At 40.6% G+C, this 142126-nt stretch overlaps 6 protein-coding genes and 1 long non-coding RNA gene across 18 annotated transcripts; 3 read left to right on the top strand and 4 right to left on the bottom strand.

Moving 5' to 3' along the window:
* Positions 1-3257: 3257 nt before the first annotated feature.
* Positions 3258-11308, bottom strand: LOC134511737 (carboxymethylenebutenolidase homolog). 2 transcript variants are annotated; one of them, XM_063326167.1, is made up of 6 exons: positions 11155-11305; positions 8163-8385; positions 7244-7351; positions 5988-6130; positions 4716-4807; positions 3258-3698 (listed from the first exon to the last, which is right to left on the bottom strand). In XM_063326167.1, the coding sequence occupies exons 2-6, from the start codon at positions 8375-8377 to the stop codon at positions 3519-3521; spliced, it is 738 nt and encodes a 245-aa protein (XP_063182237.1). In that variant the 5' UTR covers positions 8378-8385; positions 11155-11305; the 3' UTR covers positions 3258-3518. The 2 variants fall into 2 exon arrangements, with proteins under 2 accessions (XP_063182237.1, XP_063182236.1); XM_063326166.1 differs by lacking the exons at positions 3258-3698; positions 4716-4807 and adding an exon at positions 5240-5654 and having other exon boundaries at positions 11155-11308.
* LOC134511740 (uncharacterized) lies at positions 11180-24545 on the top strand. The gene is made up of 3 exons (XR_010069966.1): positions 11180-11304; positions 19680-19772; positions 23375-24545. It is a non-coding gene; the product is annotated as an uncharacterized LOC134511740 (long non-coding RNA).
* On the bottom strand, positions 12053-28589 carry LOC134511738 (carboxymethylenebutenolidase homolog). Of its 2 annotated transcripts, none has more exons than XM_063326170.1 (6): positions 28495-28589; positions 22945-23164; positions 20190-20297; positions 16396-16538; positions 15312-15403; positions 12053-14631 (listed from the first exon to the last, which is right to left on the bottom strand). In XM_063326170.1, exons 2-6 carry the CDS (start codon positions 23154-23156, stop codon positions 14452-14454), a joined length of 735 nt encoding a protein of 244 aa, XP_063182240.1. In that variant the 5' UTR covers positions 23157-23164; positions 28495-28589; the 3' UTR covers positions 12053-14451. The 2 variants fall into 2 exon arrangements, with proteins under 2 accessions (XP_063182240.1, XP_063182238.1); XM_063326168.1 differs by lacking the exon at positions 28495-28589 and adding an exon at positions 26080-26198.
* Positions 28590-30428: 1839 nt separating this feature from the next.
* On the bottom strand, positions 30429-55886 carry LOC134511739 (carboxymethylenebutenolidase homolog). Its single transcript, XM_063326171.1, has 6 exons — positions 54800-55886; positions 35476-35689; positions 34759-34866; positions 32758-32900; positions 32249-32340; positions 30429-30608 (listed from the first exon to the last, which is right to left on the bottom strand). Exons 2-6 carry the CDS (start codon positions 35679-35681, stop codon positions 30429-30431), a joined length of 729 nt encoding a protein of 242 aa, XP_063182241.1. The 5' UTR covers positions 35682-35689; positions 54800-55886.
* A 2790-nt stretch (positions 55887-58676) lies between these two features.
* On the top strand, positions 58677-114100 carry MARCHF6 (membrane associated ring-CH-type finger 6). Of its 4 annotated transcripts, none has more exons than XM_063326154.1 (26): positions 58677-58769; positions 63416-63512; positions 64376-64449; positions 73579-73722; positions 77883-77955; positions 79982-80150; positions 81597-81789; positions 82091-82152; positions 85623-85655; positions 87222-87273; positions 90669-90727; positions 91319-91399; positions 92602-92670; positions 92782-92856; positions 93612-93746; positions 94235-94354; positions 96649-96749; positions 97321-97458; positions 98645-98846; positions 103168-103237; positions 104437-104633; positions 106011-106145; positions 108250-108339; positions 109767-109899; positions 110871-111006; positions 113308-114100. In XM_063326154.1, the coding sequence occupies exons 1-26, from the start codon at positions 58751-58753 to the stop codon at positions 113396-113398; spliced, it is 2748 nt and encodes a 915-aa protein (XP_063182224.1). In that variant the 5' UTR covers positions 58677-58750; the 3' UTR covers positions 113399-114100. The 4 variants fall into 4 exon arrangements, with proteins under 4 accessions (XP_063182224.1, XP_063182226.1, XP_063182223.1 ...); XM_063326156.1 differs by having other exon boundaries at positions 58678-58769; positions 104452-104633; XM_063326153.1 differs by having other exon boundaries at positions 58715-58769; positions 63413-63512.
* A 149-nt stretch (positions 114101-114249) lies between these two features.
* On the top strand, positions 114250-131321 carry ROPN1L (rhophilin associated tail protein 1 like). 6 transcript variants are annotated; one of them, XM_063326162.1, is made up of 6 exons: positions 114250-116961; positions 122829-122986; positions 125215-125338; positions 125497-125658; positions 127978-128153; positions 131071-131321. In XM_063326162.1, the coding sequence occupies exons 1-6, from the start codon at positions 116959-116961 to the stop codon at positions 131132-131134; spliced, it is 687 nt and encodes a 228-aa protein (XP_063182232.1). In that variant the 5' UTR covers positions 114250-116958; the 3' UTR covers positions 131135-131321. The 6 variants fall into 6 exon arrangements, with proteins under 6 accessions (XP_063182232.1, XP_063182235.1, XP_063182233.1 ...); XM_063326165.1 differs by lacking the exon at positions 114250-116961 and adding an exon at positions 120450-120509; XM_063326163.1 differs by lacking the exon at positions 114250-116961 and adding an exon at positions 120503-120567.
* A 1266-nt stretch (positions 131322-132587) lies between these two features.
* SNRNP48 (small nuclear ribonucleoprotein U11/U12 subunit 48) lies at positions 132588-141009 on the bottom strand. Of its 2 annotated transcripts, none has more exons than XM_063326158.1 (9): positions 140827-141009; positions 140622-140735; positions 140368-140428; positions 139506-139562; positions 136634-136822; positions 135611-135732; positions 135058-135173; positions 133821-133985; positions 132588-132873 (listed from the first exon to the last, which is right to left on the bottom strand). In XM_063326158.1, the coding sequence occupies exons 1-9, from the start codon at positions 140860-140862 to the stop codon at positions 132834-132836; spliced, it is 900 nt and encodes a 299-aa protein (XP_063182228.1). In that variant the 5' UTR covers positions 140863-141009; the 3' UTR covers positions 132588-132833. The 2 variants fall into 2 exon arrangements, with proteins under 2 accessions (XP_063182228.1, XP_063182227.1); XM_063326157.1 differs by having other exon boundaries at positions 139488-139562; positions 140827-141008.
* Between the last annotated feature and the right edge of the window lie 1117 nt (positions 141010-142126).

The following is a 142126-nucleotide window of genomic DNA, read 5'->3' as shown; positions in this document are numbered from 1 at the left end:
CAGCAATGGACAGGATACGTGCTCTTTTCTTCAGGACTCTGATCTTCACCATGTTCTGTTTTGTCCTATTTCTCTCTAGTCCTTGAGGTTTTCCTTTCACTTCAGTCCCCGCAACTTTCCTCGCTCAGGCATAAAGGTTTCCTCGCATGCAGGCTGTGAGCCTTCCTCAATATAACACTTACTTAGTGACCAAAACCCCACTCAGTCTACAAAAGGTGAGATTAGGACTCTTCTAGGTTCTCCCTTCCCTTTTGCCCACTTATCGTGTGATTGTCCCCAACAGGGTCCCAGTTCCCCATATCCCCAGGGTTACCCTCAGCCCGTTCCCTCTGCCCTCCTGCTCCCCGGCATATTGGTTGCCCCCGACATTTCCTTAGTCCACTTCCCTCCTGTACCCTCCAACAACCCCTAGGCAAGCGGTTCAGGCTGCCTGTGTGTTGACGGGCCAGCCAGCAGCCTAAATAATACAAAGAACCGATGAATCCACACCACATTATTTTGCTCAGTGCAGTGAGTCTGTCTCCTCTGTGCCATCCAGATTTTCTAGAGATGTGGAAGGACTAAATCGCACCGAGGACTTCACTGTTTTGTCAAATTTGTTTGGAATAGATCAAAGGGTTCTAAAGTTACTAGGAAGGAACTGTCAAGAGACCCAGGGGAACAAAAGCATCTGCTTGAGGTCCCCTGATCAGGCCTTACACATGTCTACTATGTCTGCCCTGGTGGTTTTTCTGCAGCTAATTTACCTTAAACCAAGGCTGCTAAGTTCAGTAGAACCAAACATTATAAACCTGAGTTTGTGATGTCAAACTTATACACCTATATATCAGTGCTCTCCAGACACAATGGATATTCTCAAATGTGAGTTTTGAGAATGTGTACGTGTGGGTTTTGGTAAAGTAAATGTTAACACTGGCAAAATTCTGAGTTTTCCATTATAGGTGCCGTACTTCTACAAAAAAACAAATGCACAATGAAATGCAATACCTGTCCTACAGCAAGCCACTCTGAATTCTCCAAGAACAATGAATTTTGACAAAATACTCCTCAGTTTCACAGTCTTCCCTTGTCTCAGGAGCAATTTGGCAAAGCTTAGCTCAATTTTCCAAGACATCTGTTCATTCACATAAAAAAAAAAGCCAGAATGGTTTGCCAGCTAAGATATTACCTTCTGAGAAACCAAGACTCTTTTATTTAAAATCCATGTGAGACAATAGTTGTAGGGAGTTCAATTTCATCATCTCTGTCTGTTCTTATAGCAACCCTGATAAACTGGGCATGAATCCATAGCTGGGAATTGAATTCACATTTTACAGACCGTCTATCTGAAGCACATGCCCACATTGCTTTCTTCCAGGAAGGTTTGTGCATTGCTCGCCTCTCGTTACCCCAGAGCTGCACAGGTGCATGTATCAGACGTGCCTGTGCCAGTGAATGCAGGTGTCTGCAATTCTCCAACGTGAAACTGTTTCTTCTCTGGATGCTGAGTCCAGAGGATAGCCATGAACTCATGGTTCTGAGTACAGAACCACGTCAGGACTGGCAGGAAGCACAGACATCACTGTCCGGCCCTTCCCTCCGTCTGTAGGTCACTGGGAAGCCCCACAGATCCATCCCAAGGGCAGGATGAGAGAGGGCATAATAGAACTTCTCACCTCCTATGTGGAGGGACTGTTTTTGCCAGCATGACTCATGGCACCAATGCCCTGCAGACCTGAAGAGGCTTTCCCTGCGCTGGTTGCACCCACTAGGAACAGGCTCATCTCTCCTGAAATCAAACAGTGGAATCATAGAACGTGTTGGGTTGGAAGGGAAGTTTAAAGGTCATCTAGCCCAGCCCCCCTGCAGTGAGCAGGGACATCTTCAACTAGATCAGATTGCTCAGAGCCTCATCCAGCCTGGCCTTGAATGTCTCCAGGGATGGGGCCTCCACCACCTCTCTGGGCAACCTGTTCCAGTGTCTCACCACCTTCGTTGTAAAGGACTTACTCCTATTGTCTAATCTAAGCCTACCCTGCTCTAGTTTAAAACCATTGCCCCTTGTCTTATCGCAACTTGCCCTTGCAAACAGCCCCTCCCCATCTCTCCTGTAGATCTCCTTCAGGTACTGGAAGGCCGCTATAAGGTCTCCCCGGAGCCTTCTTTTCCCCAGGCTGAACAACCCCAACTCTCTCAGCCTGTCCTCATAGCAGAGATGCTCCAGCCCTCTCATCATCTTTGTGGCCCTGTAAGTAAGCAGACAGGAACATGATGCGCAGTGCCCAAGGCAGAGAACAGCACTAATCACTGACTGAGGGCATAAGCCAAGGAGCAAGGGAAGTTTTTGCACTTTTACCTCAGAGGTCTGCGTGAAATCTTTTTGAAAGATAGGAGAGTTTCTTTAATATCAGCTCAGTGTGGCACAGGGAGAACCATTTTCCCATGGTAGACAGATGGTACGTTGCAGAAGGAAGGGGAAGGAGTGACATGAAGAAGGGGTTCGAGATGGAGGGATGGCTGAAGAACTGCTGAGGATGTGGGACCTGAGGTGGGACCCACCTGGTGGGAAACGCTGAAGCTGAGGCACTATGGAGTAAAAGGACACATGTGTGGCTGCAGCTCCATCGCAGACCACTTAGGGCTGGTCTGGCGTGTGTCCCCAGCTTGGGGGGAGCCAAAGAGTAAGCAACTGCGTGAGGGAGCTGGCAGGCATGGCTGGCAGAGGTGACTGCGAAAATAAAAATATTGCGGGGCGATGGAAACAACCGAGGGGCTGCACCTTGAAGGATAATATTCTGTGAAAGATGAAGGGGCTCCCTGGGCTCACAAGTGTTGCACTGAGGGGAAATCGGGCTGTGTTCAGATTTTAGCCGCATCTGCTCCTTCAGCATGACAGACGCAGGCAAGACCTCGCCATGCGATTACTGTGAATTACATTGAGGGGAACCAAAGGAGCAGAAATACAGGGATGTTCCCCTAGTCACCGGGGATGGGCTGTGCCTAACCCAACCGGATACCTAATTAAATCACAGTAGAGAATAACCTGATGATACTGGAAGGATTTGTGGAGGGTTTTTTTTATGATCCTTTTTTTAGGATATTCTGTTTCCAAGAAAATGTCCCAGCCTTTAAATCAGAACTATATTTACCTCAAAGGGGAAAATCTTGGAGATTAAAATCTTACAGCTCACCAACTCTAAACATGGCTTTTAGGAGAGCATTTCTCAAGCATGGGCAGAGTTTCAATGATTTTTTATTATATTGACATTAACATAAAAAAGTGAAACTTTCAGATTCTAGAAATCTAATTTTAAGATATGCAAGATCAAATTTATAAATCTTTTTTACAATTATAGTTTTCAGCATTTGAAAAGCCATTTCTAAGCATCTGCTTAGAAGATAAGTGCAAATAAGTAGTGTTATTGCAAAAGAGTTTTCCAAAACATTTTGATGGTTTTAAGAACATTTTAATCAATATAGTCTGTATTATTTTTTTATTTCCTACAATAATGGATTTATTTTATGAGCATTTACTTATGCTAAAGATACTTATTCAGCCAGTTGATCATATCCTTTCTTCCTTCCTCAATATAAGGTTTATCTTGAGGATTGATATCTTCTCTTTTGCGATGTACAAACCCGTGCGTCTGTCCAGGGTAAATTTTAACTTTATAATCAACTTTACAGTTTTGTTTAAGCTTCTGCTCCAGTAGGGTGACCTGTAACAGAGAATGTTCCATGTTGGCCGAGTATGGATTTAACATGTTATGCATTTACAGTTGTCAGATCGTCCTGGTTTTTTACTTCTCTTGGAGATGACACAGTGTGTCCTTGTCATCATTTTCTTTTCTACTAATTTTATACCCAAATGTGTTTCTGGTACTACACTTCCTTCATTTAACTAGGCTTTTTTCTCCAGTAGAATAACAGCATGTGACTTTGTAAAACCACTAAAAAAAGTTTACGGGTTACTGTAATAATACCTGTAAAGGTAAAAACGCCTATTTCTCAGTGTCATGAGAAGGTTAGTATGTAGTGATCACTGTACAAGCTCCTGCTGATAGACTTCATTAAAAAAAAAAAAAATGGGGCAAGATTTTGAATTAATTTGAAATTGAGGGAGGAGAGGCACAGATACAAAATTGGCAGTTCAAAGCTACTGACACTTTTGGCAGGGAAATTAAAGCCAACACCACTCAATGAAAGTGTATCTTCCTTTTTGATCCCCTTGGTGGATAATCATCTTTCTTTGGTCATTCTCCACCCATGCTCCCCAGGAAGGCTGTTGACAGAGTACCAGAAAGTTGAAGCTCTGCAGGACAGTGGGAGAAGGAGAAGGATAGCCACAGGATTTTTTAATTCTCCTGCAACTAGTAATTCCACTGGTACAGGTGGGGACTTTCTGCTGACTTTATGCATCATCAGTATGACTAGAGGGTCTCCTATCTTAAACTTGACAGAAGTCTTCCTTTGGGTTCTTGCCCTTTTCCTCCTAGGAACTCTCATATCTAGATCATCCATATTTTGCCACAGAAACAGAAACCATTTTTTCACCTCGCTGTAAAACTTTTTGATTTGGGGATAAACAACGCAAATTTGTGTAGAACTACTGTAAGAGTTAATGAAAGAGGAAGAAAAGGGCAAATTAGTTTTCCACTTTCTCTTAATTAAATATCAAATTACAAAACAAGCATGAAAAGCATTAAAAAGACAAATATTTCTGATGGGAAACTCACCTGCTCCAATGGGATATGGTCATCCTTTTCAGCAAAAATGAAGAAGGTGGGATGAAGCAAACTGGATTTGTCCTCAAAGAACCTGATCACTCCTAGGGAAGAAGAAGTGGCCTGGATAAGAAGTCACGCTAAAGTGGTTAAATCACTACCAAAGCTATAACGTCAAAATAAAAGACATTCTGATCAGTTAGAGCTGATCAGCTTGTAATGGAAATAAACCCGCTTTCCTTAAAATTCCCTTTTGTTGTGAGACTTTCCTGGGATTTGGGATGTCTTTAAAGACAGAAAGACCAGCTCTGCCTGAAAAAGTCAGGGAAGAGTTGTTACATTTGCCCCATTCTTGTGGTTTTCTTTGGGCACCTGCTTCTGACCACTGTCAGAGACAGGGTCCTGTGAAAGGCTGACACTTCGGAGCTGCTTGCCTCCAGCCTGGCATGACCATTTTTAAGATAATTGTAAATATTCATCATTCCAGATACAGTGTTAGGACTTCAGTGTACATATACTTATATTGATATAAATTAATAACAAATTGATATTGCAATTGTGACTATTCAAATATATTTGAATTTAACTAAATTCTAACTAGCTACCACCCTGGCCACGTAACAAGGGGCCACTGCCAGGAGTAACATTGAGGAGTAATGTGTTCATGTCCTGACCTGAAGGTCTGCAGCCTGTGCAGCCCCCAGCCCAGATGATTCATTGGCAGAAGACCCTGCACACTAACAGAAGGACAGCAAAAAGGTTGCAGCATATCACTACTGCCATGTCTTTCCCTGTTAGCCCAACAGGGGAATGGAGTACAGACATGCGTGTCAAACAGGTTTTCCAAACAATGAAAACAAGACGGTGGGCAGCAGCCTGTCCTAAGACTTACACAGACTGAGGTAAGCAAGATACTGTGGCAAAGATCCACCTCATGGTAACTGCTGACTCCTAAAAGATATAAAAGACGTGCCCAGAAACCATTTTGTCATGACTAGCCAAGAGGAACCTGAGCCATCGTGAAGCCTTGGCATTTGGTGTCCCTTGTACACTATGTTGCACAGAAGCGATCCTGGCCGTGCCACTTGAATACATAGATCTTGCTGGCTATGATTAAGTGCGAAAAAGCGAGTGTGCAAAATTAAATTGCTTAAAGATTTTGTATAATAAAATCACCTTCTCCCATAAGATGTCACACTGAATTTTGTTACAGCAATACTCCCACAGAACAAGTTCCTGCACCAGCCACGTCTACTCAGAACGCAATAGGTATTTGACACTTACCATAGAGGGACACCCCCGTCTTTAAATGAGGATTTTTCAGCATCAGATGTTGTACTGCTGCTCCACCCCAGCAAAACCCAATGACACCGATCTTCTTTGCACCACATTGTTCACTCAGATACTTCAGGATGACATCAACTTCTCTGAGACATGTAAATGAAAGTGAATTAAGGCTCTGGCTCTGTTCCCCTGGCCTCCAAGGTGGCTGCTGCTCAGAGCCTGGGCATCAGTCTGCCTGTGGGAAGTGGTGAGTGAATGTCTTTGCATTACTCCTGTTTTTTCTCTTTCCTTCACTTATCAAACTGTCTTTATCTCAACCCATAAGTTTTCTTTCTTTTGTTCCCCCTATTCTCTCCCCTGTCCATCTTGGGGGGACTGAGTGAGCCGCGGTACAGGTGCTTGGCTGCTGGCTGGGCTCAACCCGCAACACTAGTTTACTATTATTCGTTTCTAAAATACAAGAGAAACGCCAGGGGAGAAGGCACAGGGGACAATCAGTCTTCCTAGATCACTGTTACTAGAACCTAAGGTGATTTTATAAACAGCAGCCGGATTAATTTCACAAATGGCAATAGGTTTCTGATAGGCTAACAGAAAGGAAAGTTTAAGAGAAACACAGCCAGCCAAGAGCATCCCATTATCACAAACGTGACTATAGGCAAACTATCTCTCATTGGGGAGACAAATATTTCATTAAATTGTGGAAGTTAATTTGAAATTGTTGTTTCAAAATCAGCAGTAACATCGTGAAATCAAGCTACGTGTCAGATAAAAATGGGGAAAAAATATAGGTAGAAGAATGGGAAACTAGTACGCTTTGAACTAGCCAGGATCTTCTAGGGAGCAGGACCAATGTTCCCTAGTTAAATAGTGTCTGGTGGCTACGTTTGCACCCTATCTGAAATCATGGAAGTTGTACCTGCCTGTGGGAACCGAATCAAACTGCAGTGGAAGGAGTGAGCTGCATTTTTTAGCCTTTGCCGGTTCTTTTCTTTTGAGCCATTCATCTCACTTCTACTCTCTGCACAGGTAAACAGTGGGTGCTTTTATTCTTGTTCAAAGTTCTGCTTTTCTCCAAAAATCACCCCTCACATTACTATAAGCTTGACCCACAAGCTGCATGAAATTTCTGTTTGTGGACATCTAGCTATATTTGACCCATTAATCATCTAGGATCTAATCCTGCATCTTCACTGAGACAAAAATTCCTATGAAAGAAGGATGTCCACTCGCTGGACAAGGAACGATGGTTGTACTTGTCTATTTTGCCAGCGTTTCGGGTTTTCAGCCACTCATCGAAAGTCGCCCAGTCATTAGAAGGTTTCCAAGCTTCTTGTCCCACAAAAAAATCTGGGCAGATGGCTCTGCAAGAAAAATATAAACATTTTATGTCCATTAAATAATATTGAGAAAGGATTAAAGGGAAGTCTGTGTATACTATACAAAAAAATTAATTATGTTGAATACGCATAGAATTTAATCTACATCAAAGCACCATACAAGTAACCATCATTATTTTTCCATGTCTAATGAGGAACCTTAGCATAACTTCCAAATGCATTTTGCCCTGTTAAAATTTATTAATTAATTCAACAAATTGTTAACGGCAGTTGAAAATCCTTACTGGTTTTCTACCAGATTAAAAAAAAAAAACAACCAAACAAAAAAAACCCCTACAACTGATATGGTATGTACATTTGGGCTAGAAGTAATGCTAACCCAGTAACACAGGAAAGAGGATACCCAATATGCTTTTCATATATTTGAGAACCTGTTTCTTTCTTTTGCACAAGCTGGTACACTCTGCCTTCACAGAATGACTTTCAGCTTCTCTAAAATTTTTACCGTAACAGCAAAGTTGTACAGATGCTACGTTGGGAGGGAGGAAGGAAACAGGCTGCTTCAAGCTCATGGGGGATGAAAGATGCAGAATAAGATTTTTCGCTGTTTCCCCTATCTTCTTCTGTCCTTGCCTACTATCTCAGTACGGTAGGACTACTCAACTAATTTAGACTTCTCACACAGTTTTAACAAACAGGAAACTCTTCAGAGAAACATGTAAGTGAAGCCCTATGAAATTATTTGTGTTTGTATGGTTTGTGTAAAAAAAGGAAATAGTTGGTTCAACAAACTTTCTTTTTAAAAATACACTTTGAAAACAGCGGTATTTCTTACATGTATCCATTAGCTGCAAGCATATCAGCCATGTATCTGGTGTTTGGGAGTTGCCATCCAAATATATCATGAATCACAATCACAGCTTTGTCTGTGCCAGCAGGTGGTTTGCAAACGTACGCCTTGATGTGCTCAACTTGCACTTCCTGCCCACGGCCTCCATAGTCAAACCTGTCTCCAATATCACACGGGCAGGGCCTTGATTCATTAGCCATGTGGGACACTGAAGAAGAAAAAAATATTCAGTTGTGACTACCCCAGCATACCATACTGAAAAAGATCAAAATACAGCGGTATCATAGGTTATTGAATTTTTGAATCATTACAACAGTATTGTGAACACACTGATTACTGTTAGATCTAAAATGCAACATTGGTCAATAGAATTATAGAATCACAGAGTGGTTTGGGTTGGAAGGGACCTTAAAGACCATCTAGTTCCACCCCACTGCCCTGGGCAGGGACACCTCCCACTAGACCAGGCTGCTCAAAGCCCCATCCAGCCTGGCCTTGGACACTTCCAGGGATGGGACATCCACAGCTTCCCTGGGCAACCTGTTCCAGTGCCTCACCACCCTCACAGTAAAGAATTTCTTCCTAATATCTAATATGAATCTAAACCCATTGGCTTGTTTTTTATAAATAATAATCTTGTTAGATTTACTTATGTTACAAACTCTTCAGCAGGGACTCGGTAAATAACTAGAGCTTCCATGCCCTACAGTAATACAGTAAAAATAAAGTTAAGTCCAACCAGCCAGGCAACCATCACAAATTATTTAAATAGTGATGAAGCCAGTTCTTTCACTCTTCTTCACAAGTATGTCCTTGTCAGGAATGCAAAACTTTCTTTAGCAAAGACCGTAAAGGCTTAATACAGGACTTAGCATTTTGAAGAAAAGAAAACCCAAAAAACCCACACAGCTACTGTGTAGAAAGCTCTAATTACACTTAGATTAAATGTGATATTTTCTTCCAAAGACTTAAAATATTCCATAGCTGACCTTTCCAGTGTCAAGAAATCATTTTTCTAAGCCAGCTTTACCATCAGATATTAGACTTTTGAAGGAGGATACTTAAGGAAGGTGCCAGTAAAAATATACCAGTGAAAGGCAGAGTAGAAAATCATATTTATTGAATATTAAATAAGGAATGCATTCAAACCCCAAGACAGGAAAAAAGAAAACTGAACATAAGGAAAAAATCCTTAAATTGAGCCAAATGTTTTATGAGTAAGGTAACAGTCGGGCATGGTTAATTTTTTACAAACTATTGCTGAAATGAAAATAAACAAGTAATGCACAAAGGTCAAAAAATGCCAGCTGAATCTAACACAGATTTACGTAGCTCCTTGGTTTCAAGTTAATGATTTTATGCCACTGACCGTAGGTTAACCAGCTGGGTGAACTGACTGCATATTGCTGCAAAATGACTCGAATAACATATCTGAATATGCATAGAGTATCTCCAAAGAACGTGGAGAGAATTTAGATAAAGCTAAATTCCCTACCGATAAATTGTGTGTACCAGGAAAATTTTGCTAGTACAGAAACAAGGATGTTCAAACTTGATTATGCCAAATATACTCACAGAGAGAAATGGGGAAAAGCAGGTTACTGAACAGCCCCTGAACTAGTGCAGCTTCCATAGTTGTGGAACTAAAGGGACAGCTTTAGGGAAAAAAAAAAAAAAAAACCACAAACAAGGAAAGAGCCCTACAGCCAGGAGATTTGCATGGATTACCAGGGACTGAGATGTTCTGGATTTGCAGACCTTAAAATTGAGAATATCCCAAGCAGTATTAGCAGGGCTGGGGTTGAAGGTCTTGGGAGATTTCACTTTCACAGATCAATTCAAGACAAGCTGTGTCTTATTTGAAAGCTGTATTAACCCTGGGCACACATTGATACTAATCCTCTACTTTTCTTTTTTTTTTTTTTTAAATAAGCCACACCCACCCATAGGTGGTTTTCCCCCACACTTAGTCTCACATATAGGACTTCTAATTTAAAATAAGTCTACCGGGAAAGGATGAATTAATAGATGAGCACGTAAAACAAAACACAGTTTAAATACACAATCAGAAAGAGCTGATAACTAATTTTCCATCCACAAACTATTTCCTTTGGATTAGACTAAAATACAACAAATCCAGTGACTGAATATTAAAGAAACATGTATTTCAGAACTCCAGAAAGGCAAATGCAATGCCCTTGGCCAGTGAGTATATCCTTAAAGGCTTTAATTGCAAATACTTCACATTATCCGATAAAATGCAAAGCAAAATATAAACCATGAAATATTTAAAGATGCAGCTCTAGCAGCTGAGGAAAAGAGCTCCAGACACGAGCCCGCGAGGGGTAGTGTTGGCTTGTATGGTTTATAAGCCATATAGACTTGCAAGCTTTGTAGCATAACCAAAACGTTTTGGGGTTTCTACATTTGCCATAGTATGCATTACATGCAAATAGTATCTTTTTCCATTTCTGAGATGCTACTGAAACATTCCTTAAGAATTACTCCCCCTCGCTTAACATCCAACAAAGCTATTCTTTTAGGAGGATCTGTAAACCCACAGCCTTGTTGTTCCATTTCCACCTGCAAGCACTTGACCATTTGAAGACCAAACTAACTTCAGTTTTCAGAAACTTGAACGCACAACCAGGAAAATATGAAGATCTTGCTGTGTAGCTCTCTCACTTTCCAGACTCTCCTGAGTCTTCCTCCTGAGAGGTCTTCCTCACCTCAGGAGGGACACTAAAAGGTTTCTGAGCCATCACCTCAAGCAGTTAGGGAAGAAAGCAGCACCCTGATGGCATCTAAATGAGCAAGCACTCTTTAAAGAGTATATAGATAAAATGAAAGTGCCCCAAACGTGCTGAGTCAGACCTCAGCATGCACTTGTTTAACATTCCTCAGGAGGAAAAGCCGTAGAATTTAAATAAAAAAAAAAAAAAAAAACAGAAAACACCTAACCAACCCCCAGACATACCTGTAGCACAGGAAGCGTGCGAGATGGCAGAGGCAGGTCGCAATAGCTCAGGGTGGACAGTCACCACCGAGCGCGATCCCCAAATAAAATGCTAACTCATACAATGGAAGGGGTGAGAGCAGGGATCAGGTTTCTTCAAATCAGAGTTACGTAAGTTACTGCCTTTATCTTTGCATACCGCCGAGTCGTGGAGTTTTAAAAGCCTCTTTTTAAGTCGTTATTTTTATTGCCAGTGCAGGCAGGGTGTGCTACTGTGGGGAGTTCTGCTGCAGCCGGGTGCCAAACTTTCTTTTTAAATTACACAGAAGAGCATTAAGCATTGGAGGTCTTGTCTTTTCAGCTTAGGAAACATGTCGACTTGGCTGTGCAATTCATTTAGACAAATTTTTCTTCTTCTTCAAGGGCGTTTCTTTGTTTTTGAAGGTTGGGGTAGTATCACTTGTAAACATTACGTTGGCATCATTATTTCCTTAGACAAGTCATCTATTGGTAAAAGACATATCTAAAGTCAACAGCAGGGTGAGGGAGTGAAGTAGAGACACTGGTTTCAAAGCTCTATACACGACAAAGCTTATATAGTATAGGAACAATATTTTCTCTTTCAGAGTGAAAATAACATGTAAAAAGGTAACAGTTTGTAGACTGCTATACGTATCATTACAGTAAGTATTTAAAATGCTGATAGATTTTTATACTATCACAGGACATTCTGTACTTTTTTTCCCTTTTAGGATTAAAGTGACTGCCTGATCCTTGTATCCCTCTCGTTCTCCCAATTTTCTTTTTATTGGATTATTGGGATTATTCTTTAAGGAGCTTTATCTAAGGATATTAGCAATCCAAAATTCACTATTTCCTCAGAGGCACATCTAAAAAGTCGGACTAAATGTACATGTTAGTCTACCACGCTTTTGCTTTGGGAAAGCAACAAGCCTTACAATTTAGTCCTCATACATAAACTGTTTTCCTATATTCTAAATAACTTTGTTGATGCTATTTATTTACTATTCCTAAAATACAGTCAAACAAATGAAAAAAAAAAACCTACCAAAGAATTCCAGAGTGAAGTCATAAGGTTCAAAACCCAAACCTTTTGGTTTGGTTTGTTTTTTTTGGCTTTTCCCACTTGTATACGACAAACAACAAACTACCACACACAGGGAGCTCAGATACTCCATAGCAACTTCAAAGAACAGCAGTAAAATAAATGCAAGAAAAATTGGCAGTTTAAATGATTCCTAGGAAAGAGAAATGACAGCAAGGCTTGCAGAACCTTCTCTCCAGTGGAGTTGCTTAACCACATTTCCACTCCCTTAGTCACAGTAATGTGGCTCCAGAAATTCTTTATGCATAAGATTATTCCCCTTTACCTTCATATTGACATTAAATTTTAGAAATTAAATGACTTTTAATTTGATTTCCTGTTGTTTCTGTGTTCCTTGCTAGGCAATCCACGCAGGTTTTTTTTACTTAGACGTCAAAACTGAATTCAACACATTTGTGATCTCTGTACGTGCAGCTGGCTGCACTTTGTGCTGTGACCACACACCTCGTTTGCGTCTCGCACTTCCTGCTCTTCCTCAGTGACCTGCAGTTTTATCATGAGGATGTGGCTGTACTTGTAGTAACTTGCAGCCACCCTTTCAACTTCGAACAAATGCTGCATCTCTGTTTGTTTTTTTCTTTTCGCTTAGGCACGGTGGTGGTGTTACAGCACGCACGCCGCTGCAGTTATCTATGAATGCCTGCTGCTCTCTAAATACATGACCTGATCGTCCTCTTGCATATCAGCTGACCTTCTCAGGCTAATGGAACTCCATTAATGGGGAGTTATCCAGGTTTTACGCTGGGGTAATTAAGGCACAATAAACTTCCAGACCTCTGCCACCTTCTCCTGAAAAAAAATGTGTTTTGAGAGCTGTATCACCCAGGTAACAGCTGGATCAATACATTGCATATAGATGGCATCATATGAAAAGCAACAGTTAATCAGCAGTCGCAGGCTGGAATTCTCTGAAGACCTCCCCATGGGACAGACGGAGGGACATTAGCAGCACGTAAAGGAGGAAAACATGGATGGGAAAAAGCAAAAGAAATTAAAATCCCATTGAGAGAGAAACAATTAACACATATTTTTGACTATTTTTAAATGACGCACTGCAACGTATATTTCTCTGATAGCCTATCAGTTTAATTTGTCATTAGTAAAATTAAGGCTTTCCTAAATAACATTTTCTTCCCATTAAATCACATAGCAGTCTTTATCAGTAGCACTGAGGTGAAAAGGGACATACATTTTTTTTCTTTTTCTTTTTCTTGTAACTTTAGAAGCACCAGCACCCAGTTAAGATACTAGGCAGCTGGTTTCAAACTAACGAACTTAACGAGCCTTTTTCCCCATGAGGCATAATTAAACAGTGGAAGTCACTGTCATAGGGTGCACTAGAGGTCGGCGTCACAAGCAGGTTCAAAAAGGGACTGGCAAACCCAGAGGGTCCATCAGTGGCCATCCGACACACTGCTCCAGTGGCAACATCCAGCTGAGGAATTCCCTGAAGGGCTGGCTGCCAGGATGCGGAGTGAGAGGGGAAATTCCCTACGCAGCTACTGCTGGCCACTGACGGAGGCTGGGTGCCAAGGTAGATGCAAACTTGAGCTGATACAACATGAAGATTTTTGTCATATCATTGACGGAGAAATTATGCAACAAGATACATTACGCAAAAACATGTAACATTTCTTCCTTAAGCAGCAACTATGGTTTGTAAGCCACACGTTAAAATGCCCTGTCTGCAGATTGCATTGTATTTTTGAATTCCTGAACTAACCAGGAAGTCATCTACAGAGTTTCACAGGTAATCTGAGAAAGTACTACGCCGCATGAATAACCTTAGCCGCAAATTTTGAAACAAGATATGCCCACTTACTTCGCATCTGACACCAGGGTACAAGTAAAAAAAGCCTAATCTCTCCAAATGAACTTCACCACATAATGTATTGGTGTCCCTAAATTTTGGGCTTGTGATTTATGCAGAACTTAGATGAACAGTGGCCATAACACACAAATAGACTGATTTACTATTAGTCTAAATTATTTCAAGGATTCAGATAAACCTCAAGGAACTGAAATACGAGACTTCTTCAAAAGAACATAATATAAAAGTATCAATTAGAACCTGCTGACAAAAAAAATCTAAAATATTCCAAAAAACTCTCCTTCCAATTTTCTAAAATGTGTTATCAAAAGTCTCCAGTGTATTACATAATTGTGTTCAAATTAAGTTGCTTGCTCTTCTATTAAACATACTTATTCAGCCAGTTGATCATATCCTTTCTTCCCTCCTCAATATAAGGCTTATCCTGAGGATTGATATCTTCTCTTTTGCGATGTACAAAACCATGAGTTTGTCCAGGGTAAATTTTAACTTCATAATCGACTTTACAATTTTTCTTTAGCTTCTGCTCCAGCAGGGTGACCTGTAATATAGAGCATAGTAATAGCTATATTAACGTAACCATATTCCATGCTGACACTCCTCATTTTATTCAGAATTCACCTCAGAATTTATCATTCAGGCTAGACTCTAATAACTAAGCTCCATATGGGCACACCAAAAAGTAAAATTATATAAAGAAAAAACACCTCTGCAGTAAGGGTCTAGAAAATTTGTGAAAATACAAAGGCAGGTCCAAGAATCCACAAAGATATGGATATAACATAGGTATTTCCTACATGTGAAATATATGACAATGCTAAATACACTACAACGGAACAAAAAGCTTCTAACAGACACCTAGGGATGCAATTTGGTGGTTCCTACACTGTTTATGGGTTCCTAGGATCGATAGAAAACAAAGTCATACTGCAAAGGATAGCTCCCAGAGCAGGGTACTCCAAAACAGCAATGTGATTTTGATAAAACTTTGTTACTTGGGTTACCAGCCACACTTTTACAAAAGAGAGAGACTTAGGAAAGAAGTAATATATCTAGCTTTCATTCTTTGCCTAGGTTACATCATCCCTTCTATGCCTAGGTCCATTTTTCAGCTTATTTTTTTGACCTTGAAGCACTATTATGAGGCTGAGTTTTGACTCCCAATTCAGGATGGAAATTTAAACATGCAGAAATGAAAGAAGACAGAGGTTATTAGCATACTTGATGAAGAGGAATGAAATCATCTTTTTCAGCAAAAATGAAAAACGTGGGGTTCAGGAGATTGGATATATCATCAGAATCCTTGATTAGTCCTAAAAAGAAACAAAAAGCCTCTTCAATTGACTTTTAAGGTGAAATACAAATTTAAGTATAGCACTCTGCTTCTGCAGTGAAAAGTTTTCATGTCTCAAGCAATATGTAACGATAAATACCATTTTTACTTTCAAGCCACTGTAACCATGGCTCCTAGTATACCCTCCTAGATTAAAACGCTATTTAAGCCAGTTTCTTAATATAAAGACTGAATATCTGTATTAATAAGATGATGCTTTCTGGGCATACAACCTCAAGTTCATCTGAACTGACTGGGAAAGTTAAGACTTTAGTAAGTAAACCAAAATTTACATTCTGAGAACATTAGCAAGGGCAGCTTACCTATCCCAGCTTCTTGAGCAGAGCATAAAAGGAAAGCTGCTGTTAAAATAACCACAACCTAACTTTACAGAGTAGCCAGATCAAAAATAACGCTCCCTGAAGTTCTAGCTCTGCAGCGTGCAGAGCAGTAGTAAACAGGAAAAGGGAGCTAAATTCGGAAGGTGACCAAAGGACATGTCTGTCTGTCCAGACCTGAAATAAACACATGACTGCTATGACCCATTCTGAAACTAGGAACAAATATCCACACCACCATCTTCTTTGCATAATATCTGCTGGGAATAGCATAGAATCGCATCGCATCGTCTATACTATTTCAGTTGGAAGGGACCTACAATGGTCACCTAGTCCAACTGCCTGACCAATTCAGGACAAACCAAAGGTTAAAGCATGTTATTAAGGGCATTGTTCAAATACCTTTTAAACACTGACAGGCTTGGGGCATCGACCACCTCTCTAGGAAGCCTTTTCCAGTGTGTGACCAACCTCTCCGTAAAGAAATGCTTCCTAATGTCCAGTTTAAACCTCCCTTGGTGCAGATTTGAACCATTCCCATGCAAAATATGTCTTCATCATCTGACAGCCTGATTTTTAGAAATAATGCTAGATCAAGTACATAAGCTTATATTACATCTTTGTATTTACCTACCATAGAGAGATACACCAGCCTTCAACTCCGGGTACGTCATCATCAGGTGATGTACAGCAACACCACCCCAGCAAAAACCAACGACCCCTAATTTCTTTGCACCACACTGTTCCTTTAGATATTTCAGGACTGCATCAGCTTCTCTGGAACATATAAGCAAATGCAAATTATGCACCCAAAGTAAACCCAGTATTTGAAAATACGAAAAGAAAATGTAGAGATGCATCTAAGTGTTCCCATATCATGCTGCTACTTTCACATACTTTAAATAAATCATCACTTCAGACAAATATTAGGCATTGCTCATCTGAAATCATCAGAAAGAGAAAAAAAGATATCTGAATGAAATTAAATAAAACCACAACATGAATAACGTACGTTGAAGGAAACCTAAAGGATGGAAAGTAGATGATTAATTAAACAACTGCCTAGGAATTTAAAAAGCATAACATTCTCTGAGAAGCTGGATGAATTTTTGCTTTGTAAACATAGATAGAAAAAGTAATAAAAACTTCTCTAGACAATACTATTCATTAGAGAGTAAAAATGCTGACAATAACTGTAAATTAGCATCTGAAATATTTGCTGCAGGAAAGTCAATGTGACAAACATGGTAGACGTTTTCAGAATTTACAATGTAGCTTGAAATATACCTTGCCCAGATGCTGTATTCTGAAAACACCCATCTACCCCTGCAGCAGGTCTCACCATGCAGAGGCAGTAAAGAGAAAGTACTGGTGGGAGAGAGGTAGTAGTTAAGTCTTTTATATCACCTCAAGACCATTTTTTCAGCCCCAGTTCCTTACCCCTGGAGCACGCAAGCTATATATGCCGCCAATACATCAGCCTCGCAAATACCGCAATATTCTCTAACACACAAACAAACACAGAAGCAAATTAAGTGCCAAAAAATTCTTTCTTCACTGGAGCTGACACTTGAAACATGTGAATTGCCTGCAATAAATGCCAGGCAGGGCCCAACCCTTCCTTCCCATTGCAGCAGAGAGGGGACAGATTCCAAACTAAAAAAGTTTCCACGACAACTGAACCCTCTGAGACAGAAGCCCTCTGGAAATGATTCAGTTATGTCTCTCATAACCTTCTCACCAAATACCTAAGCCTAGCAACCTTCCGTGTAGCCAATGCCAACAGTCCAAGACAGATATTTGCTCTCCCAGGAAGCTGATTAGTTTAGTTTCTAATTGACCCCTTCTCAGTATGGTCTTGCCAACAGCTTCCTTCTGTGTTATTAAGGCAGCACAGCACCTCTGCTAGTGACAGGTCTTTGCTGATAAATGCTCGGGCAGTGTTGCACACAGGAGAGGAAGACATGATCTCTTTGGGGCAGGACCAAAACAACAGGAGATTTTACTTGCTAACATTAACAAGTTAAAACTAACCAACAGCTTAAATTCAAAGCTAACTGGAAGTCACAACAGGCCACAGATCACTGCCTGAGCTGTGTTCCTCAAGGACTGCTTCACATGGGAAGCACTACCTTCTGTTTCTCAATAATCCCTACACACACTTCTTCACTGAGGACCTAAGGGTCATTTATCATACAATCAGCCAAATGGCTGCAGGGCATTACCCCTACACCAGGATTTAGAGGCCAGAAGACTCTAGTCCAAGTTACAAAGAAGAAAACATCTTTGCTTGGCAAAGGACCTTTGTAGCAGCCTGAGTTCAACAGCCCAAGAACACACACCTCGTATACAAACAGTACCAAAACCATTTTGATGAAGAGCAGCAGCTGGTATTTGCCTATTATTTCACCTGTTCCAGCTGTCCTCCTTCTTCCCCCTTTCCAATGTTTCATCTTGTTTGGTTTTTAGTCAAATTTGGGAAACTGTCTGTCAGTGTCCCTTCTAGTCAGCTTTGTAACACTCTGCCTAGGACACATGCAATAACAAAAGAATCCCAAGGTGTTATCAGCATACTGAAGAATGCATATTTGTCTCCAGAGGTGTTGTGTTTCTGCTGCGAGGAGACACGATGATTTGGACCACATGGTCTGCCTTTGAGGTAGAGGAAGAAGCCCTTAAGCTACCTGTTAGATTCCCTCGGGAATGAGCAAAACAAGAGGTGCTGCACACACTGCTAGAGTTCAGGCAGACGCCAGTAAAGTCTGTTTCAAAATCTGCAAGAGAAATCTAAAACAGGTATCATATACTCCATTACTAGAAGGAAAGTATGAGTTAAGGAAACCAAATGATGTTCTAATATAAATGGGCTGATGTGCATCCAGGAAATCTAAGCTATCAAGAAAACGCCAACGCTGCTGAATACAACTCAGCTATCCATCAGCTATCCTAAAATGCAGGAAAAGGGACATAGTTACACCAACAGCCATACAAAACTGGAACCAATACAGTTTCCTCAGCAGTGGTGCCAGGATAACATCTTTAGGAGCTAATGAAGTCCTTGATCCCACTAACTACAAGAACATATACTCTGCATGTAAGTGCAGGCTTGTACCTTTCTCTTGGCCTTTACTACCTCAAGAGTTTGACTCCGAGGTTGTAGAAGCAAACAGCTCTATTCTCCCACTGCTTTGTAGCTGTGCAATATAACTAAAGTCCTAGCAGCGGACTCTTGCCTCATGTTGTCCAAAGTTAGCGTGTTTTTTTTTCAAGGTGGCCAAGACACCGTGAGTTCAAATCACAGAAAACTTGGTCTAAAAAATTCTTCACAGTGAAAAGAGGAGGCTGCATGCCAAATCTGTGCTCAGGGCCCTGAATACATCCACTCCTCCCTCCCCCAGGGGTCTGCTGCCAGGACCCAGGGTCAACCTAGAGATAGTGCAGGTGAGGGCTGCTCTGTTCCCTCTAGTGACCATGGGGAGAGGCTCACAGACAGCACTGTGGCACAGCCTCAGCAAGGGCTGACAACCTCTGTCTCCATGGGAGTTGCTTTTAAGCTGAGGCTCTGCCACTTGGCCGTGCTTGAGCTACAGCTCCCACTCTGTCCCACCCATGCCTGTGCCTGGCCATGGGCCCTGTTGACCAGACCCCTGTACAGATCATGGACCCACAGCCTGACTTCCCAGCTTGGCCTCGGTCCTGCCCCATCACTACAGACCTGCCTGGTGATCACTGGACTGTATCTGATACTGGTTAATGTCTCTGGACCTGACCCTGCCCCCGATTTCCTCATTCCCAGCTTGCCTCAGACCTGCTTCGGCTGACCCCAGCTGTCATCCTGGTGCCTGCCCTGCCCGTCTTTATGGAGTACCATGGGATGGGGCCCTGGCACTTACAGCTTATACTCTTCTTGTCTCCCAGCACCCTTTCCCCTAGGGAGCCACCGGCCCTCACTGGGCCCTGACAACAGATGATCCAGCCGTCAACTACCTGGGGCCAGTTACACCATGTTGGGTAAGTACAATGGCGCAATCAAAAACTCTCTTCATCTTTCCATACAACATCTTAAAGTATCAGTCTGTTGCACTTGGTGAGACTCAAGCTGAGAATTATGCTTTCTCACTGCTTGGGTCACCGGTCATTTTTAAACCATGCTTTTTGAAGCAGAGGAAGCAATTAGCAGCCTATGATATCAACATCAGATAACAAAACTCTTAAATAAGCCACTACTGAGACAGTTGCCCTTGAATTCTGTTCAAGGCAAAATAAAAGGTCACTGTTTCCATCCACTTCCAAAGAGTGACTAAAAAAGCCCACCTCCACTGATACATTAGCTCCATCCAATCTCAAAGGAAAATAAATAAATAAATAAATAAACAGTATCTGACAGCAGCAGGAGGCAATGTGATATCCAGCTCCTTGACATCTTACTTGTTTATTTTCCTGGCATCTCGAGTTTTCAGCCAATCATCAAACTTGGACCAGTCATCAGAAGGTTTCCAAGGTTCTTTTCCTGCAAAAAAGTCTGGGCAGATGGCTCTGCACAAACACACACACACAAAAATCAAAACTGAATGAATTAATCAAACACTGAGATTTTTTTTGGCCCTTGATAGCATGGAAAATTTCTATCCAGCCATAATTTTGTTTTGATTTCTTTTTCCCTGAGAAAGCAATGTTTTTAAACATCATTGTTAACTGCTTTACAGAAATGCTATGAGATTTAGAAAACATTTATAGGTATCTATATAGGTTTTTTTCAATGACTAAACCACGTAATACAGTTTGTGATACAAATCTGGAAAATATAAATATTTTTATCCTTAGTGTTCTACCTGTTTTGAGTACATAATTTGAAATTATAAACAGTAAACCAACAGATTATATTGTAAAGGATGATCAAACTAGGTTGTGCTTACAACAATTTTAGATTTTGCATACAACATAATACCATTTAACATAAATCCATCATCAATGGGTTCCATTTAAACAAAGACAATTACATGAAATAGGTAGTTACTACAGAGCTTACTTACGAGCTAGAAAAAAACCCCCACACACCTGGTGGACTGAGGTCAGGAAACAACAAGTGAAGGGAAAACATGTGGGAAGAAAGGGAAGTGTTTTATCACAGATATCATTTGTTGACTGGAAAAAAGCGAAGTACCGTAAGAGTCCACTCAGTACTAAAGAGTTCCTGCATCACCGGGGTGCCCAAACCCTGACTTCTGTTGCGTTACCAGAAGCTGAGTTGTGACAGTGCAGTCACCAGTGGATAATACAGTCTCCTCATGCAGTAGGAAACAAGCAGGGAGCCTGGAGGCTGCTATCACTAGGTTGCCCCCAGATGCTCCTTTGTGTTCTCCCAAGCCCAGCCCACAGGGAAGCAATGTGGGAAACTGCTATCATCTTTCACTTATTAAATGCCTTTGGCTCTCTCCCTCCTCAGACACACAGCACGTACCTCAAAGATCATGGTGAAACAAGTGGATCAGTTTTGCCTAAAGCAGGCCAAAGTATGTTGCTAGCATTTTTTTTTCTGTGTTTGATCATTCCTGTTAAAAAAAACAGTGACATCCACAGCATACTTGTGTTTGGAAAGATTTGGGCAAAATTGCACAGCCTTTGGATAATTATGTGTCAGAAAGGCTATGTATTGCTTTGAAAGTGAACCTTCCCAAGGCCGCATAGAAGAACAGGTTCTTCCCCTCTCAAACTAGCCTGGCAAGACACTACAAGCCACCAATCTTAATGTGGTCTCTGAAATACAGCTCTCACAGCTCCTCATCCCATACTGCACTAGGAAAAAATCAAGCTATTTTCATCTCAATAAACACTGGTGCACCAATTCAGCAGCATCTTGAAGCAATCAGGGAAGACGCACATGGGCTCTCTTCACTCAGGTACTGCTGCCTGAAAACTCTCAGCTCCCCTCCTGCCTAGAGCAATGGAAACACCAGCCGCCTTCCCTTGACCGCTGCAGTATTAGCAGTACAGGTAGAGGGAAAGTAGGTATTACAAAAAGAGGTATGACATGGCATGAATCACAGGGAAAAATTACAGGAAGTAAGGTAGTGTGGAGAAATACCAATTCATCAGACACTGGGTACTTTTGACTGAGCAGGCTCTTACAGTAATAAGGAAGCACACTGTCACACTAGCAATTTGCCAGTATCCTGCACAGCATGAAAGGTGTACGTCCAGTCTCATGTTGAGAACGATTGCATTTGGTCACAAGACAAACATACTTCCAATCATTAAGCAGAACAGGGGAGGCCAAGTCCTCAGGAAAGACAGTAGCCAGGAGCAGACTACAGACCAATTCATTGTTCCAGTGTATCAGAAAACCCTGATCCTCACAAAGCATCTCTCACAGAGACATAAGAGCTTCTTTCAGCTCCACAGACAGATCTCATCCACATGGCAACTGTCTGCTGACATCCGACTTCCCTCATGCTCCACAGGCTGAGAGCATTAAAGGCACCATCTCTCAAAACTAGACCACTACAGAATTAGGTGGAGATTTTCTTTTTGGACCTGCAGGCCAGTTCCAACCCTATATAAATGTTTGTAATGTATAGTGCAAATGGAGTATCTTGCAGCATATCCAGTTATTGTAAGATGTTGCTGCACTTTGTAATTTAACTGCTGCTGGGCACTGAAAATGACTGTGAAAGATTTGCGGGGGAAAGGGGGTTGTATTTAATACCCCATGTATGCATATGGTTCATTCATATCCACATATTCAATATCATATTCAAAATATGACATTCACTCATATTGCTAACAATTTTTTCAAATCCCATCATATAATTTAGCTTGAATGACTGTTTATTTTTAAAAAGACTTCTAAAAACAGAATACACAATTCTGTTTCAGAACACCATTTTTTAAAGCCATCTCACATTGCTGGGAAAATTATCAGAATCACTTTTTGCTGCATTGTGTTTTCAATATTCTATGCATTCTATGTATGCAGTCACTTCCGTAAACAGCAAAGTATGAAGGAAGCATGCTGTACTCTGCAACATTTCACAGCTATGTTCCTTTGTGGTTTTGTGTTATGGAAATATATCGCTTAAACTGCCCTGGTAATAGCTTCCTCCCATGTATGGCAATAACAGTTCCAACGTAAGGCTAGAAATCATAAAGAGTGGAATTTCTTGGAGAAGAAAAGATTTCTTACATGTATCCATTAGCTGCAAGCATATCAGCCATGTATCTGGTGTTTGGGAGTTGCCATCCAAATATATCATGAATCACAATCACAGCTTTATCTGTGCTGGCAGGTTTGCAAACGTACGCCTTGATGTGCTCAACTTGTACTTCCTGCCCGCAACCCTCATAGTCAAACCTGTCTCCAATACCACATGGGCAGGGCCTCAATTCGTTAGCCATCTAGGAACCTGCAGGAGAGCAAAAAGGAGAAACAGTAATATAATTGATTTGCAGCAACAACTGTGATTATGGGTCATGCAGTCCCCACAGTCCCCTCCAGACACCCAGTAATACCCATGTGACACTGCAAGGTTAGAAGTGAAAGCTCCAGGTGTTTATTGTAACCAGGCTCTTGACACCAGCCCTCTCTGGTTAACATAAATATTCATGAATTCCAGGTCAGTCAGCATAACCCAGGAGTGCAGTAAGGCCAGAAGGTCTTGCATCAGTCCACCATTCCCAGCTTTGTGCCTGGAGCAATCCAGCATGTGATGGATTCCCACAAACTGCGCTTCAAACCATTCCTCTCATGTGGTCTTACAGCTCCTCCTCTCAGGCTGGCATCTGGTAACTCCTGTGAGACCCCACTGTCAGCATGCTGCTTTTCTGACATCTTCCCTTCATGTTTTCATTGTGAATGTCCCCTTTTCCTTCCCCCATGGGGAATCCAAGGATGCTGCTGCTGCCTACATGCACTTTACTGGTCCCTTGCATCCCGTGCTGTGTACAGCCCTTTCCCAGGGAACCCATCATTAACTGGCATCTCTGAAAGTTCTAATAAATCAGCTCGAAGGAGGTAAATCAGCAGAGGGTTTTCTCTGAGTTACACACTGTAGCACCGTAGGCCACTGTAGAACACCTTTTTAAACCCAACTAACTTTTGGTGCCCTCTACTCTTCCCCCTCCACCAAGCAGTAGGTGGTCATACACAGAGTCTTTTTTCTACCCTAGTCTGAGAAGCTGTTTAGCCTAGCTCTGCTGTCACTCCCAACCGGTCAAAATGGCACTGTGTGCTCATTAACAAGAGCTAGTCTCTCTTCCCATGTAAGTGCATAGACTGGAACGATATTCCTCGCTCTGGCTGGTCCCCTTACTAAAATGAAATGCAGCACATTGGCAATAAAAATCAAATCCACTCTTCAATGCCTAACTATTTTTTGTTAGGAATATATCTTCTAGATTTCCTAACTAATTCAAACAGATGTCAAGACCTTTAAAACACTTCCAATACTCTCTCCCCTCTTCAATTTCTCCGCTACAAATATGTGTAACGTGGTAAATGGTATTAGAAACAAAACAAGAAAACACAGGGAACAACAAAATGAATTACTCCAAATCCTGCCTCTTTGCACCAGTTACGCTCTTTTCACTGGACAACGTGCTTTGGGCTGATCCATGGAGAGGTTCCCAGCACCAAGAACTAGACCCCTTTAAGGATATCTCTCAACAGTTTTTTTTGAACAAAGCTCATCTCCCGACCTTCTGCAATTGATCACCACATAATCTCCAAAAGATGCAGCTGGAGTTTAACTTGCCAGTTAGACTGACTGTAGCTTTGCCAGCATTACATCGAAGCAGAAGTATCTTTTCCAAATCTCAGGCAAAGCAAAGGCATGAGACTTCAAACGCACTCCGTATAACTGACCAGACTTAGAAAAACTCTCCTACCATCATCAGCATGCTTGCTGACAGTTTTTCTTCACAAGCAGTTCATCTGAGCAGTAAGCTGACAAAAACTGGTTTCTATTTAAGACTTGTTTCTTTTAAAATAACTGTTTAAAAATATATGCTAAAACACAAGCTGTGTTTAAACAAAAATAACAGTATTGCCAAGGTTTAATAAACAAAACCAACATGCTGCATCAATGAGTTTTTTTAAAAACGTAATGCCTCAAAGAATGTTTAAGAATTATTCACAGAAAGGGGTACATCATCTTGTACTGCTGCGGCTATCCCTACACACATGCCAAAATTCACAGCGTAACCTTTCTTTCAACAGAGTGAATACCTGTTAAAAAACAATAATTAAACTGACATGGATGCAGACTTTCAAAAGTATGTAAGAATAGTTCACAGAAGGGTTTAACACAACGTTAAGCAGACCATGGACAAAACACTTCTCTCCCCACACCTCACAGAATTTATCTGGTACAGATAAAAAACATTTAAATAAAAACTGCAGGAACCCAGGATTTTTAAAGTCGCTTACTAATTTAATTCTAATTTTCACCTATATGTAATTCAATCCTGACAAATCTAAGGAGCAGAAGGTTGTTAGTCTAGGAATCTGATTGTATATGCAGTTTAGATCAGCTCTTTGCACTTGTAGGCAAGATCGGCTCTTTGCATTTGTGAAACTTCAAATGAAACACAGTTCAAACTTGTCTATGGCTGATGCACGTGAAAGCTTCTAACACATCATCTACTCGGGTTTGATCTCCACCTAAGAAATCGGCTGCAGTGCCACATCTCTTGACTTTTCTTTCAAAGCTTTACGAAGTGTGAATTTCATCACCATTTTAAAATGCTGCATGTCTTTTCAAAAAACTGCTCGTTATACTTTACAGTATCACAGTTTTAGACACTTTTTCACATTTTATCAAGCCCACACACGATATATTGACAGCCAGATCTGGCATTTCCGTTGCCCTGATTTACCCTTCCCAGTTTCAAGATTTAGGCTATCACACAAGCCCCCTCTATAAAATAACACCAAATAGTAAAACAATTTTGGTAAGACCCAGTTTAGGCAGAGAGTCCAATCTGTGAACTTCTAATATTGCAGCCATAGCACAACAGCACCTGTGCTTTTCTCCCACCCACAGTGGTGAGCCTGGGGCTACAGCATCAACACAGAAACAGGTAACAAGCCTCAGAACAGCCCTAGGTTGAAACACTGCTGTGCTTTCTCCTTCCTCCCTCTCCTTGCTCAGAAACACTTCATCAGCCCTTTTCCTGCTTCCTCTGTGGCATGTCATCAAGGCAGCAACTCCCTGCCTTCTCACCCAGCAAGCTCTGATCCTCAAGTGATAGGCGTGCCAGACACAAAACTGGAAAAAATGGTCTCTACGAGAGTCAGTACTGTAACAGAGGCTTCTCCTACCTTTAACGAGCGCTGGTGATGCTTGGATGACAGACGTCCAGATTTACTAGTTGCTATTCTTTGAATGCTATTTCTTCAGTGATATATATTTGGGTTGCTTAAGGTTCTTCCTCTCTCAATTGAGTTTTAGTTTGCTGAGTCATTTTAATGTGATTTTGCACTATTTGGCCAATCAAGTTTAAATAACAGGGAACTGCAAGGAGATTAACTCAGCGTTTTGGAACTAATACTTTTTGTCAGTTAAAATTCCCTTAGGCAGCTTAGTATACTTTCATTTATATTTGTTTGTATGAGAAAAAAGATCTTACTCATGATGAGCAAGCATAAACAGAATACGCTCGGGGTACAATTCAAATCATGCTTCTTCCAATTCACTGGCTTGTCAAATTTTAATGATATCCCAAGGCAATCTGATTTTGCCATGTACAGGAGATAAACCGATAAACATGCAGTAGTGCAAAATAAAATGCGGGGTGTAACAATGTAGTATCAAATGAGGGCTCCCTCTGAAGAACTCGAGAGTCCTAAGGAGGAGGTGACATTCCACTTTCTATCATAACCCAGCAGGCTACAGCGCCTTGCTGCACGCAGAGACAACATTCAGCAGCTTTGCTCGCTACACCTTCCCCCTTAGTAGGACGCCAGGTTTCCTCTGACAGTGGTGTACCATTACCGCAGGATTTGACAGGGACCATTCAGAGTGTTGATTATTGTAATTAGAGCCAAACCCCCTAAAAGCCTCTTCACGACAATCAAGGAGAGGGGCCCCATCTTGTGGACATTTTCTAGAGCAAGGATGGCTGCGAAGCTGTCACACATAGTGATTTTAATGCAGTACTGAAAAGCTAGCTATGATTGCAATCTGCATTGGATCTCGCCTAGAGTTATGTCTGGGCTGAGCAGCTAAGGGTTATGCCCAGAAAATACCTCCTTCCTTCCTTCCTCCTGAGGCAAACTATCCTCCCCTTTCCACAGGTGTGAGGAATCCTGCCTTGATTCGGCTTCTAAAGACCTGGAGAAAAGTTTACACGTTGGCTGCAAACTCCTCACCTGCGCACTGGGGAGGGGGAATGAGGGCAGAGAATGAACAGGGAGGAAATCAGGGCATCCACCACCACCAAGGTCGACCAACCACGCCTGGGGAGAATTTATCAGGGGCCTCAGAAGCTATGGCACCCATGGCCGTGTGTTGTGAATAGCAGGAGAGCCTGTATCTGCACCCAGCATGGCTGGAGCCACCCTGTGCCAGCGTTGATGATGCAGGGCTCAGTACGTTTGGAGGAGAGTAGAGGCAGGCTTTCACACCTCTTCCGTAAAAGCTGTTTACACAACCTGCAGCTGCGTCCCACACGTGCTACCCCACAGCTACAACACCCAGCTCGTTAGCCTCATCTAAGGAGGCTCTTTACTGAATGCTTATTTCTAATAAGCTGTGTAGTATTTGGGAAAACAAACAGGAGAAAGCCGTTGAGCATGCAATGCATACTTCCAGCACACTTCAAACAGGTTTTTAACACCAACAACCCAACAGCATTTTTCAGTTCACAACAACCTACAGCAGCCACTGCTTTCCCAGATCCCTCAAATTTGTACTTTTCTGATTAGCAAAAGCTTCATTACACTCGCCACTCGTCTCCTACAAAAATGATGTTATGTATGGCACTGCCTTCACAAACCCACAATTCTTAGAGGATTTTTCTGAGGTCACAAAGGCACACAGGGACAAGGGCCTGGAGGTCTCCTTGCGGTATGTGGGAATGCTGCAGGATCAGGACCTGGATGTTTGGCTACACCAGATACAGCCAGTGACCTGGTATGGCCACCCGGGGACATGGGCTAACACAGACTCAGGTTACCGGCCAGAAAGCACCACCTCGACACAGGGATTTTGGGGGTCTGAGGAGGAGGTTTAGGGTTGAAGGCACCCGTGGAAGTCACCTTGTCCAATCTCCCGCAATGGGCCAGGACAGCTTCTAAGACAGACCGCGCTGCTCAAGGCTCCACCCTGAGGGGTTCTGAAACTCTCCGAAGAGGGAGAAGCCATCACTTCTCTAGGCTGGTTGCTCCAGAGCTTAGTTGTGAAACAGCCTCCCCTCCTCAGAGCCCAGCGCTTCCCCCAACGCCTGCTGCTGCCTCGCCTTCCCCTGCGCCCTCCCGACAGGGCCCCCCCACCGCCCCGCGAAAGCGGCAGCAGCCGGGGCTCCCTCAGCCCCCCAGCCCGGCCGTCCCGAATCCCCTGCCTCGCCTCGCCTCGCCTCGACCCCCCGCCCGCAGCCGCCGGCCCCCGCCCGCCGCGCTCCCGCTTTCCAGCGTCTTTCTCGCCAAGAGCGGCCCACTCCCTGCCCCTCCGCGGGCACCCCGGGCCGATGCCGTCGCCGGCGGCGCCTCCCCCGCCCCTGAGGGCGCAGCCGTTACCAGTCACGCCCGAGGGCCGTCGCTGTGTCGGGGCCGCGCCCGCGGCCTCTGGCCAGCCCGGCGCCAGGCCTGCGAAGGGCGGCGTCAGCCGCCGGGATCCGGGGCGGGGAGGGCTCCGGGCAACAGCCGGTGCCCGCCCGCGGGCGCCTCACCCCCGCTGGGCGGAAAACGGCCTCAGGCTCCCGGGGCGGAAGATTCCTAGCGGCCCTGGGAGGCCTGCTCGCTGCTGCCGGCCGGCACTGAGGGGAGTGTGGGGGCCTGCAAGTGAAAAAGGTGTGTGTGGCGACGGGTGGCACTTCTCCAGGTCCCCCCAGTGCCGCCTGAAACCTGGTCTGGGGTCGCAAAACATGTCCAAGGAGGTACTTAAAATAAAAAACAAAACACATACATTTTTCTTTTATCCTTCTGTCTCAGTGTCAGAAGGAATTTATTTCACTATAGCAGGAGGCTTGGTTGTGGAGCATTAGGCCACTGTTGCCAGCTTTGGAGAAGCGTGGCGCCCCAGCCAGGTGAGCCACTGGAGGCAGCCATGTGCTCACAACAGGGCATCTCTCTTGGCTGTAACACAGCGCTTATATTTTCTATTTCAACTTTCGTTCTCTCTAACCATTGAACATCGTCCATCGCTATGTCTATAGCTATACCTATTGATAACCGTTGATAACGGCTGCCCAAAAGGCAAAGACAGATGTGCCGCATCACCATGCAGATATTGCCTGGCAGGCCAAAGAGCTAGGCAACATGCAGTTCATACAGTGCCTCTAACTTCATGACTTCTCTCCTCACAGCGGTATTATTTAACGTAATCAGCCTGTTGAGGTACGCAGACAACCGGTATAGTTACACTGATAGGATAGCAATGTGCAAAACTGTCGGATATTCCTGATACCAAACGGAAAATAATGTCCATGCAGATAGCAAGCTTTGATTTATGGCTACGTTAGCAAGGCAACAGTGTGAGAAACTGACAGATGATGTAGAAAATAAAAAGGGACCTGGGTCTCTTAGAGGATCTCTGAGTAAACACAAGTTGCCAAGTCATTACCAAAGCAATGAAATAAAAAAAGTACAAAAAAAAAAAAATAGCAGGTCAGCAAAACTGGAGTGTTTATTGTTGTTTATATGTTGTGTACTTGGAAGGAGATAAAGGGGAAGAACTTGAGAGAGGAACAAGGGATATGATGTAAAGCAAACAATACAGTTGGGACTGAGTGGTGGTACCTGTTTGTCAGCCCTGTGCCTGATCACCACAGTTTGGACCAGGAGGATGAACCCACTGTTTTCACAGTGTTCATGCCTGGGTTACTTCCACAGCCAGGAGGGACTGGTTATGTTTTTCCTTGACGTTGATGAAGGACTACTGGAGTCCCCTTCTTAACGTTTCCAAGGGAATACCTGGAGGTCGCCACCTAATGTCATTCCTTCCTAACTCCTTAACATAGCCAAATGTTTGTTTCACACATGGGAAATTCTGCTCAGTACAGCATTGTATCTGAGACAAATGCTTTGTAGTTAATAAAAAAAGTCTGTATGCAAAGCCAGGATATTTTTGTGTTAACACCTATGACCACCAATTATCATTCCAAAATAAAGCCTGGAACTACTCAGGTAAAGTCAAGATGAAGTCATACTCACTAGCATAGACAAATGGATAAACAATATCATTACTATTGATGTCATAATGCAGAATAATGAAGGCAATACAAATCAAGATAAATTAAAGCAACTTTTTAATGCCTAATCGTCCTTTAGTCCAGTTTTGATTTCACAATCTTGCGTAAATCTTGTAAAAAATAATTAAGAACTATAAATTAAAATGTTTCTATTTTTGTTTGTGACAATTTTCAAAACCAGATAGTTTTCCCTTGGCTATTTCCTTCTCTCAAATGAAATCAAACACAAATCTCGAAGCCTAGTGTTACTTTATGCTTTTGTCAAATAAACGTTTTGATCCAATCAATCATATCCTTTCTAGCTTCTTCAATATAAGGTTTATCCTCAGGTTTCATATCTTCTGGCTTCAATTGTGCAAACCCATGAACTTGTCCAGGATAAACTTTAATTTTATACGCCACTCTACAGTACTGTTTCAGCTTCTCCTCCAATAAGGTGATCTGTAAAAGGAAGAATTTTTCCATTATCTTGTGGTTTGGGGTTTCTTTTAAGGTTGCCAAACGCCTTTTTGTCTTTTCTCAACTGTAACACTTGAAGCAGATTCTGTTGCTTAACAGGTGAGAAAACCCCTCTTTGAAATATAAGACTGAAACATTTTTTAAAAGTATGTATGAGTCTCAGAACCTCAACCGTTACTGCAAAGATGGTTTGGTAAACGCCATTGCCGTAAAGAAACAGGTGCGTTTCTATTCAGAGACTTAGGCTTGTAACCTAATTTTAAGCTCTGACCTTGAGAGGACATATTCCCTCAGTGACTCCTAGTCCAAAATATTTTGATAGGCTTAGTAACAGTTTAAGAAAACACAGGTTTTGGTTTTTTTATTTTACTGTATGACAAAAAGACACTGCTCCTGCACAATCTTCTTGCAAGCACACACATGCTTACACATGGAGTACTAATCATATGATTGTGTACCTGTATACATGTGTAGACACATTTTTGTGCTCATTTCCATTAACAACTCAGAAAATATAGGAGAATGAGCACTTATTTTGCCCCTGCAAGCTTAATTCTACCCATTGTGCAGATTAGAGACAGTACTGTAATTTATTTCATGTTCACTTTTTTTTTTCTCCACGGAACCCTTTATTTCTCACTGCAGAAAGCAATGTATTAAAGAATTTTTTTAAATGCAGGACTTTTTTCTTACACAATCTGCCCAGGTAGCTCAGAGAGAAGGCTTCAGGAGAAAAAGGGATGGTTTCAATGTGTAACGCACGATGGAAAAAATGTATTTATGAAAATGTGCCCCTGGGAAAAAGACACTCACCAGAAAAAGAGGACAGGGAGTAAAGGAGTCATTTTCCTGTGCACAGGAGACATATTTGAGGTACAGATCAACATGCTGAATAACACAGAAGTAAATATTGGCTTCTGAATTCCCAGAGCACACTACCAGTTCCCCAGTTAGACCCTACGCCTACACAACAAAATATTCTAGAGGTGGCATGTTACCCTTGTCTCCGAAGAGAAAGAATTTATGCACAGAAGAGGGCACCAGTTTCCTACCCATATGTTTATCCAGCCTCTCAGATAACGCTTATGGTAGGGGTTATATCAGAATATAGATGGCAGCCAGGAGTCAAAACAGAGTCCACAAGTTGTCATCATAGTACTTAAAATTCACACCCACTTTTCTGACACAGCTCATTTTGTCTTCTTGTACCAAAAGCAATTAGTCACTGTTCCGTATCATCAAAAAGTTCAGTTACAAGGCAGAAATTATCTTTTTCCATTCAAATGGAGAAAATTCAGTGGTTTAACTACCTGTTGTCTCAACCATAGCAGCAGTATCCCAGTTTTTGAGATGTTTGGCTCATACCAGTTGGATCTCCCTGACCAGTTTCACACTCTGCTTGTCCAGCCACTCAGAAACCAATGACTGTCCTTTACTGCATTTCTCACCTCTAAAAAGAAGCTTTGAATAACCTAAGCAAGATACGGGGGAAGCTGAAATATAAGCAGAACAATTCAGCCTGTCTGATTTTTCTTATCGGAAAATGGTTTCTAGCAAGCTAGGATTTCTGTGTAGGATAAAAGAACTACAGGAAAAGGAAAGTAATTTCCACTGCAACTTACCTGATCATAAGAAATAGTGTGGTCTTTCTCACCAAAAATAAAAAATGTTGGATTTAGTAAATTGTATCTTTCTTCGGAGTCCCTAATTATTCCTGTAGTGTATTTGAGAAACAGTCTGTTAGTGAGATTAACAGTCTTGGAAGACAAATGGCAAATTAAAAGACAAAATTTCTATTTAGGTTTACTTATTAAATACTTCTTTTAGGTCAGGACAGTTTCTATTCCGATTGAGAAAAAAAGGCATTTGCAAATTATATTTCCCCACTCTCCAAGCACTAAAAAAAAAATTAGAAAATTTTTGTGCAAGAGGAAACATTTTTTTCTGGTTTCCACCATTCCTAAATTTTGATACCAAGACAGCGTATTGCTGAAATAATGATAATTAAAATCTGCAACTCACCTTTGAGTTGAGTATTGTTGTAACAGAAATTGTTACAAAGCAATAACTAGACTTACAAACTACACATAGTTGTTTGAGTCCATGTAAGATTCCATGTGTTCTACACTACCATAGAGGGACACCCCAGCGGTTAATTGAGGATTTTTCAGCATCAAGTGATGTACTGCCATTCCACCCCAGGAAAACCCAACGATACCAATCTTCTTTGCACCGCATTGTTCCTTTAGATACTTCAAGACAACATCAGCTTCCCTAAGACATATAAACAAAAGTAAACTAAGGAATCTATTGCAGAATCAGTACTTGACAATTTAAGAAGTAAATTAAAAGAGACACATTAATTTTTCTGCATCTGCATACCCAATCATTTAAAACAGAGAATACTTAAACACACATTTCAGGCTGGAGTGGTGGCTTCTGTTCTTAAATGGGAGTTAACATCTCTGGTCCTAGTTTAGGGAAGTACAGGTGTAGGTACTTAAATACTTACCTGGATTGTGACCTGCTCCTTTGTTTTCAAAATAAGCAAATTTTTAATTGAATCATTTTGTCTAGGACAGGACAACTAAAGGCAAAACATATCTGCAAGTAGAACAACATCTTGCATTATGGACTGTAGGAATAGATAAGCTTCACTGTGCTATCTCTACAGAGTCCACCTATTATATAAAGATTTATCTTGATTATGTCGTTCCTGTTGCATGAGCTACTGTTAAAATATCCTACCAAACCCATATGCAATAATACTATGCTAAAGTAGCAATTACTCAAAATTAAATTGTCAGTAACTATAATGTTTAAAAAAACAGGTATTGCATGAGGTATAACGCAAAAAATATGAAAATTGTTTTTAATTGCTAACTTCTCAGGTCTCAATAGTTTTATCTTTTTTCATTATCTACAGAGTGTTTTTGAATTTTAAATGCAGACTGCATACACTAATAACTATATTTTCAAATATTTGGTATATTAGTGTGGTCATCACAGGTTTGGTTAGGCTGACAAAACAAGCAGTATGAGAGTGACATGAGGAGGAGATGGTATCCTAGGCCTGTAGCCAGGGAGTGCGCTGTGACTGGATGGGCTCTCTCGGATTCGGTTGATTTGGAAGGTCACTAAGTCAGTCATGGGTATGGCGGATTCCTTGTGCTTTGAAAGAGCAACGGATCTGACCTCGAGGGCAGCTACAGGTGAACCCTCAAAAGACAGCATAGGCATGTCCTCGAGGTCTTAATTATTTAAGACAGTGCCCACATATCTGCTTACTCTTTGAAGTAGGATTTTTTACAGGTGCTAGTCATTCGTCTTTTCCAAAAATTTCAGTATCAGCTTCTGCAACTATATGGTCAAAAGCTTTGCTGAGAGATGTTGAATTTGGACTGGGACCACTGGGACCTCTTGAAAGATTCAGAAGAATACTTGCGGCTTACAAGATGATAGCTGAGTAATAGGGTCTCACTGCCTCATGATCATCTTCTGAAGTTCTAGGCTGTGGTGATAGATGCTGAAGAAACAGTAATGCCTTCCATAATTCAGGGAAGCCCTGTTACAGGCACTTCGAGGCTCTACAGATAGCGGGCCCTCTATTTCACGTTGAGGAAAGCAGTGTAGTTGATCAGGTGTATCAGGTTTTGGGCAGTCTGGCAAATTTTGATCTGGTGCTGCTCAGGAGAATATCATCTACAGCTATCATTATCTACAAGGCAGAAAGCAAGATGGGCAAGTGACATCTGGCAGATAACATGTGGAAGAGTTTGCCTCCTTATCTTGAGGAACTGGAGGCAGAATCGGCACTTGTGGGTGAGAGTGCTGGATGTTTCAGAGCCTGTGAAACACTGGCTGTGAGCCTGTGTGGCCAGTATAACACGGTTAGAAAAGGGCCCAGGAAAACAAGATGGGGACAATAAGCAGAGTAACAGATGGAGCAGGTGATCCTTTCCAAATCCCGGACAAGACAGTGCCCAGAACCACAGAAGAACCGCCCTAGAATAAGCAACTGTGTGCATGCAGCCAGCTTGCCCTGCTGTGAGGGGCCACTTTTAACATTTCATACAAATTCCCCTCGTTTGCTGGATGCTCTTTAAAGTTCAAGTAAAAATATGTATCTTACTTGTCTACTTTCATAGGATCATGAGCTTTCATCCAGTCAGCAAAGTCAGCCCAGTGATCAGTAGTTTTCCAGGGGTCTGTCCCCTTGAAGAAGTCCGGGCAGATGGTTCTGTGTGAAACATGAAATCAAGTCAACTTTCACATCCAGGAGAATCTGTAGATGTCTGAATGTCTCCTAATGTCTTTTATACTCCAGTGTACACATCTGCATGGTTACTATCTGAACCATATTCTACTTATCCTGTTTGGCGGTCAGCAGAGCTAAAAGTATATGCCTTTCTATGGAAAAAAACCCCCACAAATAAAAACTCTCATTATTTCCTTAGACATACTTAATACAAAAGTAAGGGGATTAAGTAACCCTCCTGATTCTACATAAACATTTGTATATCTCTGCTAATAAAAGCTATAAAGCAACTGTTCAAAAGGTTTGGTTCTGAATGTTTATCTTTTAATCACCCATGCTGCCACATAAGCACAAACACTGGCACTTTGTGACTCTCCTTGTGGCTTTGCGCTCAGGGAGCCATTTTTGGTGGGTCAATTTTAGTAGCTTTGGTGGCCTCGTGGGAACACTTTGTCCCTTTGAGGTTTCATTCGCTCAGACTGAAATGGTGTGGTTGCCCTATGCGTATGGGAAACCATATGCCACACTTAGCTTTGGGCCTGGTGACGTATCAGTGCATTTAAGAGGAAGACAGGAAAGACAATTGCTTACATGTATCCATGACCTGCAATCAAATCGACTATGTATCTAATGTCTGGGAACAGCCATCCAAATATATCGTGAATCACAATCACAGCTTTGTCTGTGAAAAAAGATGGTCTGCAAACATATGCCTTGATGTGCTCAATTTGTACTTCGTGTCCAAGGCACCCATATTGAGATCTTTCTCCAGTATTATATAGAAAAGGATCAGCCATTTGGAAACCTAAAAAAAGAGAGCAAGAAAGTCAACACAGATTATTAAGGGCAAATAAAGGCAAATACGATCTGCAGAAAGTAGTTCAATAACTTCTGCAAATAACATTGACATCCTTGTCTGAAAGGAAAAAGTAGAAAAAAGCAAAAGCAATGTTCCAGTGCAGAATGTCTCTTAACCCATTTTGTGTTATTAAGCTGAAAATGAAGAGAAATACCAAAAGCAAAGTTATAAAATTACAAAAAACCTGCGCATGTAGGTCCTGACTCTCATGTCACATTTGTTTTGCTCCCATGCCACTCCGTCTGCACTGGTGTGAAGCAGTATGGCTTCAGATGTCACTCTCACCCCAGGCATGGGGCCATCACGCCTGTCTTCATGGGGAATCCCATGCTGGTTTCTCTGAATTATGTGATGGGTAAGGACCACAGCACTCACCTGATAAAGAAAACTAAAGTTTTCAGCGCTTCTGTCAGTGCTGGCACCTGCTGGCTAACCTGAGCCTTCGTTAGCAGCATCACAGCTGTCTGGGAGCTGATGTATCAGGCGCAGTTGGTGAAGGACTGCAGTACGGATTTGTAAATTAGATTCTAATGCCTTGGGCCCATATGCCCTTGAAAGGGTTTGCAAGAAAACAAGCAAATATGCAAATCTCATTCAAAATGTGTGAGAGTATTTGGGTTTGCCCCTTCTCCAAAAATAGCAATTACAGACAATGAGCCAGTAGCTGTGCTAGAGAGATTGAAGTCAAAAGTTGTTCTCTCTGCATCAGGGGCTTGGAATAGACTCTGTGCAAAAAGTAAAATGTGACCCTGTAATTAAAAGTAGTGTTATAATGCATCTATACAAAGAATCCAATTAACTCTGCAAGGGCAGTGTTAATAGTAGCATTTCCTAGCCATGTACTGACTTTGAAACTGTCCTTGAGGATGCAATACACACACCTGCATATACACGATGACTGTCTCTGCTTCATCATTTCTACATCAGCCTATTGTTTCTGTTTGCATTGTAACGTGTACTTCAGAAAACTATCTAGTCTTCATGGAAGTGAGGCAAATTCTGGTGAAAAATTATACTTTCATCAGCTCTCCATTAACCACAGCAGCGGAGAGTTATGTTTCACTGAGTAATGGGAAATTTTGCCTAGGCAATACAGACACACTTGGAACCAGACTGAAGAATAGAGAGTCGATGCCGCAGAGACTCACCACTTGCTTATGCCTTACACAGCACTTCCCAGCTTGCATGATTAACACAGGCTCAATAACAGCATCCTGATTCTATATGCATTTAGACTGCCTTATACCCAAGATGATTGCCCTTCCCAATGTATAGTGCAGAGACACTGTTCTTCCTCATCCTCTCCCAACCCTGGGGCTGCTGTCACCAGATCTGGCAGGGCCAGCACTGAGTTTGAGCTTGATTACAGCTGTAATCCCTGGCTGATAGAGTGTGGCGTAGAGATACAGGAACTGGGCGAATGTGGCTCTACAGCTAGAATCAAGTTGCTTCGAAAATAGCAATAGTGGGTGATCTCACGTCGTGAGTAATCCTCTGTGCAGTTAACTGAGAGCCAATTACATTTGTTAATTGTTCTCCCACCTTTCTCAACATCTGAATGACAGGGTTGGTGCTAGGAAGCATAAAGTACCCTGATCTTCAGGACTGAATCCTACCTTGTTTTGGCATTATATGAAAGTGGAAGTTGTAACATGCCTGGGAGAGAATCTCCTGGTTTAAGCCCCCCACTATAGGCCTGAAAATGCTTGAGAGATGTCTGTTCAAGCAAAGGACAAATGAGCTTGTTGAAGTGCAAGAGACTGCCTGGAGAATTCCCAGGCACTCCCAAAGGTAACTAACACCACTGGCTTCTGAGATGGCAGCCACTATCTTGCTCCACTAAGGTCTTTTGTTCAGAAGGGCACAACCTATGGTGTCCCCTTCAAGGAAGTAGTGTTTAGGAGGCATTAAGCTTTGCAATAGTTGTGAAACAGCCTACTCCCAATCTGTTGGTTGCTTCCCATAAATCATTTCTTTGGCCTGTCTTGATTGATGCCTAGCCAGCTGGCTCTCCTCCAGGCACCAGGCTGCAGAGAGGAGAACGTCAGTAAATAGTCAGCCACACCTGAACTGCTTAGAAGTCTTTGATGGAATCCTGTTCAGTCAGAAGCTTTATTTGTTCCCGCCCGCTTCGTCCCACGCAACATGGTGTGGCGAAGCAACGAGATAGGGTACTTCCTACCTGTCCTGTCTCACCTCATTCCCTCTTCCCAACAATTTCAGCCATTACGCTTTTCCTTTTCCCGCTTTCCCCGTGGCACGGTTCCCAGCAGGCAGCATCTCACCTTTGTGCCCCGCTTCTCATCGCTGAGCTCCAGCGGAGAGGAGACACAGGGCCTGGTGGGAAGCTAGTGACAAGGGAAAAGCTGACCGCTGCTAACAGGGAAAAAAGACTGATAGCCATGAGTCTGCTGTCACCCTTCTGCTCGTTAACAAAAGGCCTTCTTGTAGCCTCTCCTTCTCACCAGTGGTCCTGCTCTTCCTTGGATGTCTTGATACCATTCAGCTTTTGTGCAAGTAACACAAAAACTGAGGAGAGTTATTTATATCACAAGGCAAAGGTGGCAGGACAGTGGTAGGTAGTTGAGTAGTAGGACAGACCCGAACTACTACATTTTTAAAGAGCAACAAATCACATGGTTAAATCCTGCTGAGTCTTAGTTTTCAGTAGGAAAAAACAAGTCCCTTCTTGGAAGGTGAGGCTAAAAACCTTTTAAAATCAATCAGGTAAAACAGGGGCAAATATAGTCCTACGGATAATCCCTACTTCTCAGAAAGGGAGTATGAGCATGTGATCTCAAAGTGCAGTGCTGTTTGGCAGGACCTTGGACTAGTAATGCCAAGATGTGACATTTCTGCCCTTTTCTTAGGTCCAGTGATAACATTTTAAACTCCAGCAATAATTAATTTCAATGGTAAGTGCTCCAATGGACCAAACGAGGAAAAGAATGGAAATTCATTGCCATAAGGGCAAAATAAATTACTGTGGTCCTTTAACGTGATCTTGCTACTGATGGACATAAAGTGGTTACCAGTGTCCTCAGAACTATTGCTGTGACACAGTTTACAGCAAGGACTCATAACAAAATCCAGTCTTTCCCAAAGGTGACAACCTTTATCTTCACCTTATCTGCTCCATAATACTTGTCTTTGTGCATTTTTTTTTACTAAAACCAAAATAAAAGTCTCTCTTTAAAGGACTGTTTTTTGCTGAATGTTTTGTGCCTTTTCAAAGAGCTGTATATAATTGCTTAGCCATTTCAGATTTCTCCCTTTCTGCACAGTTAAAAGTAGGCTTTCTCTGCTGCCAACTCAGTCTTTGTGGACCAGTTTGCCATCACATACCTGGAGTACAGGATCCTGTTTTAGCCCAGCTCACTTCTGCTCAGTGGGATACCAGCGAGATTTCTCTAAAAACAAAAAGAAGAAAACCAGTTCTGCTGACAGCTTTGCTCCTGCTGCTGCCCATCCAGTTTCCAGGTGCTCTTCAACTCTTCTGCAGCCTTTGGGATTGGGAGGTGAGGAGGAGAGGCTTAGCACAGGAGTCATCCCGAACGAAAGGGGTGGGGACAGATCATGCGGCGAGGCAGGGTGCAGCAGGCTCCACATCAGTTGCCTTTTACTCTACCTTTTATTTATTTATTATTTCAGGAGTTTAGAGAGCAAGATGCACCCGAAAGCTATACTGCATTTTTTTTTCCATCTCTCTAAATATGTGTAATTCCTAACAAAATAATATAGAGAAGTTGAAACAAGGCTGCTGAGTCTTATTATCAGCACACTTCCGTTTTCTGGGAAAATTTCCGTTCCAGACCTGTATACTACAAAGCAAATGATGTGTGTGATGGAGCCACTTAAGACACTGCAGAATCTTTAGACCTCAGCATTTATAGCCGAGACATTTAGCATCAGTGGTGCATTTGCTGATGCATTGTCAAATTCAGAGGTGCCTTTTCTTATAGTATATTCATGCACTTTTATTGTCCATAATAAATGTCTTTAGTGGGATTTGTACCGAATTAAGATGAATCTGTCCTGGAAAACTTGCAGCATAGAAAAATTACGGAAGTCTCCCTAGCACGCAAATCAAACATTACAGCCACACCCACAAGTATTCCCAACAAGTCCAAAAGTGTTTCAGGTTATTTTTGATTAGACTTGCTTTCGACAAGTTAGAAACATTTGAGTCTGAACTGGTTGTTATTGATGGTGGCTCATTGAAACTTTCCATTCCTATTTCCATAATGGCCTTGTATGCAAGGAACATTAGCTTAGCCCTCAGGCTGATGTCTACTGTAGCTTTAATTTTCTCTGTGTGTGCAGGTGGTTTGTGTGTGTGTGTGCGTGTCGGGGAGGAGGAACAAGAGAGACAAAAGAGCTCAAAGAAAATGACAATGTCTTTTGAAGTCAAAGATCAAGAAAGAAATTTTGATCCTAAGTGTATATGACAGACAAGTCCCACAGTCACTCTGTAGATCCTCAGCAGTACTCTGAGTGGTAGTGACCACTGTGTAATCTGAGAACTATTTAATACAGGTGATGGCTGGATTCAGTTCACCAAACTTCAGACATCTACAGTGAGGACAGCTACATGTCAGCAAGGTGTCTACACTCCCACAGTTGTCATCAGGGTTTAGGTGTCTTCTTTAGAGTGAAATGAATAGTTCCCTAGATGCCACCAGTTCTGCTGATCACGGAGTTTAATGGCAGCCTACCCACCTAGTGCAGGTGTAGGTTGCTGCGCTGAGTGCATCATCACTCAGGCAAGATCAGTCCCACATCTGTGTGCTGTGGGAGCTACACGAAACTTAAAATTAAGGTTTGTCATGACCAGACAGAAGGTGTTTGTCCTGTCATACCTGTCAGTAGCTTTGCGCATCAGGTTTGTATAAGAAACCATTAAAAAGATTGCTTGTGTTGCAAGGGAGGGAGTGGGGAGTCTTCACTGAAAAGATACAGTTGATGCTTTGTTATTAATGGCATCTTGGTTGAGCTTGTCTTACCTGACCTAGGTGGGCATGCTGTACTCAGATCTACAAGACTGAAGTAGAGTCTTGCTACCTTGCCCACCAGAACATGAGTCTGTCCAAGCTGTGGTCCCTTGTGGAACAGATTGGGCCAGCAGGAGCAGACATCTGATCCCACATGCATCTCACCACTGTAAATCCTGTCTTCATGCCCAGCATCTCTAATTGGGGGTGGTTAGGGTGAAAGGAGAGCAAAGGACTCACTCTGCTGTAATGCAAGTCTTTGCCTGCACACCGTGGTTATGTTTGACCTGCAAACTCTAAATCATTTAGATCTCCCATACTTGAAGAGTCTGTCTCTTTCCCTGTAAGATATAATGCCCTCTGTAATGGACTCAGGATTCTGGAGTTCATTGCACCCATGCATTTCCTACAGTTTCAAGCAAATCATACTTTTTTTTTTTTAAACCCACTGTGAATATCTCTATTTTTAGGGTTTTCAAAAAAAAAAAAAAAAAGAAGAAGAAGACAGACAAGGGTTGGAATGAGCACAACAGATTCTTTTGTTCAAACACACAGTGGTCAAATTTCTCCTTCACCTGAAACACACAGCTGGTATTTGTTTGGGTTTGTTGGGTTTTTTTCCCTGAAGGTTTGCACCAATGCTCCTCCAATTGCTCTTCCTGGTTTTATAGAAATGGGCGTGGAATAAAACCCCAAAGTAAATCCGCACAGCTGTTGGCTGCGTTTTCATCTGTATGTTAACATAAGAAACAAGATCCTAGGACATGCAAGAGTGCTGTCCCGAGGCAAAATAGAAAGGTATTCTCTCCCAGACAACTACTGACAGATAAAAACCCAGAAAGCCAAGTACTCTGCTGGCATCTAGTGCAGAAGTGAAAGAATCCAATGGAGAGACCACTGGACAGGCTTAAACGTGGCCTATTTACTATCACCTGGTACAGTATTTGGAGCGCTGCTGTTAGCAACAGACTTGTCAGAAAGCTGATATCATTACAAATGTTATATTTATGTTGTGGAAAACCTGCTTAAAGCACCTGAGATGACTGATGCTCTGCTTGCCCCCGAGAAGCTGCAGAGGAGACAAGAGGGATGGTGAGGCTCCCCTTTCCTCTTGTGCAGGTCTTGCTGTCGATAGCAGCCTTGTTGAGGGGTTACCACCGCTGTGGGCACCTTGCGAGGACACGGTGGAGGGGCTCTCAGGAAGGGTTAGCGGAGAGGCATGGTGGCACGGGGCCAGAACAGCTCAGCTCTGCGGGGCCAGCTGTAATGGCAGTGAGGGCTCCGTACCCAGCACCTGCCCTGAGGCATCCTTTGGGACTTGGGTGGCTACAGGAGGCGCGCATAGCTAGTCCTTCTCACACAACTTCACTGAAAAGAGAGGGCCTAGTTCATGGGCTTGTAATTTGGAGCTGGGTTTGCAGCTTTTGTTTCTGCATGTTATTCCGATTCCTCTCCCTCCATCCAGTAAAAGGCTGCACTCCTAAACTTATCTACTGAGTCATCGCTTGGGAGGGAAGAAATATAGTTTAACAAATTTGGTTTCGTTTTCCAGGTTTCTGTCTTCAGTCTCTAGTCAGTGTTTGAATAAAAACACTTGGAAATTGGGCCAGCTCTTGTTATTGCAAATCAAGGCTTGGCGGGAAGCTTACATGTACAGATACTTTCACTGTCATTGGTGAAAACTAGTCTCACACTTACCATCTTGTTCTTTACCATGTACCTGGCGTGGCAGTCTGGAGTTCATGGCTGCCTTTGGCTGGAGCATTAAAAAAAATCTCCAGGAATTCTGTGATTAGGTTAGTAGTGAGCCGTATCCCCGCTCTTTCCCATGCTTTCCCATGTGTCTAAGAAGAAAGGCTTCAAAGTCTCTCCTGCGTGGAGTGACCTTATCTGCTTCATCTGGCGTGGCGCTGGCAGGCACGGCTGCATTCCCTGCACCCAGCAGAGCACCTGCCATTCCTCACAGGGCACCCGGACCCAGGCCAGGGCCATGGCTGCTTCTTTGCTATTAATCTTTGCATCTCTCGCCATGCTCCCACTCCCCTGCCTTTTTATTTGCTGCTAAAAATTAATAGACCGCATCTGTCATCATCTCTCCCCTTTGTCCGTCTCCCCTTTGTATCCACTCCCTTTCCTGGCTTTCCACTCTGCTCCATTTCTCTAAGTTATTTGAAGCCACCAGTGTCAACTGGTTTCTGGTTGTCCCTTTTAACGTCCTCCTGAGTGTCCTGCTTTTCTTTTAGGTAGGCCAGGGTCGGCTCTTAGAGCACACAACTCCTTTTCTCCCTAAAATCCAAAGTATGGCTCTGACCCAGGGACAGAAGGATGATTTGCAAAAAATTATTTTAAATAGGCGTGTTGCTAATTTGCCTCTTGGCGTGTAGAACTGGTTGACTCAACAGCTTCTAGGTTTCTCCTGTCTGGTTTGGATTAATTTTTACCTAAAACGTGAATGTTTAGTCTCAGATTTCCTATTTTTGCCGAAAGAGCTTGTGGGGTTTCAGAGGGTGTGTTTTGTGAACTTTATAGAAAAAGGGTGGAGTATAATTTTAATTATGCCAAAGTGATAACAGAAAAACTATTTTAGTATTGTGGATGACATGCAAAGAGGCGTATTAAAATTACCTAACACTGTCCAGGTGTTTCTTATTCAGTAGTTCATAATTTATAAAAAAAAAAACCTTTTATTGTAATTTCAGTACAAGGCACATGATTTCAAATATTACAAATAATAATGAATATTAATAGCAAGATATAGGGAAAACTGAAAAGTTTTGGAGCCGTGACTTAAGAATAGGTACTCAAGATCAGAGGCATCATCATTTTTGCACTGAACGCTGTAAATAGACACATGAGCAAGACAATAGCATTAAGATTACTTGGATAATTACATGGATTAAGGGCTGATTTCCTAATCTAAAAACCTGAACATCTATTTTTGCATGATTTAAGAATATGTCTATTATTTTGTATTACCAAATATTTTGTCTTCTTCTCTAAAACTACAAAAAATGTCATTTATAAATGCCTATAAAGTATTTTTCTTTGCAGTTATCCACCTTTCAGAGTATTACCTTCAAGGATGAATTATTCCATATATTTATGAAAGCTGAATTTTGTATGCAGAGTTTTCTCCATAAAACAGTGATTTAAAAATCCATATATTTCATTTGTTCCATGACACAAGTATTTTTTCCTTTTCTTTTTATTTTCTTTTTTTTTTTAATTTACTTTTCTTGGTATGAGTTGTCTCCTTAGACAAAACTAATGCTTATGTTATATTTCAGGAACTTTCTTGGGTTAATTAGCTGGAAGTGGGACATTTTCTTTGCTTGTAAATAAGGCTGTGTTTACACTAAGATATAAACACAATTTCCTTCTTTAGTACAAATAAGTTGCCTTGGACAAAAAGCTGCACCTTGTGCCAGTAGAATTTACCCCACTTTTCAGAAGAGGCAATTTTCAGGAGTAGAAGTCTGACTTCTCCACTGTAAACTCCAAGCGTGCACTTGAGCAGTTTGACTTGCCTGAGAGGTTTTCCAAGAGATCCTATTTAAAGCCAAGAGGATCCCAAAATTTCCATTTAGATATGTTACCCCCATAGACTATACATCTTCTAGATGAACATTTAGGGTTTTTTTCCTAGTTGGAAAAAGGGGAGATGTTTGCTACTATCACTGATTATTGAACAGTTCTGGCAAAAATGACTGTATTCAATCAGTGTTTTAAACTCCAAAATTTTAAACAGAGTGCCAGAAAAAAACCCTTCTTCTTCCCATGTTTGCTCAACTTTAAAAGTCCTGTTTTGCAAACATGTCTATGCATTAGTAATCTTGGACTGGATCCAGGCAGCTCTGGACTGTGTCCCACAAAGCAATACAGATGCTCAAGTGCAACATCAAAGCAGCAAGTTTAAGGAAAGTAAATATAAGAGCGTCTAATTATATTACAAGGTAATTACCATACATAAATCGATTCAGAGAAATCAAGGTACTTTATTAAATATGTTTGCAGAAAGCACCTGTTTTTACCCTTTTTCTAAAGCAACATAATGAACTTTGGCCTAGCAGAAAAAAATTACATTTCAGTGTAATCCTGCAAATGGTTGAGTCTGTGCTGGGAGTGAGTGTGCCTACCCCACAGTCTGTGCCAGTTTAACGAAATCCATTTCTTGGAGCCCCTGAGGATATACTGGAGCAAACACATAAGGGAGGATCTCAGGAGAAAGGGTCCAGGCAGGGAAGGGGCCATCCCACCACGTGTCTCCTGGCCCTGGGCTGCCCCATGGGCATTACGGGCATTACGTGTGGAAGGGAATGCTTGGGCCAGGACGACCAGCCAGACTGCAGTCACTGGCCGCCCTCTCCGGTTCAGAGAGGACGTCTGCTGCGTCTGGCATCATGTGGAAGAGGTTGTTTCCCCCTGCCCACCTGGTCATCATCTGCCCCTGCCCACTGGACAGTTAAAACATTTGTAAGGACTATTTGTGCTGTAGCAGCTCTGACAACAGGGGATACTCCCAGGCTTGCTCTTCCATAGCTCATTTGTGAGCTGCGAGTTTCAAACTGGAGATTTCAGCAAGGATAAAAGCATGAGCTTAGGCACTAAACTTAGCAGATTTGCTGTTACAGAGATGATATTACCACCTCCAGTCAAGACAATTTCCAGCATACTGCTTCCTTCTGGTCTGAAACAAATGGATCTCAGGTACCTGATAGACCCACAATGAGGGGGCCCATTGTGGCAAGGCAAGGCAAGGCAAAAAGCTTAGGGCCACCTTATGCAATCCTTTGCAAGGTTCCTCTCTCAGGTGTTTTGATTTTCACTTTTTTTTTTCCCAGAAAGCTATGGAGCCTGTCTGTCTGTACTTGACACAGCAGCTCCTGTAAGTCAGGCCCCTTCCAGAGCCCTGTCTTGAGCTGCAGCTCAGACCTCAGACGAAGCTTGGCTGTTCATTACAGCCTGTTCTTCTGGTTCAGGAGGAAAAAATCAACCCAAACCTGAAACCCTTCCCCAGCAAGCTGGAATCAAAACCCCAGTCACCTGCCTCTCTTCAAAGAGACCAACAGCCTGTACCACAACTTATTAGCTTCCTCAGATCTCCCAGCTTGCTCGTAGGTTTGCTCGGGGAGCCAAGATCCATTTTTTTTGAGTGAATTCACCGCTTGCTTCTACCAAGCCAGACCCCAGTGGGTTTCCTTTTCTCCTTGTGCAAACCTTCTCATAAGCCCAGATACAAACAATGAACAAATTCTCCAGGGTGTGGATGATCTTCGGGCTTGTTATCTGGATAAAGCAGGGGGAGGGAAATTAGCCATCTTCTCCGGAGAACAAATTCACAGTGCGTCTCCGCCATCACATACGCTTTCTCATGAGAGAGTGATAGATTGACATTAATGGGTTAGCATTTGTCTGAATGTTCACACAAAAAAACAAAGCTTGGATATAAAGGAGGTAGCAATAACACTGTGGGAGGAAGTCTTGGATAGGCTGGTCCTGAAAGAAGGACCCAGGACTTTCTATCCAAGACATATGCCCTCACTATAGCATTGAAGATTTAAGATAAATATGCTAGGTTAGAGATGCATATTCAGGCTACTGCTCCACCATGCCCATTCGTGTGGAGACTGCCATAACCACATGGCTACTTCTTACCTTCTGTCTTCTCTGGGACACCCTACCTTTGTACAGCCACTTCTGTTTTCACGTAAACAGGAACCAGAAACCTGATTCCTCTCGTTCCAGTCAGATACCAGTAAACTATTAGCTATCCCAGCACTCCCTCTCTGATTTTAAGCAGAAGTTGGTGCCTGCTAGTGATCTCTTCTCCTGAAATTTCTTCAAAAGTGGCACCAAAACTGAGTTTCGATCACATGTATTTTTCTGATGATACGTATTTATCCTTAAAAAAATCACAGCCAGCTCATTTCAGTTCCTCAGAGTTAAAACCCATGGTTCAGCTGAGCACAGCCATTTCTGTATATTATGCAACAATCATGGTAAGTTCTTTCCTGTGAGAAAAGACATAAATGCTAATATTTTCAAACTTAAAGCTCTGAGAGCTAAATGAGTTCCCAGGGACAAACACATATTATGTGAGTTGAGAGCAAATATGGCATGACTCAGAAGAACAGCCATGAAACTGCACATTCCTCAGAGAACTTGTGAATTATGCAAATAGAAAGTCAGAAATTAAACAACAGACTCATGCCTTGGCATTTGTAATTAAGGCTCTTCATTACCACACAAGATGCTTTTATAATATAAGTTTGTTAAAAGGCCTGGTTTATGTTTTATGCTTTGATGGGATAAAAAGGATTTGTGAAGTTTGGGAAACAACTGGTTTCCCTAAATGCAAACTAGATTCTGCACGTTTCACCTGGGTACAGTTCAGAGTAATTTCTCATGTGTTTATGTTCATCTTTCAGGCAGCTGAACTGCTGGCAGTCGTGTAGAAGAAACCTCCCAGAGAATCTGCAGACTTTAGAGGCAGTTAGGAATTCTTTGTATTCTTTAGATACAGTATATTTTTGAGGAACTCTTTCTTTCTGTGATCTCCCAACAGCAGCTGAAAGCCAACAATTATAACATCCTTGTCACACTTGTAACTTTCTTTTCTCTTGCACTAAATGGCTCTCCAATTATCTTAAATACAGATTTTACAAAGAAGAAAGTACATTTTTTTCTGGATTTGTTTTTTCTGAAAACAAGAAATATATGGGTTTTTTCCAGCTTGACTGAGATGCTGAAGAAGAAGCCAAGCCAGTAGAGGACCCAGTCCTACAATGCACACCACTTTCCCAAGGCCCCAGTCACTTTATTCCCTGGGTTCCAGGAGGGACTTTGATTTGCCCATGGAGCACAACACTAAATACACATGATTTTGTAAGTACAATGGATTTAGGATGGACATCCAGGTGAGTGAAAATTTGTATCTTTCAGCTTCCAACTTGCATTAAAATATGGTCATATTAAATAACTGAAAATCATTAGGCAAAGAATCTTACTGCGTGTCTGTGATTATATGTGATAATAAAGTGCAGGACACTAGTAAATACCTTTGAGAAGTTGACAGAGATCAACACAGCAACTGGAATGTAGCAGGTAAGAAAAGTGTGACGGAAAAATAGATGGAAAAGTCACTGAACTGTAATTACATTTTAGTCAATGGTTTGTTGGTCTGCATATTATAAATATGGGTTTTCAAAAACAGAAAAAGGTCTTTAATGTCTGTCTTCTCATGTGTCTTTCAGTGACAGTCTAAATTCAACCCTTTTTTGGTCATGATAGCTGATCTGGAATTGATCCTACATCCAAAATCTACAAGCCAATCCAGAGCATACTGCAGGTCCAGGAACATTTCAGATATAACCGTGAAAGATATATTAACATAAATATATCAACATATTTAACATAAGCATAAATTTTCACAGTGCGGTTTTGGACTGCAGTAAGAAAATCTAAAACAGAAAACCAAGCGCAATCTCGCATTGCTGTACAGATTTCCAATTCACCTACATTCACTGATCCCCATTGCTTTGACAAACTAAATGGCTCTGCGCCCCCTCTCTCTTGACCTACTTGGACTTCCTCCTGGCATTGCAAGATAAAGGCTGCTGGTGAGAACACATCGATTCACACACACATGCTGCTCAGTAGGGCTGCGCTGACGTGCTGCCAGATTACATCCAATCCTTTATGGCCAGGCTCACACAACAGGCTCCTTGCGTGAGACCATTTGGTAGGTCAGTGTTGGAGCGCTCCCACACCCCTGTCCCTGCCCCCTGCCTCCTTCCCAGTGGGGAGCTAAAGCCCCTCTCTTTCCTCCTGGCTTTGTGCTGTTTGATACTGCTGACAGGACATTTTCCCAGGTAGCATTTTCCATGGAATTTCCTAGATTTGAAGCAAAAGTTCACTGAATGGCATGAGGGTGTCAGTGACCCCTACCTGGGCCCCCATCAATAAGGTAATTCTTCCCGCATCACCCTGAACAGAGGGACACGGGCCAGGCCCTGGGGCAGGAGCTGGGACTGCTCCTCGCTGGAGCTCAAGGATTGTAGCACTTTCTGCAGCTGACTGGAGGCAGAGACCATGAGCCATGGGCACATCGCCCAGGCACTCCTGGAGGAAGTGCTAAGTCCTCAGATCTTTCTCCCCAACCACCTTCAGACCCAGCTGGAGCACAGGCAATGACTGACCTGGCTGAAGGGGGTTTGGGAATCGTGGGATATGATCTGGGGGTTATTCTAGTGAAGGTACAGGAAGATATGGCAGCCTGAGGCAGGACAGCAGATTGGCAGCCCCTGGTGACTCACTTGTTCAGTTGCCACCAGTGGTGGCAAGGTGCAGGTCAGCTCTGCAGGATGCTGCTTCAGATGGCGAAGGCTTCAGACACCTGGAAATGCCTGAGGCCGGGGTGGGGGGGCGGGGGGCAGGGGAGCTCTCAGGTATTAGGCTTCATCAGGTGGCAGCATTCCAGGCAATAGGTTTTCTAGCATCTGCAGCTGCTCATTTCATGGCCCATCAAATTGCCAGATGACCCCAGCCAGGTGCATACCACTGTGGTCACTGCCTGGCTGCCCCACTGCAGGCCCTAGAGATCCTCTGCTCCTCTGCCACCCTCTTCTCAAAGTCTCTAGACCACCTCCTGGGGCTGGAGGAGAGGTGCCCTCTTGTGTTACCCGTGGAGCTCTGTCACCTCTCTGGATCTGCCCATGCTCCTGCTCCTGGTTTCCAGGTCTCAGCTACCATGAGACCCTTTCACCCCACGTTCCATAATATTCCTGTGGACCGGGGTTAGGCTGACTGACCTGTAGCTTCCTGAATACTCCTACTTCACCTTGAGGGTGGCTGTGACACTTGCCTTTTCCCATTTTCCCCCCTATTACCGGTTCTTGACGACTTCTGTTCTCTCTAGCCCGTGTCCTCCTAGTCGCCTGCACAAATACACCCCTCCCCATTTGCCACACTCATCTTGCCCATGCTATTCACCATAATCCTTTCCACCATGCTTTGCGTCTGTACAGCTCCTGGCCACTCTTCCCACACTCCTGCATGGCAGGGCTCTGATACAGAAGGAGAAAATCCATTTGCCCAGCTTCAGCTTACCCCCATCAGGAGTGAGGTTGGGGGAGGAGGAGAGAGTTGTCCATGAGACTTTGCTTTCCTTTAAGTGACTGTGAGGTTCAGGCCTCCCAGAGAAGTCCCTGCTCTTTACTGTATAAATTCTCCCCTTCTCTTCCATACAAGCAGGATCAGGAACTGTCTCAGGGGGACCAGGAGTGTGTAAGAAAAGTAGAGACGGTGCATCCCCTCAGGAGGCTGTAAATCATTTGAAGACCCCTGCTTTCCTTCCTGGTAGAAGATTATTACAAGAAGAGAGAAAAGGAAAAAACTCGAAGATAGAGGAAAAAAACTAAAGAGGACCCCATTTGCCATCCTGAATATGAGAGTCCTGACTATAAAATTTGGTTTCTGACAGCAATTTGTGTTCTCAGGGCTCAGCTGATAATGAATCGGAAAATACAGGCTCTCAGAAGACTCTTCCTTCTGAAGTAGGGATAAACTAGACACTTACTTCTGAAGCAGGGACTTTTCCACAGGTTCTCTTTTGAAAAGGACAGATTCCAAATAGGCTAGTTCTCCAGAGCTGAATGGGGACGCTGAGCTGAGGTGAGGATATGGAATCATAGAATCATTTAGGTTGGAAAAGACCCTTGGGATCATCGAGTCCAACCATCAGCCCCACTCTACAAAGTTCTCCCCTACACCATATCCCTTAACACCACATCTAAACGAGTCTTAAACACATCCAGGGATGGTGACTCCACCACCTCCCTGGGCAGCCTATTCCAGTGTCTAACCACTCTTTCTGTGAAGAATTTTTTCCTCATGTCCAGCCTAAACCTACCCTGCTGCAGCTTGAACCCATTCCCTCTTGTTCTGTCACTAATTACCTGTGAGAAGAGACCAGCACCAACCTCTCTACAATGTCCTTTCAAGTAGTTGTAGAGAGCGATGAGGTCTCCCCTCAGCCTCCTCTTCCTCAAACTAAACAGTCCCAGCTCCTTCAATCACTCCTCATAAGATTTATTCTGCAGGCCCTTCACCAGCTTCGTTGCCCTCCTCTGCACTCGCTCCAGCACCTCGATATCTCTCTCGTATTGAGGTGCCCAAAACTGGACACAATACTCAAGGTGTGGCCTCACCAGTGCTGAGTACAGGGGGACAATCACCTCCCTCCTTCTGCTGGTCACACTGTTTCTAATACAAGCCAGGATGCCATTGGCCCTCTTGGCCACCTGGGCACACTGCTGGCTCATGTTCAGCCGCTTGTCAATTAGAACCCCCAGGTCCCTTTCTGCCAGGCAGCTCTCCAGCCACACTTCCCCAAGCCTGTAGCGATGCATGGGGTTGTTGTGGCCCAAGTGCAGGACCTGGCACTTGGCCTTGTTGAAGCTCATACTGTTAGTGTTGGCCCATTGGTCCAATCTATCCAAGTCTCTCTGTAGAGCCTCCCTATCCTCATGTAGATCAACACTCCTGCTTAGCTTCGTGTCATCTGCAAACTTGCTGATGATACACTCTATGTCCTTATCAAGGTCATCAATAAAGATATTAAACAGAAATGGTCCCAACGCTGAGCCCTGAGGGACACCACTTGTGACCGGCCGCCAGCTGGATTTAACTCCACTGACCACCACTCTTTGGGACCGCCCATCCAGACAGTGCTTGATCCAGCAGATCGTATGCTCATCCAGGCCATGAGCCGCCAGTTTTTCCATGAGAATTCTATGGGGGACAGTGTCAAATGCTTTTCGAAAGTCTAGGTGGACAATGTCCACAGCCTTTCCCTTATCCAATAATCGAGTCATCTTGTCATAGAAGGAGATCTGGTTCGTCAGGCAGGACCTGCCTTTCATAAACCCATGCTGACTAGGCCTGATTCCCTGCTTGCCCATTATATGAGTTGTAATGGCACTCAAGATGATCTGCTCCATGACCTTCCCTGCTACCGAGGTCAGACTGACAGGCCTGTAGTTTCCCAGATCCTCCTTTCTGCCTTTTTTGTAGATGGGTGCTACATTTGCTACCCTCCAGTCCATTGGGACCTCCCCAGTTAGCCATGACTTCAGGCAGATCATGGAAAGTGGCTCGGCGAGCACGTCTGCCAACTCTTTCAGCACTCTTGGATGTAACCCATCCGGTCCCATAGACTTGTGCGCATCCAAGCATCGTAGCAGGTCACAGATCACTTCCTCTTTAATTGTGATGACCTCGTTCAGCTTCCCCTCCCTGTCTCCTAGCTCACGAGGCTGGGTGCCCAGGGAACAGCTAGTTCCCTTTAGTTCCCCTAAAGACTGAGGCAAAGTAGGCATTGAGCACCTCAGCCTTTTCCTCATCCTTTGTGACTATGTTTCCCTCTGCATCCAGTAAGGGAGGGAGATTTTCCCTAATCCTCCTTTTGTGGTTAATGAATTTATAGAAACATTTTTGTTATCCTTAACAGCTGTAGCTAGGTTGAGCTCTAGCTGCGCTTTGGCTCTCCTAATTTTCTCCCTGCATAGCTTCACTATATCCTTATAGTCTTCATGAGAGACCTGCCCCCTCTTCCAGAGGTCATAGACTCTCCTTTTGTTCTTGAGGTCCAGCCAAAGGTCCTTATTTAGCCAGGCTGGTCTCCTTCCCCGCCTACTTGTTTTTCGGCACACAGGGACAGTCTCCTCCTGTACCTTTAAGACTTCTCTCTTGAAGTATGTCCAGCCTTCCTGGGCTCCTATATCCTTCAGGGCAGCCTCCCAAGGGATTTTGTCCAGCAGTCTTCTGAACAGGTCAAAATTTGCCCTCCGGAAGTCTAAGGTGGCAGTTTTACTAACCCCTCTCCTTGTTTCCCCAAGAATCAGAAATTCGATCATCTCATGATCACTGTGCCCTAGACGGCCACCAACCTTTACTTCCCCCACAAGTTCTTCCCTGTTCACAAGAAGCAGGTCCAGGAGGGCACCTTCCCTTGTCAGCTCACTTACCAGCTGTGTGAGGAAGTTATCTTCCACACATTCCAGGAACTTCCTGGATTGTTCCCTCTCTGCTGTGTTGTATTGCCAGCAGATATCCAGGAGGTTAAAGTCCCCCACAAGAACAACGGCAAGTGATCGCGAGATTTCCCCCAGCTGCTTATAGAAAGCTTCATCCGCCTCACTGCTTTGGTTGGGATGTCTATGGCAGATTCCCACAGCGATATCAGCTTTATCGGCCCTTAACCTAATCCAAACACTCTCCACCCCATCATCAGTATACTTGATTTCTGAGCTCTCATAGCATTCTCTAATATACAGGGCCACTCCTCCGCCTCTCCTTTCCTGTCTGTCCCTCCTGAAGAGCTTGTAGCCATCGATTGTGGCACTCCAGTCGTGTGAGGCATCCCACCACGTTTCTGTGATAGCCACTATGTCATAGTTTTCCTGGTGCATCTTGGCTTCAAGCTCCCCCTGTTTGTTGCGCATACTGTGTGCATTGGTATAGATGCACTTCAGATGTGCCAATGACTCCAGCACCTTTTTGTGAGTGTGGGCCCCATTTCCCACCAGACCCCTCTCGGGTGCTTCCATGATTTCTAAACATCTGTCCCTTCTCTCAAATGAAATGGCAGAGTGAGAGTCCTCGCTAGTCAACCATCCTTCAAGCCCTGGCATGCCTCCCTTGGATTTATTCCTGACAGGCCCAGTTATCTCCCCTTCCCCCCTCATATCAGATGCTCAGATACTCTTCAGACCCTCTGAGAACAAAGTCATGAGAAACAAATACCATGCACTGCCATTTCTCTGTGTATCATCATCCTTGTGAGATGACTCTTTCTTTAGCACCTTTAGCTAGACTGAGGCCCTGGCAGAGGCCCATCTGACATCATGACTACATTGAAAAACAAGTAAAACAAAACATTTAACTGATTCACAAAGAAGAGCCAAGACAATATAGCTTCTGAGTAGTAAATGTGTTTGATGTTCCATGTCAGTCACCGAACCGAAAATCTATTTCACTGAGCCAAGCATTTCGCTCTTCCTGTTAGACATCAAAAGCATTAAGTGGTTTCTTAACAGTACTCCCTGATCCTACAGTAAAGTCTGTACACCCAGCAAATGCATTATTGCCATAGGGAAACAAGCAAATCTGGGGTTTATGCCCAGATTCTCAGTGTGCAAGCTACAGTGAAGTGAAAGTTACTACAGAAATCAGACCTCATAAACCTCATAAAACAGAGGTCATCGACTCTGATCAACCCATAACAACTCTGATCTTTAGACCATAGCTCACTTTTCTCTGCCAAGACAACACCCATACTTTTTCCTGTTGCTGAAAATGTTTGAGAAAAAATAACAATTCATTAGAAATCTAAACCCTTCTGTATTTCCCTCCTAGTCAGTGCATGAGAAGCAGAGGCAGTAACATAGGTGTCGTTGTAGAAAGTATCTGTAGTGACTACGTGGATCATTCTCCACAATAGACATGTTTTCTTGTTGGCAATGCTCACAGTTTTAAATGAAATAGAACTGAACCCTGCCCTGAGGAGTTCAATTTAATTTGGTTGGCAGTTCTAACCTCCAATAAGATCTGGAAGGTCAAGAAAAAGGTTTCTGGCAAAATAATATCGTTCCTGCTAAATACAGAGGATAGTCCCTAACTGCTGGGATCTGTAAGGATATTTTCACAGATGTTTGAAGACATGAGAACCAACATGTCCTCAGAAGAACTTACAAGCAGTCACTTAACAACGGTAATGTGTTTCACACAACACCCTCTATTACCAAGGAGAACAAGAACTGTGAAGAAAAAAAATTAAAAAATCACTCTAATCTAATGACACCATCTAACTACCTAAAAGGTTCACTTGAGGTTGATGGAAGTGTTTTAGGTAAAGAACCATATGTCTCAAATGATACCACAGTTATTAGGCACAGGATATTCTGGAAGACAAATACAGCCCTTTTTTTTTTGTTTTGAACCCAGGAGTCCTTCACTGAGCAACAGCAGCTACAGAGCTCTGAATCCCAGGTAGGTTAACACCTACCTGGTTAATGGCCATCGGCTCCACTCTCGGTGTGACAGTGGGATCTCACCAAGTTGATAGGGCCTATGTTTTAAACGGAAAATCCATGCAACGAATATATGTGAAAAGATCCCTGCTGCATTTCAGCAATGTAACTTAGTGATGACCTTCTGCAGATCTTGAGAAGAGTTGTGAAGTTCTGCAAATATTTCTTTAATGCGTGGAAATGGATATGCGTCGATCAGACAAATATTACCTAGCTTCTTGAAATCTAGACATAGAGAAACAGTCTTGATTTTCTTCTCAGTCAAACCTATTCAACAGCGATTTCTCCTGTAATATCATTTTAGACTAGGTTTTTTACACTCTAGCGGAACCTCACCTTTCACCGAAAACGGTAGCAGACATAGTTTCTTTCCTGGTTGAAACATTAATAATCCATAGAACAAACCCTGGTGCGTAGCCAAGCACCTCCTCAGGAATATTTTCTAAAATAAGCAGATCTGGAGCCTATATCATGGCTGTCTCTGATGGTGCTGAGCCATTATGTCCATCCCTAGATGTATGTCTGGTGCAGTACTGCTACACCATTTATAGCATACAGCAAGTGTGCAAAACATGAATCACAAGTCACATTTTCATTCAGGAAGTTTGATTTGTCAGGTAGCTCCTAATCCTAGCCTAGGTTCGATAAGAAGCAAACACCAGCTGAAAGGAAACGCGTCGGTCAATACCGAGGCTTCAGAGTCAGTATCTCGCATCAATCCAACGGCCTGGGCCGTCCTCCCGATCCAGCAGTAAACATTATTGCATACGCAGTGCTTTTGAGACTACTTCTCTCTGTCTCTGAGCCAGGAACCCACTGGCACAGCAGCAGCTGCCTGCTAGTTAGGGGCAGCCATATGAGATGTGGTGGAAAAATGGCCAGTCACCAGGGAGCACGTCCTCCAAAGGCCCTGTGGCTCACAGGGAAGATCCAGGGTGGCAGTGCCTTTTACCATGTGATTTGTAGCCCGCAGACCTTTGTGCTTTCTGGTTATGCCAGTCTAATTTTTCTGTAGGCCATACTTTGTGCTGTATACCAGAGTGCCTGCTCTAACAGCTTCTCTCTTGCCATGGAATCATAGAATCATAGAATTGTCTAGGTTGGAAGAAACTTTTCCGATCATCAAGTCCAACCATCAACCTAACACTGACAAAAACCATCGGCTAAGCATCATCTCTGCCCGTCTTTTAAATACTTCCAGGGATGATGATTCTTCCCTGGGCAGGCTGTTCCAACGCTTGAAGTTCTAGGCCTCCATAGTGGTGGTGCATCAGTTCTTTAGGAACCAGATACATGTTCACCCCAAATACTGCCTGATTTTTTAAGATAAGCTGGCATCCGCTTGGTTTTCCTTAAGAGAATCCATTATGTTTTCCACATTTCTGTAACTTGCTGTTCATAACCAGCGGAACCACTTTTGTGGTGAGAGTCAGGCAGACAGTTGAGGAAAAAAACTAGGACAGCGCTGAAAAAAACCAAGCAACTGGTTAAGAAAATAAATACATTTTGAAATATTCAGCTAAAGAAAAACTGAAAAGCATTAACTTTTGCTGTTTGGCTTTTTCAATGCTCCCAACTTTCAAAATAACTCTAAAAGTGTAAGGGAATAATTTTCATGAAGTAATTTTAAAATGGGAGAAAAGATGGAAATGTCATAGTACAAATGCTGGATAGTTTCAATTTTGCAATATTTATTGTGTATTCTCTTAAGAGAACTTTTGAAAAAATTACCATATATTTTTCTAAGCATTTAAATGTTACAAAACCAAAATATTTTCCCAAAATAAAACCATGTTCAAAAGAATCTTGTCTTTTTTCTGATCCTCACACCGGCTCTAAATATGCCCTTCCTTTTGCCATGACCTTCAGTCATTTGGAGGTACATCTATTTCTGTCTTTGGTTTCCACCTGAAAAATTTCCATATTTCCTCTGTTATCCAGGTAATAACTTATTTGGAGCAGAAGTTTTTTTTCCCAGTATGTTTTTTCAGTGCCTGTGAACTTGATGACAGTCAGAAATGAATAACAATCTCCTAACATTCTCCTCTGTACTGAAAATTAAAAACAACTTAAGCTGTGGGTATTTCTTAGGTGAAGAGCACCTATTACCAAATAGATGAGGACTAATAATACGTTCACCAAAAACACCAAGAAGGCTGAAAGAGAGAGATTTAATTTAACTTAAAATATTTATTTTTTTTTCTTTTCTGGCTGGCCTTCAACTCAGGTTTACCTGTAAGCTATTTTGTAGCCCATACTAAAACACTGCACAGAAACAAAATTTTGGCATTAATTCTGTCTAAATGCTGAGAAGATGGTATACATGTAGGGCTTGATAGATAATTTAAATGGCTGAATAGATTGATACAGACAGGAATGAAATTATTCACTGGTAACATATTGCGACTTATTTCAAAAGCTTTCATCTAATTCAAAAAGTCTACCATGAAAGACTGAAATTGGAGAATTATACACATTAATCATGCAATGGCCTTTTTAATGTGAATGATAATTTAGAGACTTTTTACATGACATTTAATTTATATTTATCACAACAGAGTAACAACAATGGTTACATGTTTGGGAAATAAACAGTGGTAATTACAAATATACTTGGAAATTGAAGTGCCATGTCTTGTTTTTTTCATGGTTTTTTTCATCAATTTTTCCTTGTTCAGAGAAATTGAATATACTGGCATTTCTCATATCCTCAGTCTATGCTGGCACTTTGTTAATACGCCAGGATAATTTGTCAATTAGAAAGTGAGCTTACTTTTAAAATAAACTGTTTTTTTTTTTTTAAGTTCTAAGCGTGAGTTTTTTCACCTTGCCTTTCTGAGAGGGAGGACACAGGAGAGCCGAATGTGATATCGTAGCCCGCGTGTTTTATTGCAGCACTTTACTGTAAATATACAGCCTCTGGAGAGCCACACCACGCCTTCGCATTTCCCTGCATTTTTTGTTTTCCTCATGCAGGCCAGTATCATATATTCCACAAGCAGCTCTGGTGCTTGAAGAAGGTCATCTTGAAGGTACTAACATGGTTAAAGTTGAGGAAAAAAAGAGTTATAAAACTGTACCCTGGGCACGCGCCACCTCTGCACTTTTAATCCAGACTTGAACTACCACCCACTCTACCGCTGACGCCATGGCCCGAGCCTTAATGCAGGGGATTTAATGACTGGTTGGAGACAAAGGGTCATATGTCAAAGAGAGCTGAAAGCTGCTACACCTCGTTGATCGACTAGAGGGGGTTAAGATAGCTGCCACAATGGAAAACTAACATAATGCACACGTGCGTTTCATCAAGATAGAATTTCTGTTTACCCTTATTACAATGAACTTCTGTTTTCTTCCTTAATAAGATTCGTGCCCGCTCGCCAGAGACCACCTGAGAACTTTCTGCGCAGTGGGCAGAGTACAAAGTTTCAACCTACGCTGCCTCCACTACTTATGCCAGAGAGACCCCAACACACAAATGATTAAGCTGAAAAGAGATTTCTTTTTTCTGGTGTTTTACCGAAGAGTTTATTAGTTCTGTTGGAAAGGTCAGGCTCAGGAAGGAGAGAGGTGGGATCTGAAGGAGAGGACAGTAATGACTGCCCCCTGAGGAGGAGAAGGAGGAGGAGAAAAAGGAGGAGGCGAAGGAAGAAAAGGAGGAGGAGAAGGAGAATGAAGAAGAAAAGGAGGAGGAGAAGGAAGAGGAAGAATAAAAAGAGGAGGAGGAGGGCTGTTTCTAGGGCCACCAGAAACCCCGTGGGCTCCGGTCCCCTCCGCTCCGCCAGGGGGCGCCCGCGGCGGGAGCGGCGCTCTCTCCCCGCCGCCTCTCTGGTGCGGTCTCTAGGGTGCCGGCGCCGCCGGGCCGCGCGGCCCCGCCCCCCGCGGTCACACCACCCGCTCGCCCGGCGCTGCGTCAGCCCGACAAGATGGAGACCGCCGAGGAAGGTACCGCGCTCCCGCCGCCCGCCTCCGCGACCCGGGGCCGGCGGCGCCTCCGCCCGCGCTGCCTGCCAGGGGGAGGGGAGAGGCGGGTGTTGGGGGCGACGCGCTGCCCGGTAGCCGGTTGGGCTGGGCGGGGGCTGTTTACGCCCGGAGGGGCTTTGCCTTACCGGGGTTGCAGGTGCCCGGGCCCCTCCTCCTCCGTCTCCGCCGGGCCCGTCCGCCACGGCGGGAGGTGCGAGGGGAGCGGTGGGACCGGTGCGCAGGCGGTGCCCCTTACATAACGGCGGCCGTTGGGAGCCGGGGGTGGGGTGGGGTGGGGGAGGGGAGGGCGGCGCTGTGGGGACACCCTGGCGCGGGGCTGGCCGGTGCCGGGGCTGGCCTTCGCCAGGGGGGCCCGTCGGAGCCTCCGCCGGCTGGCACCTTCTCCGGCTGGGGCTTTGCTGCAGGGGGTTCGGGGGCGAGGTAGGGGTTTTGCGGAGGGGGATCCCGGCGGGGCAGGCGGAAGGCGTGGGGCTTGCACAGAGGAAGGGGCCGCCCGGAGTAGGTCCTGTAATATCCACTCCCGCAACTTAGCGAGTCTTAAATTTCCACTTTCAGCGGTATAATAATAATAATAGCAGCTTTATCTGCTGGTGCTTCTTTGGCAAGGTTGGCTTTGTTACATACGCTGTAAAAAAATCTATTTGGAAGATTGAAATAGTGAAGCGATGCAGGAACTGGCACGTTTCTCCGTCTCTTCTGTCTCTCTAATACATAGTAACTTACCTCATTTTTAAAAAAGAAGCTGTTAAAGAGATCATAGTCATGTTTTTTTAATGTGTAGTTTCCTTTTCTTAAGAGTATTGCTTTACTGGAGGCCAAATGTGGATATGTTTAATCAGCACTTTCGCTCTGCTCAGATAATGTTGAGGAACTACGTAGCTCAAGCTGGTAATGCAGAGCTTTCATAAACCAGGACATCATATTATAGCGTGAACCAAAATAAATAAAGGATGTGTGTTGTGCTATGTTTCTTGCAGTATTTGAGCTTTGTTTGTCATCTTAAGCAATAACTACAAATACATGTTGCAGTAGCAAGGCAGTTCCAAGGGAAGTGTTTTGTGTCTTGGCTTTTGTTACTTTGGCATCATTTCGAATGTAGCTTTTTTATCTAAAGGCACTTGACTTTCCGGCTTGAGAGTATTAAAAAGAAAAAAGCTGGAAGAACATGAAACACCAGATGAAATAAGACAGCACCTTTGTAGAAATGTCCGTTGGGTTGTGCTGTAGACGTCTTTAGTACTTGTGAGAACAGATGGTTTAGCAAACTTTTTTTTTTAATCTAACTACCTTTAAAACTGCTTGCTGCCAATCTGTCGTGCCTCTGTAGACCCAACAGTTACTTATACTGATGAAATTAACAATGTCAAACTTTGATTGCTTGGCCTCTGGTTGCCCAGAAAAATCTGGATTGTAGCAAACTGTGAAGTGGATAATCAGAAAAGAGCAGCTGAGTTCCCACCACTCTAGTAGCTGGTAAATCCATCTCAGTGGATTTAATTCAAACAGCATAGTTGATAATTTGTTACAGGCTGTCAACAGTGGTAGTCTTTGATCATACCTGCTTTTACAGGGCTTAACTTGGTGGACAGAGAGACCAGGAAGAGAAAGAAGAGGGGGCTGTTAGTTACGTCTTAAGGTGTTGTCTCCTTTAACTAAACCTTCATGTTAAACTCTACATTTGGAATTTGGACTTTTCTGTTTAAATAGATACATAAACACACACAAAAGCACATGTAGCCTTAGATATTATATTGTAGTCTTATCAATGTTACCCTCGAAAGCTCTGAGTAGTAGGATGAAGGTCTATATGCTCACTTTCCATAAATACCCCTAGAATGTTACAACTTCTTCTACAGTTTCAAACTTCAGTTCCCACTATTAGAATTGCACAACGCTTGCCAGAATGCTGAAGAGACTTCCCAAGGTTAGAAAGCTTTGAACGCTAGCAGCAGCAAAGACTGCGTTAGTGCCTTAAGGAAGAGGAAGTGCGTGCTCTAATAGTACTGTGTGCCTGAATTTCTGCTACAAAGTGTCAGATGGGCTTTCCTAACTATTGGTAGCCCATTAACAATATTATGGCCATTGTGTTTTTGTTGGGTTTTGTCCTTGACTGAATTGTATTGTGGAGCTAGAAAACTTAACTGAATGGTGAAAGCTCAGGTAAGAGAGGCAGTTTAGGGTAATAACGATCAGACTGAAGTGGCAGCTTCTTCTCCTTGGAATGAGTGTGAGAGTTGCATCTCTGTAGCACCTGAAAAAAACAGATACCATAACGTAATCTTCACTTTTGGATATTACGGTGATGAACATCCAGTTAGAGAGGTGATAGGCAGAGAATAATTCGCCAGGGGAACAAAAAAGAACTGTATTACCCAAGGTCATGCTTTCCAAAACATATGCATGATGAATAGGATGCAAAGTGTGCGTGCAAGTAGAAAAATAGCATCTATTACACAATGACATTACCTCTGAAGATGACAGTAGGTCATAAAGTGCATAGCTTTACATATTGACCCTTAGCGGGGTTTATTGATTTGAAGCTGTCTACTTCTTAACAGTCTAGGTTGTTACTCTTGTATATGTTTATTTGGATTTATAAAACAAGGGTGTCTAGAAGTTCTCATAGCCTTTGAAAAAAATAATATTTAGACTTGAGTTATTTTAGTAAGCTAACAGAGGAAATCCTTTCCCAAACAAAGAATCTATTTGCTTTCAGTAAAGCAAATTATGCTTTCTCCCAACAGTCTCGAGAACAAGTGGACAATCTGCTGTGAAATCCAGTGGCCCCTTAATGAGTGGGTTCGGAGAGCTATGGGGGTCTTTCAGAGAACAGTGTGCTTTTAACTTGCTGTCTTTGGTGCCGGAGAGTATTCTTAAAGCAGCCGTTTCACGTGCTGGCTTTAGTGCTTGTCTGACGCTTTCTGAGGCTGATCCAGTGTACCAAGTTGCCAGCTTACTGTAATGAAATAGGTGTGTTTGAACGAATGCTGCAGGACGGTGGGAATGCCACAGCTAGTGGGTAGAACCTGCCTGTCAGTTGAAGAGACCTGTCCTGTGCAGCCATCGGGAAATACCCTCTGTGATAAAAGAATCATTTGTGAGATGAAGTAGCGGTTCTGGTCATTCTCATTGGCAGAGAAACCAGGGGTGCTCGGTGTTTGCAGCGATATATTGTTGCTTGATATGGCTGTGATGGAAGTTCTCTTTATGTCTCTCTGTAGCATCATTGTTGTGGTATTTAATACATGTTTCTGTTAATTCTAGGTTTTTGGCCTACACGAGTGAATTCAAATCTCTTATAGATAGAAGATTATTTCTTTTTCTTTGTAATCACTTAAATTCTTATGCTTCATGTGTTAAAATTGTTCGAAGACCATGTGAACTATGGATATGGTCATTTTGTGACCTCTTTATAGAAAAACATTCGTATTTTAATGTTTGGTACCTTTTAGAACTCTTTGTAGAAAAACATTAACTTTTGGAGATTTCAACCAAGAAAGAGGATGGGTGATTCAGACTTGAAATTGCATGTTTTCAGTATCCTTACACCCGTTGGTATTTTTCTAACAAAGATCTCTGATGCGTATCTGTTACGCTCTTGCAGGTTTGCTGAGTGGCGGTTGATAGAGAAATAACTAACAAAAGAGAAAATCCAAAACTTAAATCTTCTATAAAAATGGACATTTTATGTTCATTTACTTAATAGAAGTAGGAGGAGGAATAAAGGGAAGATACCATTCATCTTTCAATAAGCAAATAAAATGCTTGATTTTTATTTATACTTCATTGTGTGTTTAAATGCTGTGGGTAACTGAATGGTATTAAAGTAGGCATCTCTTCTTTAGAGGGAGAGGTTTACACTCACTTCTTTGCCCACAAGCATCTTGCAGTCTTTAGTTCTAAGAAACTATCAAAAAAAAAGACAATACAGAAGGTGCAGGATCTATTGAAATATTGTTGATATTGAAACTATGAAATAACAAATAGAAAATGTCTTTCCTCTTGTGACTGGACTGTAGACTGCTAAATGGATGGCCGTATTCAGCTCAGGTAGCAAACTCGGAAAATACCTATTTGTTTGTTATGATAGGGTTTTTTCCCTTTCATGTAGAGCACGAACGAACATCCATGTTAGATTCAAGAATAGCAAATGGTGTGTTTAAGTAAACATTAGTAAATCTCTTCTGCTCAGCCTTGCTTTTAACTTGTTCAAAACTCAGATGGAATTTTTTCATTTCAAAGTCTCCAATTCCAGGAAGACTATCCTTAACAATCTATATGTTATTTTAGTGATAACTTATTTAGTCAAAGAACACCTCTGCATGTAGTTTTACTGTGTCTATTTCCTAGAAATCTTAAAAACATAATAAGACATGGTTTGGGGGTTTTATAATGTGACCAGGCAGATAACATTCTTGTTGCTTTTTCTGGTGATCTCTCTGTCTTCATGTCTTGCATCAGATGAAATCTCTCTTTCATGCTCTTTCAATTTATTCTGGCTTCATTTTGCTACATGGCAAGCTTTCTGGAATTTAATTGTACAATTTGTCTTGTAAATTTGAGTTCTTTAAACAGTAGTGTAATAAGCTTTATGTCCTTGTCAGCAGATATATGCAGAGTCTGTCGGTCTGAAGGAACTCCTGAGAAACCCCTATATCATCCATGTGTGTGTACTGGCAGTATTAAATTTATTCATCAGGAATGGTGAGTTCTGTGTTTGTGGGGGTTTTAATTTTTTTAATTTTTTTTTTAATAAAACACATTAGCATGTTTCTAAAAATAATACGAGTAAGTGGTAAGAAAATCCAATTTTCAGTGGAAATGCGTTAGGGGTTTTGATGGTTTTTTACATGATGGCTCATTACAGTTTTAGTAATTATATATGAAAAGGAAGTATTGATAATTGTTTGTATTCAGGACTACAGTTCTGTTTGTATGTCAGCTTTATGAAAACTAAGCAGAAAAATCAGTATATTGGGTTTTTTTTCTGCCCACTTATAGTTGTGAATAAAAAGAATATGTAACCTCATAGCAAGAAATAAAAATACCCCAGTACTTTTTGGTCATTTTGAGGTGTATGTTTGATCAGGGAAATGCTAAAGTGAAAACTAATTCTGGTCTATAGCATGCATACCTTTTGATGGTATTTTAATAGATATTCTTTCACAAATAGAAGAGTCTGAATCTTAGCCGTGTGCATATATGTGTCGTATCTTGAAATATTTGTAAGGATTGGGGTCACTAGTAGGTGTCCATCTTGGGATCTGTGCTTTGAGTTATTATTATTAGCCTTTTCAATAATGTATTCAGAGAATGTAATTTATCAGTAATGTAAGTGATGTAATTGAAGAGTCGCTGTTACTCGCAGTCAGCTTACCTTTTTTTACTCTTTGAAACTTACTTGATGGCCTAAATGGACTTAATAAACATGCTAATTTAAGTCCTGCTTGATAGTACCGACACCCTGATTTATGTTTGAAAACAGAGAATTGGTGTTTTTTCTGTAATGGAGGGATAAGGTGGAGAGGTGTAATACTGTGTATTAATATGATCACTTTTTATTGCAGCTTAGTTCAGTGGCTTAAACACAGCAGAAAAGAATACTGTGAATTATGTAAGCACAGATTTGCTTTCACACCAAGTAAGTATGTTTTACTGCTCCTATCTTTTCAGAATTTTTCTTTTGTTCTGTTGGTATGTATGAAGTGATTACTTTTTCATTCACCACGATAGATCCATACTTGTGTTTTAATTTCGGTATTCTTGTTAGAATTGCAGTTCTTATGCATATTATTGCAGACTGTGTGAATTGCTTAAAAAATGGATAATCTGGTTCTTTCATAATCTTACGTGAGCCATAAAAGAAGTGTTATTCTATACCTTTTCTGACTGCCTCGGTCCCGTTCTTTTGTTAACAGTGTTACGTGTATGGCATGATTTCAGCTTCATTGGTGAATTTGGGTGTTCGGAAGTCTGAATGTTAAGGTGAAACCACAGCAAAATCTGAATTTGAAAATCAGTTTTCAGTTACCTTTGAACTATCCAACTACACCGCTGCCACGTGACTACTGTCAGTTTCGATTCAAATGATCTTGGCAGATAATGCAAATTATAATTATTCCACTTGCATTTCAGTCAAGATACAGTAACTACCAAGTATTACATCTCCTTTTATGTTAGACTCAACTGAGTTAGGCAACTTGTGTTGAAGAATGACTGTATTTTTATATAGTTCCCAGAGGATTCTTAATTACATTTTAACCAATAGTAGTAGAAATAAGTGAGGTCCTTCGGCTTGGTGACAGGCTAGGCTCATTATTTATTATTGCTGTTGCCAACGTATTGCCTGTTGAACAGGTAAAGTGGTTCTTGTGCCAAGTATTTTTCTCATTAAATTTGTTTTTGCTGATTAATTCTTCACAGCTCGGTTCTTCATGGTGCAGATATGTAATTTTTTTTTTTTAAGCAGACAACTATCTGCACTGTAGAAGCTGTCTTGAGTTGGGAAAGATAATGAGGTTTGACTTTTAGGTGTGTGGTGCGATAAAAATCAAAGCTCCGTTTCAAGTTAGCTGGTCCCAGTTAGAAGGACAGACCGCTCATCCCATCTCCTACTACCCTTTCACCTTTTTTGTTTTTTGTTTTTTTTTTTTTTTTTACTAGTTTTGTACATTGGTAGGGAAAACTGAGGCTAAGGAGCCAGGTGGTTTAGTTCATGTATTTTCTGTTCCAAAAATCCTGTAATTCACCTTCCTTCTGTATATTGAACCTCAGAATTTTCCATTTCTGCCAACAATTAATTAAACACATTAGGCCATTTTTTAGATGATCAGCAGTGAAATGTGCAATGTTAACCCTTACAACTGTGAGGGGAACAACATATTTTATGTTGATCGTAGCAATGCTTTCATGTTGTTTTTTTTTTTAAATGCTACAGAGACCTGTATAAGAAATATGAGAGATGTCATCTGCTTGCAGGTTTTATTTGTTAAACCTTTTTATAAAGGCATTACATTCTATTTGGAAGCTTTGCAAATTAAGAGTGATCCCCAATTCTGGAGCTCCCTACAAGCTAATTAGCCACTTCCAAAATTGCGGAATGCTACTAGGTCCTCTACAGAATTTAGTGTGCAAGACCATAAAACTGCATTTCAGTGGTTTATTAGTTGTTAAAAAGATAGCAGACTTTCTAGTTTGGTTTTTTTGGGGGGGGGGGGGGAAAGACAAAAATGTATAGTGTTTTCCTTAGGCTATAGAAAAAAGAGGATGAGAAGTTCTAAATAAATCGCACTTTATAAGTGTGTTACTGTTGATACTAGAGAGCTTATTCACCGCCCTTATTCAACCCCAGGAACAGAGGGGTTCCTGCAGAAGTTTAATCCCTGACTGACATAGGTGTTACCAGCACAGCTTGTAATGTAGTTGCAGATTACAAACACGTGAGAAAACATAATGGAGTTACTGTGGCTTAAGTTACCATTTGTCGTAAGAGCCTTGAAATTAGTAGCAAGTAAATGTCTTTCTCCCCCATGTAATAGGGTACTTCCTCCATGTTCAGCCTCTAGCAAAGATCTGCTTATCCTCCTGTCACACACTTGCCACTCCCCAGACTGAGCACCTCAGCTGATAATGTTTTCTTCTTGGCTTTCCATATTGCACAGCATGGTTTTGGGGTTTTTTTTCCCTACGAGGCTGCACACGGTGGTAGCATATGTCAGGTACCTAGCACAGGTTCCTCCAGCCCTCTACCCAGCCTGTCTTCGTTTTTCCCTCGCACCCAACACTCCTGCAGTTATGGTTTCCTTAGTTTCTCTCATCCCTCTTTATTTGGAAGATAATGTGGATGCTGGATCTGCTTGTGGGGAAAAAGTCACAGGTGTTGGAGAGACAATGATATGGCAGAGGTGGGATTGATGTATATGCCAGTTATCTAAAACAAAGTTGGATCTGGCCTATGACCATGCCAGGTTTAAAGCACTTTAAGATAAGTTAACTCACCACAGGATGTGGTCAAATAAATGCATTTGCATAATTAGTATCTGTCCTTCAAAAGACAGGCACTAACTTGAGAATAATAGTACGGTAATACCAGCAACTCCTCTTTTAGTTTAGCTTGGTTCGCTTGTTAAGGCTGTTGCTTTCATTCTGTCAAAAATGCTCTTTTGCTAATATAACTTTTTGTGTATAGAGTATCCATAAAATATTCCTAGTGCGTATATTCTCTAAGTGCTTTATTATCTTTAAGTTCTGTAACATCCTGTGACTTCTTTAGCACCTGAACTACTAGGTTAGTTACTGTTTGGAAGGAATAAAAGAGTAGAAGATTCAACTTGCATCTTGGCAGGTGTACAGAGGAACTGATTTTTCTTTTGAATAATTGAATCATTCTCTAAAAATGTTTAGTCACGTAGGCAAATGACTCAATTTTTCAAATGCACACTTTGAAGTTAGATTTTGTATGTTTTAAAATTCATTAATTTTCTGCAGTTCTTCAGCTGCAGAAATTAATGCAGCTATTGAATTAATGCATGAATTAATGCAAATATTGAAAAAGTAGCTTTGGACTCTTTTCTTAATTATGTCAGGGTGCTTGTTCATTTTTAACTTGTATGTTTTCTTTCTGAGTTTTTAAAGAGCAACTACTCTATATTCTTTTCCTCCCCACACATGCACTTTCCTTTGTCGTGTGCTAGGATGGACTTTTCTTGATGTCGCACTAAACATTCATAAGCACTGACCCATGAAAGATGGTGACTCTCTATTTCCCATGAGAAGATAGTTTTCAAATCTTCTCTTTTCTGTAGAAGCTAACATTAACATAAATATTTTCAAAAATACAAATATGGAAGTAGACTAACCTGATCTTTGGCTGGAGGTTGGGATGTGTTCATTCCTCTGCTTCCTAAGCAGCTGTATTGCTGGTAAGCGGTTGATACAACGTCACAAGCTTAGTTAATACAAAGTCTGTAAAACAGAAGGAAGCCATGTGGGTAGGATGTTCTTCAGTTTATAAATTATTACCTGAAATAAGCTTTTGATTTATGCTGGCAAAGTTACTAATTCAAGGCTTGCATGCGCTTGGACCTCACTGTTTGTATCGTTGTGGTTGTGGTTTCTTACTGTTCTTCCTCTTTCTTGTTGCTTGCCACCTTTGTAACTGTTAATAGGAAAGTTTGTTGGATCAGGAACTACTTGTTCCTGTGAATCATTTGGATTGATTGAGCTCCCAAGATATCCTATAGCACACTGAGATTCTCAACATTAAATACCAAAGGTTAGGGGTTTTTTAATTAATCCATAAACCTTGATACTTTTTTTTATCTTAAAACCTTCTGAATGCGACTAGCATGTTTAGCTTAATGTGAAAGAGTTCATGGTTCATAGATTTTAAGGCAAAGAAAAATAAGTATCACTGACATAATTGTAAAATATTAAATTATATATTCATATTTTTAAGTAACTTTTGCAAAAACCATTGCTTAGTAATTGCATGTTTGTAATAACACTTAATTTATTAAGTTCCAAACTTTTGGATCTTTTGTTTTGTACAAAATGTAATTATACTGAGTGACCCATTTTGTTGGGCTCATCGTTCGAAGTAATTAAGGTTTTATTGAAGGATATAATGGGCTGATTTTTTTACCTGTTCATTTTGACAAACTTTAACACAGTAGTTCACAGCCTCAGCATTTCTACAAAGTATAGTTTGGAAAAACATAAACTTCTGGAACAAAATACTGCATGCTGGCACAGAATTCAACATCTCTGCTGCCAGCTCCAGGGTGTGGGGTAAACATGCAGTTGAGATACGTGTGCGTGTCATTTCATATATTTTTGTTTCGTATATTTGTGTGGCTTGCATGAGAAAGGGTGGTGTCTTTTTCTCATTTTACCTTAGCAGTCTGGAGCAAAGTCTGTATGTCTGTGAGTGTAAAACATAGAATGGTGTGGATTGGGAGGGTCTTTTGCAGATCATCTAGTCCAACCTAAAGAACAGCTGGCAACCTGTGTTTTACCAAACCAGTGCTTTAGCCCATAAGCTATAAAACACACGCTTTTTACTAATGAGTCATATAGTCTTATTTCATGGTCGGTGCACAAGGATGATTGAGGTGGCGTATACATGGCTTGCAAGTGTAATAATAAATATAAAATCTATCGATAAGAGGACTGTAAGCGTGGAGATTCTGTGAAGTAGGCGAAATGACAGTTTTACCTAATCAAGGAAAAACAGTTTGCTTTCTTCCACAGTAGGCATGCACCTGTTTAGGTTATGGGCAAATAAATAGGCTGACTTGGATGGGGAAAGAGTGAGAAATGAAATAGGACACAGTTACATTGTGACAGCTGTCGAGAAAAATAAGACTATTAAAAAAAAGTTTGAGCCTTCATAATAAATAGTGGTAGGGATTTTTTGACACAGCATGTGTCAGAACGCTGTTGCTTTTCTAGTGTCTTTCTGCAGTTCTGCTTCCCTCACTGAAAAGTAAGATGATGCATTATAGGAATGGACTTGTGGGAGGCGTGAAATCTGTTGGTATAATATAAACTGGGAAAATAATATAGGATCTTCATTTCTTTCTAGGGGGGAGATTTGCATTTTCAAAATGTTACTGGCCAGTAACATGAAAACTATGGATAACTTTCTTTGTATTTTATACTAGTTCATAATGATCATGTATCTGACATAAATCTATAAATGTTTGCATGCTTCAGAAAGTGTCCACTTTTTACCTTGTGGCGGAACTAGCCATAAATGCAGGATATAAACATATTTAAACCTGCACCTATTCTCATTCATTGGTAGTAAGCTCTTAGGAGACAGGGAAAGTCTTGGACCATTGCTCTGGGACCAGTTACATATTGCTGATGATTGGTTGTGGAGGTGGATTTGTACAGGGATTCTACTGCCGGTGTTGGACAGGAAAGAGGAGCAAGAGAATTTCGGGAGGAGGAAGAGCCTGATGTTCTCTCTGTATTGGTCCTTTTTTTCTGTTGTGCAGCTGGCATTTATAACTGCAGAGTGCCTGTGCTCCTGATGTTGCTCCTCCTTTTTTTCTTGTTTTTTCTTTTTTTAATACAAGCAACAAAAGTGATGTCTGAAACTGTCCAGGTTTGCTAATATTTATAATTATCATTACATCTTATGTTATCAGAACGTGGGGGTGTTCAAAAAGCCCCTGTTACTGCTCAGATACTGCTCTGATGAGAGCTTCTTTCTTTACTGCCCAAGTTATGACTTAATATTGCTCATGTCCCCGTGCAAGGGAGACTGCGGGCAGTATAGTTTTCATCTGGATTAAGTTTTGGTACTTTGAAAAGATTGGGAGAGAGAGGTTAAATTGAAAGTGTTAGTTTGTTTTATTTCTTTGTAGGTTTGGTGGGAATTGTAGCATTCAGGTTCAGCAGATTGTCCCTGTTGTATTTGTCAAAGTACAGTGATGTGATGTTTGTACTAAATAGCCTCTGAGGAAATGGGAATGATGAGAAAGCTTCCTGTAATAAACTTAAAGGTATCACTTTGGAACCTAGAGCACTGGGAACTTTTTTTTTTTTCCATTGTCCTGTTCTGGATTTTTTTGTCACCTGAAATCTGTTGACAAACTGTTTCCCTGAAAACTGCTAATTACTGTTGTCTGCTTTCTTCCTTAGTTTTTCTAGGAGAAGGAAAATTTCTAAAGACAGCCTTGTGTTTTTCCTGCCTTATTTGTGTCAGTGTAATAGGAGATTTTTGTCCTGAGCTGTCTGCTTTGGAGAAACAGAATTAATATTTGTGCTCCTGAAAAAGTTAGGCCCAAAGGAGGGTGGAGGGGGTAGGGAGGGTGGAACAAAAACCCACCACCCAGCCAAACAAAAAAACCCAACCCACCCAAATCTAGTATTCACAAGTAAAATAGCAATTACACTGCACAGGTGTGACTTGAGTATCCAAAAAGCTTTCTAGTAGTTTTCCTATGGCCTGGACAGCTCAAAGTTGAACTAAAGGTATGAAAGCTCACTTATGCTCAGCCAAAGTCTGTTTGAATTTCATGCTGTAATAGGAAAAAAACCAAAAAACTGTTGCTTTAATTGGCCTCTAGTAAGGAGATTTTTATTTGGAGGAACTGTGGTAAATAATGCAGGAAATTGAGTTGGGAAAGTTTACTAGAATGGGAGTTAGGGATGGAGGAAGGAAGAGGAGGACAAGTGTGCCTAAGGGAATGAAGAGGATGTGCAGTGCGGTGGCAGGGGTCAAAGTCTCAGGCCTCACAGTGGTAGTGGGGAGTGGATAAAAGGGGGTGGAACGTGGAGAGAAAATGGCAGTAGATGACAGGCACAAATGGGTGGATTAGCTGTGAAAATCACTGGCAGCAGGCTTCAGTGTTGCAGTGTGCTTGCACACCAGGGGTTCCTGTCATGCTAGGAATTTTTACATTTCACCTACCCGAATGTTGTAGGACAGAGAAGGGCTTTATCTTATCATCATGGTATAAAGCTTCTAGTGATAGCAGCTTTATGTTTTGAGGTGTGGCAAAGCAGAGGAAAAACAGCAGTCTTCCCCCACCCCCAGCTCCTGAAATCATCAAAAATCGCCAAATTGTTAAAATTTAGAGGATGTAGCTTGTCTTCTGTGAGTAGTAGCTATCTTGTGCATTTATTTGAATGCTCAGCTGTAATCCTGAAGCCTTTAGGAAAATGAGTATGTAGAGGTGCTAACATTGATAACCACTTCAGCTTTACCAAGTTAGGATGGGCATCCTTTTTTGCAATCCTTTGTGTGAGTGTTCAGTGATTCTGAAAGATGCATTTTTTTCAAAAACTTTAACCCTCCCAACTTCCCCCTAACAAATAAACATTAACTTTGCTTTAATGATTTTTCCTGTAGCCTCTGTTGCAATTCCAAACTGATGATCAAAATAAATTTTTTTGTAAATAAGAATAATAAACCTCAAAGTATCTGCTGAGTTCAGTTATGTCTGACTGATACCATAAATGTGTAACACACATACTCTAGGTAGGTATTCTTTTAGCACTCTTAACAAATATCTGCTGCTCTCCTCTGATAATTTTCCAGAATGTTTGTTCAGTGTGAGTGGAGAGATCATTAGTAAATCTTCAATTGGCATTTTCTACGGTACTTACAAATTGTATACTAAATCTGTTTCTGTAATAAGAACACCATAAATTGGTAGACAGTCAAAATACATTTGTGTTCTGCTTTCAATTTACTGCTCTATGTTCTTTCAGCTAAACTTCCCTAGTGTTATTTTTAGTCCTTTTTTTTTTTTTCTACAAATTCCAGTTCCTTGCCAGATACCTGACAACTAAGAACCTTTGAAATTTAAAACCAGTTGCTATTTGTCTTATGGTTACTGTTTTTTTGTTACTTTGTCAAATGTAATCCGCGTGTTGAAATGCACCAAACTCTCCACATTCTTTGGCTACTTCTTCATGTTGATGCTGCTTTTCTGTGTTCTTAAGTTCTCTTTACAATACAGAAACTTCGGGAAGTATCCCTGGAGAGTAAAGAAGAGGGTTTTAATCCTGTAGGGGCTTCCTCTCTGAGATTAGTAAATGGATGATTAGGAATGTAGGTGAAGGTAGCAGCGATGTTTATTAGAGAAAAGGAGGGGATGCAGGTAGATGGCATGAGGTGGTATTTCTCAGACTTCTAAGTCAAAGGATTGTCAATGAGAGGGGAGAAGTCTTTTCACTAGTACTTATAAAAATTGAGTTTCATTGTGTAGTTAAAAGTGTGTGATGTTTTAAAAAATAGCCCATTAACTAAATGTGTTAAAAGTCTTCAAGCTCAGCTGTTTCTAACATAACTGTTAAATATCCAGGCAGCAATGTCTTTGTGCAATTCCTAACTGTAGTTTATCTTATTTATTCAAATCTGTTATTGATACTGTGCATTACCACTTGTTGGCATCCGTATAAGCACGTAGAAGCTAACTGAATATAATGAAATTGTTAGAGATAGATGTTTTCTAACTGTTTGCAGAAGAAGCAGCCCTGTCACTGTTTTTCTTGGCTTTTGAGTAGGGATGGGTTTATGTAATATATAGGTGTTGAATTTAAAAAGTCAAGAAAATTTACTATTACGAAAATGTTTATACGGGCTGAGACATTTGCATTATGTTCTATAATAGCAGTGACCTTAAAAGAAATCTTGCATGGTATGAAATAGGTATCTGTTGAAAGTAAAAGTCATTCTGTGTAAATTTCAATGTTTGTAGTTACTTAATCAATTCCCTTCAGATTTCCTGTCTCTGTAGTGCTTTCATTTTGCTGATTTTTGTATGTGTGTGTGCTCTTGGATAGCAAGTGGAATCTCACTTATCTAGCACAAGCAAATTGACAGTATGCAAAGTTGCTAATTGCTCTTCTTTCTTGAACTAGGTTTATAAATAACAGACAGGGGTGTCTTTGAGGTAGTGCTGAGTGGGAGGGCTACTGAACTTAGAATCTGATTTTTCTTGCAGTCTTGAGCTTATTTTGATATAATCGGAATTTACAATTGATAAATAAAGCTATTAAGAAAACTTCTCTGAGTCAAAAACTAGCATGGAGTTTATTAATTTTCTCATTCCACTCAGTACACAATGTAACAAATGCATCGTTAAGTTGTTTTTTTTTATTTGTTTGGGGTCATCTCTTGGGAATCTATAAAATATGCTTATTCTTTTAGTAAGCTTCTGCCAAAAGCAAACATTTTGTAGTTGGCAAGACTTTTACATAAATGCTTCTTTAAAGGAAGAACTGTTTCATAAGTGCCTTTTCTACACAGTTTATTCCCCAGATATGCCTTCACGGCTTCCAATCCAAGACATCTTTGCCGGACTGGTTACGAGTATTGGCACAGCAATACGATACTGGTTTCATTATACACTTGTGGCCTTTGCATGGTTGGGAGTAGTACCTCTTACTGCATGTAAGTATTAATTTTTTGTACTGTAATAATCTTATATGCAGGAAAATATGTCACCTCCTGCAACAAAGTTTTGTGAGACCACGGTTGGTTTATTTAAAAAAAAATAAATCATAATTTCAAAGACATTATTTCACTGATTTTTCACTCAGAAGTTCTAGCTATTTGACTCTTAAGCCAGTAGTGCAATGCAGGAAGGTGTTAAGAGATAGAAGAAAATGCATAAAAGGGATTTTAAACTTCTTATTCCAATAAAGGGCTTCTTTTCAATCATCTTCTTTAAAATCTACATGGAAGTTTTTATTTGATACCATTTATTAATATTAGAATAGAAGAATTGTCCTAGTTTTTCTAACCATCCATAAATGAAGGGGCAGGCTTTTTTTAGTATGAAAAGTGAAATTCCTTTACAGATGTACTTAAATTGATTAGTAAAACTCCTCTTAAAAAATCTTAAACAAAGTAGTAAAGGAATTTAACAGAAAAAGAGAGCACGCTTAAATTACTGTAGTGTTCAGTTTGAAATTCACTTTTCAAATACTAATGGAAAGAGAACGATTGTTTCAGCAAGCTAAAAATATAGAGAAGAGGAAAAAAGGCAAAAGGTATATAGTGTTCAGTCAAGGAAATGATTGGAAGTGCATCTTTTTACAAAGAGTAATATATGCCTTGAATAAAAGAGCAGGGAGTTAGTAAATGCATCTCCCTAGACAGTTTCTCAATATGTTCTGTGCTTTTATTTGTAGCTGGCACTGGCTTAGTTTGAGAATAGCACAATACTGGCATTAGCTATAAAAGAGTGATCCCGTTTCTGCAGTCTGTCCTTCCTGTGCAAGAAAAAGAGCTTTTCTGGGCATGGAGTAAACAAGATTTACCAACTGCGCTGCATTAAAACTAAAAAAAACTGCAAGCTTCTTCCTTGGATTTTTAGATGAGTCTTGGTTTTCTACCGTTGTCTTTCAAAATGCAAATGTTGTATACTTTTCTTACTAAAACTTCTGAAGGACAGTAAAATCATATTCAATAGATTAATTAAGGTAGTTATGTTTCATAACTGTCTGAAAACTTGATGCTGGCTCTTCAGTAATACTGAAATGTTACCAGAAGTCACCACCTACAATTTACTTACATAAGACTTGATTGGTTGGTTGTTTTTTTTTTTACAAATGTCCTTTCAGGGTTTTAGTACGCATTTACTAAGCCAATATAACTGACTTCTGATTTTGATTTACAAGTGACTGTTTGTTTTTTTTTTACTTTGTCTTAATTTCTATCTCATAAGATTGCACGTGTACCCCTATTTGTGGATTCCTTTAAGAATTAATGTACCGTGAAGGGTAACATATTTACAAAGGAAGGTGTCCAACATGACAGGGACATTCAGTCTTAACAAACCCTGAAAAATCCATTTACTTTTGAAATTTGTTAGGATCTGGCTTGTGGATGTAATTTTGTGTAGGTCTTGTTTTCTTACATTAAATGCTTTTAAAGTAATCTTTAATTTTCTGTAATATTTAAATATTAATGTAATCTTTTGCCTTCCCTGTTTCTGTCATATGGCTCACATAATGGTGTGTTGCTGGCTTCACAAGAAGTCGTCTTGTTATTTTATGTCAGGAAGAAAAAGGTGCGGCATAAAACACTTGTCAAACATACCAAAGGAGATGCATGGTTGAACAAATCTGTGTTCCAGATTAACGTGCTAGTCATGCAGTTATCCCGTTGTGGGATAAATTCTACATTCATTTTTGGCAACTTCACTTTACTGCATACCCATCTTATATGGTTGAGTAAAAGGAATTTATCTGTCTCTGCATACCCTCAGCCTCATCCCAGCAGGCTGTTGCTATTCTGTTAGCACAAAGCATATTTATGTTAGTGGATGAAAAAAGCCAGTTATACAATTTGCTATGATCTGTTCAGAGAAGTAGGATTAATTGGGCCAATTGAATCTAAAGTGGTTTTATTCTTTGTGATATTTATATTTAGTTGCACGGTTCCTAGAGTGAAATAGCCAAGGTACCTATGCAGTACACGGGGTAAGAAATAGGTGTGTACCCACTGAGTAAAGTGAATGTGTACACTAATCAGTAGGAAGTGCTAGAGTGGGAGTTGGGTTGTCTGAAGTGCCCCCTTTATCTATAAAACACCAATATAGCTGAAAAGAATGGTTGTATACATGTTTCATGTAATTGTGTAGAGGTTAAAATGGTAGAGATGTATAATAGAACTACTTAAATTGGAATGAGTAAAGTATAAATGGAGTTGCATATGTGAGCACCAGAAGAACCAGCAGAAGAAGGGCTAAAAGGAGTATTTGCTGTTTGCCAAAGAGCACCGTATATGTAATTTCATTCAAATTAGGAGGGAAAACAAACAGACTAAAAATAAGGTGTCAAGAAGGAGTTATAAGATAGATAAGGAAAAGAGGAGAACTGTGAATTTTGCCTCACTCAAGAGGGATGAAAAACAACGGGGCAAAGATTCCAAATGGCATCGCCTCAGTAAGAGTATGAAAGGCAAGTCTAAAATCAGTTCATAAATGCCAATCAAGAATAATCCAAGAGATAAGATAAGGATTTACTAGCTGGTGTGCTTTGTCTTGAGTGTTGTCCACAAGTGATCCTGTCCAGACCCCTTGGGCATATGTGTTTTAGTGCTTGTATGAGTGGGCAAGTGAAATCTGTGAGGAAAAACAGCTTGCTTGGAGATTAGTTTGCTTAGAGATTTTGTGTAATAAAGTCCCCTCCCTCATCCATAAGATCTCACAGTGAGTTTTCTTACACTGGTTTCTTACCAGTGTAGTGTAATCAGGAGTTGTAAGGCTTGTATTCTTTGACCTTTACAGTCTGCTAGAGTTCACAGCGGTGTCTTGCCCCTTTGAAGTTCCCCCACCATGTAGCTAGATAGTAGGCAGAGGCAAACTATTGAATCTCACTGGCAGCAGAGGATCAGTACCATCTTGCTAAATTTGATTTGGTGACTGTTCAATATGAAATATGCAAGTAGTACTGACTGCAGTGAGACTGAATGCTTTCATTAGATCAGCTACAGCCATTGTCACTTTCGTGTTCTAACTTACTCTAGACCTTTGAATTTTCTTTTATTATTTTGTATTATTTTGTGTCCAATGTCAGAACTTCAGCAGGAGGGCTGGGATTGCACTGGGGATATATGCTTTACCTTCCTCCACGTGGTATATTATGTCTTATATAAAAGGCGACCATAAACAGTAGACCTTTTGGGGCATTTCTGGTGGATTGATTCACGAGAGATATAGAAATATAAACTTTCTGTAAATCCCAAACAATTTTATTCAAGAGGTAATAACTGAGCTATTTATTCTAGGTCACAGACACCATAGTGTGCTAGTATATACTTGGGTACCTATGCCTGCCTAGAGGGTAGAATGAGAATCTTAAGAATTGCATTTCTGGGTATGGGTGTCTTAATTCTTCCCTTCTGTTCTGAGCATCTGTCCCCTATGTCATCCTCCTATGGATCTGAACCTAATTTTCTGAAGCAGCCTTATATACACTGTTAACCTACTCTTAAGATTATGTGCCTGAGGAATCGTGGTAAAAAGCTAACTTTAATTAGCATCAAGTACTAATCAATAAAACAGTTATTTAAAATGGATAATGAAATTGTGAGACTCCTTGCTATAATACCAAAAGTTTATGCAAGTTCAAAATATGATTGAACAAGTTTATGGGGGGAAAAAAATCCATCATGGGTTAATTATTACTGAGATATTATGGCACAGGAACTGATCTGCTTTGCTTGAAGCATATAAGAATGTACTGAGGAAGTATTGCTGCAAGTGTCTTTTAATCCGTTTTCATATTCTTCCTTAGGCATCCATTGGTGTGACCAGTGCTGGAGACAGGTCTAGATGAATCTTGATTCTAACCTAGTATGACAATTCTTACACTTTGAATATATACTTTATCAAGAATGTTCAGCTAAAATTCAGCTTTTTTTTCCACATGGTTGTATATGGTTTTGAGTTCTATTAGCTCACTGATAGTTGAGGTATTATTTTTTTTTACTTGTCATAAATTTAGTTAGGACACCAGGTGAAAAGAGGGTACCTATGGTCTTTTCCAAGTGAAGCTATAACCAAAGTTGAATTTATACCACACTTCTGTTTCTTCATGCAGGTCGTATCTACAAGTGCTTGTTTACTGGCTCTGTGAGCTCACTACTGACACTGCCATTAGATATCCTGTCAACGTAAGTATTTAAACAGTTTGATACAAATAACTTCTAGTCAGACTACCGTGAAAATGGTTGCTTTGGAACTTAGTGTCCGTTTCTTCCAGTTATGTTTATCTTCCATTATCTTAGGCGAGCAGCTGCCTGTTGCCCTTTGCGTAACGAGATGTATAGCCAACAGTATTACAGTAGAAATCTTTCACTTTGAAGTTCTGTTATTCATGTTCTTTGGAGATGGAAAACTGACTTTACAAAACGGTCCAGGTTAAAGAAATTTCAATTTGATGTGAAGAAAACTTATGCTGCAAAATTACACTTAATAATTAAATTAATTTCCTACAGTTTAAATCAGATGCCACATAGTAGAATATTCATATATATTGCTAATAATATTAACTTCACATTCTGTTTGCATTGTTACATTTTTATATTTTGAATTTAATTATATCCATCCTGTGTCTCTTATGTGATAGGGATTTTTTTTTTATCAGATTGCCTTCTAGCTGACACTTTTAATGCTTCAGTCACCATATGCTATTGAATATTGCCTATCTTTGTCTTTTTTAAAACAATTTTATTTAAAGAATCAGTAAATACCAACACAGGGTTTCAGGCTGGTTCTTACTTTTTTCGTTATCTTGAACCTGAGCAACTGAAACTCAGTTTGAGTAGAATCAGGTGCACATGAAGCAAATTTTTGAATGAATGTCCTGTGTGATTCAGCTAAGTCATCTCAGCTGAGCATCGTCATGCTCAGCTAATACATCATCAGATTTGAGACATCAGGTCATGTTACATTTCATTAATTTTTATTAATGGAGAGAGATGCTTGCTTGAGATGAATAACAGTATTTTTCCTTTTATCTACCAGTAAGTGTAGATTTTACTTTTATTTTTCTGAGAAGAATCTGAAACAACTGAACCTAGAGCACCTCTTTTTTCATCTGTTACAGTCTAGGGAGAAAATAAAGGACTCAAGTATGTGTCAGATTTTAATGACGTGGAGCTTTGACATGTATTTCTTTGACAGAGTCAATTTCAATAGCATCTCATGTCGTCTTTTCATTTTGGACTTCTTGTCCCTATGGTATTCACTGTACTCTGCAGACGCAAGTGTTTGTACAGCTGCATGGAGAGCCAGAGTGATACTTCTTGGGGGATGGCAGGGTGCTGTGGTGGCATATTTCTTATTTATTTTAAAGAATGTGTTGTAGTTGGTTAGTTTCCTGAGCAAATTCACTGTGGTCAAGTAGTGCAAGAGTGGAAACACAAGTGGGAAGGGGTACCTGGGATTTGGGATGAGGGTTGCTTAGGCCAATTTAAGTGCCTTTTGCATTGTATGAAACCCTAGTTTCAGTTGGCTAACTGAAATTTGTTTTGCTGCTGCTTTACAGTTATGTATGACTTGATAGATTAGGATTTTTAAAGTATAGAAATGATATCTGGGGTAAAAGACTACCCAAAATGTAGAGCAGTTGAAGTCAAACCCTGCAGTCCCATTCTTTTGGTTAGGGTAGCTCAGCAGATAAAATGTTTTGGTGGACTAGATATTATGCGTATAGCCATTTAAACAGATCTTTTACTGTAGCAAATCATTTACTTCATGAGTATTGTGTTTCCTTCGCTATTCTTGAAGATTGTTTTTCCTGAACTACTCTTAAAGCTTTTCTTCATATTGAATCAGATCCTGTTTTGCAGGAATATTTATGTTTAAACAGTAGTAATTTCAGAAACCAAACCAGAAGGAAATAAAACCTTTTCCAAATCAGTGTTTATCTTGGCATTTAAAATCATTTGTACATAGGTACGTACAGCCTTTCTAAAAGAAATCCTTGAATAGATTTAAAAAAAGATTAAATAAAAATTACCTCTAGATACTTTCTTCTCCTGGACACATAAATAAATTCAGCTTTTTGCATAAATACCAGTTTATTTGTTGATTTGGACTAGGAGGGCCTGTTTGTAGTAGTTAACAATGACTAAGTTTACTCTTAGTAGTGAAACACATTTGTCATAAATGTGGGTTTTTTTCTTTCTTTAACAGGGAGAACTTACTGGCTGACTGTTTGCAGGGCTGTTTTGTGGTAACATGCACCCTGTGTGCATTTATCAGCCTTGTTTGGTTACGTGAACAGATCGTCCATGGAGGAGCACCACAGTGGTTGGAACAAAATCAGCAACAGCCACTCAATGGTGTTGGTCAACAAAATGAGGTAAAACTTAACTGCTCAGCAGTTCATGATAAATTTAGAAAATGTGGTTTTGTGAATAAATATTATCAGAACCCAACAGTAATGTTATTTTACTGAGGGATATCTTTATTTGTACATTAGCAGAAGTTGAATGTGTGTTCCTGTATAAACTCAGTCACCCCACTGTTACGTTTTTGAAGTTCTGTAAAATGGAGTGTTAATGGATTTATTACACTATAATTTTTGTAAAGTAACTTTAACATTGTTTAGATTCTTATGTCTGTATCTTTAAACTTATTTTAAGATAATTTTGTGCATATAAACCTGAATTGTCAGCCGTAGTCAATGAAGGTGCAGCTTCCCTTTATTTTGTCTTTTTCATAAGTATTTCAGTAGTTCATGAGGTGACAATTCACTGTTCTCACAGCAGTTGGAGCTTTTATTGAAAACTCTGAAATTGGAGCTTCTCTGCCCTCTCCCTGCCCCTCAACACCCCACACACGTGCACCCTTTTAGTGCTTACAGGAGCCTCTTGGGCCAGGAGAAGAGATAAGCAATATGTGCGGGGGCGGGGGGCGGGAATTAAAATTTTGTTTTCTTTTGTAATAAATGTCAATTTTTTAAAGACAGACATAGAGATCCACAGCTCGATGACTGACTTGTGTTGTCCTTGCATTATTGTCTATCTAATGTATTGACAGTTTTCGTAAGATCGAGAGAGTTCCCCTCTATTGAGCACTGGTGAGACCACATCTGGAGTGCCTTACCCAGTTCTAGGCTCTCCCAGTACAAGAGACATGGACATACTGGAGTGAGCGCAGTGAAGAGCCAACAAAAATGACTGGAGCATCTGACATAGGATGAGAGGCTGAGAGCTGGAACTGTTCAGCCTGGAGATGAGAAGGCTCAGGGTGGACCTTATCAGTATGTTTAAATGCCTGATGGGAGGCTGTAAAGAAGACAGAGCCAGAGTCATCTTCGTAGTGTTGCATGACAGGAGAGCAGGCAGTAGGCTCAATTTAAAATATAGGAAATTCCATTTAGAGAAAAACAAAAACGCCCACCAAAACAGAGGTGGGGTTTTGATTTTTTATTTTTTTTTCTGTTAATATAAGTGTGATCAACTACTGGAACAGGTTGCTCAGATTGGTTGTGAAGCCTCCGTCTCTGAAGTTACACAAAAGCCAACTGGAAACAGCACTGAGCAACCTGCAGTAGCTGACCCTGCTTTGAGTAGATGGGTTGACTAGACAATCTCTAGAGGCCCTTTCCAACCTCAGCTACTCTGTGAAGAAGTCTGAATGTTTGTCTTCCCCTTTTAAAAGGTTTAATGGTCCCAAATTTAATGCATATCTAAAAATACATATTTAACATTTTTCTTAATGCTGTTCACTTTTTCTATATACAGGATAAAAGTACAGAGAGAGGTCGATCAATTTAACAGAATACTAAATCCTGTTTCTGCAGGCTCAGGCTGTGGTAAATGGAGGTGTTGAAAATGCTGTCCTTGATCAACCTGCCAACCCAGCTGCTGAGAATGCAGTTGTAGGTGAGAACCCTGAAATTCAAGAAGAACAAGTAGATGAAGAGGAGGAGGATAATGAAGATGAAGAAGATGCTGTAGTAGAAGATGCAGCAGATGCAAACAATGGAGCACAAGGTAACAGGTGACTCAAAACAGTAATGTTCTAGTTCTTTTTAAATATAAATGAAACCACTGAAAATAAAACTGTCATAATTCAAGGAAGCTGTGTAAATTCCCACTTCAGCTTATTTATCTTGTTTTTGCAAATTTCATATATTTCTTTTGAGTGCTGAAGCATGTGCTTGCTGAAAAGCTATCAGCAGTTAAGAGCTGAATGTTATGCGCTTAAGTCTGTTCATTTAAAACATAGCATGGAGTGGTTATGTCTTGGTTTGGATGAGTCTAACAGCTGTAAAAATGGCCATTGTCCCCTCAGATGACATGAACTGGAATGCTTTGGAATGGGATCGAGCAGCAGAAGAGCTCACTTGGGAGCGAGTGAGTAAGAATAATGTTCTTGAATTGAATAACTCGGGCTCATACTTGAAATAATTAGTAGTATTGTTGTGTTAAAATCCATTTGAGATAGTTTTCACACTAGACATCAGTATCCAGATCTATCAGTAGGAGACTTTTGTGACCTAAAAAAATTGTCATATTAAAAACAAAATGTTATGCTACTTGTTAACTATCAAAAAGGCATTTATTTGATTTGAAATGTAGTAGCAGCTTAAAACGTGTTTTAGCACAGACTTCTCTGAAGTCTTCAACTTGGTCAGGCTTAGAAATGAATTGCAGCTTGCATTGAGGATGCTCGGCCAGATTAGGAGCATGTAAATCTTTGAAAAGTCCTGGAGAACAGGCGAGGTGCCTGCGGACTGGAGGAAAGCCAATGTCACTCCAGTCTTCAAGAAAGGCAAGAAGGAGGAGCCGGGGAACTACAGGCCGGTCAGCCTCACCTCCATCCCTGGAAAGATGATGGAACAGCTCGTTCTGGGTGTCATCTCAAGGCACGTGGAGGAAAGGAAAGCTATCAGAAGTACTCAGCATGGATTCACCAAGGGGAAATCATGTCTGACTAACCTGATAGCCTTCTACGATGGCATGACTGGATGGATAGATGAGGGGAGGGCGGTAGATGTGGTCTACCTTGACTTAAGCAAGGCGTTTGACACGGTCTCCCACAGCATCCTCATAGGGAAGCTTAGGAAGTGTGGGTTAGATGAATGGACAGTGGGGTGGATAGAAAACTGGTTGAAAGATAGAGCTCAGAGGGTTGTGATGAGGGGCACAGAGTCTAGTTGGAGACCAGTGACGAGTGGTGTTCCCCAGGGGTCAGTACTGGGTCCAGTCCTGTTCAACATATTCATCAATGACCTGGATGAGGGGATAGAGTGCACCCTCAGCAAGTTTGCTGATGACACCAAGCTGGGTGGGGTGGCTGACACACCGGAAGGCTGTGCCGCCATACAGAGAGACCTGGACAGGTTGGAGATCTGGGCAGAGAGAAACCCTATGAAGTTCAACAAGGGCAAGTGTAGGGTGCTGCACCTGAGGAGGAACAACCCCATGCACCAGTACAGGTTGGGTGCTGACCTGCTGGAGAGCAGCTCTGTGGAAAGAGACCTGGGAGTCCTGGTGGACAACAGGATGACCATGAGCCAGCCATGTGCCCTTGTGGCCAAGAAGGCCAATGGCATCCTGGGGTGCATCAAGAAGAGTGTGGCCAGCAGGTCAAGGGAGGTCATCCTCCCCCTCTACTCTGCCTTGGTGAGGCCGCACCTGGAGTACTGTGTCCAGTTCTGGGCTCCCCGGTTCAAGAGGGACAGGGAACTGCTGGAAAGGGTGCAGCGGAGGGCTACAAAGATGATTAGGGGACTGGAACACCTCTCTTATGAGGAAAGGCTGAGGGATTTGAGTCTCTTCAGTCTGGAAAAAAGACGTCTGAGGGGTGACCTTATCAACGCTTATAAATACTTAAAGGGTGGGTGTCAGGACGATGGGGCCAGGCTCTTTTCAGTGGTGCCCGGGGACAGGACAAGAGGCAATGGGCACAAACTGGAACATAGGAAGTTCCACCTAAACATGAGGAGGAGCTTCTTTACTTTGAGGGTGGCAGAGCACTGGAACAGGCTGCCCAGAGAGGTGGTGGAGTCTCCAACTCTGGAGACATTCAAAACCCACCTGGACGTGTTCCTGTGTAACCTGCTCTAGGTGACCCTGCTCTGGCAGGGGGGTTGGACTAGATGATCTCCAGAGGTCCCTTCCAACCCTATGATTCTATGATTCTATGTAGGTGTTGCGTTACATATTAATGCTTAAGTTTTGTATTCACGAAAACACTAAAGAAAAGAGAGAACCAGAAATTTTGGTTAATCTACTTTATTTACTTCTAAAGGACAAATGTTTTCTTAAAAAATGATGGAGCATTTTAATACATCATTGCTTCTGTTTTGTTTATGGATCACAAATTCCATAATTAGAGCATGAGGCGCATGTACACTGCAATCACAGAGTCATGTAGCGACTCAAGAACCTAGTGTTTTGTAGCTGGTTTAGAAGTAGCCAACATCTGAGTTCAAAGCTCACCACATGCAGCAAAACCTACTTGAAGGTAGATAACAGCAGTTTCATGTGAGGTACCAGCATCACTGGTGCCTGTGGCAGACAGTCGTAAAGCTTGTCACTGTGTTCTAGGCTGTGATATAGGTGTTACTTTTGATTGCAGTGTAGTAGAAATACAGTTTTCATCATGAGGGACAGGTCTTGGTCTTTGTTTTCTATCTAGTGAAAACTTCGTGGTTTGTTTTGAAAGACATTTGGTGAAAAAGGGCCTAAATTCAGGTTTCTGAACCATTCTACAGTGTATCTCAAGACAAAAGTATTATATTTCTGAACCCAATTTATGTGATGGGAAATGTTGACGTACTACTAATTGAAAATATTTTGATGCCTCTCCATGAGCATAGAAATCAGTGTCGGCAACCTCTCATAACCATTTCCAGTCAAATGTGCTGGCATAGGCAATAGACATCTAGTTGGCATTTAGTATCAAAAGTGAGGTAGGCTTTTCTGCTACTTCATCTAGTGAAAATAGCACGCAAGCTTTCTGAATTTTCAAAAATATTTGCATCTTGGTTTACTTTCTAAGATATGTTCAACTTTAATATGTTGGAACTTAATGCAAAATCCTGGTACAAAATAGCCTTGAACCTAATACTTTACAGTAGTAATCGTGGAGTAGGAGTGTTTGTATTGAAAGAGTGAGAAATCCTTGAAGTGGGGGGAAAGGAGAGATTTTTTTCTTAATACATGATCTGTTTTTGGCTGTTCTGTGGACGCTTTCCGTAATAGCTGAGTGGAGTGATGGAGGATTTGTTTCCTGTCTTCCCTAGCTGTAAACCAGTTCTGTTCTAAACTTTATAACACACAACATAGCAACATTATCCTGTTACTAGTTGTTTTTATACGTTGAAGGTAAAATACTAACCATTGACTTTTCTCAGTGCGACACAAACTGATACTTAGAAATTAGGAAAAAAAACCAAATTGCTCTTGTATTTTAACATCGAGTTGTTTAAACATGTTTTTAAATAACAGTTCAATCACTAAAATCTTTCATAAAGATAAAATCTTTGTCAGAGTCTTCAAAGGCTTGGGAAAAAATAGCCTATAAATTAATTATATGTTTGGTTTGCCATATATAAATACACGTATATTAAGATATTCCACATATATATCATTGCCTTTGATCAACTGAGTATACTGTGTTGAACAAGAACTTAGTTTCTGTCTCAGTCTTTAAGAATTTATGTCCAGGTTCTGTTGGTTGAGCAATAAAAAAGACTCTTTAGACTGTATCAGCCATTAAAAGTTGGTGTGAAAGAGGCTTCTGTGAGGCTTATTTTAGATGTGTGTTGCTTAGTTCTTCTGATGGATAAATAAAATTAACTTTCTTATCTTCACAGATGCTTGGACTTGATGGTTCTCTGGTTTTTTTAGTAAGTGAAATCCTGCATTTCAAGAATTTCTATAGAAGCCACTTTTTAAAAATAAACTGTATTTTTTGAAATTACATCATTCTATTTGAAGTCATTGTTCTCATATATAGTCTTTAAAGAGACTTTCATAGGATGTCGTGTTCAAGCAAATTGTCTTTTTTAAGAATTTCAGAGTAGTGGGGTGGGTGTGCATCATAAAAGTGGAATTTCTTAAAAGACATAGGTAACTTTGGATCATGTACTGCACTGTAAATAAAAATTAAACACTTTAAAAAAGCATAAACTGAAAGTACATATCTGTTCTAGCCTTAAGTTTTGCTCTTTATGTTATGATTAAAATAGTGTGCTCATTCAGACTTCTCTGATTTGCCTTATTACCACCAGAACACCACTAGTGAATTTTTAGTGTAGACTAGATTTAAAAATTTAAGATCTTCAGTTACATTTCTTGACATAATTTGGGATTTTTTTGTTGTTGTTCCTCCCTAGAATTTTTTCCCCTCTTGAATACTGTTTTAATCAATATCAGTATCAAATTTCTATTTATTTATTTTAAATTTTCACAGTAGTCAGTCTGTCTTGTGGAGCACTTATCTTTTAAATTGGTTCCAAAAATCTTTATGATTACGATAATTTAGCAAAGCACTCCTAAAAAAGCTATTGTTTTTTTAACTGTTGACTGTGGGTGAACCCATGTTGGTTTTCACCCTGACAAACTCTTACATATATAATGGGTATCTTCTAGTGGGCTTTTTTATCGTTTATTTAAAGGGCTCTCTCTGCTGCCCGTTCTGCCTGAGCGCTGGAGATGTCTAGCTCTGATTCAGTGCCAGGGGAGAGAGAGTGCAAAGAGTCAATGGCAACAAAACTTTAACCCATCATAACTACGTTCGTTGGGTATCATCTGCCAGGTGACTGACTTCAAAAAAAATCAGTCAGTCATATGTTAAAGGGAAAAAAGATCTGTGCTCTTTTCCAGCAGGATAAATTTTACTTTATTTCATGTGTGAAAGAATGTGTGGTTGACCTTAAATATCAATATCAAAAGAATTAAAGTTTGAGTGTACTTATGGCTGAGTTCATATCTTAGCTAAAAGTAGCAATAAAAAAGAGACGTGCTGTCATTTCTAGAGTGAGAGCTGTCAGTTTTGTTAGCAGATTTCTTGTGATAAAGTCAAATTGCCAGAAGTTCAGATGAGTATTTTTTTTTCATTTATAAAACAAATATCCACATACATTTCATATAATTGTTTTTAAGGGTAGAACTATTAATTTTAAAATAAAAGCTTATCTTTATAAAATAAGGGTGTTAAAGGAAATATAAGTGCTCTTATCTAGGTAAATGTCTGTAAACGTAAACATGATTTCACAATCTGTCCTGCTTGCTTTGGTCTTTGCATTAGAGCAAACTTCTTGGCTCTACCATGAGATGTGCGAGTTCTGGTAGTAATAGGCAAATGAATTAAAAAGTTTAGATACAAAAGTAAAGTCACTTATTTAAATGACTGATATTTATGCACTGTTTCCTTGTTGTCTTGCTCCCTCCTTCACCCATATTCTTCACAGGAACATGTCTTTTGGGTGGTATCTTTAAATACGTTGTTCATACTTGTGTTTGGTAAGTATCATTTGCTGTTACGTTTTGAAAAGGTCTTTCTTTGTGACGTGATAAGAGGGTAATTTTTAGGCTATTCTCTCGCAATAAATGAAGCTGTGACATCTAAAAATGGAACCACAAACAAACTGGAAACAAGAATAATAAATCTTAGTTGCTTCTAGTTTTGTCATTTTAATTCCTTTAATAGGTTTAAAATAGGAAATCTACCAAAAGCTTAACGATGGCAACCAAAGCACAGACAGTAATATTTGTTTGGAATACTGTTCAATTAAAGGAGGAACCTCCTGGAATTTAATTTATGAGCAATTGCACTACTCTTAGGAATGGCTAGGATATTTTTTCTCCTTGTAGTTTTCCCTAGATACAGTTAAATCACTTTGTACATCAAGTATCCATTTTTGGAGCTCAAAATCATGAGGGGGGTGCACAAGAACATAGCTGATTCTGTAGAGTTGTCAAGTATACTTTCATTTTCTATACAGAATTTCTATGGAGCAACTTTCCTTAGCTCGTACAACTTAGAGTGACTTACATTTTGGAAAATAGTCAATTATAATCAGTGGTGTGTTTTACTTTATTTTCCTTTCTCCTTCATGTAGATGCTAAAGCTGAATTGCAACTTTAAATGTTTGCAAGACTCTTTCTATTTGTAGTACAAGATAGGAATATTTCCATGTTCTGATTCCATGTATAGTTAGCACTAGGAAAATTTCATGGACAAAAACTTGTCACAGCTTAAAAGAAAAAAAAATAATAAAAAAAAATCCCCAAACTGTAGGTGTGTATTTTCCAATCACTTGAACTGTAAAAGAAAAGGTTAAAATACCTACCTTATTGCAAATAGCAGTAAGCTTCCTCTTAAGAGTTTATGAAATTTCTATTTTATATTTACTGCTTATAACATGCAGGGTAAATTTGCATTTCCACTCTGGTTTTACTGCAAAAAGGGAGTTAAAAAATTTAGAAATATTTTAAGACCTTCTGGAGAGGCATTAGACTGTGATTCAGATATTTTTTTTTTGTACCTTACACCTGTTGAGTGACGTGGGAGAATAACAGCTCTTCTCTGTACCTTGATTTTTGCCTGTTTAGCTGCTAACAGCAGCTTCTGGATTATGGTGCTCGAGCTCATTAGTGTTGTTAATTTAACACAACTGTGTGCAGAAGCAGCAGCATTTTAGTGACAAGATAGAGCATTTTAGATACTTGAAGAGTTACTAGACCCAAAATTTCACTTGCTCTGAATTGTCAATTTAGACAGAGATTGGTTATGTTGCTTTGTTTTTTTGAATGGTCTTTCTTGACAGAAGAGTTTGAGCTTTAAAAGCTGAAGTCATACTGTAGGTGAGAAAATTGTGCTGGCAAAGTAAAGCTCATGATACTGAACCAGTGATTTGAGCATCTGGTTACTGAAACGAATCAGCAGATTGAAAGAAAGTAAAAAGAATCATCATGTATATTTAATTCACAAAAAACTATAGCTGTTCTAATAAGAGTTGGAAAAGAATTGAATTATTTCTTTGTGATAATTAGTCTATTTTAATCTCTAGTTATCAGAAGTTAATCAGTTTTTTTAAATTTAGGGCTTTTTAAATAAGTAGATACTAAATATGAAATCTCTAAATCCTTGATTGAAATTCAATAGTAAGTGAGTAATAAGAATAATTAATAAGGTTGTCATATAGATGTGCTTTCAGTGGCTCTAAGTGTGCTTTAACAAGTGGGAAACTAACAAGTAGACATAAGGGGACTGACTTTACCAAGCAAGCGAGCAGTAGAACTGGGAATTTCATTTGTGCCTCTCAAGCCTATTTTTAGTATCTTTCCCATTAAGTAATGCTACCTAATTTACAACTGCCAAATCCCTAGTTATTTGTAATTACAGTCCTGTTGAGTTGTCCTCCAAATGTCACAGGAGGTACTTTCTAGAAGATAAAACAGAAGGAAAGAATTTGGAACCTTAATTACTGGTACAGAAATTCTCCTATGATATTCTCTAGGACAAGCTAGTTAACTCCAACTTAAAACGAGCTATAGAAAATGAGTTATTACTCACAGAGGAGTTTGTACTCATTCATGCTTTTTATTAAAAGTGATATATTAGAAATTCTTTTAAAGAAAGTTGTTCAAGAAACATGATAAACTGTCCACTATAATCTCATAAAACACTGTCAAAAAGGTACAACTTTTAAGTCATGAGTCTGATGTATATAGGATTTGAGTGTGATTTTTTTTTTAATATTTTTTTCATTTTGCTTTTCTTTCTCTTGTTCTTACTGGGCAGGAAGAGCTCAGGTTCTCTCTTTATCTCTTACATTCTTGCTGTTCCCAGTAACTGCTGATTTCTCTGAAAGGGACATAAATTAAAACTTTCTGATTGTTGATTAGGGTAATACAAGTCCTGCTAAATCTTTTCCTAGTTTTTTTTACATGTTGGTCATATGGAAATGAGGAGGAGAGAGAAAATCATCAGGCTTTTCATTTGAGGGTGTGTTTAATGTACAGTCATCCCCAGAGTGGATTATCATGATACAGTGAAGGCAACATAGGCTGCAGTTACTGCAGCCTCTTTACTTCCTATTGACTCCATCTGCTCCTGTAGGAAAGTGGTGTTGAATTCTGTAGTCCTTCATACCTCGGTTAGGAGACCACAGGGTGAGCTAACTAAAACAGCTACGTGATCCTGTTGCAAATACCCAGATGTCCAAAAGTGGAGAAAATGCTGTGGTTTTTAATTCATTCCTTCTGAGACCTCAGAATTGGCAAGAGTGAGTTCTCAGGATTGGTGACAGTTCTTAATACGTTAATTCAAGGTAAAAGACAACTCAGTTGCTCGTCATCCCTTCACCGAAGCCTTGTCTTTCTCCCCCTCATCTTTTCTTCCCTTTGCAAATTTCTGCAGGGCTTGCGTTTTTCACAGTATTCTTAAAGCACTAAAACTGAAACCTTGCTAAAGCAAGTCCCATCTGACCAAGATGTAAAATGGCTACTTAAGTCTTGTGATGCATGAGTGAAGGAGTGAATATACAGAATGGGTTCCTACAGCAGTCTATGAGACCGATAACACCCTCAGTACATAAGACTTGAGAAATGGAATTAATTTATACACAGCAAGATGAACTAAGAAGGAAAAGACTGTCCTCTTACTCTGTGTAGTTTTGTATTGTTTGTAGAGTTTCGGTGTGAATTCTCATCTGATTTTTCAGTGTTTGTAAAATTATAGAAATACAACACTTGAAATATTTGCACAGAAAGTAGGTTTTTTTTTAGTTGTTTTCATAAAATTGATGAGAAGTAGAATAATTGACATGTTACAACACACATCCTGCAAATAAGTTTCTGGTTAGCAGTTTTCATGGCCTTTTTTCACTCTTCTTTCTGCTTACATTATGCAGCATTTTGTCCGTACCACATTGGTCACTTCTCCATTGTTGGCCTGGGCTTTGAGGAATATGTAAGTACTGTTTTGTAATTTCAAAAATGTAAAAATTGCTGATATTTAATCACAATATTTTTGTAGCATCCTTCCACTTTTATTTGTGTTCACAAAAGTAACCTGGAGCGTGTCTCATTTTTTTTCCTCCTCAAACCTTTATTTAATCTACGATTAAAAATGTTCTCTCACTGCCTCCCACTTCCTCCATTATTTACATTTCAAGTGAGGTTTCCCCCTTTTACAAAAATATGCATATGTTTTGGGGTTTTTTAACAGCCTCTTGTTCCTCATGTACACTTTAAATTTGTGTACTGAGTAATTTTTGTAGTTGATAATAGGCAGTGAAAGCTGTGAGGTAGTGTAAGGTGACACTTTTTGTTTCATATATAGAGGTTGTTTCATGTTTCAAGAAAGTAATTGTTAGACTTTTCCAATAAATGTAAACATCATCTACTCTTGATGGAGATACCAAAAAAGTAGATTATTAAAATATGTAAAAACTAAGGAAACATGTCATTCTTCTTGAAGAGTTGAGATTTGGAATTTATCTTAATTACCTAAAAAATTTTAAGAGTGATAAATTTTCCCTTTTTTTTTCCTCCCCTCCAGGTTCAAGCATCTCACTTTGAAGGCCTGATTACAACTATAGTCGGATATGTTCTGCTAGCAGTGACTCTAATTGTTTGTCATGTATCCTTTTGTCAGTAGTTACTTGGTTCAAATTTTACATGTAAGACATTTTTCTGGCTATATTTTGAGGAGTTGCAGATGTGATGCAGATGCAATTCATTCACCATTTTGCTGTGCTCTTTTGGTGAAATTAGAAGACAAGGTCTTTTCTGTTCTCTTGGACACTTAAAAGTTGTCAATGTGACTGAATTCTTCAGAACACTTGCCCGTGTTTAACAACACAAAATCATAGGCTTATTTGTGTTTGGTTTTTTCCTCACTGTCCTTACACTATTGCTGTGGGCTACATAATTGCAGCAGAAAGAGAAATGGGACTATGAAAATATGTAGGGTATGATGGGAAACTTATTCATATCTTTTTGATCCTGCCAGATCTTTAGAGTGCGGATTGTTTTAGTTTCTCTTTGATGTCTCTGAACCACTGAGAGTTTGCAGCAAGGATTTCTTTCAGGTGATAACCCTCGTTACTACAGAGAAAATTCAGTTACAGCAGAGTCCTGAAAGCTAGAAGGATTTGGTCACAAGTAAAAAGTCTGTATTCTAGCTGCGTGTTTTTAAAGGGACTACACCAACTTCAGTTTGAAAGAATATACATTTGTTAACAGTTTTCCATTCAAGAGTACACAAAGCTAACATCAACTTTAGACCACGCTATGCCAATGTGCAGTGCAAATGTGGTAAAGTTGATTGGCATGCCTCTCTTTTGCCTCAAAAAAAAAAAAAAAACCCAAACAAAAAACAAACACCAAACTGTAATATGCATCCAGTGTTTCTTGGAAAAGGTGAGAATTTGCTTTGGACTTCATGAAAAGGAAAGCTGCTGTTTAAAGTAGGCCTTACGTGTTGAAACTTGGCTACTCGGGGCAGATGTTTTCAAAGGCAACTGTTTATTTCTTGAGAAAACATTTGCATCCTTAATTTCATAAGAGTGGTAGTATTATTTTTATTTATGTATTTATTTACTTATTTTAGATGCATGTTTGCAGGGGGGGACAGTGGGAGTTATACAGCACATCAGATTGTGACTTCCAGGGTCACAGCCAATTTTGAAAATAGAGCCCTGATAGAATACATTCTTTTGTATTGTACTTTTGTCTTTCATAAAATTTCCTGTTGCTAAAAGCCACGTAATAGTGTTTTGTATTAATCAAACTGTGTTATAAAGTATTTGTCAGTATTATTTTCTTGACAAAACTACTCAGGGTTTGGCAGCACTTGTTAAGTTCCAGCGATCACGACGCTTATTAGGAGTTTGCTATATTGTTGTCAAGGTAACCCTATTTTTTTGTGTGGCAAAAAACCCTCTCATTTAAAATTACATCATAGTTTTCTTTGCAATTTCTGTTAAACTAGTGAGGTGTTCTTTTCTCTTTTTCCTAAAGGTTTCCTTGTTAGTAGTGGTTGAAATTGGTGTGTTTCCTCTCATCTGTGGCTGGTGGCTGGATATATGTTCTTTGGTAAGAATGAAATAAATGGGATAAAATCTTTTTTAACAGTGTTTATATTTAAAGGAAAAAAATGTTCTGATAAGAGTTGTTGATATGTGTTTGACAGCACTCTTCTGTTTTTATAAACATACTGTTTCCAGACAGAAAGGGTTTTTTAGGTACTGCTTAATGCTAATTTTGTCTTCCTTTATGTTACTAAATACAAATTAACATGCTATTATTAAAATAATAATTTTTACTGCACTTATAAGACCACTTGTGTACTGAATAAACTTCTATAGGTAGCCATCTTATGTGAAATGATTTCATATTTTAATAGTTGTCCAGTCTCGTTCTGTTTTGAATAAGATACATGCTGTTTATGCTTGGAATTAGATGGACGGTTTTTCTGTTCTGAAAAATAAGTGATTAATTTCAAATGGAGAAAATTAATTTCTTATAGCCTTAGTAGAAATAGAATTTTACTTAAAGGAGTGCTGCTTTGAACTGATTTATAACTTATGTTGTGTATGTTAGAGTTTGAGTTTACTTCTTTCTTCTTTCTGTCAGAAGAAAGAAATTGATCAGAAATCGATCTTTATTTGCTGTTCTTATTGTAACTTATTCTTTTTTTTCTAATTAAATGTTATAATTATTTGTGTTAGCACAAGGCAGACATTTAAATTAAATGCCTAGTAGTAGTATGTATGAACAAGGTTAAACAAAATGAGTAATTTGGAGGCTCGACAAACTTTATTCATGTTTGCTTACTGCGTACCTTCTAGGAAATGTTTGATGCCACTTTGAAAGATAGAGAATTGAGCTTTCAGTCTGCTCCAGGTACCACAATGTTTCTGCACTGGTTGGTTGGAATGGTTTACGTCTTTTATTTTGCATCCTTCATTCTTTTACTGAGAGAGGTAAGTCTATAAGAACAACATTGGTATGTAACATAGCTAGAGAAGTTTGCGTGTTGAACTCTTAGTTAAATCTTTCACATGTGTCTGGTACTGTGTTTTGTGCATATCGGATTTCAGCTTTACGTAAAAAGGGCCACACTGGTACTTACTGCAGTGGAAAACGATGATTTAGAGTATATTTTACTTAAAGATTTTTAGCTTATGAGGAGTCCTTAAACACGGATGTTGCCTTCAAACGAATCTAAATACATTTCAGTTGTTTAAGATTAATACTTGAAAATTATGCTTGTAATTGGTTATTGCTTCTCTCTTCTTCTCTATGATAATGCTTCCTGTGTTCTATTTCTGTACCATTTTGTTGAACATTATTCCACAAATGCCCCTATTATGTTCAAAACTTATTTGCTGCAGCAGGTTATCCAAAATGAAAAACAAATAACACAAAGTTAACTTTCTCTTCATATGTTGTTTTCTATTTCCTACTTCAGGTATTGAGACCCGGTGTCTTATGGTTTCTCAGGAATTTGAATGATCCAGACTTTAATCCTGTGCAGGAAATGATCCACTTACCCATTTATAGACATCTCAGGAGGTTTATCTTATCGGTGGTAAGGACTTCTTTCAAATATATTTATTTGGAAAGAAAATTTCATACATTAGCTCCCATATATGCTACTGCTTATTTAAGGAAAAACACTTTCACCATGTGAAAACTGATTAGACACCGCATGAAATGATTAGACACTGGAAAAGGTTGCCAACTGAATCTATGTCTTTTGAGATACTCAAAACTGAACTGGATAAAGTTCTGAGCAACCTGATGTAACTGGGTCTGCTCAGAGCAGGGGCTTGTCATATTATCACTGTAAGATACTGAAAACAATGAAAGCTTTGTTTTGTTTTGTTTTTTTTCTTTTGCTTGTTTGTCTGAAGTTTGCCCAATGTGCAGTAAGGGAATTGTCTCAGGCTATCTTTGTCAACTGTGAAAACTGATATACCATAAACATTATTATTTGGCGTGCTGTATTAGTACACCTAAAGTGCTTCAAGCAGTGAAAGCTCATAGAGGGATCTTAGTTGTATTAGAGAGCCTTTCAGTACGTGAGAGGAGCTGACCTGTCCACCTTTCAGAGTATCTTCTCCTTACATAATCATAATTCTTTAGCCGCCTGAAACTTTGTGTTACAGCAAGTGGCCCAAATATAAGCAAAGATCTGCTTGTTACTAAAGGTCTTAGAGGTATGTTCTCAGACTGTGTTGGAACTGGTGGTTACTTGAACTTCACCTTTTGATTTGCTTTGGTAATTAGTTCAGAACTCTTACCAGCCTCATGCTAGAATATGGGACTCAAATGGCGATCATTTACAGCTTACTATTTCAAAAAACAAGTCATACTTTTCAAGTTATTTATGTTTCTTTCTCACTATTTTTAAGAAATTTCTTGTGTAGAATGTAAACTATTAAGTTTTAAGAAAAATGGGATTTGATTTTTCTTTGTTGCACAGTTAAGCACGTGATTTTTGTGTTCTTAGTTTCTAGTGGTGTATTTATATGGCGTGTAAGAATAAGTTTAAATATACTTGATTTTTAGTCTGGTTCTTTAAGGAAACAGGTTTTACAAAAGTGCATGTCATCATGCACCTGATCTTCCCTACTAAATTTTGATCTTTCAGCTAATTTAAAATGTGAGAAAATAAGAGCCCGAAAGATCTTTTGAGGCTTCTACTAGTTGCATGAAAACTCAGCCACTAAGGAAAGAAAGGCATCCAAAATTAGTAATCCCAGTGCTGGGGGAGGGGGGAAAAAGGTAGAACTGTCTGACACTATTCTAACTGTCAGCTGGCCAGTTAGTGCTTGTTCAGCCGCAGTCCTGTTTGGTGAGGGCACAATAGTGTACTGGTCTGCCTGGGATGGTATTAACTTTCTTCATAGCAGCCGATGTCCTTCTGTGCTTTGGATTTTATGCTGAGCATGATGCAGATGGGATGGAATACCCTGTTGGTCAGTTTTGGGTCACCTGTCCTGTCTGCTCCTCCCCGCAGGTGCGACCTCTCTATGCTCTTCTGCTTCCAGCCCTCCAACAGGGCAAATAGTGAAGTTAGCTGACCTTGGTTGTTATAGCAATAAGTGTAAGCAAGAGCCTCTCTGCATACCATTCCTTGGCATAAATTATAAACAATCAGGTCTTAGCAGTCTCTGGAAGCGGACAGTGTCTGAACAATATGCAGTTAATTTCAGAGAGTTCAGTTAGAAGAGACTTAGCTGCAAAGGAAAATTACTGAACAGAAAATTGGTTCTGTTTTACCTCAAACCAAGACGTTAACACACAGGTGTTTTGTCTGTAGTTGAATAGTGCTTGCAGTGTCAAGGCTTTCCCCCTGCCCTGTTCCTTCACCCCTCCAGCGAATAAGCTGAGGGATGGGAGGGGGGTATACGTGGGATGGCTGACCCAAACTGGCCAAAGGGATATTCTGTACCAGATGCCATCATGCTCAAGCATGAAGCTGTGGGAAAGGAGGAGAAAGGGGCAGATGCACATGGTTATGGTGTTGGTCTTCCTGAGCAACTGTTAATGCGTGCTGGGGCCCTGGTTTCCAGGAAGTCGTTAATTACCTGACTGCTGATGGCAAGTAAAGAATGAATTCCTCTTCTTGTTTTGCTTGCGTGCACAGCTTTTGCTTTCTCTACTAAACTGTCATTGTCTCAATCCACAAGTCATCTTGCCTTCCTTCTATTTCCTCCCCGTTCAGCCAGAAAGGGGAATGAGTGAGCAGCTGGGTAGGTCTTTGGCTGTTAGCCAAGGCTAATCCACCGCACAGAGGAAACATGTCAGAGATGGGTGGGAAACTAGGTTTGGTTGTTTCTGCTATTTGGACTGACTTGTTTAACTTCCTTGTTGCAGATTGTCTTTGGATCAATTGTACTGCTCATGCTGTGGCTTCCTATACGCATTATTAAGTATCTCCTGCCTAACTTTCTTCCATATAATGTTATGCTCTACAGGTAGGTATTTAATTTTAAAAAGATGTTTTTGCAGTCTCCCTATAACTAGAAAAAAGTGTATTAGCGCTCTGTGGGCATTAATGTGACATTGTTTGGTATGTTGTTTGTTTTTAGTTTATCTAAACTTCATTGTCCTGGAAAAGTAAAAAGATAAAAGATGTAGATACATCATACAATTTGTCAAATAAAAAGCTACAAAGAAAAATAGAAGGTATTTTGTATTACTTACATAATGATAACTCTGGGTTTTATGTGCCCTTGAAACACATTCCCCTTCAACTTTTTGATGGTGAAGTGGCTTCGATGTTTGTTTTTCACATTCATTCCTGGTTATCATTGCTTCAAGAATAAAAGGCTATCTGTAACTGCAAGTCTTTTTAATGATAGCATATCTTTCTGTTTCTAAATAAAAATTGAAACAGCAATGATAGAAGCAAATAGAGGAGCAAATATTATTCTCTAATACAATCTTTCTCAACATTTTTATTATGGTGGTGTTATGAATCAGTGTCAAAGATTACCATCAGAATGTTCCTTATGTTTGACTTCCTGCTCTTCCCATTGTTTCTAGTGACGCTCCAGTAAGTGAACTTTCCCTAGAGCTCCTTTTGCTTCAGGTGGTGCTTCCAGCTTTGCTAGAACAAGGACATACAAGACAGTGGTTGAAAGGTCTCGTACGAGCATGGACTGTTACTGCTGGATACTTGCTGTAAGTATAAAAAACCTAAATCAAATCAAGCATTGTGTCTAGCTTAGCCTTCTAACGTGAAAGCAGCATGCTTTCAAGAGAGTTATCCCAACAAGTACCTTTAAAAGCTATTTTACGGACAAATGCATGATGAAAAACTTCTATAGTGATTTCCTATGGAAGTACCCTCTTCTAAGCAGTAGTTGTACCTACTTCTGGACTAGTCTTTGGGAAGTAATTCTTTTGGTACACTATTACAGCATTTGCTTAGTAAAAAAATCTATACAAGTATGGTAACAGGTTGTTAACTTCCTGTTACATGGAAAAATTAAAGTCCTAAGTGTCAGTGGAGCATTTCCATGAGTCATCTAAGTAAAATTCCTGTGCACATCTTGCATTTCTTACTATAAGAAAGAAAAAAATAAGGAAAAATAATTTAGAACGTTAAGCTGAAGAAGTGAATACCTTTTAAATTGGGGATTTTAAAGTTAAAATTTCAGTCTCTAAACTAAGGGTAAAACTATCTTTGTCAGCTGAAGTAAATGATTATACAAAGTGAGGTTCTTTAATTTAGACCGCCCGGCAGAGTTCTAGCACTTGAAACTATTTTTCTTTGCTAATGATGTATGCAGGAAATATCAACAGAATACTTTTTAAAGTAGATTGAATCTTTCTAGGACTGATGTTCTTAGAAAGTTGTGAACAGGTTTTGTGCAATTTAGAATCCTCTTGAAAGACTCTGCCTGATTGTACTTTTGAAAACATGTCTATAGCAATAGAGTACCATCCTTGTACAGTTTGTTTTAAGGCAATTGTTTCCAGTAGAACTTAATAGCAGTAAAAGAAAAGCTGTCAGTTGAGCTGCCTTTTTACATAAACTGAAATATCGATGCAATTTTCCCTTTAAATGCAAAACTTTAATACTAGGTGTTGTTTTTAAAGGAGTCAAACAGAAAATTGATCTTTATTTGTGGCTGTATTCCCACTGTTCTAATCTGCATCCACACTAGCATTTTTTCTTCTGTATTCTGTGTTTAGGATGACATTGAGTACATTATTAGAAAATGGTTTATTTTACTTTGTCAAGATTCTGCCAGTACTCCTGTATAAGTTTCATACAACTTGTACCCATTCTGAATACGCCTATCTTTCTGTAAGATTCTCCTTCATATCAAACAGAACAAAACTGAAATTTTGATTGTTACAGGGATCTCCATTCTTACCTACTTGGTGACCAGGAAGAGAATGAAAACAATGCAAACCAGCAGCCTAACAACCAGCATGCTCGCAATAATAATGCCATTCCGGTTGTGGGAGAAGGTCTTCATGCAGCCCATCAAGCCATACTTCAACAAGGAGGACCTGTGGGTTTCCAGCCTTACCGTAGGCCTTTAAAATTCCCGCTCAGGGTAGGTATATCTAATGCATTAAGAGAAAAGGGAAAGGCATTTGAAAAATGGGTATAAATTTTGGGGGTTTTTTGTAAGAAAGATTTGGCCCACATGTTATCTATCAGAAGTCAAGTGGTGGGTCATGCTGTTCTATGTTCTGTACAGTTTGCATCTTTCTAAAAAGTGAACTTACAGTTATCATAGAATCATAGGATGATTAGGGTTGGAAGGGACCTTAAAGATCATCTAGTTCCACCCCCCAGCCATGGGCAGGGACACCTCCCACTAGACCAGGCTGCTCAAAGCCCCATCCAGCCTGGCCTTGAACACTTCCAGGGATGGGGCATCCACAGCTTCCCTGGGCAACCTGTTCCAGTGCCTCATCACCCTCACCGTAAAGAATTACTTCCTAATATCTAATCTAAATCGAACCTCTTCAGTTTAAAACCGTTATCCCTTGTCTTATCACTACACTCCCTGATAAAGGGTCGCTCTCCACCTTTCCTGTGTTGTTGTTACCAGACTGTGAGTTAATCAAATATAAACTTAACCACTGTAAATGATCTGTGTTTTTGGGTATAACTCAAGAATGGAAGTAGCAGTTAAAGTTAGAACAGTGTGGTATTGCTCCTGAAATTTCCTTAAAATGCTTGATCTACCAGAACTATTTTTTTTTATATAAATCTCAACCTAGTAGAACTGAAAGCAAATTTGGAAGCTTCTGGGTGTTTGAAGTTGAGGCTTTTTGGGGGTGAGGAGGTAATTCCTCCACTGCTGTTTTTACCCTCTGAAATAGCTCTCCAGAGGAATGCATGGGCTTCAACACTGTTGTAGAGGAAACAGTGGGAAGAAGCAGCTCAGGGATGAAAATGCTAGGGAAGCAGAATGAACTTGCCCCTCTCATAGCAGCTGCTGCCTCTTCAGTTTGGTCATAACAGGAAGTCAAAGCATGCCCTGACTGAGACCAATTTAATCTAGCATAAATCCGCATGTACTGCTGAAAGGAGTAGTGCTGGTATTCTTTCCATGGTAATTGCTCCTTTCTTCCCTTCTTAGCATGAGTGCCTGTGCTAGAACATACGCGCGGTGAGCTGGAACAGGAAACTGGTCCAGCTGAAAACTGAGGTAATATGCAGAAGGCATTACTTAGACATGTTTGAAAGTTCAGCTAAGACTTCATAGTGTTATTTTTAAAGAAAATATTGTACTTGTGACATTTTCATTAGACTGAGTCAAGTTCAGATGAAGTTCCTGGGATGACAGGTTAACTGTAATTAGTTCCCTGTTTGGCTGCTGAGGAAGTAATTAAAGTGGATTCTTACTGTGATTTGGCAATATATAACAACTGTAATGTGGACATGTTGCTTTCAAGGAAGGGGTTGTTAACCTAGGGACTCATTAAATCCTTTCCAGAACTACCTTTGCACGGGTTATTTTATTTTTGTGCATGCCTCTGGATAAGGACACCTGCTGAAATAGTCTAGTGTAAGCTTTCGGTAATTTGGGGTGCTGACCTTGACCTGGTCATAACTAAGTTTCATATTCAGCTGTCAAAGACTATTTTTTCTGGTCTACTTACCTTCATCTAGACATTTTAAGTTGTTCTTTGGAGAACTCTACAGAATGTAGAAATAAAAAGAAAATCTGGTTTGACTGAATTTCTTTACGTTCTGCAAGTGTTTGTCATATCTCTTGATGAAAACAGTCTCAAACACACGGTAGCTCACTGATATGATTCGGTGTCCCTGGTTCCACTTGCTTGGAATATTTACATAATGTCAGGATCACTGTAAGTGCTTCAGTTATGATTTTTGGTATATTGACCTTGGTTTACTTGGATAAGTTCATCTTAGGAAAAATGTGTCTCCCCAACAGACTTCCACTATGGAACAACACTGTATTTTAATTACTTTCTCAATTGGGATTTTAAGCATTTGAGACAAAAAAAAAAAAATAAATCTAAACATCTGATCTTTTCTATGCTTTCACTAAGTTTTTTCATTTTAAGCAAGTTGTAAGAACCTAGAAGGTGGTGGCTTATATTCAGTTTTTATTATGTACGAATGTTTTCCACTAGAACTCACTCGTCGTGTCCATATCGATTGAGTAAGCAATAAGAATTGATTCTTCATTTTGTTTCAGTCACAAATAAGCATCTAAAACTATGGGTTTGATTATTTTTTTTAATTTAATGAAATACGGTTATTCTCAAACAAAATTAAAAGGTCGTATTTTTTTTTAATTATTCTACATAAAAGCCTGTTATCAGTTTTGTCAAGCAACTTGGATAATTCTTCTAACTCATTCCTTTTTTTAAAAAAGATTCTCTTTTGGGGACCTCCCAAAGCCTCTCCAGAACAAATGCTGATGTGTCGAATTTTCCTGCTACTGCCTTGTCTTCCTTTAGCCTTCCTTTCATAACTCGGACTTCCCACAAAGCCTGCATACTCTCTGGCAAGCTTTTTTCGGAGGATTTTTACATTTTATTACTTTATTGTTGATCCTTTAAAAAAACCTCAACCTATCTATAAAAGTAAATTTATCATTACTTTTCATAGTCTTGGTATGTTATTTCTAAAATCCCTTTTGGTTTGTCCTACTGTAGTTTGGAATCTCACTTACCAGAATTCATCTGTTCTCTGGGGTTTTATTCCCCTGTGGACTTATTTCCAGATTCTGGAAATATTTTCTTCTAGAACCATTTGTATTTTACTGTTTATTATGACAACTTTGGGGAGACTTTTTTCTTCTTTTCCTTTTTTTTTTTTTAAAGCCTTATGATTAGTAGTGTGAGTTTGTGCCAAACCTTCACTTCAGTGTATCTAAACACATCTCCTGTGAGCATTTTTCCTTTTGACTACTATTTTCAATATTCTTTCAATAAATGTCCTCACTTTATCTAGCTTGCTTTTTTGAAATAATATCATTGTGGTGGATTTTTTTTGAGAGAAAAGGGCTGTCCTTGCAAGATCTTTGAGTCTGAATATATTGCGGTCGCTGTCAGTACTGCTTCTGTGATACAAGTGACTGGCTGCCTGTGTGGTTTTTACATCCAAGTCAAGAGTTGCTCTTCCACTTGTATGTTCTCATGCACACTGATCCAAGAAGCGGTCCTGTATGGTGTTTAAATCTTCACATCAGTTTTAGTCCTTCATGTATTGCTTATTCCCGCATGGACTGACTTTTCCCCAGCATTCCCTAACTAATTATTTAGACCCAAGCAAGTCACACCATGTGCTTCTCACCATAGAGAAGTTTTTTTGCCTGCAGTTCAGTTGTCAGCTACTATGTTTTTCTTCTTTCTGTCATTTGGGATCCCTAACCCTAAAGAGGATATTCTGTGTGAAAAAGGCTATGTGGTTGTCACCTTGCAAGTAATTGGGTATTCTGGAATCATCCCTCTTCGCACAAGCTAATGTCTAAAAAATCACAAGATTTTCCTTCCTTTAAGCAGTACTGAAGATCCTAACCTAGAGGTGAGACAATCTATATTGTCCCCGAGAGTCTCATCAAGGAAAACGTGTATTACAAATTTAACTTTCCCTCAGTAGGCTGTTTTGATAAGGTGTTAGTTTCCCATAGTAAGCTTGCTGCTTGTGTGGCTTTGATTAACGAAACAGAACTTCATAGCACATGATGCTTGAGACATTCAAATATTTGAAGAAGTCGGGTACATGAGAAATCTCTGATGAGCACTGGAACTGGCTGCACTGAGAAGTCGTGGAGTCTCCTTCTCTGGAGATATTCAAAACCTGCCTGAATGCGTTCCTGTCCAACCTGCTCTGGGTGAGCCTGCTTTGGCAGGGGGGTTGGACTGGGTCTCCGAAGGTCCCTTCCAACTCCTACCATTCTGTGATTGTGTGATAAGATGTAAACCTGGCTAAGGAGCTACCAGCTTTGCTGTCAGCTGCTGGTCACATAAACCTGAGGGCATCTGGAAGAACTTTCTCAGCAAGGTTTTCCGTATTATAAAATCACTGGCTTGCTTATCTGGCATACAGAGCTGGGAACCTTTCAGAGTTAATTGAGAGTCGTGCTGGTCAGTGCAGAAATAAAGAGATTGTTTTTTAAAGTAACATAATGAACTTTAGTTATTCTGGATTCAAACGTTAATTTTTACTGTTGTTACATGTAATGCGAACTCTTCAAAGAAATACACAACACTCTAGGTGTGCAGCATGTACTCTGGATAGGTTTCTTATCGTTGATTTATTTACACTGTTGAAACATCAGTTGGTATTTGAGCCATCCTTTCTAGGATGATACATCTTTTTACATTTTTTTTTTTTTTGGCTTTGGTTAAGTAACTTTCTTAAACTATTTCTTTCTCCTCTTTCAGATATTTCTTTTGATTGTTTTCATGTGCATAACATTACTGATTGCTAGTCTTATCTGCCTTACCTTACCAGGTAAGTCTATTATTATAAAACTGTAATTAAAAGCAACTCAGCGTGTTGCCATGCTCAACAATGGCAGATGTTTTTAAACCATTGTTTAAAGTTAAGAGGAAAAACATGGAAATCTATGTCTTATTTTTAATGGTACATCATCAAATCGTAATCGTCTAAAATCTAAATGATAGAGGTAATACCCATATTTAAATGGCGGAGATTGCCATTTCCTTTGTTTTGTTGTAGAATAATTTTCTTTTAAGGGCAGGGCTCCAAATGCTGAGACAATCTTTGTAGTAGGATTGAGAGAAAAAGAGAATTGATACTCTTGCACCTGCTTTACGGTTTAGAGAAGGAAAATATATAGGTTGTTACTGAGTCTTCTACAGTATCTTCTTTAATTAAATATTCTGAAGGTGTCGTCATGACAGGTCACTAGGAGACTTTGAAGTGATATACATGCCACTTCGCAAATATGTACGAATAAGTACTTTAACCAAATCAAAGCACTCTGTAGGGGTTTTTAAATAATTGGAACAGCTTAAGACATGTAAACTCGTCTGAATTTTATAACCTGGCTACCACTGTAGTACCGTGTCATTTTTACCTGCTTGTATTAAAGATCCTAAAGTCAATAATGTGTTGAGAGCAGAGTTAGGAATTTTGTGATGGTTTTAATAGTAGCACATAAAATGCTTCCACTATAATAGTGTTTCTAGTCACTAGCATTAAAAATTAAACTTAGCAAATGAGTCTCCCGTTTATGTTGGAGAGCTTCAGAAGCCCCATGAGTAAGTCTTAAAAAATCATATGAGGCAGTGAAGTAACCCAAACATAGCTCATAAGATTTTTTTTTTTTTTTTTTTTTTTTAAGTTCAAGCTTATGCACTAATTCATTACTGCCTTTGTAGTTCTGAAGATTAGCATTTAGGCTCTGAATAGTACAGTACTCAGGGCTTTGTTTTGCTGTAGTTCAGATCATGTTGCTGGTGTAATGAAATTTCAGGGAAAAAAAAAAAATCTATGTATGTATTTGGCATCATCTATCTATCTGTTTATGTAGTGCTTCACACATTCATGCCTTATGGGTATAGAACCAAAATCCTGTTTTATGCATAATACTATTTGTGCATTGATATTTAACAATAAAATTGATAAGTATTTTTTTAATAGGCATCCTTCCTTAATACATCAAAAAGCATTACTCTATTTAACAGTGTTTGTGTTTTCAGTATTTGCTGGCCGATGGTTAATGTCATTTTGGACGGGGACTGCCAAAATCCATGAACTGTACACTGCTGCTTGTGGTCTCTATGTCTGTTGGCTAACTATCCGAGCAGTGACAGTGCTGGTCGCCTGGATGCCACAGGGTCGTAGAGTGATTTTTCAGAAGGTCAAAGAATGGTCTCTCATGGTGAGTCTTGAGACAAAATTTTACTGAATTATTGAAAAAGGTAGCTAACAAAACTTGTTGTTTCATTTTTGCTTGCAGGTTTTACTCTGCAATGTATATTATATTTTCCTTTTCAGACCGTTTTGAAGCTTTTGCAGCTTTATTGCATAGAGTAACTGTATTTTTTGGAAGCCATTTAGCACAATGTTAAGCAATGAGGGTAAATAAGTTTGTGTATATATTTTTATATATATGTGTATGTTTTTCTGTTTTCCTTTAAAGATTAATATATTACATTGTATTATCCCATATGTGTTATGTCAGCAAATGTATTTACATTTTCACATACAGCTGGAAGCTTAACTATTACTCAATTAGCATTTGTCATTGTCAAACAAAAAAAACACCTAGTAAAGCTATAGAAGATGATGAACCATATCTCTACAGAGTAGCTTGATACATATTTTCAGACAGATCTTTGTGATTTGTGATTTGTCAGATCTATGGTGTTGAAATTAATATTTTTAAAGAAAATATACTTTTTTATTACCAGGAGTTCAGATTCTCATCATAGCAACAAATTTATATCCCATCTTTTTAGCTTGGTTTTGGTTTTGAGGATTGCTATAGTAGATTTCTTGCCTAAGTATGGTAATTTTAAACATTCATAGCATAAATGGTATCTTGACATACTTGTGTGCTTACTGGACTATTACAGAGAGAAGAGCAGTGTTAGTATGTATTTCATGTATTACCATGTTTCCCAAATCCGTCACTTTCATTTAGAAAATCTTAAGCTTGTTTAAGAAAATTCAGAGCTAAAATGTAATGCTTTACTTGTCCTTTGTCCCTTCTCCTGATCATGTTAATTATGCCAGACTAGTTTTGTATCTGATTTTTGGATGATGCATGTAAATCAAGAGAATTCTAGAATAAAGAAAGGTTCAGGCATGGTATTCTAACCAAGTGTTTCATTTTTAAGTCAGAAATATTCCATAATGAGTGAATTTTTAAAGTTTGGTTTTTCACTGGAGAAAAATCAGCAGTTTTGGAAAGATTCTTCTCTAATTTTCCAACATACAAGAATTCTCAATGTAATGAAGTGCCATAGTATTCCCTACTGATAACAGTCAAAGGTGGTTTTATGGTTTAAAACTATATGGACACCAGTAGGCACAGTCATGCCCTTTTATGGAGGGGGCATGGAATAGGACCCAATCTTGAAAGCTTACATTGCAAAACTATGTATGTAATAAAAACTATTTCTAAGGGAGTATATGTGTGAATTAAAGGTCTGTATAGTTTTTTTCTCCAGCTTCATCTGTTTGTGTAGCTTGTTACATGTTGAAGTTTAAACAAAAAGAATCCTCTGATAAACAGATGTATTGTTTTTTTTAGATAATGAAGACATTAATAGTGGCTATACTGCTAGCTGGTGTGGTTCCACTTCTGCTTGGTCTTCTGTTTGAACTGGTCATTGTCGCACCCTTGAGAGTTCCTTTGGATCAAACACCTCTCTTCTACCCTTGGCAGGTCAGTCACTTCTGTTCTTCTTTGGCTGTTGATACATTTCTTTACTTAGAAGTAGGGGGTGTAGGAGTTCTTGTTTCATGTTGATTCGGTGCTTCAGAACATTTCCCACGTGTTTCTATGTGGCAGAGGAAAGACAGCCAGTCTGGGTGTGAGGATTACTTAAACCAAAAGGTTTTGCTTAGGAATTTTAAGTATGAAAAGCTGAACTTTGTGGGTTGACATCAGAAGATCTTTGCATTTCAGTGATCAGATAGACACTTTTTTTCAGCAGCATAATTGTAAAGTTACGTACAGAAGTTAGTATAGCTGTATGTACGTATGCACAGATGTACATATTCTGTCTGACCTTTCTGGAAAACTTTCTGCCTGCAGTTACACAGCAAGAGGTTTGGCTAATCTTTTTTTACATACAAGATTTTAAATCAGTGATGATACACACTGCAAATAAAATTTTGATATGCTTTAGGATCATTCTGGTTTTCGGTTGAGATGTCAAATCATTAATACAAGATTTGGTGGTGGTAGTGTTTTGTTTTTCTTCGGCCAAGCCTCACAGGTTAAGGGAATGAAAACTTTTTTCCTGCAAGCTGGTGGAAGAAATGAAGGTACAGTGGATTGAGTGACAATTGCTTGTATCACCTGGGTTGAATTATGAAAGGATTTGTAACTCAAAGAGAACCTAACTGAGGGAACCATAACTCAACAGATTTAGAATGCACATTACTAAATGACAAGGAAGTGTTTAGGGATAGTGATTTTCAAAGATGTCCACAAATAAGCTTTCATTTACTTTCAGTATCCAAATGCTTGAAAGTCATAATACAAAGAATTTCACTGCTAATTTAAATATTCCATTATTTTATAGTACAGGTATACTTTGGAGATGTCTGTTTAAGTAAATGACTAGTAAGTCAGGACATCATGTGATTGCAGTGGTAGATAATCATGGTTTCCAAACAGTTTTGGAAAGGGTTTGTAGTGCTTGAGATTCTGAAAATTCCTAACTTTTGCATGTTCAAAGTACAAACTTCTTTAAAAGTTTGTAATTAAATACACTAAAAGATTTTATTTTCATGTGGCAGAGTTTCCTCAAAATATCAGGTTAGAGGGATTTGTGACTTGCTCTAAATTAAAAAGGAGCTGTAGAAATTGAGAATAACTTCCATTTTTCACAAAAGACAATAGAACTATACATGCTTTGAGCAAACAGGAAGCAATTTTTAACACTGACATTTTTAGTAATAAGTTCTTAAATTTTTTTATGTATCTGGGGTAATAGACATTAACAAAAGCTGTCTTTTTAAATAATTGGTTAAAGAAAATGTATTTCCCAGAGGTTTAAGAAAGTTAATGCTGTCTTAAGTCTTACCAGTTCTGTAGCTGTTTATTCTGCCTTGTCAGCCTATAGTTTGCATTCTGGTTTTGGTGGGTTTTATTGCAGAATCTCTTACCAAATATCTGTGATTCAGAAAGGACTGACTCGTGATGTGCAGTGTTACTAAAGGCCTGTAGTTATATTGAGTTCTTTTAATTCCATGCTGTAATAATTGCAGTATATGTTAAAGCATAATTTTTCCTCCAAATATTATGATGTTCTTTTGTGAAGAGCATTGCCTTGCTTTGTTTAGTTTTTCTCACATCAGGTAGGGTTTTGTGAACAACTTAAAATTTAAAAGATGAAAAAAACCCTTGTTTCCTGACTTCTGTGGGCATCTTTGTATCTTGTTTCTCTTCTTTTTTTAAGGGAATCAAAATAACTTATTTCTGGGTAAATGTTAGCGGTGTTAATTAGTTTGTACCAGAATATTAGTCTGTTGCTTTAAGTAAGCTTAAATCTTTGATTTTGTATTTGCCTTTGTGGTAGCTGATTTTATTGGTTCCATGGAACTGAGTATTTTACAGATGTCAGTTAAGCTTGAGGGCATCCTCTTTTTCTTAGGAGTTTGTGGAAGATGTCACCTCTTGTAAACAATGTCCCATGTAAATAGAAAAGTAATTATCTTTTCACTTATAAGTAATAGTAGTAAGTTGCTCTAAAAGCTTTTGGTTGTTAAGCTATTTAAAAAAATATGTTAATGCTAACAGTCCATTTTTACAAAATTAGGACTGGGCTCTTGGAGTTCTGCATGCCAAAATAATTGCTGCCATAACACTGATGGGTCCCCAGTGGTGGCTGAAAACTGTTATTGAACAGGTAGGAAAAAACTGTTCGTGTGGATTATCTGTATAATAAGTTTTGAACGTTTTTTTGAATGTGTGAGTCAGAAAACATAGTTACTGTTGTAGTAATGGTGTAATTTAAGTAATTGAGTAAAACCCAGCTGGTCTTGTAGAATCCTTTTAAATTGTGTAGCCATTCAGGTACACTTAACAATAAAACAAAAATAAACCTCAAAAATCTGAAATCAAGAAAGTGCTGTTTATACATATATGCAACTTTGTCAGGTTTGTATTAAAATGAGAAATATCATTATTTCTTCAGATTAATTCACGTGTGTCCAAATACTGGACACTATTTATGTCCACCACTCAAGAACAGCAAACTTCTGCCTTCTCCAGAGCTGTAGAGACCCCCTCGTTCATAGATGAGTGCACATGAAAGGCACTATTTCCATTCCCCTTTGATTATTAAGCAAGACAGAACAGTTTCTGCGAGCAGTTCTGAGTCACATGACCTGTTGCTTTCACTGACGGAAGTATTTTTTCCTTGACTGTAAGCTTTAAGTTCTACGCTTGTCATCTCAATGAATTATCACAGTTGTTTGTCGGAAAGTAACTTTTCAAGGCAGCGCTATGTGGAATGGCTATGGGGTGTGTGCTCACCTCTGTACAAAAGGTGACACACCTCTGCCTCTCAAGTCTAGCACATAGTCCCAGTTATTAAACCATTTACGCTTTAGGTGTCACACTGGAGAAATGTAGTCTTAATTCTGTGAGTACCTTTTGATGCGTACCCTGGCTCTTCCATCCATTTTGAATGCCTGTTTGTTATACAAAGCTCTCCTGAGCCATCCTTAGAGCTGGTGACATCCAGGCTGTTGCGACCAAGGCCATTGTCTAGCTCGATGTGATCGTAGCCATTTGAAATCTGTCTTTTCCCATGATGAGACTAGTCATGCTGAGACCTTAGTGCTACAAGAATTTAAGAGGCCCTGTCGTCAGGCACAGACTCCACATGCAGAGACTCTGGTCTGTCCAAACAAGTACAAAATAAGATCTTATTTTCTGCCTATGTTACTATATTCAATAGATTTGCTCTATTAGCATAGACAGGATCCTCCTTCAGCAAGTTAACAGCGATCCCAGGTCACCCACAAAGCCACCATCCACAGCTCTAATGATCTTTCAGCTGGTCTCTTGCACTCCTGCAACCAAATCACAACACTGTTCCAGATTAAGTTGCTCCCCTGGGCACTTTTTAAATGATTTCCTGGAACACGCATGATGTAGATTGTGACAGAGTTTTTCCTTCTTTGACTGTGGTCTTCATGGTTTCCTTCAAGTTGGGAACACCTGTTTCCTTTCATAAGGAGAATTGTGTAAAACCTTGCAATTATTACTGTAAGTGCAAAGCATGGCTTTCTTGATTGATCCATTCTATTTCTAACTTGTTCTTCTCAGGTATATGCAAATGGGATTCGTAACATTGATTTACACTTCATAATCCGTAAACTGGCGGCACCTGTAATCTCTGTTCTCTTACTTTCCCTGTGTGTACCATACATCATAGCTTCTGGTGTTGTACCTCTATTAGGTATGTATACATTCAGTATACCTCTTTATCATCTGGTGGTTTAGAGCAATGTAAATATATCTGTGGAAATAAAACTTCAAGCTCTAGGTTATTTAATAAAAAAAACAAACTGGCAAAAAACACACTCTTCTGTCAGCGAATGTTTCTGCTTAAGGATTGCTGTGTCACCATAAAAGTTTGGGGGGGATTGAGAAATGCGATACATTATTCTGACTGGCTTTTTAATGAAGAAAGTGCAGAATACATCAAGAGTATGGGACTGCATAATATCTAACAGCAGAAATGTAGGTATCTAGTTAGTTTGGGAAAGGGATGATTAACTCATTTCTTTGGACAATCAACCTTTAATTTTAGTCTCTCTTTGAGAGTTATACTGAGCTGAGGACATCTCTTCTGATTTGTCAGATTCTAACAGAACCTTACAACAGGTGAAAATACTGGTTTTGTTTTGAGGCTTTCATTCAGTATTAGAATAAAATGTAAATTGTGAATACAGATAATTTTTTTTTCAGACTTTCCTGTCCATTCGTAATTGAGGGACATCATTTTATTAGAAGCAGAGTAGATGCTTTTTCACGAACAGTTGTCTTTGTTGGTAGTTAGTTTTGATGTTAACATGTTCAAGAAATCCTGGTTTATTCTTTGACCTCTCACTTGAATGCAGACTTTTATAGTCTCAATGTTGTTCTGATATGAGGTATACAGAAGTCAATAAGCAACAAGAGCTGATAAGCCCAGGTTTTTTACTGTGGGTTTTCGCTGTGTTAATGGAAAACTTTCAGCTTTAATGCTCCAGATGAGAAGGAGCAGCAGCTGTCATGTTGGATCTCTGACATAAATGGATGTGGTTTTTATTTCATAGCCCTTCTGAAATTACAGTGTAACAAAGTATAGAAGCAGGTACAGAAGCAGAAACGCATGAGTTACTTCAGCAACGTTAGATTACGTGAGGTTTGTGTCTTGTTTTGTAGGAGTTACTGCTGAAATGCAAAACCTCGTTCAGCGACGGATTTATCCTTTTCTGCTTATGGTGGTGGTTTTGATGGGAATTCTCTCCTTCCAAGTCCGCCAGTTCAAGCGCCTTTATGAACATATTAAAAATGACAAGTGAGTATATAGTGTGGGTTTTTTAATTTTTCCACCTTAAATTGTGATAGCAACTTCAGATTGAATTCAGGTGCTGTAGATACTTAGGACTGATAGGGATTTTAAGAAGCTTTCTAGACAAATGACCCTCTGAGGCAGACCTAAACTCCTGGCAAATGTTTTATCTGTGGTTCAGGTAGATAAACACAGGAACAGACTGTCTTTATAAATGGAAGACACTCCCCTATGTCTAACCTGAAATGTGTTTTACCACAAATGAAGCCACTTGCTTGTTTGTCTTGCCCTCTGTAGTCCTGAAGGACAAGTGAATGTAATAATTATGACATATCTGGAAGTAAAATTATGTCTCAATCTGTTGCTTATAAAACCACTTCTCCATCCTTTTCTGCCTGTTTTTCTTCTTCTTTCTACTCGTTAGTCCAATTAACCTATTCAGAATGTTCAGTTGATTTGATAGAGTTTGTTCTTATCAAAGTTTTTACTGTTTTCTGATATCTTCAGTAATTATTATTTTGTATTACTGAGACGCCTGAAAAAATATTAATTTTCCCAGTGTTTTTTCTGGTTATCCTGCCTAGTTTAGTCTAAGGCTTTTTTTGTGTTATTCTTATTAGGGTAACACAAAAAATAAGGTAATTACTTCTGTGTTAGTTACTTAGAAAAATAAATTTTTTAGACCCCAGCAACTAGTCTTTCTAGGCTTCTTTTGTATTGAAAAGGAATAAATGTGTTTGTGTTCATGTCCTGAGTGATCCTAGAACGGTTTTGCTTTCCACTGACTACAAAAGGAGTCAAACCTAAAATAAAGTTCTTTGAATCTTAAATATTAGGAATTGACTAATACATTACCTGTTTGGTGTAAATGTGAAATTAATAGTATCTAGAAATATTAAGAGAACTGTAACTAAAATTAAACTCTCAGTTTATTTTTTAGCACCTCTTATTTGATCAGCTGATTTAGATCCTGTTCCCCACCTGCCTTCATAACATGTTCTGTAATACATATAGCTGGTATTTTTATTTACAAGTGGGCTTTGACCTAAATGCTAGTATCTTTCAGGCAGAACACATATTGAATTGCAACTTGCATTAATGTTACAAGTTGCTTTCTTGTGTAAATAAGGCATAAGGATACAAAGCTTTGAAAATACCTCTAAGTGAAAACTACTTTGATATTAAATTAACCTCTTAAATGTTATATCCATCCTTGTAGACAAAAAGGTTGTACAGCATAAGTTAATGATCTCATTTCGGGCAGTAAGCAAACGTCGTCATGCTAGCCAGTAGAGATTTATGGTTTAGATATATGCTTAATTAATTAAGTCTTTCATGTAACAAATATCAAAAGCATATACATGTGTTTGTGACATTCTGAAATGTACAAAAAAATATGATAGCTGTTTGGTTAGGTACTGTGAGAAAAGGAGCAGTGGTGAAAAAGTTTCTGAAGGAAATGGCAGGTTTCAGGGGAAGAATTCGTAGGTGTATAGGGCTTTTCTGCATGGAGAAACAGCATACAAATAGGAAGCATGGAAAGGAATTTAAATGGCAAGAAGTTGGAGTGTGAAACAATGGTAGAGAAGTAAGGAATAATGTGAAAGGTAGGAAAACTGCTAAACTGGTGAGATGTTGAAATCGAATTTAAATAAAGGAATCTCACAGCCCTTAGGCTTTACATGGGGTAGCATTAGGATATTTTCTCTCCCTTTAAGAAAGATTAAACTGCAGTAAAAGTTTATTCCTTTACAATTTTTACTTTTTTCAACCAGGATGTTTTTCATTGGATATATGAGCTGAGCCTCTCTTACCCAATGCACGTTCTGCATTGTGGCAGATTTTTTTTTTTAAACTTAGAACCTCATTAGCGTTTTCATTTGGTTTTATATCTGAGTGGTTGTTCCAGATGTTCAAGTGGCAGTGGCTCAAATAGACACTGTGAAGATGCTCTTAAAAGTGTCATCCAGCAAAGCAGCTGGGTATGTGAACAGTGCAAACACGCTCTTTGTATTTCATATCTTCATTCAGCTTGCATGTGTCTGAATTGTGTGACGACTGAAGTTAAGGCTGTAAACACAAACCTGTAAATTACAAACCTGTAATGTCTGTATTACATTATGAAATGCCTGAATAGTAAGAAAGAAATTGAGGATGGTTGAAGACCATTAAGGGGGAGGATCGCTTGTAGAATAACTTTTATTGAAATGAGAAAGCTACTTCTGCAGCAACAGAGATAGAGTGAATTTCTGTTACAGAATTGTATTAACTCTTGTTAATTTCTCACTGTTTCTACTATAATCCTAGGTACCTTGTTGGGCAACGACTTGTGAATTATGAACGAAAATCTGGTAAACAAGGCACATCAACAACTCCACCTCAGTCTTCACAAGAATAGATGGTCATATTAAATATCTTGACCTTCCCTTTGCCTTTACATGTCTCTTTCATAGACTCTTCTTCAGTCTTTGGATATCTCTCCCAATAATACTCTCAGCAGTGTTTTGGCTTCTGTTAGTAGCATCCAGATAGCAGTTAAGGCTCTCTTCCTTATCTGCATTTTCTGATGTTATCAATGCTGTCTGAGGTCTGTATATGTGTAAATAGAAGTATCCTGACACCCTAAAACCTTGGATTAAAAAGAATGTGCATTGTACATCTTTTAAAAAAGTATATTAATTTATTAAATCTAGTTGTCACTTTATTTTGGACTGCTGTTCTGTTGACAATGTGCCACAAAGCAATAGTGCGAAGAGGCAAGATGTTTTTATAATATTTGGAGCTTACTTTATGGTGTTCATAACAGTTCTTATTGTAGTAATATAGTATGATTTTTCATGAGTGGAAAGGCCACACAGAGAATATCAAAAGTAAATAACTGTCTTACAGTCAGCAATGAAGTGGCCGTGGTGAGAACATAATGAACTATGTATCTTGCTGTCAAGTCTTTTTTATTATTTTGTATAACACCAAAGCTGTTGTACATTTTTCTATTGCCTGATCGTTTTTCATGTGTCTGAGTTTGTAATATTGTACAGTTGCTGTTAAATCAAGAAAATATTTCCTCTTCTGAGAATTCAGATGTAATTGTTGAGGCTCAGCTGGGTTTTTTTGTTTGGTTGAGGGGGGAGGGGGGTTGGCTTTGGGAATCAGCATTTCCTGAATTGAAACAGTAAGTAAAAAATTTACTAAGGCTAGGTGATGGAAGCATTTAAAGGTACCAGGGAAAATTAGATAGGTTCACAACTTAAATTGTAGCTAATTTCTTATCAGTAATAGAATTTTTCAGGACCTCAAGAGGAGGCACGAACCTTATCTGATGTGTTTGCACAGAAACAAAGAGCATAGTGTAAGCAACATTCTGACCTGGTCCTTAATTAAAAAGCTTGAAATCTTTTTTCTCTAAGTTACCAAAGTTGCAAATTGTAGTATGAATTTTATATTGCACAATTACTTAAAAAAAGAAAGGAAAAAAAAGACCCACAACAACAAAAATTCTCTTTTCTTTCAGAATTGGTCACTGTGAATTTTTATGGGAATAATATTGAGGAAGTGATTCATCATGATCCATTTATTGCCTGTGGGGCAGGGAAATACATATGTTATTAAACAGGCAAGGAAAAGTTAAGGTATCTTTGCAAGGACGCAGTCAAACAAGAGCCACCAAATCAAGTCTGTGTTATTTCTAGATGTAGATGAAGTTATTTTGCAGTAATGTCTGGGGTTTTTTATGTAGATATTTTAAAAGAAAATACATAACAGTATCACAAAGCTTTAAATGGCATCAAACCACATGCTTAGATTGCAGTATCTTTCCTGGATTAAATGGGGAAAACAGGAGCATCCATTGCAGTAATCAGAAAATTGACTGAACATTTAACTTGCTACTCGGTACACTGTCCTTCAGTATTCTGTACTTAAACCTATGTGTATGTAATTAATACTTGAGAATCTGGCAGGTGCTTTGAGAGTGTCATCTCCTTTTGTTGATACTGCATCTCTGATCTGGCGTGTTTTGAGCTAATGTGGTCCAGGCTGTGATGGTGGTAGTGCATTTTTTGGTGTCTGGACTCGTGTTCTAAGGCAGCGAGCACAAGCCAAATGCATCTGAATGTAGTGGCAGGAGCACTGGGCTGTCACTATCAGAAGATCAGAAAGTATTGTTTTACAGAATTAGTTGTCCTGATGGTTTTGAACCTTTGGAGTGATTTATTAAGAAACTTCCAGTGAAATGAAATCATAGAAAAATAACCAATATATTTCTCTCTCATTCACTGTTGCTGACTAAATGCTAAATTGAGTATTCGCCCCATATATTTTCGATGTGCATAAATATTGCATTTGACTATTTACAGTGGTGTACATTGTGGGACAGATATATTTTCACAAGATTAAATTCACTGGTAACATACATTCTTACTCATGCCAAGATTCCATCTTTTGACATATCTTTCCGTTCCAAAATGGTCTTGCCACTCAAATATTGCGAGCACTACTGTGCATCATGCAAAATTTGCAGTAGTGCGGTTCTTGTAACTTGGTGTTTTTATCCGGACAAACTGGTCTTAACATTAAAATTTATTAAGAAAGCCTTTGTGCTGTTTCTTATTACTGTTATTTTACAAGTTGTGACAGAAAAAAAATGAATTGGGCCAGTCATGTAATGTGAGCTGTAGCTATTTTAATGTAGCTTACATTATCTGTATTCACTCTTTGTTATGGAGAACTGGTTTCGAATCAAACCGTTGTGGTTTTGCACTGCTTTACAGATCCCGGGTTGAAGTGAAGTTTGTTTCTGAAACTGTCCATCGCGACCTTTCCAAAAAAATCTCATCTCCTTATTTCCTTATTTTTACGCGTGTTTTGGGAAAGAAGATGGAGGTTGTATAGAACCAGAATTAAAGAACATTACTTTTATTGTTTTCAATTTTAATAGTTTGCCTTATTGTGCTGTGCGTATTCCTCTGGGATAGAAACTTGATAGTAAGCATGTAAATCAGCTGGCTGTTATGAAGACAGCTGATGAGCTCTGTACCAGTGGCTTCCATCTCTGCTAGAGTAATACAGCATGCAGTGGTCTTTATATTACTCTTCAAGTGGGAAAAATTCTGTGTGTGTGTGCTTCCACCACAACTTCTGTTGACTTTGGGTCTTGAATGGAGGGGTAGGAGATACATTCTGGCTTAATTGTATCCCCTTTGTGGGGTTGAGTACCTAATGCTGTTACTAGTTCTACAGGGCTTCATCTAACAACTGTCACATGCCTCTGTGGCTATCTTGTGCATACTGAAAGAAGTTAATTGCAGCATGGCTTTGACTGTTTTTACACAGATTATTTTATATTGATTAAAAATAATTACAACTCTGTATCCTTTCTCTGACTCCCCCTTCTCCACTGGGTAAAGCCTAAGCTACTTGGTTTTGTTTCCGAGGGCCCTCTGGGGCCTGTGACTATTTTCTGTCAGTAACTTCCTCAGTAAGATGGCAGCTCCAACACCAATTACAGTATTCACATCACTTTTCAGCTGAGTGCATTAATTCTTTCCTTGCTTTCCCCTAAGCTTGAGCAAAGGTCTTCATAAAAATCTGTGCAGCAGTCCCACTGTTCTTCAGAGAAGTCTGTAAAACGCCCTTTACCTTACAAAGCATGGATAACTGATTTGTTGATTCCACTGCCTGGCATGCTGATCAGTGTCACTTTGTTTCCTGTTACTCCACTCTCTGTCCTTTTGTTGTTTCTAGATTGAAAATTCTTTGTGGCGGGGTCAGTGTTCTTGTGCTGCTTGCCTTGGGAATGGGCACTGTACAGCCTGAGCAATGCATGGGGTTCATCAGAAATGATGATACGGGCAATACAAACGTTAAAGAGGGAACTGAGTCTTGGCAGTATAATGAAGTTCAGGATGCAAAAAAAAGAAGCCGTCTTCTGAAACAGATAAAAAACTTTTACAAAGCATAATGGTAAGTTAGAGGTCTCTTACTCCGATATTTCAGTTCTTAATTAGATTAGCTAGAACTAAAGAATTGCATAGTTAACAGCAATTTTATCAAGTCTATGATTATTCCAGACAAGCTGTGCTGCTGGTTTTAATTTCTTCGTTTAGAAGTCACCATAAATTGAGAAACAATATGCTGAAATCAAGGTTACTCAATAATGGAAATTTTTAGATAACGGTATTTCCGAAGGTCAAATTCTGTTCCAAAACAAACGGAATGTTTTGAACTCAATAGGCTACTGAGGGACGGAGCAATCACAAGATTATTTCACAACTCCGCACATCAGTTTTGCTGCTTATTTGCTGTTACCTCTTAGTTTCTGAGTAGTGGTTAATGCTAAAGCTGCATAGGTGCTTTTTTATTTTCCCCGTATAAGGAGAAATCAAACATATCTGGAGTTTTCTGACATCGGGGGGAGAGGGGGGGCATGACACACCCTTAACCTTACTTGTCTGACTTATATTAAATCACTTGGCTTTCAAGGAGTTTCTTTTCCTAGAACAGGAGACTAGTTTTACCTAGAGAGAACAGAATTCCTAGTTGCTTATAAAAAAGAGAGCACTGCAAAGCTCATTGTTTATTTATATTGAATAGAATTTATGTATTAAAACCTAGGTAGTGAAGAACTGCATTGGTGGTGTACCTTGTTCAGCAGATGCAAGTTGTATAAAGGCCCTGGTTGAGTTTGGTAAGGAATGTGCTGAATTGAAAAATACTGCTGTATTAGAATGGAGTATACGTGGGATATTTTGGCTGGTCCTGACCAGGAGTCAGGGAAGCAGGAAACAGCAGCAGAACTTCTAAGCTGAAATCAGGCAATGTTGCTATAAAGCAACAATTATGTCCATGGATGTACTTTTTAATGCTCCTTATATAACAGAGTAATGGGTAAAATGCACAGGGGAAAGCACTCAGTGTCTAGGAAGAATCAGAGTTACTTCTTTCACTGAATCTACCTTGTGTATTTACTACCTGTGTTTTCATAGAGTTTCATCAGCTTCTTCTTAACATAATTTTTTTTAAGCCTTCATAACTTTGGGCCAAGATTCTCAACATGACCCATCAATGTCCCTCTCTCTGTGGCTTTTCTGTGATCTCTCTTTCTTCCTCATTGAAAGGGATTTATTGACCTAACAGCCACGTTACTTACCTGTGTAATCCCAAATTTCCTTACACAACCTTGCATTAACCTGTGTATAATTAGCAACTTGTCACACCACCAAACCTTGAAACTGAAGCTGAAGCCTTCCTCCCTCACCTACCTCTTGATCTTAATTTTACTCACCATCTCAGAACTTGTTCCACTCTTTGTGATTTATGCTGTTTCCTTGTTTTAGTGTAATTACATGTGAAAAGCATGCTGGTTTTAGCTAAAAGTGTTAATTCCCTATAAGTGACTTCTTAAAAAGGGCACAATGATATCCCAATATGCCAACCTTAAGACATGAGTAACTATGCCATACTTTGTGTATTGTTAACACAGGAATAATGAGTAGAAAATGTCCAGTACATCTGGTTCTGCTTATAAATCAGGAGACTGGGTAGAAAGGATGATCATAACTCATGTAACCGCAGTTAAATACATGACGATCTCTGGCCATTCAGGGTCAAAGGAGAAAGGAGAGTAGCACCCACGCTCCTCTTTTTGCAAAAAGCAAGCAGCATATCCCCCAGAGGTTTTTTTTATTACTTGATGAAGTATGTCTTCTTAATTTGTTACATGCAAGCATTTATACAAAGATTACTTTAGTCACGCCTTTATAGATTAAGCATGTTCTGCAGCAGCATGCAATTAATTGGTCTCTTATTTTCCAATTATTTTGCATTCTTCTATGAAAGTTTTAACCTTTTGCTTTTTCCATCAGTTTGCAATTCATATTAAAAAAAAAAAAGTGTTTTAAGAATACACAGTGTTCTATTCTATGAAATAGTCACAGAAAAATTTTCCACTTACATGCTGCTGTTTCCCATAATGTGGTCTGTCAGCTTTATGCATGATTTCACTGCAGGGGACCAAATAGCTGGAATAGTTGAGGGTATGACACTTACGGTTTGAGCATCTTCAGGATAGTTCCAAGTGTGTCCAAGGACTGCACATCATAGAGAATAGGAAACTTCTGCTGTTTACCTGCTATCCTTAGACACCTTTGAAAAACTGCATTGTGAAATTAATTTAATTTTATTCTGTAAACCCCTGCAGGATAACATTTGCTACAGGTCTTTTTTGCTATTGTGTTCTTAATTGTTTTAAAGCCATCTACCCATTTAAAGAACAGGTATGATATGTCTGAAGTTTGCTGGTTTTGTGTAGTTGCAGGAATGTGGGAAGTATTTTGAGGCCCAATACTTGTCCTGTAGCCTATGCAGAGTATTCATTGATCCTATGATTCTATGTGTTGGGTTGTAAGGGACATCTAGTCCAGCCCCCCTGCAGTGAGCAGGGACATCTTCAGCTAGATCAGGTTGCTGAGGGCATCATCCAGCCTGGCCTTGAATGTCTCTAGGGATGGGGCCTCCACCACCTCTCTGGGCAACCTGTTCCAGTGTCTCACCACCCTCATTGTAAAGAACTTCTTCATAATGTCTAATCTAAACCTACCCTGCTCTAATCTAAAACCATTGCCCCTTGTCCTATCACTACATGCCCTTGCAAACAGCCCCTCCCCAGCCTTCCTGTAGGCCCCCTTCAGGTACTGGCAGGCCGCTATAAGGTTCCCCCCCAGAGCCTTCTCCAGGCTGAACAGCCCCAACTCTCTCAGCCTGTCCTCATAGCAGAGGTGCTCTGTGTTTTATGAAAGATTAAACAGTTGTTAAAATGTGTGCTTTTTGTTTTCCAGAGACCACCCTTTTACCTCTGTCCTGCATGGCCTTTCATGTTCATCAGTGGGGACATAAGGTGGATTAAGAAGGGCTGGCTTCAAATAAGACTCTGTTCTCTTTCAGGTTTCTTTGGAGCAATGGCTTGTGAAAGCTTTCTGAAGCAAATAATCCTATTACCAAGTTCATTTGAGTGCTTGTGCTGCTTACAGCCCATGTTAGAAGGGGCAAGAAGGGCATTGCTTTATAAGCAAGGGATGCGCCAGTGTCTTCACAGAGAATGCCATTCAGATTACCTCCGGTGCTGTTTTTATCCTCAGAGGAAAGAGCAGAGGTCTTGTAGTCTTCTGCCAGGATTTAGAGGTTCCTTGGCGTTCTCGAGCAGTGGGAGAGCCCATGCTGCCCTGTCAGCATGCGTGGTGCCAGGGTTGGAGCAGCAGGGGCCGGGACCCTGACACCAACCTCCCCGTCCCAGACTCTGCTGCCAACTTAACCGATAAGGCATTTCAGGTCTTTTCAGAAGTTCGCAGAAAAGGCAGCCTTGGTGTTGCTTTCGCATTTTAAACAACGGAGGCAACAACCCTCGTCCCTCGCGTGGTCCCCGCCTTCCCCGGTTAAGCACCGGGCAGGTCTCCCGCCCACCCCGGCCCCCCCCCGGCGCGTTGCCCGGGCAGCGAGGCCGCGGAGCGGGGCAGGTGAGGCGGCCGGCCCGGCCTCCCGCGGGTAGCGGTGAGGGGGGGAGCACTGACGGTGGTGAGGAGGCCGCGCAGGGGCGGCTCGGCCGGGCGCCGCCGTTGCAGGGAGTGTCCGGGGCGGCGGTCGGGGCCGTTGGGCGGTTGGGCTCCCGCGGTCCGCAGCTCTCCCGTTGCCGGGGCCTGTCGGCGGCCTCCGCGGGGCTGCCTCGGGTAACGAGCGGGAAGGCCCGGGAAGAGGGAGAGTGCAGGCGGGCCGCGGGGAGCCGTCCGGCCTGCTGGGGCAGGTAAGGGGACGTTCGTAGCCAGCCGGGCTCCCGTTGGACCCCGGGCTTGGCGATGGACGGCTGTCGCCGGCAGCCAGGCAAGTCTGGTCTGCCTGTGCGTGCTTGTGGGGTTTGGCTTTGTGCCCAGAGCACCTGCGGCTAGTTTTGGGTGCGTGAAGGGAAAAATAGAAAATAAGAGCCAATCGGAGGCGGGGGAGCTCAGATGGCTTTTGTGTTTAGCAAGAGAGTAACAGAGCACAAAGGGAAGGTATCGCCATGGGCTGACCGTGAAAAGTTGCAAAGGCTCGCTGACCCCGCTGCGTTTTTCTTTGCTTATGAGGTGTGTGTGGGTACAGGAGGTTCCCTCTGAACATCAGGAAACCCTTTTCCACTGTGAGGGTGACCGAGCGCTGGCACAGGCTGTCCAGAGAGGTTGTGGCATCTCCGTCCTTGGAGATATTCAAAACCCACCTGTTATGTGGCTCTTGGCAGGCCTGCTCTAGGTAGTCCTGGTTGAGCAGGGGGCTGGATCAGGTGGACCTCCATAGGTCCCTGCCAGCCTCAACCCTTCTGTGACACTCTGATTAATGCCTTACTATAGAAAAGCAGGTCTTGTGCTTTTTTTCCCCCCCTCTACTTTTCTGGTTAGTTTTTTATTCTTTTCTTTGATTGCTTGCCAAGGGCGCATACACACACGTGTGTATTCCTTCCTCAATGTTTTTCTGTTCTCTAGCTTATCCAGAAATCCCCAACTTTTTGCCTTCAGCTTTGGTCCCTTGGCTAGAGCTGCTTTTTTGAATCATTACTGAAAGTGAGTGACCATTGTAGTAATTAAATGCACACTCTGAAGTCTGCCCCTGCTGCAAATTTGCTGTGTAGAAGTAATGAAGATGTACCTTGTCTGTGTTTCTTCAGAAATGAAGGTCATAGAATGGTGTGGGTTAAAAGGGACTTTAAAGATCATCTAGTTCCAACCACTCCTGCCATGGGCAGGGATACCAAGTTCTAAGTATGGTTTGATCCTCAAAGAAGCCTTGAGTCGCAGCAGTCCCATTCCTCCATAGCTAAGTTTATTAATTTTTTTTTCCAATACCGGAAAATTCACATGACAGAGGCAGAAAGCCACCTGCCAGATACTCTTTTATTTTCACCTTAAAAATAAATCTAAAGGGATAAAACCTGCTGTTACATTGATTCCTTTCTTGATGCCATTGCTTTCACAGCTTTTCCCTTCTGTAGATAGGTGACATGTTTTCAGCTCTTGTTGCTAATTCAACTTAAGTAGGCTGTAGTTTGTCCTTGAAATAATGAGGATAGTGCCCAGATTTCCCACAAAAATGTGCTCCATGGCTATAATGGGAAAAGGACCATACAATAACCTATGTCTGTCCCTTCTGTTGGATCCTGGGGAACGGGATTCCTTGCAACATGTAAGTTACATCCTGAATGAGACAAACCTACTTGCAGAGCTGTATGAGCAAAGCTCAATGCGCAATTGCAGCACACATGAATGTTTTGTTTGTCGCTGATATGAAGTCTGCCAGGAACACAAATTAGTAACTTTTTGCTACTGCATTTTTTTTGAATACGTAAACAGAGTAGAGATTTGGTAGTGTGTATACTCTAGCTTCTGTACAGAAATGACAAGACTCTCCTTAGCATGCAGCAGTGAGTTGTCAACATAGCTAGCTTTCATGTTGGCATGTGTGGTGTCACTTGTCTGGACCCCCTATTTTACAAGTTCGTATTGTGGTAGGTTTGAGCAGATTAAAACTATCTAAAAATACCTGTTAAAGTAGCAGTTCTCCTTACCTGGAGCTGTGGTTGGTGTCTAAGCTCCAGTCTTTTACTTGGTGTTGCCATCAAGTTTGTTTTTTAGAATTGCACAGTACTCATCTGTTTACCCTTCGGAGTCTGTCAGTTCTCCAGTAGCCCCAGCTGTCAAGTAGGACAGGAAGGAGTTTGGGTACAAGCAGTATTGGCCCCCATGTGTACACGCAGTTTTTCATTCATATTCTGCATCTGTGAACTGCTGTTTTGTTATTATTTCTTTCAGGCCATTATAACCGAACACAAACAGACCATGCCTCTTCCAGAAACCATGTTTTGTGCTCAGCAGATCAAAATCCCCCCTGAGCTACCTGATATTCTGAAGCAATTTACTATAGCTGCTATTAGGACTCAGCCTCGTGATGTTTTGCAGTGGGCGGCTGCGTAAGTATGATGTTCGCATAATGATGTATGTTTATGCATATGGATCCACAAAATCTCACTGCTCCTGTTTATTGTACAGTGGAGCTGGCTTTGAATATTAAACCAACCTGTATATTGCATACACGCTTCTGTGTATTAATGCAGCATGTGAGCCTTTTAAAAATAGTGTAATGTTTGATTTATTTTCTGTTTTGTTGCAGTTTAGGACTGCATATTTCTGGAATAGTTTGATTTCCATACAGAAAAAAGCATCTTTTTTTAGAGAAGGGCAATGAAGCTGGTGAGTAGTCTGGAGAATAAGTCTTATGAGGAGTGGCTGAGGGAGCTGGGGGTGTTTAGCCTGGAAAAAAGGAGGCTGAGGAGAGACCTTATCACTCTCGACGACTACCTGAAAGGAGGTTGCAGTGAGGTGGAGGTCTGTCCCTTTTCCCAAGTAACAGGCGATAGGACAAGAGGAAACGGCCTCAAGTTGCGCTAAGGGAAGTTTAGACTGGATATTAGGAAAATTTTTTTACACTGAAAGGGTTATTAAGCATTGGAACAGGCTGCCCAGGGAAGTCGTTGAGGCACCATCCCTGGAAGTATTTAAAAGACGGGTAGACGTAGTGCTTAGAGATATGGTTTAGTGATGTTTTTTGTCAGAGCTAGGTCGATGGTTGGACTAGATGACCTGAAAGGGCCTTTCCAACCTAGATGATTCTATGATTCTATATAATTTTTTTTGTTATTAATTTCTCTGTTCTGAAGACCAAACTTCCCTCCACCTCCTCTCATGTGGGACTTAATTCTTGGAATTTAAAGGAAACCTAGAAAACAGCTTTCTAATTCTCAAGCTTGCTTAGATTACTTTTTTTTGTTTCCAGGAACAAAATTAAGGAGTCTTCTTAAATGTTACTTAAATAGGAAAAGAGCCTAAAAAGTCACAACTTTTAGGTGATAGTCTGTGTAATAAATCTCTCTCTGTAAAGTTGATTTAAGATGTTTAAATGTTTCTTCTTCTTTTTTTCTTTTACCTCAACTGCTCACTATCATTTTTTCCTGTCCTGTGCTTTGTGTGGACAAGCTCTTGAAAGGTATCTATGAGATGTTCTCAGTTGGACTGAAAAACATCTGTACCGTGTACGTGAGGGTGGGGAGGCTTTTAACAAAGCTGGGCTGGAGTCTGGCTTGTCCATTTAAAAAGAAAAAGCCTGAAACTGAATTGCTGCAGCTGCAGTGTTGGAGAAAGGTAGTGGGAACAGCTTAAAACAGCATGGCATTTCTTAGGGATGTGATGGAGGTGGGGTGCGGCGTACCTCTGGGTGATGGATGTGCAGGAAGCTTGCCCCAACCAAGCAGCAGAAGCAGAGCAAGGCTGTGGTTTCAGATGTGCTGCCGGTGTACTGCTTGTCCCTGTGAATAATCAGATGAGGAAACGGATCCGGCTGAAAAATAGTTCAGGTGTTATATGTACTTACATACATACTATGCATCTATTTCTATACAGTCGCACTAATTCAGGTGTGCAGTGCTGTAAGTATTTGCACAGCATGGGATAGCTTGGGCATGGACGTGGCTGACCAGTGCGGGTGAGGGAGGAGGACAAGTGGAGAAACCCTTAAATTAGACCTACCACTGACTGAATGAAAAGTAAGTTTTCCTGGCACAGTTCAGATTGCTGGCCAGTTATGGCAGAGGTGGTTGCTTTTATGTCTGTGGCAGCATTATTATTAAAAGGATGTGCATCTAATTCCCTTTCTGCTCTAGTCTTAAATTTTATTTTGTAGTGGACATAAATAGCAGAAAGACTGATGAGAGAGTTGTAGCATAAATAGGTAGTTGTGCTTTTCAGGTAGCTTGTGAGGGGAATGTTAAACAAATGAGCCCTCAGGTGCTCGTCAATCAAATGGGAAAAGCCTGCGCTTTGGTTTGTGAGCACACTCTAATGTTAATAAATCACTCTCTGCCTTTGCCAAGAAGGGCCGTGTATATCACGTACAAAATAAGTTGAAGAATTAAAGAATTACTAGAGTGTCATAAAAAGGAGTGTGTAAAGTCTAAAGATTGTGGTTTCCACTAGAAAGAGAGGTGGTATCTGGGCATGGGGAGAAGGGCAGGCAGCCTGCCGAGTGCTGCCACTCCTGCATGTGAGCATGCAGATTCATTCACTGAGCTGTAAGAGCATTTACTTCTGTGCAGCTTGTAATGGACACGGGCATTGAAGTGTGTTTCTCTTCCCTTTTCCTTAGGTATTTTTCAGCCTTGTCAAAAGGCGAGCCCCTTCCTGTGAAGGAGAGGATTGAAATGCCTTTAGCAACGGAGAAAACAGACGCTGGTTTGACTCCAGGACTCCTTAAAATCTTGCACAAACAGGTACAAAGCAGCCTTTATCAAATGCACAATGCCACCGAGGAATGCTGGTGTCTTGGTTGGGGAGACTGACTGTCAAGTATTTGATTTATTTTGGGGAGGTTCGTAGTTTCATTCTGGTTTTCAGAGTTCTTACTGTGGTGCCGTGATTTCTTTTAAAGCTTTCTCCCAAAGGCATGGTGAATGTTGCAGAACTGAAGGAAAAATGGAAGCACTTGTGCTTGCCAGAGGAGCAGCTGAACGCTATCCTGCAGTTGGGCAACTTCGGTGAGGAAGTGGAATGGATGAAGTTTCTGGCACTTGGGTGCAGCATGCTTGGCAAGGTACGTATGTTCACAGCAAGAGCCCTCATATCCAAATGCAAACTGTCTTATGTGATCATATATGAGTTAGACCATAGAAAAATTAATGCAAATGAACTTTGGGGAATGGTGATTGCTTTTGCAGCAGCTGGCAAAGCGGCTTGCATGTTTACTTCTGTTCCCCATCAGCTTTTGGTCAGGGGAACTTAACCAGAAAGATAGCTAAGCCCTCAGTTTACTGGGGTAGTAGAGCAAGTAGAACAGTCTGCAGGGAGCTTGAACCGTGAGAAAGAGGATGATAGAGGAATGAAGCGTATGGCATCAGTGTAAATGTTCATGGAGAACTGGAGGGAGAAATTAAAACATCAATTTTTAATTGATTGTGTAGTCAATTAAATTTTCACAGAAGCAGTTAATGTTACTAAATCTACATTTAATTCTTTTAATGTCAGTAATAAAATCTCATGAGAGCATTTCAACAGAATGAGAGATTATAAAATACACTAAGCTGATGTTCTTATGAAGTATAATGCTTTAATGATTTCTACAGTAGGGAAGAAGGGGCAGTAAAAAGAAAATACATATTAAATAATATTTTTAGAATGTTGCAATATGTGGAAGCCCTGAATGTTGACCTGGCCTGGCGTTGCAATTGTGTGCGTGTATATATATGTATTCATTTCCACTGTGTATTTCTTGATTCCAATCCCCCTCCCAACATGATTTTGTAGTTTGGGTTCTTTTCTTCATTTTAAAAAAAGTAACAGCAACATTATTTATTTTTAAAAAATCAAATCAAAACAAAAACAGAGTCTCAGGAACATTATTCTGATGGAGCTAGACAGACTGAATTTACCTCCCTCTATCCTTTCAGATATTAAATGAATGATTTGATTTCATCTCTATATAACGAGACCTAAAGTTCAGTGTCCTAAACCAGCGAGGAAGATGCACACAAGAAATTTACATTAGTTTCCTGCAGCTGTAAATGGTGTTCATAATTGAATAGGGTCAGAGTTAAGATACAAGAGTAGCCAAGTATGAACTTCTTAAGAACACCAGTCATCTGAAGTATCTTTCTGTAAAGCACTGATGTATTTTTACAGCCTTGGAGAAACAGGCAGCATATTAAATTGTCTTTCAAAGGTGATGAAACCAATGTGAATAACTTTGCTGAGTTGAGAGAGAGACAGTGGCAGGAGCAGGAATGGCAGTAGACATGTGGCAAACTGCAGAGGGTAGAGTCTGCCGTCATATAGGCAGCTGCCTCTCCTTCCCCAGAGAGGCCTCCCAGGGGAGGAACTACATTAAGTAAAACAGTTAAAGGGTTATAAAATGACGATTCTCTGGCCTGTGCTCTAGATCTTGAGCAGATATGCATTTACTTTAAATATTGCTGTTCTGCTGTTACTTATCTTTTCAAAAAATCATTGCTTTCTTGTTAATGAAGAGGTAAGGGTAAACCAAAAAAGTTACAGCAAAAATACTAGTACTTGGGTTAAAAAAGGCCTGTGTGCGGGATTCTTCTTTTTGATTGTTGCTTTGTTTTAATGGCATCCAACCAGTCTTTGAATCAATGAAGTTCAATGCAGAGTTTTTCCACGTATTTCCCTGTAATAGCTTAGCAAGCATAGGGCACTGGATAATAGACACTGTATTGAATAAAGGATTTTTTCAAAGTGTATTTGGAACTAATGCTTTGAGGTAGGTTTGTTTTTAAGGGAACTCAGACATTGTTGGACTTTGACTAAACTGAAATATTCTTGAAATGCTTTTTGCCTCGGGGCTTTTTCTACTAACTACGCAAATGGAACTTGCATAAAAATAGGGAAAACAGTAAATATCAGCACTCCTAAAAATTAATATAATATTTTGTCATAATAAAAATCATCAAACAATTATGAATTTTCTGGGGTTTGTAGATATGTCTGTCTTAACTGCTGCTGAGAATTCATTTAGATTCATTGAGATAATAAATATACACACACATATATATATCTATATCTCACTAGGTATAGTGATGCTGGAGCTTTTACAGTAGCAGAACAGAGTAATTTGGCCACACTGGAGATAGGGCTCAGACTACCCCATGCAATCTTTAAACATTATGAGATTCTAGTATTTTTTGCTTGTGTCTCTACTAGAACTTCATTACTGTTTCCATCTCTGCACCTGCACCGGAGGGTAAATTTGGGGTTGAAAGCTGGGTAATGATGATAAAGCCTTCATCTCATTTACATTCACTTTTAGTGGTTTACAGTGTGGATTTTGTCATGGTACGCAAAGAATGTTGATGGCTCTGTTACTGTTCCTCTCCTTTCTTGACTGAACCCCCTGCAGTCCTTACTGAGTTCAATGAAACAAGCCTGTGAAATCTTAACAAGGGACCCAGAAGGTGGAGCAGCTCGCATTCCCTTTGAAACTTTCTCGTTCCTTTACTCATATTTGGCCAGTATTGATGGAGAGATACCAGAAGAGAAAACTGAATCATTCCTCCACGGAATTAAAGAACAAGCGTAAGTAAAAAATCCGTGCATGGAATTTTAATGTATTGATCACTTCTGGGTTCTCCATAAACCTTTAATTTCAGGTGAATGGTCTATCTTCACTTTGGGCGTAGCTGTAATGACAGGAGTAAAGTTTGACTAAGGTTACATCAAAGGTGTACATAGTTATTTCTTGTTAAGTGGTCAGCCTTGGGGTTTGAACTCTTAAATGATAAACTGTTATTTATCCATCTTTCTTTGAAATATTGAAGTCCCTATCTGGTGGTGTAATTTTCCCTGTAGGAAGCAATTATATACAGGTTTGTATCATCTGCATATTACTGGTACTGGAACGAGCAGCATCTTATGGGCTGCTCTTTTAATTTAAGATAGGTCATAAACCAGAAATCTCTGGAGAAACTGGGAATTCACACTTGAATTCTGAAGTTTCTATTGTGTTTCTCCTGAATTACTTCTCCTTAGAAATTTTCTTGAGAAAACATCTAGTATGCATCTGGTCTTAAATGGTTTGGCTCTTCAGTTTTTGTAGTGTTAGCTATGGTAAATTGTCCTTGGAATGGTCTTAGTGTTGGTTGCCTTCAGAAGATATAAAAGACAAAGGCAGGACCTGAATACTTCATCCTGTTTTGCTCTTTGTACCAGGCTGGGGTGGTTGGGTACATTTCTAGTCTGTTGTGTTCCTCTTTCTGCTCGCTCTGAGGTGGGTTTATAGTTTGGTGTCAGTAAGCCATGAACTGACGCAGTTCTTCAGAAGCAGGAGACGTGTAGGTTGAAGGTTAAGCAAAAGCTCACGGCCTGGCTCTCTGTTTTGCTAACAATGACAGACGTGGTTCAGGTCTTCTCTGTGCTGTTGTGTAATCTTTGGCTTGATTCATAATGAAGAGGCAACCCCATCCTCACCTCTTGACTTCATAGGGTAGTTTGTTAGCAAATTATGGTTTCCCCCAGTATTATTAGGTGCCTTTCTTACAGGATTGGGTAGAGGGTACCATGTTGATGATCGAGCCATTGAAATGCCATTTTCTGATGTGCTGTCACCTTTGTTGCTGCTCACAACTTGTTTGTTCTGACTACTTCTGGACACCTGCACTTCATGATGATCAACAGGGTATTTGCACAGTTTGGCTAACTATTTTCTAGAGCACAGCGACGCTATTCTGTTGCTTTAGACTGGTGCTTGATCACATTTTTGTCAACTTCTGCAACAGCAAAAACTTAAAATTCATAGGCTGGTACTAACAGCACTGCTGACAAGGCCTAACTCATGCTAACTGAGGTGAAAATCTCATCTCTAATAGACTTTAGTTGGTTAGGTGAAGTCTTGTGCCCACAAAATTCAGTGTCAAAACATCCTAAATTTTTAGCAGCTGGAGGAAGGATCCATCAAGATACTGCATACATTCCTGCTAGAATTAGCATGGAATTAGCATTAGGAATGTATGAAAATGCCAGTGTCTTCCATCCAGGTATCAGTGATAAATTCTCAGTCGTTTTATCCATAGTCACACAAAATGCACTTTATTTTTAACCGAATTAAAAGATCCATAATAGGCTTGTCCTCCTACTGCTGACTATGTGGCATGTTTGCATACAGATACTTACTCTTCCTACCATCTATCTGGAATTGGTGCCCACCAAAGCCACTCTGTCACTCCCCTCCTCAGCTGGACAGGAGAGAGAAAGTATAATGAAAGGCTTGTGGGCTGAGATAAGGACAGGGAGATCACTCAGCAATTACTGTCACGGGGAAAACAGACTTGATTTGTGGAAATTACTTTAATTTATTACCAATCAAATCAGAGTAGGATAATGAGATATAAGACTAAATCTTAAAAAAACACCTTCCCCCTACCCCTCCCTTCTTCCCGGGCTCAACTTCACTCCCCGTTTCTCTACCTCCTCCCCCCCAAGCAGTGCAGAGGGACGGGAAATGGGGGTTGTGGTCAGTTCATCACACCTTGTCTCTGCTGCTCCGTCCTCCCTCCTCAGGGGGAGAACTCCTCATACTCTTCCCCTGCTCCAGTGTGGGGTCCCTTCCAGAGGAGACAGTTCTCCATGAACTTCTCCAATGGGCTGCAGTTCTTAACAAACTGCTCCAGCATGGGTCCCCCACAGGGTCACAAGTCCTGACAGTAAACTTGCTCCAGTGTGGGCTCCTGTCTTCTCCATGGCTCCACAGGTCCTCCCAGAAGCGGGCTCAAGCATGGGCTTCCCATGGAGTCACAGCCTCCTTCAGGCATCCACCTGCTCCAGCATGGGGTCCTCCATGGGCTGTCGGTGGATATTTGCTCCACTGTGGACCTCCATGGGCTGCAGGGGACAGCCTGCCTCACCATGGGCTTCACCACGGGCTGCAGGGGAATCTCTGCTCAGGCACCTGGAGCACCTCCTCCCCCTCCTTCCCCACTGACCTTGGTGCCTGCAGAGCTGTTGCTCACATCTTCTCACTCCTCTCTCTGGCCGCAATTGCTGTTGTGCAGTTACTTTTTCCCCTTCTTAAATACATTATCACAGAGGTGCTACCACTATTGCTGATGGGCTCAGCCTTGGGCAGTGGTGGGTCTGTCTTCAAGCCAACTGACATTGGCTCTATCAGACATGGGGGAAGCTTCTAGCAGCTTCTCACAGCAAGCCACTCCTGTAGCACCCCCCCTCCTACCAAAACCTTGCCACGCAAACCCAATACGCTGTCTTAGATTGCTACCTGCTCCATGTACATGGGAGTCAAAAAATGCAGGAGCACACAAATTGAACTGATTTGTTTTGTCATTACTGTTACCAGATTGACCGTTTTTATTAAGAACTACTTTTTAACCACACTGCTCTTGCTTACAATCAATGTAACCCTCAATTGTATCCTGTCCAACACACTTGGATTTACCATGTTAAAGTGTTCATTTAGAACATTTGTTTTATTCCTTTCCAGTGACCAACAAAGTGGCATGGTGCTGCTCAGAAACTTTCTGACCCAGTCCTCAACACTGTTTTGATCAAGCCCACTCTTCAACGGCAGGTGAGAGGAGGAAAAAACAAAAAGGAATAAATATAGGCAAGAAAATAATTTGTGTTCAAAGGACCATTATTTGCACATTACAATACAAGCAGATCCTCTTCTCTGGCACTTCCTTTTCCGTATCCCACTCTTGAAATGGCCCTTCAGTGGATGTTAATTGAATACATGGCTATACTGTTCTCCTGCCTCTCCAATACTGATACTTACACCTAGGGAGTGATACCTTCACTCATATGTTTATAGCAAGTAAAAGGTATTTTGTTATGGATCTTCCTATCCGTACTTCGTTAAGTGCATTTTACTTCTTTTCTTACAAACAAAATTAAATTTAGAGAAGACTGGACAGCTATCATTGGTGCATTTCTCATTATGCTTCTGGTAGCACCGGCTTTGCCTTTTTTTTGACCCTTACAAAAAAACAGCTTGTCTTTTGACTACCTTGTCTGCACGATCACACTCTATTAAACAAACAGTTTTACCAAGCCTTATTCAAGAGAACTTCATGAGAACCTTGTGGCTGAGTTAGTAGAAGAAACATCAATTCAAGAAAGGATGGCAATGGTTCCATTTGTTTTCCCTCTAATTAGGAGACTTTCAGAACTTAAATATCTTTTTCCATTCTTAGGTAGACTTGTCTTGTTTTCTGCAGGAAAAGATACTGCATTTGACACAGAGTTCAGCTGGGCTGAGTTGAACAGCTGTGCTAGATACAGAAGTCTAAATCAATCAGAATTAGACTAAGTATTTAGCAACAGGTAATCACATTTAATCGTGGAAAAAATTGAGGTAAGAGACAGGATACTAGTGGCTACAGTAAAACTGGAGAGATTCCATTGAGAGTCAAAGCCAGGAACATATGGAGTGCCCTCTGCTGGCACCTCGATCAAACAGAATGAAGTATTGCAGGAAAGATGGATCTGCAACCTTGTTCTTTTATAGTTGCTTATTTTGTTAACAAGCTTGGCTGATGATGACTGATCTTGCTGTGTAATTGCGTGAGGAATTAACAGGACTAGAAATTGATAGAATAAAAATCTCACTAAAGTGAGCTATATTCTCATCATCTTTGCCAGTTGACATTGATCCTAAATTTCTTTAAGCATCAGCTTAGGAACAGTAACTTTCCCATTATTGTCCTTTTAGCTGCAGTTGAAGGTATTCTAGCCTGTTGGAGAACTCTGAAATCCACCCTCTCACCTCTGGTACATGCTGTAACTGGGCAGTAAGTGCTGTCTTTCTGGGACACTGCTCCCAGAGGTGACAATGTCAGGTGGGAGGGAGCTCTCTTCGTGCCTTTTGCATTTGTAATTGAACCTAGACTCCAGGGACTAGCTCTGTTCTAGATCCACTAACTATGGGCCAGGAAGGCAAATTAGTACAGCCTCTCACAGAATTCATTCTTCAGCCTTGTCAGAATAACCTCAAATAGATGAGAGAGATCAATATAATTTATTAACAGATGCACTAATGTTACAGATGTACACGTTCTCTGATATATACAGCTTCCATCCTGACAAATCTCAACACTATTTCATTTCTGTCTCCAAGCACAGCTCTGATGCGACACCAATATTTTGCACACGGTGTTACTCTCCCTGGCACAACAGCAGTAATGGCAGCTCCTGTGCAAGTCTTTTTTTGAATAGCTGACAAACAAAATAATCAGGTTCTTGTTTCTACTTTCTTCTTTTGTGGCTGTGATACTTGTCTTCATCCCTGAAACAAAACCACAAACATTGTGTGGGCTGTTAGGTTCAGACTGACAGAATCTGAAGGAAAAAAAATACTTGGAAAATGGAAAGCTCTCATTAAATGTAATCATGTCCTCTTCTAAGGAAAGAAAGTAAACTACTTTACTTAAGACAGTTTATTTCCCATGCTGTTTTACTCAAAGCCTTGTCACACAGTGCCATAGTGGCAATTAGTTTAGGATGAATGGCATCACTGTGTAACGAAGCCAATTTTGAGACAAGCAATCATTCCTATCCATACAGTTATCTACAGCATTTCTTCCCTACACGCTAGGGACAATGCAGCATTTCTTCTGCACAACCGCCTAAGTCTTTGCTCAAACACGGGTGCCACCCACCTACGGTCTTGCAGATGCAAATGTGCCCTTGTTGATGGTATTAGAAGGTCTGGCCTAGATTTGTTTTCTTTTGCCTAAAAATATGTCCAGAACTACTCAAGAGCAACAGCATTGTTTTGAAGCATCTACCATGGAAAAGCTTGTCAAGTGATTGTATGTTTATACATATTAGTGAAACAAATAATCCTATTCATCAAGTCCCTAGAGCAGAAATCAGCATTAGACATGACAAGCACACTAAGTTGGTTAAATAGACAATATGTCCCCCTATGCATATGTTGATGAAGGAGTAAAATAATCTGCCACAGTACTGTGCTAATCCTGCAACACGCTGGTGAAAGTGTCACCTTTCAGATGTTAGAATAAATTCTCAAGTCTGGATCAGTTTACGATCTCACAGCACATTCTGTTTAGTATTAGTAGCCTCACACCACTGGCTTGTTATACGGTACGCGAGATTAGTGTAGCTTTTACTTGGACTAGATATTCTGATTCTCGGCACCAAATTATCACAGACAATAGCTCCAGCTGCCTGACTCAGAAGCAGAAGTCAGCTGTCACTATGTATGCTCACCTTTCTCTTTTTCTCCGAGAATCTCTGTCTTTGCCTCTTTCACGACTCCTTTTTCGTTTATTTGGACTCCTGCTGGTCTCTCTCCTGTGTCTGGTGCGTTCAGTATCCTTACAGCTTCCTGCAGACTGCCGTGAGTCCACTGAAGCTGACCGCCTGTCTTCCTTTCTGAAAAAAAGTTTATTGATTTTATTCAATAAAAATCGTGTGACAGTCAGTATTGTTTTCAGTACCAGATTTGTAATATAACGACCTACTAACAGTGTTAAGACAGAGGACATATCTTTTATTAAACCTCTCTATCTCCCTAAGGAATACAATACCTCCCCCAAAAGAGGCATAAAGTCCATGCTCTTATATGTGCGCATCTCAGCACACTATTTAATCCAGTTATTTCTTACAAACACTGCCCCTTAGACTTATCACCTCTGCTCATGAAACAGGAGACAGTAGAAGGGGTTTGCTCGGTTTTGCTTTAAATCCCTAACTCTTCAACCACCTGCCTTAAGCTGCTACCTACAGCTGGAGAACCCAGCAAGCCTGATCTCCTGTACAGTCTTTTCATTCACCTTCATATTAATGCTAAAAAACAAGCACCTTGAGTGTCACTTTTCAGTTTGTTTCAACGCCATTGTCATCTCAAAGATCTCCTGAAGAAGCACAAATAGACTATCGCTAGCTCATGATTCCATTTTCATTTCAGTGACAAATGTTTGGAAGAGTGTGCAGTGTTGCTTGAGACAGGAAGAAATATGTATACATAAAACACACTCCCAGTTAACACAGCAGCATTCATACTGAGAATTGTAAAGGGTCCCCATATTTAGTAAGTTATGACAACCTTTTCTCTGAGCTATTTTATATTATATCTACCATAGCATTTCCCGTCATGTGGTAGGGAAGGGGAAGAAATTTTGTACTTGGATTTTCATGCATCTTTCTGTCCCCAGCTACGACATACACATGCATTTGGATACAAAGTCCCCAGCTCCACCAGAAACTACCTGTTCACCAGGACCACTTGCAGCTTAGCTCCTTGCCCCTGAAAGAAAGCTAATAATTCATTTTACCTGTCCTTCGTGCAGACAGAGCTTCTCAAGCAAAAGCTTAACAGAATTAGTATAAAATAAACTGTGCATATGTCTCAGCCAAGGTTGATGTATGACCTATTAGAAAGAGGTTAACATTACAGGCTATCAGGCTGCTGACGTTCCTGAGGAATTTGCCAACTGTGACATACCTTCCTGAAGATTTTGACTTTCCTCCTTCACATATCTCTGCATTATCCAACCTATTTTCCTCCTGCCAGTGATTGCTGAGTTCTTCCATATGCACACCAATCACATCCCGAATCACCTGGAGATTTAAGACAGATTAAAAAAAAACAAAACAAAAAGCAGCATGTCATGGCAGTAGCCTGAACTAGCAAATAGACAGCAGAAGTTAAACAGCTCCAAAACAAAGTGTCCCCCCCAAGTGTATATATCAGATATTTGAATGGAAAGTCTTATTTGCAGAAACATTTCATCATAAATTTAAACAGCATTTTAGAATAGACAGTCAACTATAGGTTGCTGTCATTTTCACACTCAAAATTTAATAGTCAGAAACGCTCCTGTTATTTCTAACTTGCTGCAACAAACCAAAAAGATTCCCTTATAGTTTGGAACTCTAATAAGGCAGGGTACAAGAAGCGGAAAGAGAGAGACATTACCTTTGTCTGAAAGGGTGTATCATTGCTTATGCTGATATACAATAAGCACTTGTGTAAAAAAACTATTTTCAGATCTCACCTCAGTGTAAGACTTCTTTGTTATATGAACATTCTTAGCCCTGTATGACTGCCGCCGCCTTTTGTAGTCTCGCATTTCAGCCAGAATTTCAAGATGGGACTTCGGACCTTTCTGACTATCATCTAGCAAAAAATTGGAAGTAAAACAAATGGTCACTAGCACCTGCCAGTATGCAAGTCTGGTGCTATGCTATGAAACATAAAATATATTGTGTTTTTTTCTGGTTTCTCCAGTATTCAGTAACTATTATGAATTTAGCGCAAGCTTCCTCTCCAGCCTTCTTGCTGGCTGTTTACACAAGACTAAAAAGCCACCAAGCAAATCTCGTTACATGATCTCAGTGTCTTAACAGTGATCCAAATCGATATACAGGCTTGCAATTTGGTCAAACACCTACAAAATTTTCAAAGCCAGTATTACAATAAGAGAAAAAGACTGAGAAAGCCACATTCTGGAAAACATTTACCTGTGTAGGTGACAAACGCTATCTCCTACCTCCTAGGCATAGCAGGACCCACAGGATAACAGAGATGCTGATGTTGCACTTGGTATAGTTACAAACTGGCACAACTCAACAGGGATGAGAGGCCTCGGTCCAATACACCCATTGGTATATTGCTCAAGAGCTCCATCAGATAACTGCCAACCTTTCTTGTTCAGCTTTTACTCTTAGGTTATCTTTAATCTCATCATCTCTTACAAAAAATACCGTTCCAAGCTGCGCAGTAAGTTGGCAACATTAAGCAACCTGAAGTTGGTTGCAGCAAAGACAAAAGATCCATCCACTAAGATACACACAATGTGTGTGCCAAAAGCAGAGCACTGAGCCTTTCTCAAAAGGAAAACAACATAAAGGACACCAAACTAGCGTTTTCTGATGCCAGGCCTTCGTTGTGGCTTTTAAGAACAGTATGCTTTTCCCAATAAAAATAGCACAAGCGATTCCGTTTGGCTTTCGACAAAACTAACTACACAAAGTGGAAGTTCTGAGACATAAATTCAACAATAGATTGTTCTTCAAACCTTGGGTGATTTTTGCTGCTAAATCCACAAAGAGATCACTGTCATTTTCCGTGATTTGGGATCTAGACCTCTGTTTCTTTGTTTCCTCAACAACGTAATCATAAAGAGCAAGGCGATCAGCTTGAGTCAGGTCACAGGTGAAACGCTTGTGATTTTGAGGAACTTCTACAGGCAGTAATGAGTACGATCCTGGAGGTTGAACAGACAGCCGTTATTAGTAAAACAGCATAATTATACAGGAAAACACTGAGAAGCTCAACAAACAATGCAGTAAACACCCATGCTCTTTTCATCCTTCCTCTATGTATCTGTAAGACGTTTCGTCCTTCGTAATTTGAAAGGATAAAAATTACTCAAAGCAAAAAAAAAAAGGCCCAAATCCCTCCAAGCCCCGTGCAGGCTGAATAACCTCTCTTGGCTGCTTACACTGTTAGTTACAGGTTTCATATGCTCTGAAGAGATTGCACTAGATTAAATCAAAGGGCACTATGTTGTCCCATCAATTTCAGTTGTGGCTTAACTAGTTAAAGCAAGAGAGAGGAGGCTGCAGCTCTAGCTTGTGGGTTTGTCTTACTCCTAAAATTTTGTGTAAAGTACTAGCTGCAAAATACCTGTTGTTCTGCCAACAAGAATGAAAGCTCCTAGGAGACTAGATAACTGGGCACTGTGCAAATCAGTCTCGCTCACACTGTCACTTTCTCTAAAGAGCTTTTACAATAGACTGCCACAGGCATTGATAGCTAAAAGGGCTACAAAGGCACTTTCAAAATGCTCCAGATATTAGTTCAGATAAGTTACAAAAACAAACACACTGCCCGCACACTCTTTTCTCCCTGAATGATCAGCCTGGTATTCACTCTTCCCATGCCCAGTTAAAACACATATCCTTCGGACAGACAATAAATCCATTCTCAATCCATTGCAACAGCAGCAAAGTGACTTTCCTAAAAATACAGGATAGGATATTGCCTGCAGAAAAGCATTTTACTCCAGAACACTCAAATTCTCAGCAACCATGGACCTGACCTCCATAATCCTGCTCCCCACAATGCAACCTTCCCCTTGCAAGGCACAATCACACACATACGTACGTCTCCAGGCAGACAGAAGAGCCACCACGTAAGACAGGGCGTATGCAGGAGCCTTCACAACAGCAAAGCTGCTGCTTCTCTAAATTATTCAGCACTTAATGGAAGCCGGGCCAATCTTTCACATCCTGCTTTCACTCAAGACACCATAGAAGAGGAGCCACAATAACTCTACAACAACAGGCCTCAAATACAAGATTTCTTCATTACTGTACTTGGAGCCTAAACCAGAACTTTTCTAATCCAAACTAACAGATTTAAACATGAACATTAGAATTTTATTTTTAAAATGCACTGTTCTTACAGGGTCATGGAAGCCCATAAAAGCACCCTAATCGTTATGTGCTTGTGATTTTACAAGAATTTCACAACTTGTGATTAAGACCAGCTTTCCTGTCCTACTATCTAGCTATTCTAACATTCTAAATATGATTAGAATTTTTTAAAAACAAAGAAAGAAAATTACTTCCTTTGATACAGTTAGTCAAAAGGCAGTTTACAATGAAAAATGCTTTCCATTTGTTTCTGTTGCCGAAGACTTTAAATTAAACAAACAATCCCAAGTCAGTAAACCTTACAAAAGGCCGAAGTGCCACACAGTTTTAGTGTGATCTTCAGAGAAATGCGAGCTGGCAGTGAAAATTGGATAGCAAACACTGGCATCTAGTGGCTCACTGATGTACCTCTGCGATGCACCACTCGATAAAGGGTTTATCTGCTTCTCTACTTAGATGCACTTGTGTCAAATTAACGAGTTACCACTTTCCTCCAGAGGAAATGCACCCAACATGCTCCGAACACAGTGCCCATCGCATGAGAGCTCCTTCCCAAGCAACTGCCTGTTAAGGCTCCATTAGCTATGCCAGAGAAACAAAGACAACATGAAAAACTACGCCTGAGCAAGCGCTGCTGTATCTGACTGTCAGGAAAGTAGAACAAATGCACTTTTCCTTCTGCACACGTATGCTTACCGAACTAAAGGACTACAGACCATAAATGCTGTATCTTTCAGGTGTTACAGTAATTTCCAGACCATACGCTGCAGCTTTACAGTGGTTTCTACAGGCAGCCCTACTTTTCTACTGTCTTGGTCTGAACTCTCAAAGAGAGGTGTAGCTCAGTCTTAACCTGGTCCCCAGACTGGTCACAAAATACACTGAAAAATGAAACATAAAGGAACTAATGAGCTACAAGCAGTGGCAAAGGACAACATCGTATTTGCAGAGGCGTCAGCATATTTCTTATACAACTTCTTACTTGAAACTATCCAACATAAAACACGTGTTGTTTGGGTTTTGATCTGGGGAGTGGTGGACAAGCACATACAGCTCATGGCTAGCAATTATTCCTTAAACAAAACATTACATGAAGAACAAGGCTGGAGGCAGCATTAGAAGAGTCTGGGCCACAAGGAGCAGAAGGATAGTGTCAGAAAACACAGGCAGAAAGTAAAGCGTAGGTAGTCGAATGGGAAGTGAAGGACCAGTGTTTTAAGAAACTCCTAAATTTTTGCAGTGTTGATTTTCCAGTCCTGAAGAGAACTAGAGGTGTGAGCACAACAGACTCAAGTGCTCTCATCTAGCTGCCCCAAGCAGAGAAAGTAGTTATGCTCCAAAATATACACGGGAAGGAATATTAAAAATAAATCAAAAAAATTCCTCACAGCAGTTCACAAGCGGAATGAAGGAAGCTGTGAAGGGGGAGACAAGAGCAGCTCTCCGCATGAGAGCTGACAAAGTCATCTTAGTATCTGCTTGCTACCTTACCTTCGCTGTAGCCCGTACCTTCTTTCACACTTTGAGCTCTAGCTTGCTTAACGATGTGAAACTGTAGATCTTTATCTGCAGACAGAGAAGACAAAAATATCGCAGAACTTTCACATCAAGTACTTGGTAGGGTTAGTTTTTTATTCCCCAACATCTATTATGAGAGTTATGGTATGTTACAGAAAATCGTAGTTTTATTTATGCATAAGGGAAGGTCCGAACTAAAAAAATCATTTTAATCTAGTCCATATTTGAACTGAAGGGAGGAAAAAAAAAAAGAGGGATTTCTGGATTACAGGGATATAGAAAAATAAATGTATGTATATTGCAACTCTCTTCTGTATCATTACTATATCCCTAAATTCTAGGGACAGTTTTTCCACCTTCTAAGCATGTGTTTTAATACACTTTCTGCACTTGATGCAAAGAGAACACATAAACAACTTGGAAAATAACCTGAGAGGAAAAAAAAAGATCCCCCTTGGATCTGAAAACAGCCAAGTGACCCACAGAGCGGAATTACACAGTGACAGAAACATAACATAATTACTGCAAAGTAAAACGGTGAGATAATAAGCCTACTGATGGAAACACTCAGGGGCTTTTTTTTTAGGAGGCCTTGGAGAGTTTATGGCTGACAAGGCTGACCGGACTACTGCGAGGACCAGGACTCTACCCCATGGGGTCTCCCTTCAGCCCCTCACCCTCTGTCCCCCCCGAGGGCCTCCCCTCAGCCCCTCACCCTCTGCACCTCCCCAAGGCGTCCCCTCAGTCCCGCCCTCTGCACCCCCCGGGTCTCCCCTCAGCCCCAGCTGTCCCCCCCTCCGCCCCCGGGGGGTCGCAGACGGCCCCGTCAGGCAAAGCCCCCGCTGTCGCTCACCCATGGCCACGCTGGGAACCTTCAGGTTTTCGTAGAAAAAGCTGGAGTCGTACATCTCCGCCTGCGGGACCAAGCTGCTCAGTCAAGACCCCGGGGCCGCCCCCAGCCGCACCGGCCCCGGGCTGGGCCGCCCAGTCGGCCGCAGCCAGCGGGGACCCCCTCAGGCCGGGCAGGCGACACACCCGGGGCAGAAGCTCCAGCCTCGCACCCCCTCCAAGCCCCTCCGAGCCGGGTGCCCCGGCCCGGGCGCTCACCTCCTCCTCGGCGGAGTATCCCATCTTACGGAGCCGGCAGGACGCGGCATGCCTCTCCAGCGACGCCCGGGGGACGCGGTGATGGACGTCGTAGGGGCACGGCACCCGCTCCACCTGCCAGCGGGACACGGCTCAGCCCGCACCACCCCCCCAATCCCCCCCACCACTTACCCCCACGTCCCCGGCAGAGCTGTCGCCGTCTTACCGGGTCCCCGAGCCACACCGCGCAGGGAGCCGCCATCGCGGAGCGGGCGGCGCAGCCGCCGAGGTCCCGTGACCGGGGGGGAAGGAGGAAGGAGCGGAGCGGGCACCATGTTTACTGAGGGCGCTGCGGCGCCATGTTGCTCGGCGGCCGGTTCCGGGGGAAGGGAGGACACGCTGCCGAGGACGTGCGGCGCGGCGGGAAACCCGAGGAAGAGCCGGGCCGGAGGCGGGGCGATAGGGGGGAGAGGTCGCCGCCAAGCGGCGGGAGGCCGCGGGTCCCGAGCGGGGAGCGGCCAGCGCAGGAGGCAGCACCGAAGTGGTGCTGCGGGGACGTGCCCTGTCTCCGGGGTGCAGCCGTGTGCAGGGCTGAGGCCCAGCGGGCGGGGAGGGCTCCGGGGGCCCGGTCCGGGACCGGCAGCTTGAGGAGAGCGCCCGCCGCCGGACACCCACCCCGGGCCTCAGCAGCGGCGGGCCGGCTCCGGGCGCGCTGCAGGGCCTGCCCCGCACCGTGCGGGCTCCTCTGGGGAAGAGGAGTCTGTCGGCGGCGGTTTTTCCGTGAGGGGGCTGGTCCCTCCCTGCTCCTTTTGGGGCTTTGCGCCACTAAAGAGCACAGTGAAGGCTGAGGGCAGCCGGCTTGTTCTCCACGGGACCCAGGCCTGAGTTGTTCGCCAGCTTTAGCGAGGGCCAGCTGCTTTTCTGAGTGCAGGTTGTGCCTGCCTGGGCGCTTCAGAGCGGGAGCCAGACCCCCCCCGGCCTGTTAGTGCTGGGGCAGGAGGAACATCGGCCTCCTCAGCACCATCGAGCCTCTTGATGCCTGTTCCCTGCTTGAAGCACGACGAACACGGTGCAAGAGGGCAGCCCTGCCGGCAGCCTACGGCCATGTGAGGGGATCATAGAATGTGTTGGGTTGGAAGGGACCTTTAAAGCTCATCTAGTCCAGCCCCCCTGCAGTGAGCAGGGACATCTTCAGCTAGATCAGGTTGCTCAAAGCCCCATCCAGCCTGGCCTTGAATGTCTCCAGGGATGGGGCCTCCACCACCTCTCTGGGCAACCTGTTCCAGTGTCTCACCACCCTCATTGTAAACAACTTCCTCCTAATGTCTAATCTAAACCTACCCTGCTCTAGTTTAAAACCATTGCCCCTCGTCCTATCGCGACATGCCCTTGCAAACAGCCCCTCCCCAGCCTTCCTGTAGGCCCCTTTCAGGTACTGGCAGGCTGCTATAAGGTTCCCTGCAGAGCCTTCTCTTCTCCAGGCTGATCCGTAAGGATCCAGGGATCCATAAGGAGCATGCTAACGC

Source organism: Chroicocephalus ridibundus, chromosome 2 (assembly GCF_963924245.1).
Source record: "Chroicocephalus ridibundus chromosome 2, bChrRid1.1, whole genome shotgun sequence".
NCBI lineage: Eukaryota > Metazoa > Chordata > Aves > Charadriiformes > Laridae > Chroicocephalus > Chroicocephalus ridibundus.
Note: the sequence above shows the minus strand (reverse complement) of the source record. Positions and strands in the feature narration are given on the sequence as shown.

Coding starts and splice junctions, on each gene's coding strand:
- LOC134511737 (XM_063326166.1), bottom strand. CDS start 8,377: ATGGCTAATGAATCAAGGCCCTGCCCGTGTGATATTGGAGACAGGTTT. Junction 7,352..8,162: donor CTTGCAGCTAATGGATACAT/GTAAGAAATACC, acceptor TTTTTCTTGCAG/AGCCATCTGCCCAGATTTTT. Junction 5,655..5,987: donor GACGGGGGTGTCCCTCTATG/GTAAGTGTCAAA, acceptor TATATCTTTTAG/GAGTCAGCAGTTACCATGAG.
- LOC134511738 (XM_063326170.1), bottom strand. CDS start 23,156: ATGGCTAACGAATTGAGGCCCTGCCCATGTGGTATTGGAGACAGGTTT. Junction 16,539..20,189: donor GATGCCAGGAAAATAAACAA/GTAAGATGTCAA, acceptor TATATGTTCCAG/AGAAGCTGATGCAGTCCTGA. Junction 14,632..15,311: donor ATTTCATTCCTCTTCATCAA/GTATGCTAATAA, acceptor TCTATATTACAG/GTCACCCTGCTGGAGCAGAA.
- LOC134511739 (XM_063326171.1), bottom strand. CDS start 35,681: ATGGCTGATCCTTTTCTATATAATACTGGAGAAAGATCTCAATATGGG. Junction 34,867..35,475: donor ATTGCAGGTCATGGATACAT/GTAAGCAATTGT, acceptor TGTTTCACACAG/AACCATCTGCCCGGACTTCT. Junction 32,901..34,758: donor GATCCTATGAAAGTAGACAA/GTAAGATACATA, acceptor TATATGTCTTAG/GGAAGCTGATGTTGTCTTGA.
- MARCHF6 (XM_063326153.1), top strand. Junction 93,747..94,234: donor TCATTCTTTTACTGAGAGAG/GTAAGTCTATAA, acceptor TTCCTACTTCAG/GTATTGAGACCCGGTGTCTT. Junction 104,634..106,010: donor TCAAAGAATGGTCTCTCATG/GTGAGTCTTGAG, acceptor TGTTTTTTTTAG/ATAATGAAGACATTAATAGT.
- ROPN1L (XM_063326160.1), top strand. CDS start 120,996: ATGGCTTTTGTGTTTAGCAAGAGAGTAACAGAGCACAAAGGGAAGGTA. Junction 122,987..125,214: donor GTTTTGCAGTGGGCGGCTGC/GTAAGTATGATG, acceptor CCTTTTCCTTAG/GTATTTTTCAGCCTTGTCAA. Junction 125,339..125,496: donor TTAAAATCTTGCACAAACAG/GTACAAAGCAGC, acceptor TTTCTTTTAAAG/CTTTCTCCCAAAGGCATGGT.
- SNRNP48 (XM_063326157.1), bottom strand. CDS start 140,862: ATGGCGGCTCCCTGCGCGGTGTGGCTCGGGGACCCG. Junction 135,733..136,633: donor AGCAGCAAAAATCACCCAAG/GTTTGAAGAACA, acceptor ATTTTTTGCTAG/ATGATAGTCAGAAAGGTCCG. Junction 135,174..135,610: donor CAAAGAAGTCTTACACTGAG/GTGAGATCTGAA, acceptor TTAAATCTCCAG/GTGATTCGGGATGTGATTGG.